Genomic DNA, 131,275 nt, shown 5'->3' with positions numbered 1-131,275 from the left:
ATTTTTTCTTTCAAAAACGAAAAAATTATTGTAAAAATGTGAGATTAGCAACTAACTATACTTTTCTCTAACCATAGCTAGAAAAGTAGTAATTGCAACTTTAAATTGGAGCCTGTGAGTGTGACCACCTTCACCTTGTTCTTAATCTAAAACGCTTTGAGTATTCATTTCCACCTCGGATTTAATCAATAATATGTAGGATTGGAAGCTTTGTTTACGGCTTTTGTTGGAAATACACACAAATAACCATACTTTTTTACACGTTTTATTCATTAATAATAGATATGCTTCGGACTGCCACACATCAAACAAACGAAGCCAGACAGATAGAATAGATCAGCAGCTGGGCTAACACATCTCATGTATATGTATACAATCAAAGCTGCTGCATTTATTTTCACACCACACGCACGATTTAACCATAGCCTATATGTATATAAAAGTAGTTTTTATCAAGCAGAGATGTTTTCTCCATCTTCAGTCCTCATATGCTGCAGATATGTTTTTCCATTGAGCTTACGGGCAAAGAAATCTTTGACGTATTGCTCCAACCCAACCCTTTTAAACAATGGTGGGTTCTTCGGATTTGTGAGGCTTGGTGAAGGTCCAACCTCGGCCTCAAATTTGGGGTTGATGAAAAAGGCAACTGACATTCTTTCTTTCCCCGAATTGGGTACGGCCCTATGCTCAATGCTACGGTAAACCCCGTTGCTAAAGATCTGCAAGAAAACGAGAAAACCTTAAAATTAAATCTTATTTCCAACTCTATATAGAGCTTGTTAAAAAAAAAAGAAAAAAGACAGCCGAGAAAAAAACCTCTAGAACGTCTCCGACGTTGACCACAAGGGCATCTGGGAGGAAGCTCACGGGAAACCAAACACCATCTTTCTTAATCTGGAGGCCATCAACTCCATTAACTTGGTGCAGTATGGTGAGAAGAGTTGCATCAGAGTGAGGAGTAATGCCCATAACCAGCTCTGGTTTGGGACATGGAGGATAGTATGTCATCCTCACAGATTGCATCCCATCGTCAAAAAATTCTATCATCTCCTTCGTATCAATTTTCAATGCTTTTGCCATAGAACAAAGTAGTTTCGTGGCAAGCTTTTGCAGTTCCAAGAAGTAAGACTCCAAGGTATTTCTTCATGAACAAAAAAAAATATATAATTTCATGAGGATTCAGAAAATGGATTGCATGCAGAATACTATTGAATTAAAATCCACTTGCAGGGCCATAAATTAATTAAGACTTGCAAACCAAGTTTGTGAATGTGTAAAAGAGATCGTAATCTAGTCATAGAAACCCTCATTTATTTTTTATTTCATGATGCAAATACTCAATTAACTGGAAATTGCTTACAATTATGATTCACCTTCTAATTAAATTGCATGTCTGTTTTGTTGCAAGGGATCTTTTAGTTATACATAATACGAACTTAAAAAAGTATCGGTAGCCGCACTCCACCGCACTAAAAATGTGAGAATAATATAACATATGTTATTCTCGTTATAATAAAATCCATAATTATTTTTAGATAACGCATAGTACTTTGACAACAAATATGGTTTGTTGATATTGTGCTGGACTTTCAATAATCGAAAATTAATCTTTGACAACCTTAAATAAAAAAAAATTAATTTTGAGATTTAATAAATCAAATTATTTAAATAGGATATATAGTGGCCAATTCTTAATTCAACAGGGATAAAAATCATGACCTTTAAGATCATAGACTAATATAGAGTTCCAAACATGTCTCAAGGTCTAGGAAATTAATTTGTCTTTCTGTCAAATGTTTCCAACATAAATAAATTAACCACAACTGTCTCTTTCTACTCATCTGTTATTCTTTTCTTTTCTTTTTGTTTTTTTTTTGTTTTTTTCTTTTTTGAGGAATATGCATGCAGATTTCAAAGCTTGCATGGGCCTGCAAATGAATATCTGTTCTTTCATTTTTACTGTTTTATTTATTTTACGATCTGTAACTCCCCTCTTCCAACTGGTTAAATAAAAAAAAAAAGAGAGTCCAGAGAAAAAAAACCTTAAGGATGAAGGGAGCTCTGGGAAGAGATGAGGCTTTCGTCTATGAATAGGGTTGGTTATCATATAAAGCCTGTCAGACCAGTCAAGCTTTCCTGCTTCTCTGCGTATATTTCCATACCCTTCAAACTCACCTTCCCTTATCTTATATTTCATTTTCTCTTCCAATGGAAGCTTAAAAAATTCTTCAACCTCATGTTTCAGCCTGTCCAGTACTGAAGAGCTAACTCCGTGGTTCACCAACTGCACAAGCAATTCCACAACTCTGAGGCTTTGGGTCCGCATTAATTTATTCTAAAATAGTTTTTTCTTTTTTTTTTTGTCCCTCTCAATTTTAAGTTTTCTTTGTCTTTTTTTACTTTTAATAACATGAAGTGTAGTTCTATAATCCATAGCTTAACAAACAAATATGAACATGAAGAAAATTCCACGCACATGCAAGTTTATAAAGGCCTTGTGGATGGATCTTGGAAATATGCATGCGATCCTTTTCTCAATGCTGAAATTAAATCCCTTTGCTATATATCATGTTTTATTGAAGAAATGAAACTGTATAGCTAAAGGTTGAATTCAGAAGAATTAACCTGAAACAGTCCCCACTCTTTGCAAGTTGAGTGCAACTTCTCGAGTTCAACATCATCATCCGCCCCAGAAACCAATGGAGTCATGTCAATGATTGGGGTGATCATTGGCATGGGACGACTACCGTAAGGGAGGGAAGGATCAGGTTGTTGATCATCCAGACGTACATAGTGTTGAGGGATTGTGATTATTGGCTTTTTGACTAGCTGTTGAACACTAACTACTGAACAAGAGTAGCTCAACTCTTCTACGTCTGATGATGCCATATTTGATAAAGCTGATGTGCTTCTATACAACTGATCACCGGAAGAGTATTTATAGGGAAAAATCTGGCTAACCCACTAACAAAAAAAAAAAAAAAAATCGAAAAATTGATGAAAACATATATTTTGAGTTTACGAGAATAATCAGCAACAAGCAGATTAATTGTGTTTGGAAAAAAAAAAGGTACAATATCAAATTAAATGTTGACTCTACATATAATTTTCAGATTTATGTCATTCTGCTTGCTGCTATATTATGTGAATTTCTGTATCTAACAGATTCATGGGATTAATTATATAATAAAGCAAATTTAATTTGAAGCTTCTCCATTTATTAACATATGTTTATTTTTTTTAATGTCTCTCAAGAGATCTTCAAAGATATATAATTTAATGTCTCTTAGTTTAGTGGCTAAGAAGACTTTATGAAAACATAAAAGTCTTGATTTTGAGTTAAGATCTGTTCCTCTTGTAAGGGTTATGTCTTCTTCCGATAAATTGCTTTTGATAGCATAATTTAGAATATTGAAGATTGATGGCCAAGATTGGCCCCAAAAAAAAGATTAATAGCCAAAACTATGTGATGTTAAAATATTATTTATAATAATATAAATAATCAATTTGATAAATTTCAATACATTAATGGGAAGACATTACTTAATACATATAATAACATATAATAGCATATAATAACATTAACAAAGCTCAAATATTAATGACAATTTTTTCAGGAAACATGTTTACGAGACATGGAAAGATTTAGATTAAATTTTTTAGGTCAAATTCATGAAATTTTCTACTAGAAATGATTAAATAAAAATTAAAATAAAAAATTTAAAAAGTCTTATTACATAAATCAAGTGTGTAAAATTTTTAAAAATTTTAATATATTTTTTAGATAAACATTTTTAATAAAATATTGATAAAATTTTTATTATTGAATAAATATTGATCAAATTTAAATTATAAATAATATTTTTTAAAAATTTTTGTATGTTATTAATTTTCATATTGAATTCTATCAATTTATCGATTAAATTTTTTATTAAAATTTTTATTAAATCATCTTTAAAAATAAACTTTATAAACTTCATATAAAAAATTTTATATAAATTTTATCACATCAAATATACCAACATGATAAACGTACATAAACAAAAACCATCCATAGCCATTCAAAAGAGTGCCGTTCTAAAGCACATCAATAATGAATCTTAATTTTCTGTTCCCCAACACCCCCCCCCCCCCAAAAAAAAAAAACATGCATGATAGTGGACATGCCAGCGACATTACATAAAATTTTTACTAACAGTTAGAATAGTTTCCTTTCTATCAAGTCATGATCCAGCTAGAATTTATATTGATGAAGCAAATACTTTTCTATATTTAAGATATTTTCATGGCATAATTGTAAATATTTGATTGAACAATCGAATCTGATGAATGAAAGCCATTTTCATCCGTAACGTGTTAATTAAGGCATGTTTTTTCCACGCAAATATCTAAACCTACAGCGAAGAACTCGCTTAATTAATTCATTCCAATAGGGTTTCCATTTTCTAACCACAAAGTTCTCCATTTGGTTTGACTAATCTTCTGATTTATACGTCTACTATTTAAAACGCAAGCCACGTTTTTAATTGTGACATTTGGTGTCCCAAAGACTAATTGAAAAGCTCCTTTTTTTTCACGTTTATTTCGTCATCAATGATGAATTGGGTTCAATTCCAATGACTGAACTACCCTTGAGAATCCATTGCTTCAAAATTTAATGTGTTAGGCAAAAACCCACCTTAAATTTTTTATATTTTCAATAAATATAATTTTATAATTTTAATTATTATCTTAACGTTTTGTCCTTATGCATTAAAAAAAAAAAAAAAAACAAGCCCACGAAACAAAAAATTTTGTATAATAATATTAAGTAAATATATTTTAAATTTTATATGTAAACATATTAAATAAAGATATTTTACATTTTATTTTTTATATTTTTAATAAAAATTACATTTTTTTTAAAAAATATTATCTTTTCAACAAAAATTATGATTTTATCTTAAAAACATCGATTATATTTAATTTTGAAAAATATATTTTTAATATTTTTTATAAAAATTATATTTTTATCATAGAAACGTCATCTTTTCAATAAAGATTACGTTTTTATCTTCAAAACGCGGTCTTTATTAAATTTTGAAAAAATATTTTTTATATTTTCAACAAATACTATATTTTTATCTTATAAACATCATTTTTATTGAAATTTTAAAACTATATTTTTTTCATATTTTTAATAAAATTTACATTTTTATCTTAGAAACATTGTCTTTGTTGAATTTAGAAAAATATATTTTTTCATGCTTTCAACAGAAACTGTATTTTTACATGAAAAATGTCTTTTTAATAAAGATGGCGTTTTCTATTTTAGAAACGTAGTTTTTAAATTATGAAAAATATTTTTTTATCATATTTGTAATAAAGATTGTATTTTTATCTTAAAATGTTATCTTTTCAACAAAGACCACATTTTTTTTTATCTTTAAACATCATTTTTGTTCAATTCTTAAAAAAAAAAATTTCATAATTTTAATAAGGACCAAGTTTTTTATTTTAAAAATATCATTTTTGATGAATTATACAAAATAATTTTTCATCTTTTTAACAAAAATCGTGTTTTTAATCATAACTTTTATGAGAATTTCAACAGCATCATATTAAAAACGTGATTTTTGTTTAAAATATATTAAGAATAAAAATATTTTCATAATATTTTATAAAAAATTATTACATTTCTAAAGTAAATAATATTTTTATATAATCTGAAAATGCAATTAAATGAGGGCAAATTGGAAAAAATTTTGACTTTCCCTTTAGAATTTTAAAAAACTTCAAGGAAAGGAGAGTTTTTTATTCTCCTACTTTTCTACTTCTTGGCACTATTAGAAATTCTAAAAATCTTTAAAAATCAGATTCCCATGAACTAAATTAAATAATCAAATTACAAAAAGTAATATTTTAAAAGAGAAAATTACTTTCTTTTGAATCGAATGCTCTCTAAATGTAAGTTTCTTTCAAAATTAGTGTATGGCCAAGAATACAACATGTTTTTTTTAAATGATAAAAGGTTTTTAGACTTACTCCAATACATTATCTTTCGTACTTATCCAAACAAATTTATTTAGACATTTATTTTGTATTTTTATTTGTCATTAAATTTCTCTAAATTTATTGCAACTTTTGCAATTGTTTCTTGCACAATTGATGTTTAGCAAATTAAGATACACCCCAGTCCTATCAATTGATGTATACGTAATTTTCTTTGAAAATGTTTGGTCAAGATTATTGTGGATGTACTTGAGGTATTGTTGATGGTATTTTTAGGTTGTTTTAGTTAGAAAAAAGGAATAAGGTGAAGTTGAAGGGAAGGATAGGTTGAATCTATAGCCAAGAATACAGTTAAGAGGCATTAGCGTTGTTGCTTTGAAACGGACTCCGATGTCAAGTCAGTAAGATGTTTGAGGTAAGGTGAAAGAAAGAAAGAAAAAGATGAAAGTGGTGAAGTGTGTTGAGGAAATTTCACTAAAAGGAAGCTCAAAGTGTATAGTAAGGTTAGGTATTTTTGTTCTTCTTGTTTCGTGTTTGGTCTTCCAATTACTTTATATGTGAGACCAAGAAGTGGTGACTTGATTAAAACAGTTGACAATTGATGAGATGTTTACATAAAACTTGATAAGGGTCAATACGGGTAGATGTAAGCCACATTTAATGATCCCAGGTAGACATAAGCTACATTTAATAGTCTTAGGCAAGTTGAATGCTAAATGGTTAGTTCTAAAGTGACTGTTTTGACAATTTGTCAATGGGACCTTGAATAAGTCTTTCTTTTACCAAAGGGCAAGTTATTTCCTTAGGAGCAGGTAACGTGGCTATCTAGGCGTACCTTATCTAGGTGACCCCAAGGTATGATTGTGTTGACCAAGCCTTGATCAAGTTGACCAGTTTACTTGGGCATAACATATATATATATATATAGTAACTAGTTTGCTATTACAAAATATTTTTACTTATTTAAATGTATGTAAAAATATAAATTAATACTATTTAATCACTTACATGTTTAAGATATATATATATATATATAATACATATAATATAATTAAGACATCAAATTATAATAAAATTAAATTTTTTAATTAAAATTTTGATAAAATTTAAAACATACTATAAACAATAATCATAATAAAATTAAATATCCAAACAATTTTTAAATGCATAGATAATGATTTTATTCTTATATGATTAATATATCTAATATAAATACATGAATTTTTTTTATGATCATTTAATAATCAATTTATCATAATAATTTGAAATACAAGCATTAAATTCAATTAATGTGTTCAATAAATAAGATATATTTATATTAAAGTTTATATTTTTCTTATAATTAAAAATGATAAGAGTACAAATACTTGATAAAAAAAAAACTTTGAACTATTCAACATTTCTTATTAAATTGATAAAGAAAATATTATTAAATACTTACAAAGAAAAGATAGATCAAATTAAAAGTATGTGAAGAGGGAAAATAGGAATCAAATGCATCATTTCATGCTAAAAGATTTAATAGTTAATTTCAAAAAAAATAAATGATTTATTACATATTAAATGATAGTTTGAATAATCTTGAATTCATATATGTGAGGAAACTTATTCATAAAAAATTTTTATTTTTATTACAAAATAACATAACTAAAAACTCATTTCCCATCAAAATTGCTTGTCAAAATTTTGAGTCAAGGAGACTTAAATTCCATAAAATGAGGTGCTTACTTCTTTTAAGAGTTAAAAAATGGGGTTCTTAATGGTAATTTGGTTTACATTAATTAGATATGTATTAAGCAACATAATTAGTATAAATTTTTTTATCCAATAATGATTATAAAGTTTGCAAAGGTTAGTATAAAGTTGTCTTGATTCTAACTTAAATTATTTTTTTTACTATCTTTTTTATGTATAAATATATATGTATATATATTTTTACCTCCTATATATAAAAAGCATGCAATATGACATAGTTTTAATGATTTTGACCTTAAAAAAAAAACTCTCAATAGTTATAAAGTCCTGAATTTGTACAAGAAAATTTTTTGCTAATAGTTGAAAGTAGCTTAATAATATACAATTAAGCAATAGATCAAAATTTTTTTCGTAAAAATACAACAAGATTTAGGCCATGTCCGATAAAAACCATTAAAGTATAGCAACATAATGCAATTAAAAGTTACTAATTAAAGCAAGAAAGAAGGAGAAACTAACTTAGAAAACAAAATCAAGATATATTTTAAAATATAAGAACATGAAATGGCACAAATAAAAAATTTTAAATTTAAAAAATGAATTTATATATATCTAAATTAAAAAATAAATTTAAATTTAAATCAATATTTGTTGTAGACTACACCTGAAAAGAGTTAGGAAACAAATATAACTATGGAAAAAATAGGGAAAGAAAAGGAAACAAATGAGTTTTTACATTACTTAAAATTTCAATCTTATATAACTATTGGATTATATATGTATTTTTGTCCCAATAAGAAGATAATAAGACAAAAAGTATGATAGAAATGAAAAAAAAAAAAAAAGAAACGGGTTTTAACATTAAGCAAAACTTTAGCTTTATATGACTATTGGATTATATAGAAAGTCTATTACTAAGTCAATATTTTTCCTTCAAAACAATTGAATAAAAATTTAATTAAATCACAAAAAATTTGACACACCTTTACCATTATAATTGTGATCTAAATATTGAAAAGAATGAGAATATAGAAATATTATTGTTTTTTAAAAAATTATACATAATTGAATAATAAATTAGCTCATAGTATTTACGTTATTTTAAAAAAATTTGAAAAAAATATGAAACTAATGTGTGTCAAAAGAAAATTAATTAAAATACATATTATTTTTTTATAAAAATAAAATCATGCAAGTAATAATACATTCCAAAAAATTTACAAATTGAATCAAAAACTAATGTGTGATATTTGTGTTTTTGAATTTAAAAAAATTAAAGATTTAAGGATTATAAAGAAAGTTACCAAAGTAAAATATTTATTTAAAACTTTAAATTAAAAAAAAGATATCTCTAAGGGAAATCTCAATCAAATAAGAATAAATTTTTAAAATTTTATATTTTTATTACTACTTATTACGATTTTTTATTTTTGAGAAAAAATCATAAAGAATTAATCATAGATAATTTAGGTAAGGTTCTATTTTTGAAAATTTTTATATTTAAATTTGATTAATGTATAATAAGTATTGTCCATGTATAAAAAAAAAAAAAGAAAATGTCTATTTAAGCATCCATGTGGTAAATTTTATTAAATATGTTCATATGTTGTAATATAATATATAAATATATATGATTTTTATAACTCATTAATTTCTATGAACTTGCACCATTTGCACGTTGTGGAAATCACTAAATTACTAAATTTGAGCATGGATCCCTAGCTGCCGTATCTCATTTCTTGCTCAATTAATGCAGAGAAGACTTAATCAAGGGAGTTCTTTAATTAAAAAAAATCATAAAATTATCAAATAAAACTAGCTAGTAGACAAAAACTAAAATCATGATAACTTTTTTACCGTATAAATATATTTCATAAATAATTTTATAAACTTCACTTAAAAAAATTTCACCTAAATCCATTTCACCTCATGTTGGGTCTTATTAAAAGTTCCATTTGTTGTCTAATTGTTGAATAAAAAAATCAACACTATAAACAGGGGCGGATGTTAAGCAGATTTTTGAAAATTTCCCTTTTATTCATATATAGAGAAGTATATTTAAATTAAATAAATTTAAATTGGAATTTTTTAATTTAGATTTTTTAAATTAAAAAGATAAAATTAAATTGATATTGACCTATTTATTTTAACTACTAATCACTATTGACAAATACTTAAAATCAATTAATTTGTTACAAATATTAAATCATAATTCCTATGAATTTAAAAAAATAATTTGACATTTTAAATTCTAGCTTATATTGAGTAAGATAAATTAAATTTAAATTTTCAATTGAAATATTTAAAGTGTGACATGTATAATGATGTGAAACATTAAAAATTATCTTCTTTCTCATAATTTTGTCTTATTTTGATAAAATTTGGGAAATAAAAATTATATTTATCTCATTAAAAATTTAATCAAATTTATTTTAATTCTTTTCGGTATTTACAATAACTGGTAAGTTGAGCGAAAATTTTTAATTATAAAAATCATCAAAATAAACTATTAAACAAGATTGAAAATGAGTTTTTTATGGATAATTTGGTTGTCAACATAGAAAAAAATATTTAGTTCAGGTTCAATTGTTAAAAAAATTATTTAAAAAAAAACATTACTCACAATTTTAAATAAAATTATTTATTTGCTATATTTTATTTTTTTATACTTTTATTTTGAATTAATAAAATTTAAGATTTTATAAATTTGTTATTTTTTTAATATATTATTACATATATATTTTATGTTAATAAAATATATAATAATAAAACTCAAATGAAAATATATATATAATTTTAAACTTTTAACTGATCCTTTCAAAATCAAATACTAACATCCGTCGCTTACTGTAAAATTAAAATTATCCTGATGCATGCACATCCCAGCAATTGAATGTTCTCATTTGATTATTTTGTTTTATTTGTTTTGAAAAAATGGGAAGTAGTACTAACTAAATATGATTAGTTTAATAAAATATTAGTGAAAACAAAGCAATTTCGATTTGAAATGTGTTTGTTTACGCACGCAATTGGTGTTTAGTCACATACTTGACCTTAAACTTATCTGAATCTTCCGTATCCGATCGAGGGACAAAGTGGCCGGGAACACTGAGTTGACCTACCCATTATCAGGATAGATAAATTTATGTCGATTGAGGCCGACCAACAATGACACTCTACTCCACAAAACTGTCTTCCTTTATTAAATTACACTAAGTCTGTAATTAACGTTTTTAATTATGTTGTTAAGCGGATTTAAGAAATTTTTTGTGTATAAGATAATTGATAAAATAGGATAATAATTATTATATATTATATTTAGTTTGTATTTAAAGAAAATAATAATAATATAAGGAAGATTAATAATATTCTTGGTATAAGATAATTTAATCATTTCAAAATAAAAAAGATTAATTTAATTAATGAGATTAAACTTACACGTCCTATTATATTTTTAAAAATTATATCAAAAATTAAAATTACATAAATTTTGAGAAAATATAATTTTGATTAATAAATATAAATTTTTTAATTTTAATCATTACACACATTAAATACAAAATAAGATTACATTATTTAATTTAATCTTATTCTATCTTATCCTAATTGTATATACCAAATACATATTTAATTTATAATATTAAATTTCGGCGTTAATTAATTACTAATTGCTTGGGAATTTTTACTATTTGCATTGTTTTTTTTTTCTTTCAAGTACAAAGAATCTAGCTCATAATTGTGTAAAATTCTAGAAATTATTAAGCAAAGCTTATTATGTGGTTAAGAAATTGATGGTTTAAAAGACCTTTTATTTATTTATTAATTGTCTAGCACATTCCAATTGTGGATGGCTTAGTTTGTTTTACATTGTTCTCCTCTCCCTTGCTTTCCCTACTCTTCTAGCTGAAACAAATAAAAGACCCCTAAAGAGCCTACTTTATGAATGCAAAAGTGGAAAAAATATGGAAAGTTGGTAGAGGATAAATGTGGGAAAAAAAATGGAACTCTTTCTTTTTTCCATTGGTTTGTGAGAAAGATGGAAAAATAAATAAAGCTTTCACATTACATCCATCCATTGGTTGACCAAAAGCAATCAAATAGGAAGACATGTTAGGATTTGCAAGGCTTAGAGCCTCCCAAGTTTTAAGTGGGATCCCCCACTCTTTTGCAACAAAAATATATATATATATATATTTCTCAAGGGAAGACAAATGAATAAACACAAGAAGCATTTTTTCAAAAAATAAAAAACAAACACAGGAAGCAGAATTACTCAACTGACATTTATAATTTTAATAATCAAGATTTAAATTATGATAATTTTAAATATAAAAAAAATGGCTTCTAAGAGAGGAGTGCAAATAGTTGACTCTTAACCATAAATATTAATTTGTCTTTTAAAAAAAAAAAATTAATGAAGGGTAAGAGAGGGAATTGAAAAGAAAAATTTAAACCTTAATGCGCTCATAGACTGCTTCCATGAATTGACCAGCCTTATCAAAACGGGTGTTACTCGTGTTTTAATTGCTTACAAGGAAAATTTTGATTCCAAGAAAAGTAGAAGGTTGGGCCACTTAATCTAGAAATATGACTTCATCTTTACAGCTTCTGAAGGGATGATGGACTTGAGGTTATTGTAAATGTTTAAAAAAAAAAGTTGTATTTATTTTCTATGTTCTATTTTTGCACCATTTGAAAGAGGAATTTAACTTGAAATTTTCTGCTTTAAAGATAAGGGGTGAAAGAGCTTATTATTCACATGGCAAAAAGGTAATATGATGTTAACAATCATGTAATCTATTGAAAAAATAATAGATAAGAGTATAATCGAGTCAAATCAAATTAATATAGTAAAAAATTAGAGCTCAAACCTAATTCAAAATTCACAATTCAAAACTTGGTTCAAACTTAATTGAGTTTTAATTTTTAAATTCGAACTCGACTCGAGATAAAAATTAAATTACTTAAACTGATTTGATTAAGTTTATTTAATAAAATAAGTTCAATTCTCATACTCGATTTCAAACTCGATTATGTGTAAAAACTCAAGTTTGAATTTGAATTGATATATATATATATATTGATAAAATAATAATTTTTAATTAAAATAATAAAATATATTAACATTTAAAAATTTGATTAGACTTGCGAGTTATTTAAATTGGATATTAGAATATTTAAACTTAAGTTCAACTCAACAATAATTGAATTGAATTTGAGTTTTATTAAAAATAAACTCGAATAGTTTGTGAGTATTAATATTACATTTACATTCTTAGAGTTAGACTATTAATTTTAGTGATTAAAATTTAAATTATGATAATTTTAAATACTAAAAACAAAAAAATTAATATGATTAGGACTTAATTCAATTGATTTATGTAGATATTTTTAAAAATAATATTTAAAAAATTTGGGTTCATATTTAAATACTTAGAACCCTTTTCACCATCCTCAAACTAAAGCCTCATTTATTAAAAAAATCTAATATAATCTTCAAGATTTAAAAAAAAAAAATGGCATTGTTCTTATTAAAACTGAATTTGAATTGGAAATGGACCATAAAAATTAATGCGAATCTTGAATTCTGATGATTCCTTTAGTGAGTCCAATTACTTCCAAATGCTTATGGTCAAATGTTCTTAATTTGGATAGGCTTTAGGACTTTCACCTGCTCCAATCCTACCTCGATTTATTAGAAAGATTCGTTGACATTGCTTCAATTCAAGTATATCTAATCAACCAACTTGACGTTTTTGCAATTTATAATTCTAGATGTTGAACCTTTTTATTAACTTTGCACACGTTTTTTTTTAAGGTGATTAATTAATCTAATCGTTTGTTAATTCACATCCGTAAATAAAGGATACTTTGACTAATTATTCTTCAATGAGTTTGTAAAAATTTTCATTTATAAAAGGAATTAATAACTGAAATCATGACGACATTGATTAGATAATCAACCTATTGTTTTTTGTTTTAATTTTTATTTAATAAAAATTTCACCTAAAGTCTTTCTTTTAAAATATGAAATGAAAGATAGAGGATACATATCAACAATTGAAAAAGGAAAGATAATATTATTTTCAAACGAGTAACATCCAATCCAATATTGCTCTTCAACTGCTAGAAGTTAAATATATCAGTAAATGAAAGTTGGATAATTAAAGTCGATATGCTCAATCAACACCTAATCCAAAAAAAAAAAAAGGAACACTGAAGCCGGTGATGTTATGAGCTTCACTTTTCTTTGTTTACTTATTACAAAAAATAATGATAAATTTGTAATCTTCTAATTTTCTATGGTAAGAGGAAACAAATATAATTAATTACCTAATTGGTTTCATGATGTAAGCAAAAATTTTCTATGTTCTAAATATAGACATGTTTAAGCTTAATTAGTGTATACTTAATAATTAATTTAGCATGAAAGTTAATGAACTTGAAAATAAAAATCAATTGAGACTTGCATTCCTTATTTTATGCGATTAGCTTTAAAAAGTGACATTTAATAAGTATAGGTTTGTTATAACTAATCACTTAATTAATAAGATCAACTTTTAAGTTTATCAAGTCAGTATAACTTCGATTGTTATGTACTACTAAGGGAATCGACATTTAGATTCCTCATTACACTACAAGCTTGTTCTCTACTTACTTGCCTACTAAAACTTCCTCACCCATAAAAAGAGATCGCCCACTACCCCATGACGTCCCATCACACATCATTTTACAATAGATCAACTAGCTTTTAATTTGCTTATAATCATTAAATGCAATCTACTTTGACTTGAAATTATTAAACATAGTTTATACTCACCCACGTAGAGTGGATCCTCTTTGAGCTTCACATAAACTTTTCATTAATTATCACTAATTCTTATCACATCATTGCCCGTTGTCTAAAAAAAAAGTTTAAGTATGTAGATTCTAAACCCATTATTCTTTAAGCTTCTTCCATACTCTTTATAGTTTATCTTCCTCCCACCAAAAACTATAAGAACATTCAACTAACTTCAGCGTCAAAACGTGTCTTGAAGATAATTTTTGATGTGCCTTAATTGTGCCTTTCTTATTGCAGGTCTAGACCAGCCCAACTCACCTCCATCCAAAAATAATATCAATAAAGTTCAAATTCTAATTCCTATAATATTTTTATTTCTAAGTTATGGTTTCTTTTATATATAAAAAAATTGTATTTGTCACTAATACTTAATAATTTACTTGAATGTTTCAAGAATGACTTATTCATAAAAAAATCTAAAGAATTCTATAAAGTAGAGGCATTTGGTTTAGAAGAATTTGAAATTTTCTTCCAAAATCTTGTTTGTAGATACAGTAATAAAAAATCTCAGAATAAAAAACTTACATATCTTTTTTATTTTTTTAAAATTTTGAGAGAAAAATTAATTTTATCTTACTTTTGATCTGAATTTTTTTATTTTATCCTTTTAAAAATCAACGTCTTATAAGAAACTTTATTTTTTTTACAAATGTTGTAATGAAAAAAAATAGCACAAATATTGTGTTTGCTAAAAACTTAACATAGTATTCAAGTAGTAATTTTTTTAATTAAATAGTAATTTTTTTTTTTTTACTACTTGAATATTGCGTTTGTATGCTTTAAAACGCAATACTTGTTATTATTTACTACATTTCTTTTAATAGAAACGTAGTATTTGATTTATATTTAATTTTTTAAATATTTTTTCATTCAAATATTACATTTTTTGGGTTGAAATGTAGTATTTATTATTAATTATTGTATTTTTTGAACAAAAACATAATATTTAACAACTTATAAATTTTTTGCGTTTTTCTCATTTGAATACTGCATTCAAAACTTTAAAACGCAATAATTATGATTATTTATTGCGTTTTTGTTTAAAGAAACGTAGTATTTGACCTGGTAGTCCTCCACTAATACAATACGAGAGTGGGAGAGTAGGTAACAAATTGGGTTGTGAAGCAAGATTAAAAAATTATTAGTGATGCCAATTGTTAAGTCTTCCTCCACCAATTTAACTAACGTGTCATTAAGTAATTTTATATTATTTATTTTTTATGATTTGAATTTGCTGCCAATGCTTATTCTATTTGATAATAATGCATACGTGTCTTCGGTTTTTATCTCATTATTTCTTTATTTTTTTCCATAATTATTTATGTTCGTTTATTTTCTATTTCACGTTTCTTTGTTCTTATATTCTTATTTATATTTTTTTGGATTTTAATTTTTTTCAATTTTAATTATGTTGAACAATTTTGCTATTAGTTCTATTATTTGAATGATAATTTTGTACAATAATTAAGATATAATATGTTTTCGTATAATTTAATTTACACGAAACAAATAATCAAATATTGCGTTTATTTGAAATTAAACGTAATAATTATTCATTGTAATTTTTTTAAAACATGTAAAAAGCTCAATTAATGTATTTTTTTAAAGAAACGAATAATTAATTATTGTAATTTATTTAAAATAATCAAATATTGTGTTTTTTTAAAACTAAATGCAATAAATGTTCATTGTAATCTTTTGAAAATAATTGATTCTTGCGGTTTTTTTTAAGTTAAATACAGTAATTATTCATTATAATTTTTTTAAAAACATGGGTGTAATAAATTACTGCACGAAATTAACATAAAAATCTGATGACTAATTTTTTTTAATAATTGGACTCTCAAATACTACATTTTTGTGATTTGAAACACATTATTCGTCTATTATTTTTATTAATAAATTATTATATTTGTTATGTAGTGAAAGATATTATAGTAAAAATATATGATTAAATAATTTGATTTTTTTTTCAATCAAATATAAGAATCTAACAATCTTATGTCATAAAAAATTACTTATTGTCAAGAATTCATATTTTTTCGATGATCATATTTTTTTTTTGGAATCTAAAATTATATGAACCAAATTCTCACTAAAAGGTTTTTCACTCAAGGTAAATTATCCACTTTATGTCAAAGCTTCCTCTAGTTCTTCCAAAATGCAAAGGCATGCATGTGTCTAAAATCAAGCAACACATAAGGACGACATTGTTCAAAAAAGCTTTAAACCAATAACATTTTGTATAATAATAATAATAATAAAACATAATTTTATTTTGTGGAAAATTTTTCAAATTTTTCATTGAAAATTGGATTATATGAATAAGCTTAACATTGAAACATCACAAACATTTTAAAAGTCTGAGTTTCATCTTAGTGAAATTTTCTCGTTAAGTAAAAAAATTTCAGTGTAAACTTTTATTGTTGAGCTCCATAATCAATAATAATTTGAATGAACAAGTTCGAGTCCAACGTGCCCATTTAAGAACTTCCATTTAACACAAAGTTTAAAGGCCCAATTTAATTGAAATTCATTGCCTGCTTTTTGGCCCAATGGGACATGAGACCACTTTCTGAAAAGATTTCTTTACCTTGGATTTTGCTTTTGCTTTTTCCAAAAAGACGTGGCCCCATGGTACCTTATTCTTTGAAGATGGGAAACTTGAGAGTTTCATGGTAGGTTCCATCATTGCTGCTTCTGCCAATTACTTTCCATCAAGATGTGGAGATAACATGGGGCGGCCACCATTCTCAAATACTTGGTCGTCGAGCGGATCTTCTGACGCTTACTATGGACAAGACCGCCGGTGGGGCTTTAAGTCCAGTAGAGACTATCTCTTCGGAAGGCTCAACATTCAAATGAAGCTCATTGTTACAAATTTTGTGCATTAATAAGATGCAAGAGTCTTTATAATTTCATATAAGTGTTACCAATTTGCTTTATTCTAAATCTTGCAGTTATATATATTAAAGACCCATGTCACAACGAAATTGATCTTGAGTTATTGGGAGCAAAAGTGGCTTTTTTTATTAAAGATAATAATGGTTCAAAATAAATTTAATTTAATTTAATAGTTTTGAATGATATATAATATTATAAAATTTTAAAATTTAATCCGAATTTGAATTAATTTCTTTTAAATCAATTTGATCTAAATTGATTTGAATTAATTTGATTCAAATTAAATTTTATCTGTTCGATTTAATTGTGTTTATTGGTTTTTAAATTTAATTGTTTTTTGTTTTTTATATATTATTTTAATAAAATTTTTAATATATTTAAATAAATTTATGTATAAAATAATTATTTTTAGTTTATATAAATTTAATATATATATTAATAAAAATATATAATTCAATTCAATTTTTTTAATTATTACATTCTAATTTAAAATTTAATTCAATTTAACATATATATTTAATATTTGAATTAATTTAAACCAAATAAAAAATAGATCGATTTAAATATTATGATTTTGAATTAATTTTTAATTTTTTTGATTTTTTTTACCTCTCGCTCCCTATACTCCTGGTACTAATGTTTTCAGCCATGGACAACGGGGCAAAGGAGAAATTCCGCCTCTGGTTCGACCCAACAAAACATTTTCACACATATTCCATTGATATGGAACCCCGAATCTCATGTAAGAATTAATTTACTCTTCTTAAACTCAATTTCACGCGTCAATCTCTTTTGCATTTTTGTTAACGCAAAAGAAAAAAAAACAGTATTAAACCTATAAAAAACCAACAACCGTACCTATTATAAAGAGGAATCTCTCCGTTAAGTATTAGCCATTTATTCTGCTTATCTCCGCAGTTCATCAAGTGTCTGTGTCATGTTAATGATAAGGATGTAAACAGTCGTAGATAATTATGAAGTGCAAAATTGACATCTCGACAACAAATAAATCCTAAAAGCCACGTGACCTCCCTCCTTTAAACCCAATCTTAATCAAACCCATGAGAATTCCCTAATCCCAAATTCCACGACGAATGACGCTTTGGCTTTTGCTACTAATTTCTAAACGTACGGCCACTACATGTACTTTGGATTTCCCAGTGAGTGAGCACAGCCAAATAGGCATGAGTGCAAGACATGGGCGGGAAGAGAGAGAAGGCTAGAAAGGGGTATTAGGGGATACCCCACACGATCTAATCAGGGGGGAATAAGAAACATTTTGGTAGTACCCACAAGGTGAGAAGAGAATCAATCATGCCATCGGGTTCTAAGAAGAGAAAAGCTGCCAAGAAAAAGAAGGAACAAGCAGCCAACGACATCAATTCATCAACCAACAACAGCCCACATGGTACTTTCCTTTGCTTTTTCTTTAGATCTTTGTTTTGAATTTTGTCTTTTGGGTGGATTTGGGATGATGGGTACTTTTATTTATTCAGTTCTTTTGATTGAATCTGACTTGGTTATCCATCTTTCAGTGCCATCGAGTTCTTGAATTATTGTGTGGAAGATTTATAGTTAAAGAAATCAGCTTGCTATGAATGTTTAATAGCTAATATAGTTTTCTAGTTCATGCCACTGATTAATTGATTTGGTTGCTTTTCATTGGGATTGTCGTCCTTTAATCACTGACTGTTTAGTTTAAGTGTTTTTTCTTCTTTTTTTTTTTTGTTGAGATTTTCTTGTTTAATGGTCTTTTGGCAATTTTGAGCTTGTTCGGGCCTTTACTTGATTTTGACCAGAATTCTTATCATGGAATGAACTTGTCTATCCAATTTCAAGTTATATTCCGGTTCCTCTTGATTTTAGTTGCTATATTTTCATTGAATTTGTTTGAAAATAATTTTGATTTAATCAATTTAAAATTCCGTTGTTCCTCAGTTTTTTATAGTGTTTATTTTGGTCGTTTCTAGAGGGAATTGGTGAATTTGTTGTTTGCGTAGTGATTGGAACTATTGTGATTTTATCAAATGGTGGAACTATTGTGATTTTATCAAATGGTGGTAGGAAATGATCTGAAAAGCCAATATGAAAGGGACAGTGATGGTGGCGATGTTGGTTCCTCTGCATCTCAGGATGACCACAATCACCAGCATCCATTCAGTCAGGGGAGAGAAAATGCGACAAGAGCACCATCACCTTTTCAATCACATGGAACTGAGGAGCAGTCTGTGGAAGAAGCCACTAGATATGCAGAAAGTACTGAGAAATCGGGATTGGATGATGTTATTGCTCTTAAAATTGAAAAAGAGTTGGGACCTAAGGAGGATCTTGAGAGCACACATGTCCCTGTTCAGCATGTTGAACATGATAAGAGCTCTAGCAGTAGCAGTAGCAGTAGCAGTAGCAGGAGTAGTTCGGATGATGAATCTCAAGCCTTTGAGAAGAAGTCAAAGGAAGTGACCTCATATGGTAATGAGGATAAGTCCGCAATGGTTATGTCTGAAAAAGTTCTGAAGGTTGCTGAAAATGAAACACTTGGGGATGTTGATAGTAATTTTGCAGTGGAAACTGCCACCGTTGACAATTTGGTTAAAACTATAGCCGAGGAAGCGACTCATGCTATAGAAATTTCTGCAAACAAATCTGAATCCGATTTAGCTGAATCTGGGTTGAACGAAAGTGGAGAGAAATTATTGCCCTCATCAAATGGGATTTCTAGGGTTGAGTTGGAAGAAAATGAAGGAAAAGTTTTCCCATCCTCAGGCACTGCTATTGCTGAAAGTAGTAATGTTGCAGAAAAAACCCAAGATTCTGGGCCACATATTTATTCTGAAAAGCAGGTATATCTTTCCTTTATTCTTTTCTAAAGTTGGGGTTTGAATATTCCTTATTTAATTTGTATGAAAGTGATTTCTTGTTTATTTTGCTGAATTGGTTCACACTTCACAGCCTCTTGTTGCTTCAACTCCACCAGTGGTGCAAAGAACCTCATTGTTAAGTTGCTGTGGATTGTTTGATGTTTTTACTGGTTCTGAGAGATAATTGCAGGTTCGGATTATCCATCAAGTTAAAAAAAGTATATTATACTTCCTTTATAATTTGTCGGACTGCATTTGACATATGCTCAGTAGCTCGTATCCTGTGTGCTTGTGTGGGTACATATTGAGATTCACATATATCATGTCTGATATGTTGTATGGTTTCCTTTTAATGCTGAACCATCTGTTCATGGAGACTTGCTAAGCATGGCAGTTTGTCAAGTCACAACGGTTTTGGTTTCTAGATGTCTATTTCATTTCAAGGCTCAATGTTTTTCCTAAAGAATAATAGGCAACAGAGTGGTGGTGATAGTGCTGATGCTGATAGTAATTAGTCATTCCCAGCCTTTTTTTTTGTTCAAGAGAGGGCATAACCCTTACAAAAGGGAAAGAGATTTTGACTCGAAATTAAGATCTTTACATCCTCATAAAACCCCTTTAACCACTAAATCAAGTGTCGGACAATCGTTACCAGCTTTAAGTACATTCTTTTATTGGTTTGTGTTGGGTCAGTTGCTCTATTCATGGCTTATCCACCAATCCCCAAACCAATGACATGCTCTATATTCTCTCCTGACACTTCAGACCCAAAATTTTTTAAATAATATTTTAATTTACTTTTTTAATAAAAAGTATACACCAATTAATAATTATTTAATCAAATGTTGAGATATTATTTTATGGATTTCATTAAATTTACATAGTTGATTTTTCTAAGCACAAAAAGCTCATTTATTACCAAAGCCAAAAGTAAAAATAAAATAAAACAAAATAAATAAAATAACATGGAAACGCCTATACGCTGCGTTTCGTTGACCATCAAGGCAACAACGAGTCCTCTTATATTCCTTTGGAAATTGCTTTGTTCTTCCTTTTACCGACCGTTACGAACAAAAGCAATGTCGATATCTGGCGCGCATTTTTTCAAAAAACCAAACATTCAATGGCCCATTTCGCTATCTCAATCTCCCTTCCCTTATCTTCGACAAATGTTGAAAGATTCTCGCAATCTTTCGCTACAATTTCTAGTAAGCAAATTCACGCGGCCCCAATTTTTAGTAGCACAAAAATATCGGCTTGATGATGCAATTCAACTGCTCGAAAAAATGCCAGTGAGAGATACCGTTTCTTGGAATTCAATGATTGAATGGTGTTTGTTGTGCGGATTTAGTTACGGCTAAGAAGCTATTGGATGAAATGCCGGGACGGAATGTTGTTTCTTGGACGACATTGGTAAATGGGTACTTGTAGTTTGGAAAATCAAGGTGTCTGAAAGGTTGTTTTTTGAGATGCCTGTGAAGGATGTGGCGGCTTGGAATTCAATGAATTGTGGGTATTTGAAGTTTGTGAGAGTTGATGAGGTGGTGAGTCTGTTTCGAAAGATGTCATCTAGGAGTGTGATTTCATGGACTTCAATGATTGATGGCTGGATTATAATGGAAGGACTGATGAAGCTTTGATATTTTTTAAAATGATGAATTCAAACACGCTTTCTTGCGTGTTGACAGCTTGTGCCAATTCGATGGCTTTGCATTTGGGTGTTCAGACTAATGGTCAAATTGTTAAGTTGGGGTTCTGTTTTTATGAATTTATATGCTCTTCGCTTTTAATTATTTATGCAAACTGCAAGCAAATGGAAATTGCTTGCAAGGTTTTCAATGAGAAATTGCATGGCTATGTGGTAATATGGACAGCTCTTTTAACTGGGTATGGCCTCAATCATAGGCATGAATCTGCATTGATGGTTTTTGGAGACATGATACGAATGGCTGTCCTCGCAAATCAATCTTCTTTCACTGTTGCTTTGAATTCATGCAGTGGATTAGAGGCTCTAAAAAGGGGTAAAGAGATCCATGCTGTGGCAGTCAAGCAAGGTCTGGAATCTGACTTATTTGTTGGTAATTCTCTAATTGCTATGCATACTGTATGTGGGAACATTAGCTGCATTTAATAATGTTGGGGAAAAAATGTCGTCTCGTAGAACTCCATTATTGTTGGATCTGCACAGCATGGTCAAGGCATCTTGGCTCTGACACTCTTTAGCCAAATGATATGTGATGGAGTTGATCGGGATGAGATTACATTCACTGGGTTGCTCTCTGCTTGCAGCCATTCTGGAATGTTACAGAAAGGGAGATGCTTTTTTGAGTATAGTAGTCGATATAAATCCACTGCAATACAGCTTCAGCACTATGTATGATTTATGTCCTCGGTAGTTGTGGGAAATTGGAAGAAGCAGAGGAGCTAATTAAAAATATGCTGGTGAAAGCAAATTCTACAGTATTGCTCGCTTTGCTTAGTGCTTGTAGGATGCATTCTAACTCAGGAGTAGCTGAAAAAGCTGCAAAATCCATTCTTGATCTAGAACCACATTGCAATGCTGCTTACGTCTTATCGTCTAATATATATGCTTCTGCTGGTAGATGGAGTGATGTCTCGAGAATGCGAGTACGGATGAAACGGAGAGGGAAGTGAAACAATCGGGTTGTAGTTGGGTTGCTTTAAGGGGTGTGCGACGTGTTTATTTCTGCAGATAGGTCTCATCCTCTCAGAGAAAAAAATATATAAAAAACTGGACCGGTTAGGAGGAAAGTTGGAGGAGTTTGGCTGTGTTCCAGATGAGAGGTTTGCCCTGCATGATGTGGAGGATGACCAGAATATCACAATGAGAGGCATGCCATTGCAGTTGGAATGGTGATTACCCCAGAGGGCAACACTATAACAGTGATGAAGAATCTTCACGGTGCCATTAAGCTCATAGCAAAGATAGTTGGGAGTGAGAACTGAGAACATTGTAAGAGATTCTACACGCTTTCATCACTTCCAAAATGGAATGTGCTCTTGTGAGGATCATTGGTAGCAAATTACAGAGATTTTCATATTAAAAAACACTTTGATCTTCCAAAACAATCTTTGGTTTTTGCTGGTACTTAATGATGCTCAAATGACTTAGTTGATCTTGTTATTGACAATTAAATTTGTTATTGACAAATCCGAAAAGGACAAATTCAGGTTCTTCTTGAGAAGTTTTGATGAATGGAAAACACCGCTAGTGCTATGGTTCGTGATGAAAGCAATACTAATTTGCGATTTAGTTTACCGATTACTAGGCACCAAAATTTCTGGCGTGATTCATGTTGGTTGTTCTTTAGTTTCATTGTCGGACTTATAATTTCAATACTTTCCTCTCCAATACAAAATTTGTAAGTGTGATGTCAATTCACTAAGACCAACAAAATTCTCAGTTGAGATTGTCGTTGCCATCTAAAGCAACAAAATTATCAATGTAAACAAAAAAAGCTCACTAGTAAACATAACCAATACAAGCTTATGCTCATTCATCCTCCTGGCTGCGCAGCCTGGCAAGCTTGTTAATTACAACAACATCTAGCTGTTCTGCTCGTTCCACAATCTCTTCTCTTCTTCGTGGAAACATCATGGGCAATCTCAGCACAGTATGTCCTGAGAAGCAACAAAAACCGATTAAGAACACAAACATAAATGATATACATCGACAATGATTAGTCACTCATTTTTTGGGTTAACAGTACCTGTTATGCATCATCAACAGTTCAAGCTCTCCAACGTTGTGCACAACAAATTTCTTAAAGCCATTTGGAAGATAGTGACGAGTCTTCTTGTCTGAACCATAGCCAATGTTAGGCATCTAAGTGCATCCCTTGAACTTTCTTCTTCCACAAGAATCAATACCCTTTGGTCTACACCAGTTTGTATGTCATCAAGCAACACGATGAACATGAAAAGACAAGTTCCAAAATTTAAAATCAACACAAACAAGGACGAGCATGGAAAAGAAAACTAAAGGGGCTAAAAGAAGAAATAAAAGCAGATAAATGTGACTAGGGATTTAGTAACAGAAAGCTTGTGAGAGAAAAAAAAAAAGCTAACTGAATCGCAGGAACTGTTCAAAAATTTGTATCTGCCCATAAAAACGAAATGCCCAGCTACAAATACATAAAAACCGGACATCAGATACCATGGGCAGGGACCTTTCCAAGAAATTTCTCCAAAGAGCCAATAACAAATTTAAATTAACCAAGTTCAGTACAATCAATCTATTTAACAAGTGTCTACCACATTTAAATAAAGATCTGCAATCTCAGCCGAAAGATGGTGATTATTTATATAATCATCATAGATAGATCAGGTCTGATGATTCATTTCCATCATAGATTGCAGAAAATGACAGAAAAACAACACCAAAAACATGTTAAATCAATCAAAAGTTGACCCCAATTTTAAAAAATATATGCAAAAGAGATCAGATGGTAGTGCATGTTGGTATTCATCATTCAAATGCAGAAATGATGGATTAGTATCATCACACCTCCTTGCATATTTTAAAGAATCAAACCTTAAATGGAAATATATATATATATATATATATATGATAAAAAAGATTGATAACTTGGTAAAACTGGATCAGATAATAAGTCGATTTATATCACCATCTTCCATCAAGAGATGAAAGTAAGGCTGGGTGTCAAACAACAATCATCATATCCTTTCAGTTTTCTTTTTTGCAAAATAATCAAAATAATCAAATAAAGAAAAAATAATACTTTACAAGACCCCTAGAGACAAATGGATCAATAGTCGATCGCTAAAGACTCAGTATATTGCAACTCAGACTGGGAGTCAAGAACTATCTTCATATACTCATTCACTCAAATTCAGTTCGACCCAAAGAAAAAAAAAATCAGATTTTTAAACAAAATTTTGTAAAAAATAATGCTGAAAATAATAAAAAAGAAATGAAATGAAATCAGATAAAAATGTCAGTCACCAACTTTACACATGAAGACATTAAATTTATGCATAGTAAGACGGGCGACAATAATTATCATCATTTTCCATTCTTCCAAAAACTAAAGCTCAAAATTTGAAGGCTGAAAAAGAAAAAATAATAAAAAAATTGAATGAAAATAGAAAATTTTGAACATACCTTGACGGAGATTTTGCAGTCGCTCTGGGGTCTCTTGAGCTTCTTGACCCTCTTCTTCACGATCTTCTTACTCAGAAGCGGCACAGCCATTCTTCTTTCCTTCTTCCTCTTACCTCCTTCACCATTAACAAAGACAAACAGAACATGTTATTTAAGTTGCTGAAATACTAATGATAAAAGAAATTTGAAGAACCAAAAAGAAAGAGGGAAAGAGATGTTTACTCGGAAATTAGGGTTTTGGGTTGGCCGCCACGGATTCGCTTCTGAGGATTTGCGGCATATTATATAGAGGAGTTAATGGTGAAGCCCTTTTAGGGTTTTATTCAAAATTAGGGTTTGTTCGACAGATTATAATAAATCAACAGTGCTGGATTTTAATGGCCCAAAGAATCTGGATTTGGTTGTGGGCTATGTTTAATTCTTCAATTGGGTCTTCGGCTTACCTTTTCCCACGTTGACCCATGTTACCTTTATCCAAGGAACAGTCATTTGATCGACTGAAAATGGTAGAATAAAACTCGTATGAAGATGAGGCCTGTCTTTTTCCTTGACAACAAAGTTGAACCTGCAAGTGTTTAAAGTTAGGGTCGCAACCCAATCAGCTCCCGACGGTTTCGACCCGTCTCAACCCTATAGTATTAATTTTTTTTTTAAACAAGATTTCGAATTGGATAAGGTATAATTAAAAAATAATTAAGGTTGAGTTTAAATTTTAAGTAAATTCGATTTGATCCAATTGATATTATATAAAAATTATTTTTTTAATTATTTGTACAATTATATATTTAAATATTTATATTTTTAAAAAATAATATTTTATTAATTTCAGATCAGATCAAATTTAGTATGATTTATATAATATCGGATTAAGATCGTGGTGGTTGGGAATAAAAAAAAAATTTTATAAAAATTTTGAATCAGATCAAATTTGAATTTGATGAACATAAAATCGAATCTAATTTGAGACGAGAAAAATCCATCCAAATCTGACCTATTATCATTCCTATTTAAAATAAGATAAACACTAATTTACTAATTATTATTTATTTTAATTTTATTAAATTTTATAATTTTATTTCATACAAAAAATTTCACAAAGTAAAATAGTATCAACACTTAATATAGGAAAATTAACTCTAAAACACAGTTAATATCAAATTTATGACTTTTCCCATTATAGTCCGTAATCTTTGATGGATATCACTAATACTCATAGCTCGTTTGAGATCAAATATTACGATTCATATTTTGTAAAATATTTTTTATAAAATAAAATCATGAAATCTAACAAAATTAAAACGGATAATGACTCACGTTGGTGTATAGCTTGACATTGGAAGGAACAAGAACTAATGTTTAATCAGGAGAAAGTACAACCAAGAATAAACAGATGAAATGGGATAACTAAAGAAAAAGAAGCAAAGCATTAATACGACGAAAACAAATTTAAAGAACAAACTTCTCTGACTATCTCACCTGATCCACGGTTTCAATCCCACTGAAGCTAAGTATCCAACTCTTCTGTCCAGGATGTTTCCCTTCAACAAGCTCTACTTATTTAATTATTTCTTTAGCTAAAACTTGTTGCCTTAACCATCTTCTTCCAGCCTGAAAAAGCATCAATTTTGACAATGGAAAAAAAAAAAGAAGAAGAGTTTTTAAAGACATTAATCTAGTGCAAAGGCCAAGAATATCTTTTAGAACGTGACCTACGTTGCATAATCGCAAGAAATCAGTGTTGGGTTTTATGCAAACCTCTCCATGTAGCCCATGAACACTGGATATTAGCCCAATTTCAAAAAACCGGACACATTCTTGCTGTCTTCAATCATCTTTTTAGTGGCTGAAGCAGCCAAGTTTATGTCAATGTTTATAATAATTCACCAAAGAAAAGAAAAAGGCATGATTGACCCATTGAAATCATCTGCCAGCAAATGGATCACACGTGGGTGATTCTTCGGGTAGCCCTAAACAGAAAGATACTGGTGAGGAGCCAGATACTTTTTAACAGCTTAGCGGCAGAAGATTGTCCTCATACCAAGTTCTTGGGGGCAGTGAGTGCTAACTTTTGCGTACATACTCAACTGTACATAGGAAGAGGAGGTAAACCAGCTATAACATTATGCAGATTTTGTCTAGTCTTGGACTCTTAGTTGTAGACTATTTGAACATTGAAGCTGTAGGACCGTTGTAGTTTGTCAACAGATCACTGTCTTCTGTCTCTTTGAGAGGATATCAGGTTCTGCCTGATTATTCTGACTTTTCCTCTCTATTTTGCATTCTTTTAGGTGTTTATGTGATCCGGAATTGAATCATTGAATTTCATATGCAAATATAATGTATATATCTCTAAACGGATTTATGTGTTGTGAGGGTTGAGATTTTGAGGATTAGGGGTAACATTGGTGTCATTTACAGAAAATTGTATAGTGCAAAATACAGACTTTGTTTTTGGTTGTCTTTGAAATGGATGTAATTGACAAATATTAGACAAATTTTACATTGCAATCGATAATACTCAATTTTCTTGGGGTTTCTTACATTTCAACACATGCTTCTCTGCTAGCAAACCTCAACAACTTGTCTTCACTTCGCTTTATACTAGAAAAAGGATAGGCATATTCTCACACCAGAATTGATAGACAAAACGAAAATGGAGCCCTCATAAAAGTTGCTGCTTACCTTACTTGCTAGAGGCTTTGGTTGCATGATACGTTGAGACGTATTAGAGCAGAGGTTCCTCGACGGGGATAGTGTCATTCTGGTTGTGATGCCTTTTGTCTTGCTTTCCTTGTTCTAATTTCAAGATCAATGAGGAAGAAACATTTGTTATGTTCCCCGACATAGTGAACACGACCATTCATCTTATTTAGAAGCTTCTGCGACAGGTTTAGCTCTAGGCCTTCCTGTGTCGGGTTTCCACCCTCAAACATGTCTTGGATAAGAGTAGTAGGAAGGCCTTTACTGGGGTGAGTCATCCTACAAGCTAAGGACAAAAAAACCGCTGGTTTATCATGAACCGTCTTACCATTCCACATGATAAAATTCATATAAAAGGGAAAGGAAGAATAACACCATTTCATATGCCACTGAGCTGAGTTCATCCACACCCTGCATCATAGTGTCATTCTACTGGGCATAAACTAACACCTTGGAGCTACTGTTCTCCATGTCTTGAAATGAATCTCTCATTATAAGTTGTAAAGAGTGAATCTGCTACTCTTCACCACTTCAAGAAAAGCATTAAATGATGACCTTAGAGGCATTCTTCCACCATAGTCCTTGTCCTCTGGGTGATGCTTGGCTCCTCCCCATTTCACTTCCTTTGCAGTGTGAGACCTGAACTCGAACAAGAAATCCTTTTAAATGATTCTGGTAGTAGCCATGCCACAAACTGCATCACCCAGTAAAGCATCACCAGGATAGCCAGCATAGGCCAAACTATCAGTACTCAATATTCCTGTAGAATCCCCATGAGTGCTGAGCAGCCACTCAGCTATTTCTTTTACCTGTGATTCAGTTGGAGTCATACCCAGCAACCAACATTTTCCACTCTAGTACAGTGCAGCCCCATCACACTTTCCAAAGTCCATCATATTAGGGGATTGTGTCACAATACCAAATGGGGCATCACGGAGCAGCATATCACAGAGAAAGGTTTGAGTCCTTAGAATCTTCTTCTCTGTTAGTTGTGATGCTAATTGAAGCTCCATGTATAGCTGCAGTCCAAATGATTGCATAAGGAATTCACAGGCATGACGAAGGGGGAAAGGCACATCGCGTGGAGAAGTGTGATGACAGGCAACCAGCCCCCAGAGCTTTGATGAATCATTGCCAGTAATAAGGACTGCCATCACTAATGAGGCAATGGTGCCCATGTTTGCCACATACTGTGTGTGGCATCCATAGGGCGACCTTAATGTCGAATTTACCAAGCATAGAGGCTGCTCCAGCTCATCGCTTTGGATGACTTTAGTTGGATTCGCATGGCAGTCGCAGATCATCCTTACCCGATTCTGCTTGAACAAGAAACGGACAGCTTGAGGCATATCTGTTGCAGGATAATGCAAACCTAAGTACGGCTCTAAATCAGACCTCCTGATTTCTGACACAAGACCACGGTATCATCATGGAACTTGCACACCATAACCCTCTTATAACCAGTAAGCTTCTGAATATCCTCCACAACTGTATCACAAAATACACCAATATCACCACCAGGGAGAGACTGCAGCCTAGCAATTGCCCTCACAGAGTTTCTGTGAGTGCACAGCACCAGCAAGGGACAATGCAGGATCGCCCAACCGTGCAGTCTCCAAATCAATCACAATCCCCACATCAATCCTATGGAATATAGCATAAAATTGCTTTTTCAGTGCTCCTGGAATAAACCCAAATTGGATTTAACAATGAAATCTCCCTAGAAGCTGCAGCTTTTGCCAAGGAAGCACCTGATGCAGGCGTAAAAAGACTTCTTGTATCAATTCCAATCAACCCTTCAACCCTTTAGACTCATCCTTAATTCCCAAATGCAAACCCGACAACTCAAAGCAATTCTCACCATAACTACCGATCCGAAAGGTGGGTTCTTCAATAGCAATCATACAGCCAAAAGGGTTGAATAAGACCACCTATTCGGATTCTTGACAGATAAGCAGTTATTTTTTCTTCAGGTAGACGTTGTGGGGCGTAAATAACTGATCTTGAATAGTTAAAGCACTTATCAGACACACCTGATTCCTCAAACTCAGCCATAAGCCTAGCATCTGCATTGTACTGAGCAATGGCTTTGCCCTTATTCATGAGTTTCATGTTACTTGCAGCTGATGATGAAAAACTAGTATTGGGTTGTTGTTGTTGGGGCTGTTTTGCTCTTTCTGCTCTCCCAAGTTCCATTTCTTAGAGGGTGGTCTTTTTGCTGATGGGATTTTCTTCTCTAAAATTCATTTGGGTCTTGTAAGAAGAGTAGTATAAGTAGAAGCATAGTTGTAAGGGAAGGAGTAGCTGGTACTTTCAACTCCTTTTTGTTTGATGATTCATTGATTCTCTCCTCGTAATAAGCTTCCACATGTCTTTTTCACCCTTTTACCGCTCCTTTTATCTCACCCCTTAAACATAGCTTAGTTGTTAGTGCTTGTTTCCATTTCCATAATCAAGATTTCTTCTTGATTAAAACCTGCCTTAACACAATTTTGCTACTACTAATTATGTAATTAGACCAACATTACTGTACCAGCACACTATCACTCTCGTGTCAACTTTTGTCAAATAAGACCCTCCCTTTTCTCATTGTTCTTGTTTTGAAACAATGATCTTTTTCAACTTCTCTCATTTCAAAGGTTAAAAATGAGTTATACCAGTAAAAACATATTCTTAAACCACATCAACCCAAGAAAATCAATCACATTTGGTTTGGAGCCATGAATCCAGAGTTTGAGATACTGTCAAAACTAAGAATAGGAATGAGGGGACATGACGTTGTGCTCCCCACAGGCCTCAAAAAATGGATATAAATAGAAATTTGTAAGCACTGCTTGTCGACTCTGTGAAAAGCATAAGATATCAAATAACAACATGTTTTGACAATTAAATATGAAAAGATAGGATAAGACACAAGTGGTTTGGTCCATTCTCTTGGACCTTGTGTTTGTTAAATATAAGCCATGAATTTTTGTTTGCTCAATTGCCAACGCAGCCCCTTTTCTTCAGTAGCTTTGTTTTTTTAATGTAATTGGACAGTCTATGTAATCTGAAATTTCATGTGTGAATAATGGATTCCAATGAGTGTGGAAATGAAATTCTCAATTACTGTGGATAAAACCAATAACATTATCGTAATCACATTGCATGTTGCTTAATTAGTGATTTTGACATGTAACTATTACATTAAAACTTGTGTTTAAGTTCATACAAAGTTTGAGGAATCATCAATAGTTCAACACTGACAAGTGACAACGTTGACGTCTCCAAGGTCAATGCTTTTATACTCTAAAGTTTCTAATTATAGCAAGTCAATTCAACAAACTTTGCCTCTCCCAATCAAAGCCATTTTTCATTTTTTTTTTCAAAATTAAAGAGATCAAAATCATTTTTCTAAGTTTGGTATTTTTATTTTTATTCATTTTTATTTTTTCCTTTTTACTTTTTACAAAAAAAAATTATCAAATGAAACCACTCTCTTCACATTTTTAATATGTACCGTATATATTTAATGATGAATATTGGAAGGTGATAATAAAAATATATGGATAGGTAGAAATGAATTTTTGGCTATATCTTTGTTTTTATTTAAAAATATATTTACTTAAAAGAAAAACTAGTAATAACAGCAGCAAAAATGCCGTGGAAAGCACGCGTTAACCCGCAACTAGGAAAAACATCAAACTCCATTCCCTCCGCAATTTCGTCCCAATAATTTCCTCTCTTTCTACGAAATTGCAAGTGTCAACGCGTCAGACTGAGCTGGTCCACTCCTACGTGGCAAATGCCACAGGTCCAAACTCCTCTTAAAGATTTGATCACAGCCGTCCGAATCATCCAATGGAAGCCGACATTTGCCCCTTCAAGTTCAACCTTTGTCTTGACCGTTCGTGGAAGTTAAAGAGTGAGAAACAAAAACATTAGTCTTCCTTTAGCACAAGAGAGAGAAAGAAAGAAAAGAAAGTCTTCATATTTTTTGGCTTCTAAACAGCCACAGGTACTTCTATTTTCATGCTCTAGAATTTTCACTTTTTCTAGCTTTATTCTTTCTCGGTAAAGTTTCTTTTAGCTGATTTTGTTGTTTTCTTGTACTGTTTCTTTGATCTTTAGTTCTGGGTTTTTGTGGGTTTTTAATTCATGATTGTTTAAATGATAGTTAGAACTGTGTAACTGTCAGTTGAGCCCTTTTTTTTTTTGTTATTGGTTATATGCAAAAAAGGGTTATGGTTTTTTGGGTTTTTCTTTGCGTTCTTTGGTGTTTTTCTGTGTAATTAAGGTATGTTGATGAGATATTATTGTGTTTTATGGGGTTAAAAGACTTGGGTTGACTTTAATTTTGGTGGTTTTACTTGAAGAATTTGTTTTTCTTTGATATGGGTTCTTATTTCCTTGTCTCTTCATGAAAAGTTTTTGTACCTTTCTCTTTCTCTCCTAAAAATTTTCTTTCTATGAATAATTGTCTTTCAAGGCAGACTACAGTAGACCCCTATATTTATCTAACAGAAATCAAGATCTAGGTTTCAGATTTGTGGTGTTTAGTGATATTCTGAATTGATTATCTTAGCATTCTTTAGTAATTTTATAAAAAGGGTCATAGACTTTTGACTTTTAATTCTCATTTTTTTTTCTTTGGTTTTGCTTTTGCTATACTTGTCTAACTGCTCACAGCTTATGTTGCTTGAAAATTCTTTCTTTTATATGTCAGTATCTTTGTACTGTTAGTTCTCTATGCCAATCTGTTAGAATATCTTTGCTTCTTAACTTGACTATTCATGTGACACAGCTTCTGCTACTGATTTGATTGTTTAGAGGGGTTTTTTCCCCACTGATGTTCCAGAATCGAGATTGTGGTATGTATAACAGTTTCAGATCAAATGCCATCTCTAAGAATGAAGACCAATTCAAGCACGGGTTCATTAAGAGAAAAAAAGGTCTCCACGTGTGTCAGAAGTCTAGCATGATTTGCAAAAGACCGTGCCGCCATGTCAGGGTTTCTCAGCAAGGAGATGAATCCAGTAAATGTATTCAAAATTCTTATGATGGTAAGCAACTACATTGAACAAGGCTGGTATTTGTCTAATGTTAATTGTTACAATTGCAAATGCTTGTTCGAGTGTCCTTTTATCAAGGTTTCAACATTCTTGTTTTGTTTGCTTATATCTTGAGTCTTGACATTGTGTGTTCTCTGTAAATTGAGTGAATTAAAATTAGCAATTTCAAGACATTGCTTTTGCCAACTAAAGTGTGGACAAGACTCTTGACACTACCGGGCCTGGTCTGTGATTTGTTTTACACGAGAAAAGATGCTTTACTTGCATTTTTTTTTTTACTTAAATACTACTTATTTTATTGAGTATAACTGTAGTTCTAAAAATTGCAATGCTGAAGTTAGAATCATCGGGCTCTTATCACATTCTAGAATGTTAAAAAAATGCAGTTGTTTGAAATGATACCATGATCATTAAATTATTGCAGACTGTAGCAGGGCAAACAAATGAACAAGCACATATATCAACCATTTGAACCATTTGGAGAAGAAAATATTAATTTATTGGCTAAATTAGTAGCTGATAATGGGAAATTACGATCTCATTTCTTGTATGTATTACATTGCATGTATTCCCTGCACTTAGACCCATTGGTCCAGCCTCTATGTTGTGCTTTCAAGCATAAAAATGTATTGGTTATTCACTCATTCATTTATTTACTTGTCTGCATGTATGATAGGCTTTCTGTTTGTAGGGCCTTTAACTGGTTCTTTTCTTAAAAATGTTAAAAAAAGGAAGATTAATTACATTGATATTTGTAGCCTTTTACATGTTCTTACTGCCTGTTCTTGGTAGATTCATCAAATGTAGAAGTGGCCTCACAAGTTTTTGAAACTTATGAAGCCATTGCTCAGCAACCAATTTTGGAGAAAGACGATTCTCAGCTTCAGAAAGAGCTTCCAGTTTTTGTTAATTCTGCAACTGTGGGGAGAATGGTAAATTTTTGTTATTTTTTAGGACCTTATGTTTTAGTTGCTAATTGTGTTTTTACTCTGCTTTTTGAAGATATCAGGTAGTCGACTTGCCCCTAATTTAGTTTGTATTTGCTAATAAACGATGGTTTATTAATTTGCAGGAATCTTCCCACATCTGTGCGTCAAACTTAGAGACAATATTCTCTCCTTTTTTGGAGCCAATTCAAATCCACAGTGAACAAAATATTGACAATGATGCAGGTGATTCTTTGTTTCAGCTAGTTAAATGCTATATGTTGTATGAATTTGTTTTCTCTTCCCCATTTGTGGCTTAGAGAATGACAATTTTTTTAGCATTTCTTTGAAATACCTGCCTAAACATAATGATTAACTTATAAGTAATCTCTTGGCAATTTGCATGATCCATATAGAGACCATTTTATTTATAAAAAATTAAGAATAAGATATGGCTATCAGGGCAATAGCCTGTTACATAAAAACAAAGAACTTAATAGTAGAAAGATTCTTATTGATCTTGTTGCATGTTTTTGGGGCAATCTGTACTTCTATGAACTTTTGGCATTTGATGTTTCATGCTACCATGAAGAATTATGATAATATGGAATTTCAGTCTCTGATGGCATTGCTTCAGAAAACCAAGGCCTTTAAGGACTGAGTGGCTTATTTATCATAAACTTTAAATGATAAAAAATTCTGTGATTTTTAAATTACATTCTGTAAGGAAAAAGAAAAAAAGAAAATTCTTTGAATAAAGTATGAACCTATAATCTTTCTTCCCCTAGGCAGGCGCCTTGATGTTTAGGTTATGTTTATAATTATGTATTTTTACCTGTATCCAATGCTAATCTTTCACTAGTTGGATGAAGAACTTTTGTGCAATTGAAATATTGGAGAGGTTGTTACTTTTTTGTGTAATGAAAGTTGCAAGGTTCTGTTAAGATAGTTTGTTGATACAGTTATCTCTTTTTTAATTGTGGTAGGGAGTAATGATGGCCCTGAAGTGCCAGCATTAGGGGCTGATGACAGTGATGATAACAAAAGCTCATTTGGTAGTCAAACTTGTAATTTATCCGATTTCTTTATATCTGACATGATAATCATGAGCATACCCTTCGGTGGAAATGCTGTTGATGATAATATCTCTGAGGCCAATTCCTTTCCTGATTTCAAGTGTTCTGAGCCAAGTATGTTGTTTGATACGGCTGAGCAATACATGATATTACCTTTCCTTGAGGACACTGTCAAAGCCAATGATATAAATGATGTTAATTTGCATGAGGAAGCCATGATGGTTCAAGACAATACTGGTTTATGTCTAGCAATTGATCAGATGAGATCCTGCATACAGGAAACTGATGTTAACTCTGACTTTGATCTGCAATCGTTTATTAAAAATTTACCAGAACTATCTGATGTTGTATCAAGCTTTCGGCCTGCTATGGTTCCAAAGGAGGCTTGGAGAAGGCAGGCCATAACTCTTGTGCTTGATTTGGATTGTAAGACGTACATGTTTTGTATGTTGTTCTATTGTATGTTTTTTTTTGTCTTTGGAATTCATCCATCATTGATTCACCAGTACTGCGCCTGAATATTTCTTCAATTGACTAACTAATTCTAGTGATCTTTTAAATGGAGTGTGGAACAGACCATTTAGATTCTCACGTAAAGCCATTAGGCCTATAACCTGGATTTTAGTCTAACTTGAACTGATTATAAAAGAACTGGTGGAACCTTTTGGGAAATTATTGTCTCAATTCCTATAAACTGTGTAGGGTAAAACACTGTTCTCTTGCAAACGTTGTCTATGTCATAATCACCACATATGCTGTATTTCTTCTGTTTGTGAGGTTAATGTTGAAGTTTTGCATGAAAAATTTTAAATGCTTTCAGGGGTTTAAGAAGTTATAGAATGCGAAACTGTTAAAATTGTTGGATGGCTTTTATTATCTTACATATGCGAACCATTTGGGATGGCTTTTGAAATTTGTGACCTTGAAACTGATTTCTGTTTTATAATTTGTGCGGGATTATTTGAGCTTTGCTTCTTTTTGTTATATTTCACTTGTTGTTTTCAAAAAATTTAACAATAGTATTACTATAAATGTTTGATCACCATTGCTTTTATACATGCAGAAACTCTTGTCCATTCTACACTAGAATATTGTGATGATGCTGACTTCACCTTTACAGTCTTTTACAACATGAAAGAACACAACGTGTATGTAAAGCAGAGGCCTCACCTCCAGAAATTTTTGAAGAAAGTTGCAGAGATGTTTGAAGTTGTCATCTTTACTGCAAGCCAAAGCATTTATGCAGAACAACTACTGGACATATTGGATCCAGATAGAAAGCTTATATCTCGGCGGTTTTATCGTGAATCATGCATTTTTTCAGATGGAAGTTACACTAAAGATTTGACAGTTTTAGGGGTTGATCTAGCTAGAGTTGCTATAATTGATAATTCTCCTCAGGTATTTTACCTGCCCACTTCTCTAAAAAGTTTACCCTTCCTTTTCTGAAAACATATATTGCTTTTAGCTTAATTTGCTTGTGATATTTAATTGTTTTATCTACCAAATTTAATGTCCCCTTTGAATGAGGCAAACATTATGTGGATGTGAACTGGTGATTTAGTGACTGCATCTCTTTGTCATTAAGTTTTAATTTTAATGTATTTCTTCTTGCAGTTAGAAATGATGCATAAAGTTCATTTGAGAATCATTTTCACTAAAGACAATTACAACCAGATTATCCAATTGACCTATTTTAACTGTAAATGGTCGTTGTGAGGACTTGCTGTGCCTTGCTACTTAATATCACCTAGAAAAGGACATAGGTTATTTGTCTAGTGGTAGGATCAAAATGCATTGTCTACTATCAACTTAAATGCTACGATGGTGAAATATCTAGAAGCAAGAAATAAAATGGAAAAGAATAAGTAATTGTCCCATGCTTATACTTCTGATTGCTTTGTCTTTGCTGATTTCAGGTTTTCAGGTTGCAAGTGAATAATGGTATCCCTATTAAGAGTTGGTTTGATGATACATCCGATTGTGCACTAATTTCATTACTTCCCTTCTTACAGACTCTGGTTGATGCTGATGATGTCCGTCCTATCATTGCCAAGAAATTTGGTAACAAGGAATAAGCGCACCGTGTTTTTTTTTCTGACTGGCTTTCAATATAGTTCCTCATCCTTCTATTTGCTTTTATGTGAAATTTGGCCTCTACCTAAAAACTCAATTCTCTTTTCTCTTCAAAATTAACCACAAAATATGCTATCATTTGTCTTCTTGTCATGTCAGCTTTTTGTTGCTTGTTTCTTCTCCTCTTAGTTAACAACCCATGTGGAGTGCTCTATCTATTTTTTTTTATCACAGATATAGAATATGTCCCTTTATTTTATTGTACAGTTGAAGTTCCAATCATATAAGGCATTGTGTATGAATTACTTGTGAAATATAGTTTTCCAGATTCCTGTTTGCTTCTTTTTCTGCTGTTTAGCTGATTATCTCGTTATATTATTTGCTCTTTTCTGCCTTTTCTTATGAAAATTATGGAGACTCCATCTATGCTTGTATTAAGAAATTAAAATTCTTAAATGGAAGCTTCTAGGAACTTTTATCCTTCTTAATAGCCCGTATTTGTTTTTCCAATATTAGTTGATTCTGCCGTCGCTACATTATTTTTGTTCAAAAATATAGTATTTTTCAAATCCTGTAAGATAAAAGCTTGAACTTTGGATAATTATTTAGCTTGAACTTTTGATAATTATTTCTGGAGGTTCCATATCATATTGTGGAAGAATGGTTATGTTGACTGAAAAAATCTAAATATGTCAAGAAACCTTGTGAGCCTATAGGCATTTGAGGCAATCATAATAGAATTTATTTGAAATGAAAGGTACTACCAACAAAGATAAGCTCTCACTATTATAACCACTTATATGAAGCCTAAGGCATAGATGCTTTGTAGTAAGGAAACTCTATAGAATGGTATGTAGCTGAAATTAGTTGTTCTTTTAGTTGGAACTAATATAGGGATGAAAGAATAAAGAAATAAATGCTATGCAAACAGAATATCAAACAATTGGGGTGAAGTTGGGTGTAAAAGGGTTACTGTGATTTAACAGTGCTTGATTGTGGCTCTGGTTTTGCTAAATAAAAGTTTAAGCGCTCGATACAGTTAAAGCCTGCAGCTCTAGCAGTTGTTAACACAAGACCTGAGAAAATCAAGTATGATTTGAAGCTGACATCTTGAACATTGAACAAAAAGTTAAATCACTTGCTTTTATTAGTCATTCTGTGTACATTAGTGCATGTCAGAAGTATTTACTGTTCCATTTAGCGGACACAAGGTATTCTTAGTGTTGTCTTTTCAGATGGGTTAATGAGGATAGTATGTCACCTTTCATCAAGTTCTATTGATCAAACTTGTCAGCTGCTTGGCTGCATTTATATGCCTTCAGGATCAGAAGATGATGTTAGGAACTCAAACTGCTAGACTGCTATGCTTCAAATAAAGTAATGGAAAGACGATTGTAGTAGTGACTCCTTGCCGTTGGAAAGGAGAAATCAGTGATAAAGCATCTTCTTTGCTGGTAATAATGTTTCCTTACTCCGAGGAAGATGGTGAATTCCAAGTTTAACTTTTTCTTCTATAAGATTTTCTCCTCTAACTCATAGATAGGCTTAGGTGTAGATCAAGTATCCCAAGCCTCCCCTATCGCTAAGTCACTGTTGTCAAGGTGTGCGCTTAGGTGCCCCTAGGCACTGCACCTTAGCGCCACACAAGAAAAGCTCCTCAAACTAGGGTGCAAATGAAAAATCAATGCTCGTAAGTTATTCGAGCTCAAATTAGATAAAACTCAAATTCAACTTGCTCATTGTCAAGTTGAGCTCTAGCTCGAGTAGCTCAACTTAGTAAGTGAGCCGAGTTCGAGCTTCCTAATGCTCGGCTTAAGTAGCTCATAAGCCTAATCGAGCTTTTAAATTTTAATAAATTTTAGTATTTTAATTTAAAAATTATTATTTTATCCTTGAAATCGAGTATGAGAAGTGAGTTCATTTTTTATTAAACAAGCTTAATTAAGTGAGCTCAAGTAGCTTAATTTTTATTTCAAGTTGAGTTGGAGCTTGAAAATTAAAATTCGATTGAGCTCGAACCGAGTTTTGAGCAGTGAGTTTTAAGTCAAGCTCGAGTTTCTCACTGTATCAATTCGACATAGCTCGATTACACCCCTCCCTCGAACCCTTTCAAGTGAGGAGCATTTGATCAGGCACATTTCTGGTGCATCTAGGTGCACATTTCTGTAAGGCGATAGGCACAAAAAGGCTGGCCTGATTGAAGTTCTCTTGCATTTCTTTTTTTTTTTTTTCATGAACTTTACCTTTAATAGTAAAAAAGGACAATATCAAACTCTCTACTTAGAGAAACGTTACCTGAGCTTTAGATCACTGAATTTTATGGTAGAAGAGTGGGTCATTATTGCAAAGATAGAAGTCTTTTCTGATTAGGCAGGTGATTCATAACTGATTCATACATATACGTTGCTGATACTTATGTTGTTTAATACATGATCCTAATGCATTGATTTCATGCTTGTGCATGTGATAATATATGTAAAACATCTAGACTGCCAAAGTATCTCCATGTATTATCACTGTAAAGTGCATCGTATTGGAATTAGCGACATCTTTAAGAAGTGATTGAGAGATTTGAGGTAAGATGGAAATATAGCCTTAGAGCCTTCGAGTAAACTATGTTGTTTCTGAGAAGATTTAGGTTTTGTGATACTTGAGATACGAGAGGATTAGTGATATATGGTATCCAATTAGGTTATTTACTCAACCTGCTTATGCAACACTTAGACCTGTGCCATAAATGACAGGTTGCACCAGGTTGTGTGCAAGAATCTAGATAGAAAAACTTAAGATAGGAATGGACCCGAAGCCAGAAACAATGAGATAATCTGGGGTTCGACGGCGCAAGATTTTTCTCAATGGGAGCTACCTCCTGGTTAGGTGTTTCCTTCAGCTTGGGTTAGTGGTTATAAGCAGATTATGGGGTGAAGATCATATTGCCTTCTGCAAAGTTGGAGAATTCAGGAGAAAAAGTTAGCTACACTACTTGTCATAACATCTGTTGAATCCTTCGATAATCTTTACAGTTTTACAATTTTGAATGCCTTACCTGCAGGTCTTATAATGAAGAATACTAGATTATCTGCTAATGGCAAAATAATAGGTATGCAGAATTCATTACTACTAAACTCTTCTTCTGAACTTTCTTAACATAGCGACTGACCACCTATGATCCTGACATTTGTTTTTTTTTTTTCCTTTGAATTTCTGAAGTGACAATAACAACAAATTGAGTGATGGATGTAATTTTGAGATGATAAAGATAATTGTAATTTATATTTTCATGTTATTTTGTCTCCAAAATCCCTGTCTATGTATAGGGTAGGAGGTGACTTAGTTCTGCTTTTAGAGGTTAGCACAGTTATTTGGTATGCTTTGAACTGTGGAAACGTTTCACTCAACTGCTAATTTTTTTTATGAAAATGTATATTTTAAGTTATTTTGTACCAAATTACATTTGGTATTTGAATTCTTGTAATTTCTTCACTACCACTTCATATTTATTAATGCTCTGATCGAGTTTGTCTTTGTATGTTTAATTTTAGTTGCATTTTGGGTCTCATTATCAAACAAATTGATCAGGTTTAAACTTGAATCTTTGAAAATGTCGAAATCCAGGCTTGAGTACCTAGAAGAGAGCCCCACTAGCTGTGGCAGCAGCATCAGTCAGGAATAACAAGCCTGGATGATGATTAACACATGATGAGAATATTTATAGGAAACATGCAATGGTAAGCGACCTATAAAGGTTACAGATCAATTAACCAAATTACAGGTTTTATAATAACCATGGAAGATATGATGACAGCAAAAGAATAAAAGAACACGACACCTAGAAATATTGAGTTTTAATGGTAACCGGAGATACCATGGCATCAGCATCTAGCTGTGGTACGATATCATTGGCTTGGAGAAGAGATCGTTGCTGGGAATTTGGGGATGCTGCTGCAGATAATACAGTTTCGGATGCATCACCATCACAAAACGGTTAAAACGCATGCGTAGTATTCGCAGGACAATTCGTCCTGAACCACCATGGAATGATATTAACAAGAGGGTGAAGAAACCACAGTTAAAAATAGTAAATTCTAGGCAAACAAGCAACTCAATCAGATCTCAAAGATGAATCCTCTTATTATTCATCAATATTAGAAAGAAGGTTGATAGAACTGATAATAATTTAGATTCGATTATATTTAATTCGATTTTTTAAAAAATACATAAAATTATAAAATTTGATTAAATTCAAAATGAATTTTAATACAATTTCAATCGAATTAGTTTAGTTTAATAGTTTTTTTATTTAATTTTTTAATTATATATATAATTTTAATAAAAATTTTAGATATAAAATAATTAATTTTATTTTATAAAAATTTAAAAAATATATAAATTAATAAAAATATATAATTTAATTTGATTTAATATTTTTTTATTTTTTATTTTTTATTTTTTGATTCTGAATTTGATTTAAAGTTAATATCTATACATTTAATATTTAAATTTAATTTAAATATAATAAAAAATTTATGTAAACCGAATTAAATACCATAATTTCGAATCGATTTTTGATATCAACTTTTTCCTCACTCCAAATTGCTGGTGTAGTAAAATTTCTTCAATTAAAATGGTGATGTTTGGAAGAGAAAAAAAAAATAAATGAAAGATTGGCCCTCGGGGAATTCAAAGTTGGATGGGGTTAAAGATCCAAGAGCTGCGGATAAGGAATGTCCAGTCCGGATTCAACATAGAACCGCGAACCCTTCACGTGGCGGCACGTCATTCGCTTAAACCAACTGCACTTTTATGATTAAGCAACGGTTAAGGTTCAACGACAAGCACCGCTCCACGTAGGCAAAAATTCAAGTGTTGACATTGACAAGTATCAGTTTCCGTCGAACAATCAAAAGATATTTTTTTCTTCGCCATAGATACGGTTTTCTTCTCACTGAGAATAAAGATGGTGACAATGTCGATATCTCCACCGGCGGCAGTAGCACAATCTCTTTACATTCTCCATAAAAACGCACCGTTTTTTCCTCTTCGAAACGCGCCGTTTCAAGCTGCAATCAAGCTCTCCACTCTCGCTCACTCCTCTAGCTCGATCAATTTCAATCCTCTCAGGTAATTTTAATCTGGATTCGATCAAATTCAGAAAAAGAAGGAAATTTTGAGTTCTTTTCTTTTCACTAAATTTGGGCTTGGCAATTGTAGGTTTTCGATAAAGCATAAGGAAATAAAGAAGAAGAGTAGAGGATCGGGTGCGGTTTGCTACGCTGCTCCTCTCTCACCTCGCAATCTCCAGTGGATCTCCACCGCCTCTTCTGTGTAAGTCTTCTCATTTCCTTTTGCTTTCATTTTGAAAAAAAGCAAAAAAAAATCATTTCTTGAAGTGATTTCAAACAGGGTTTTATTGCTTGCAAAAGGAACAGTAATTCAAAAACAATTTCTTGTTCCATTGTTCGCAATCCAAGCTCCATCAAGCATCATTTCATGGATGAAGTAAGCAAAACTGTTCTTGCCCTTTGTAATTCTATTGATTGTTTTCCTTTATTTTACATTTTCTTGGTGATTGATGGTCTTGAAATTTGCAGGGCTGAATATGGTCTTTGGTCAGCATTCTTGGCACTGCTTGTCCGTCTGTTCTTCTACATTCCCGGTAAATTTTATTTTATGTTACTAAATATATTGACTGGATTTGATTTTGCACATAATTTTATATATTTTTCAGAATTATTCAGGAAGCATGAACCATGTATTCTTCTAATCATGAAATTGTGACAGTTTATTTTGTTTGCTAATTACTTGGAGGAGAAAGTGATCCTTTTCTGTTTCTAGGTGAACTTGAGTTGCCATTGGTAACACTACTCTTGGTGATAGTGGCCCCTTACCAAGTAATGAACCTAAGGTTGGTCAATGTATTACTTTTAGGCAAACTGATGCTGTTATTCTTTCTTTTATACTTGTTTTTGTTGGGGTTTATGTATTTTTATTGTATTTTTCTTTTTCCATTGGAAGGGGATCTCAACAAGGTGCTATCATATCCTTAGTGATCGCAGCGTATTTGGCTTTCCAGCATTTCTCAGGTGCAGGCAGCTTGCAGAAGGCATTTGACCAAGGTTCAATTGTTGCCACCATAGCCATTGTTTGTATGACTGCTGTCTCCTGCCTGCTTCTGATTTGTATTTAATGAACAATATTTCTTTCAAGCTATTGAACACGTGTAGAAGGAGAGAGTACTGTAAGAATAATATTAATTTGCAGACCTTTGTTCTTGTGTTAATATGATGATGATTACAATTTATGCTGAGAAAATAAAAAGAAAAGTATAGAATGTATATGTTCCTTTTTGCTTGACTCTGTAGTGTCATAGTCAGAGGAAGATCGGAAGTGCTCCTGAAATAATACAAGTTCTGTTTGCAGTGGAAAGATTATGATTATAGTCCTTGACACTTTAATGGCTCTTTTTGTTTCACTATTCTTAATCATATATGCCATTGACATTGCCAAAGCTGATTCCTGTCCCTGGATACTTCTCTTTTGATAAAAACATTTCACTTTTTCAATATAAGTAAACTAGACATCAATGTATAATCATATGACTGGTAATAGCAACTAGCTCAGTAGGCAATCTCTGAATCTGAGTTTCTACTGGCTTAAAGACTATCTACACTATGGCACTTCTATTTTATTATGCATATTGGCATTGAAATGAAATTATAAAATTTTGTATGGATATATTTGAGAAAAATACTGCTATGCTAGCTAATAAATCTATTAATGCACTAGCTAAGCCTGTGATGGTTTCCATTACTGAAAAAAGCATTCCTAGAGCCAGAGGGTATCACTAATAATTTATTTTGCTAACATTAATTCTGAGAAAGTAGCTATTATAGCTCATCTATGGGTACAAGAACCTAAAAGATTATATGCTCTTCTTCATTTTTTTTCCCAGGCTTCTTACTCAGCTTTTATGTTTACATAGATCAAGAAGTATAACAATAGAGAATAAGGCCTCTGAGATAAATATCTCATTTTTTGATTCTCAAGCTTGCTGTGAGTTTCTGAACTCTGCAAGCAAGCAAAGGGATTGCAATCTCGTAACTTAAAGTGGCTTCCATCTGCCTAGAGTTTGTTTGCAATGACAAGTGACGACACAAGACCTATTGTGACAAAGATCAGCCAAAATCTGATTGACACAGAGGTGGCTGAGCTGGGGAGTCCTGTTGGTTCTGCTGAACCGTAAACTGTCTCCCCACCTGGTCCCGTAAAAGTAGGTGGGGTCATGGTAAAGGGTGGAGTCATGGTCGTGGTAGTGGGTGGGGGTATGGTGGCTGGTGGTGTTATGCTGGCCGGTGGAGTCACACTGCATTTACATGTTAAAAGAAAAATAAGCTCTTCTGTTCTCTCTGTCTTGAAAATGAAAATTGCATGAGAGGTGGTTGTAAGATATTACCTTGTAGGCGAGGATGCTGCATAGTGACAGTTTCCATTACCTGGACCAATATAGAGAGCCGAATTTTAGTTGAAAAATTAGAATTGTACTACAGTTTTAAAAAAGAACTTAATTTTTGCTTTTTCTTACGAAATCTTACTTGGGTCAGTATTAGTAAACTGAGCTGTTCCTCCAAAAACACAGCTGGTTGGAGCAGGGTGCTTCTGGTAGTAATCGTTGAAAGCATAAGAAGCATGGCCCTGAAGAGTGCTGGGGTCATAACAACTTCCACCAGGTTGAATTGCTGAGCAGTCTGCACCTCCATATCCGCAAGCATAGTCTAGAGCTACTTGTAGAGCAGTTGGTGACGCATCTTGTTTTGCAATACACCAGGTACCTCCTGATGTTGAAGGAGTAGTGGTTGGGACAGTTGGAGTCGTGGTTGGGACAGTTGGAGTCGTGGTTGGAGTCGTGGTTGGGATTGTCGGAGTGGTAGTCGGGGTAGGAGGGTTGGTTATTGGCTCTGTTGATGGGGATGTTGGGTTTGGAGTTGTCGTGCCTGGAGTTGTGGGGTTGACAATGGGAATATTATCTAGTACTGTAGTGGATATTGAAGGTGCAAGGAGTATCCTGAATTCTTGGTTGTTTTGTTTTCTCTTTTGATTGATTTCTTCCAGAGGAGGTTTCTGTGAAACACTTGAGCCTGAAGAGATTAAAAGCAAGTTAAGTTCTTTTTCTTTTCTTTTTCATGAAGAAATAGGAAGAATTTGCATTATTTAAATGGATAGACAGTTGAAGGTTGAAACAGTTGTCAGATGTTAGATCTTAAAGCTCATGCTAAAAGTGCAAAACAAGATTGGGAGACAAGGAGAGCACCTGTTGAAAAAAAAAAACAAAGGAAGGCCAACAACCATGGTCTGGTGATAAATTACTGCCCTTCTAGTTTCAATGATCAGAGATCAATCTCAACAACCACAAGTATCAAAAAATTTTAAACAAAAAAAAAGGAGGAAGAGCAAACACCTTCAGGACTCCAAAAGAGAATCTTGTGAAGGAGAAACCAAGAATACAAGAACCCTTTCTAGACAAGAAAAATACCAGTTGGATTGCAAAGCTTCAGATATTTTGATGTGCAATTGAGATAAAGTTTGAAACCAGTAACTTTAGAGTCGCAAAGGTTAAAAGTGAAAAAAGATTAAAAAAAAAAAAGAAAGGGAAAAAACCTCAGTTTTTAATTGTCTCGTTAGTGAAATGAATTGCACAAATAACAAACGGAGAACTCAATCAGATATGGAGGCAGAATTGCTAAGGAATTCATTCCATGATTACACAAAGATTGCACTTGGTTTTGTTTGCAATATATTTCTACTTTTGTTCATTGCTTTGACAGAAACTTTCTCTAGAAACAGTCACTCATTCATATGACAATTGTTTCCAGTATTAATTCCTCTTGATATCAAGATTGAAATGAATTAAATTATTGTTTTAGACATTATAACAAAATATTTACTTTACTGCCATTCCATTACCTACCAATGACATGAAGTTGAATAACTTCTTATCAGTTAAGAGGAAAATCCTAACAAGATTAACAAAATCTAGTTTCCCACATAAATGTACAAATATGAACAAGAAAATATATGCAAGAAGAAAACAAAAATCTTCAAGGCATATCAATCAATCACCTGAACATAGGAAAAGATGGAAGAGAAAGATTGTGAGAAACTGGAGTCTAGAACCCATGTCTTGAATCTGCTTGTATAATGTAGGTCTTGAAAATCTTATTTAATAAGAACAATACTATAGAAGCTAATATGTATTTATAATAAAACAAAGAGAAGGACAAAGAAGAGTCTATTCTCATCATCCTTACATTTGTTGTATAAATAAAACTTGAAGAATCAAAGCTTCCTTGGACTGAAGAGTGATGGAAACAGAGAAAGGAGAATATAAGGAAACTTGAGAAAGGAGGCAATTGGTTGTTGGGATTAGCAAGCAAGGGAAGGTGCAAAAAGAGTGAAAAAGTGTATGAATGGAGAGGGATGATAAAAGGCAAAAGGGTGATATGTTGGGAATTTAAATCTGGTGTTTCTGCAATGATATATTTGTTAATTGATAATGGCACTGATGTGGCATTTTTTTCCCTCTCTTTTATACTGTATATGGGACTGAATCAAAAAGTTAAAGGTTAGATTGATGCAAGTACTAATGATACAAAATTGCTACCCCTACATGAGGTTGCAATTCTCTGTTTAAGGGTATTGATTCAATTTGTCTAAAGAAAAAAATAATAATGATTACTTATTTAGTAAAAGAATAACGTCCGTGATTTTGCTGCCTGCCTTAATTACTATCATAGAATGGATAGTAAGATCTAGCTTCATCTTTCATTACAGACAGTTTGCCTGAAAGTGAAGGGAAGAACTACCTCCTTAAACAAGCTTAGCTCCTTTCTTCGGCCTAAGGTTAACTCATTTACTATCATTAGACTGTCTTTGTTTTTCACTAGGCTAATCAGAATACCATAATTTCGTTTTTGACAAATTGACAATAGAATTTTTTAATTCTATAAGCAAAGTTAAAAAATTTACCATGTATCTATTTTTAATTATACAAAAGGTATATATCATTTATTAACTGTGTTTGTAAAATTTTAAAAATTGTATACTTTTTGTCAAACAAATAGATTTTTTATGGGTTTTGGGTTTCAATAAAATTTATTAATAGGTTTGGACATATTCTAAAAAAAATAATTACATAGTACTGCATTTTTTTAAGGATTTCTGCTGGGGCAATTGCCACAGTTGCCCCATTGCATAACCTTCTTCTGGCAGTACATTAACATTGTCCTTCGGCTGGTGTTATACCAAGTGGGATCACATTCAGCAAATCTATACCGACTCTGATATGCCGGATATATGCCTAAGCCTTTTTGCAAGCAAATGCTCTTAAGTCAACCGATTGCATGTCAGCTCCGTCAAGTGCAACTATTTGGCAAGCAAATCAAATGGTTCCTCCACTTGAACTGCAAAAAGTTTCGGGATATAAACTACAGATTTCCATACCGAGTATGTACACCATATTGATAATATATAACCAGGAAGGAAAAAGTTGAAAAAGAACAAAAAGACCATGAAAACCTGTTTCTAGCCTTGTCGAAGTGAATTGCATCGCAACAGATGCTGCGTGACATCGCTCCAAGCTGCATATGGAGGGTTAATCAGATATCAAATGGTGCACACTTCAATTCATTGTAGGAAATCTAAGGTGGCCTTTAGGTAGCAGTTGGAGTTTTGAAATCCATATTTTACAAGTTTGGAACAGTAAAGTAGATTTCTTTAGGAATCAAATCAAGAAGCTTAGGGGCATAGATACCATCTTAAAGTTACGACACAATCAACAAAAGAAACACAGTTTTTGGATTTCTTTCATGACAGCTTTTTTCTGTAATTTGTGAAATTCCCCTCCACTCGAATGGTAAAAGAAGTTATTACCTGGGAAGTTTCTATAATCAGGTTCTATTCCATTGCCATTTATGTCCAAGTGATTTGGTGTCACATACTTTCCTACAGTGACAACCACCCCAGATCCATCACGAAGTTCAAAGACAGATTGAATCAGACCCTGTAACAGGCAAAAAGGGTGTAATATCAGATTATAGAAGACATCTTTTGATAAAATATATATAATCAATGCAGATATCTATTACCGTTAGTTCAATAGACAAAAGATAAAGAAAAAAATGATAACAGGCAAAAAGGGTGTAATATCAGATTATAGAAGACATCTTTTGATAAAATATATATAATCAATGCAGATATCTATTACCGTTAGTTCAATAGACAAAAGATAAAGAAAAAAATGAGAACTACGGAGGGAGAGCTTGAGTTGCAGAAAATTAGCTAAACTTCAAACCTTGCCAAAAGTCCTCTCCCCGACAAGAATGGCTCTGCAGTTATCATGAAGTGCAGAAGCAACCTGAAGTGCCAATGACAGTTTAGAATACATGCGATGGTGAAAAGACTAAAGCAAACATAGATAAAGGGCCAACAGGTCTTCTCACAATTTCACTTGCACTAGCAGTTTTGTTATTCACCAAAACCTGCACAGAAGCTGATTATTAGCCAACTAATTTCCATCCCAACAACAAATTAAAGAGTGAAACAATTTTTTCAGGCTTGTGTCTATGTTGCAGAAAACACCATGTGTGAAGTCATACTTATAAGGTTATTTGTTTTAGCGAAGTCCCTGGACATTCTTTTCTTTTTTTTTCCTGTTTAGAGAAACCCCGGAAATTTAAATCTACCAGAAGATTGTCACCCATCCGATTCTTAGTTCCTTAGACATTTTTTTCTGGACAGTTGCTTGAGCAAAATTGGCACTGACCACTGAAAGAATAGACTTCTCTAGAATCAAATGTGAAAGACATACATTTCTATGTTCACAAAAACAAACTAAAGCACCGATGTCAAGATGATGCAAAAGTGCATACAACTACAGGCATTGTAACCAATGGGGTAGTATCAGCAACAACATTCTTCAGGTACTGTGGATCTCTCCCAACTGTGTAAATGATCTGCTCATTTGTTATCAGCAAAAGAAAACACCAAGATCACATAATTAGTACTCAAACATATGCATCAAGAAAAATTTTCTTTTAGTAATAGCATCATAAGCAGGCTACTTTCACAAGGACAACAGAGAGGGATGAAGAAAATAGCTAAAAATCTCATAAGAACGACCAAATGTCCTTCTTGAAAGTTTAAATCTGTAATGAAATGACATACTGTCTCCCCTTCATTCAGAAAGAGCTTGGCAATTTCAATTCCAGCCTGAAATGAGCAAAAAACACAGAGATGATTATCACCAAACCTAGATGTCAGACAAAAAGGTAAAAACTAACTGGGAAGGCAAAAGCAAACAAACCTGTACTAGTCCTCCAAGATTGTCTCTAAGATCCAGAATAAAATATGAAGCACCCATATCTTGAAGTTGCTTCATTGCTGCAGTAAAGATTGTTTCAATTAATCTAACAGAGTATGTAAATAAGAGTAGGAGAAACCAACCATGAACATAGTTAGTTGCACTAGCACTAGCATCATAGTTTCAAGCTAAGCCAAAAAGACATCAATAAGAGGAGGAATAGAACTCTTAAATTATCAAATATAAGACAAATATGAACATAGAAAGAAATCTATTTTTATATGCTTTGGTAGCTTATGCCTCAAGAAATTTGTTAAAAAACAGAAGAAGCACCCATTGATTGTCAATATGTCATAACAGCGAGCATTCCCTTGGCTGTGCTCAAATCAATCAATTTCCTATATATAACAAAGATAACCCATCAATTTTGTGCCATTGATCTAGCCTGTATTCTGGAAGCAGAATGTGTGTGTGTGTGTGTGTGTGTGAGGCAGAGAGAGAGAGAGTGAATGAACAGTCATAGCTTGCACTAATTTTCAAGAAGACTTAAGATATAAAAATAAAATTTTAAGTTATACATTACCAACATGTTTATCAGAAATAACAATCATGTGAATCCACTAAAATAAATAAAGACTTACCAATGACCAAATCTTTTCTAGCCAAGGCATTGAACTCTTTTAGCCTCATATACCCAACAGAAGTGGGGCCTTCACTAACTTGTTCCAACCGATAGAAGACAGGTGTTCGGGCAACAAGTTGTCTTTTGACTTCTAGAGATTCAGTAGGTCCACAATTGCCATGCCTGACCTAAAATTGAGAGTGGATCAATGGGTGACAAAGGAACATGTGAAAAGGTAGGTTAACAATGAAATGCTATATTCAGAGGGCTAATTTAGAGCACAACCTTAATGGTTACAAAGGTTTCATTAGGACCTTGTAACAAAGATGATACTTCAAAGGCTGATTTCCCCCTGACATCCTCCCCATTAACAGCTAAAATTTCATCCCCCTATCAAAAGAAATTGCTAATATAAGGAAACATATGTACAGAGAGACAGCAAATCAACCTTTGCATATAGAATCCTCCAATTTGCACTGCATACAAGAGCATTATTTATCCTATTAAATAAATGAGGAAGGAAGACCTCTACTTCCCACTCTCCATAGTATTCTTGTCCTTCTGCAATCTTTCTCACCCTCTTTTTCTTGGATACTTACTCTTTCAGTGCATACCATTCCTCCAATTTTGATTCAATAAAACAATTTAGCCACGTATAACTGTGCCTTGGCCATGCAGATATATGGTCATAGAAGACAATGCTCTGATGAACCTCAAATCTAGGTAAGCAACATATCAGAAACCATTTTTTTTGGAAGATAAATAACGAGAAAATAAAACAAACTCTTAGCACCAATAGACATATAACAGGTCTACTCTACCTGTCTTACTCCTGCAGTATGAGCAGGGCCATCCAATATGAGTCCTTGTACCTTCAGCTTTACACCTCCAATGTCGTCTGAAACTTCCCTAATGTTTAGTCCAATACCAGTCATGTCATACCTCGCCATCTTCGAGAACTTTCAATAGTGACAAAAAGTGACAAAATGCCAATTGCCATGTAACAAAGAAACTGAAGAATCCGTAAGTAAATTAACACAAATCTTTATATTTGATGCACTTTGAAGTTCCAGCGTATAATAAAAACTATTATAAAGAATTACTATGAGGTGACAAGATCTGATTCAGTGAAAAATTACCTCGTCTGGTGAGAGGAATCGCGTGTAAGGATCGCCTAAACTCGCCAGCATTCGTTTGATTAACTTGTGAGCCTTAGACCTCGTTTGAATTGACGTCCCCAAAATATCCTCTCTCTTTAGCTGCGAAGAGCAAACCATTAAAAAAAAACAAAAACTAGCCAAAAAAAAAAAGATAGAAAGTAAAAAGCTACCTGCCAGGATTTAGGAGACCAGCGATGGCGACCGGTGTCAAGAAAGCTGTCATTAACGATCTGCCAAGCTTCTTGTACGATTTCTTCATTGGTGACGAATTCAGGTTTAAGCTCGACCTTATCTTCTTCTTGTTCTTGTTGTTCTTCTTCTTTGGTGCAACGATCGGGTCGCGAATTTTCAAATTGAGGTGGTCGAGGCGGTTGAAAAGACGGCGAATCTAGAGAAAGGGAAGGAGACGGGGAAGAGACTAGGAGAGTTAAGGAGAGAGCTCCGGTCAGAGCAGTAATTAGGGTTTTCTTGGCCCAAACGGCGGCAATTGGGAGAAACGATGGTGGAGGCTTCTGTGGTGGCGTTGGAGAGAGTGGAGTAAGTGAAGGTGGAGAGTTGCAGTTGCAGAGTAAGATTCTCATCTTCTTTCTTTTGGTTGAGCAGATGGGGTTACCGTTACTATTTATAGGCGGTTAGCTACACGCACGCACGCTCGTGCGAATTTAACGGGTGAAAAAAAAAAAAAAAACTGAAAATCCATTTTAGTTGAAATCGAACCCGTAATCTCCTATTATTGAGTGTTAAACGTACAAATCCATTTCAGTTGAAATCGAATCTTACTCGTAATCTCTGATTAACTATTACACGTGTGTCAATCCCATTTTGACCTCTTTCATAAATTTGTTTGGTTTTATTATTTAGCCAAAAATCTGTAATTTACTATATATAATTTGTCTCTATATGACATGCACGGTATTTTTTTATAATATGATCCAGAGGTATTTGCAATCTCTTTCCAAAATAATTATAAAAGCGCTGCTCACAAGGGCCAAACCATAATTCACATGTATAATATTTTCCTCTACTTATAAAATAAAAAATTCTTCCATTACCATCAAATCTATTTTTAACTTAACTCCAAGCTAAAATTATTATCAAGTTAATGTTTAGCCAACAATGAGATGAGAGTTAATCTAAAATTGATGATTCAATTCAGGCTTTGATTCAATTTGACTTTATAAGATTAAATTTTTTTTTTAATCGAGGTTCATATCAGATTAAAATAAATATTTTTTAAAAAATATATTGGATCGAATTTGATATAAATCCATTACAACCTAATTCGGTATATATATATATTATTTTATTTATTTATTTAAATTTAATTTTTTATATATTTAATTTGATATTTATTTTTAAAAAATAAATTTTACATTAAAAATAATATTAAATAAAAATATGAAATCAAATTGAATAAGGTTGATTGCCAGTTTAAATATATATAATTTTGATAGAGTTCAAATATAAAATTAAAATTTTATATTAAGTTTAGATATTAAATTTATAAAATTAAATTAAATTCGAAACAAATAAAAATATATCCGAATTTAATTCGTTACCATCTTTACTTAATCTTTATTTATTTTGAATGAATTATTATTTTTTATTATAAAAGAATAAAGCCTTTTAATTATCAATTAAATGTTTTTTATATAAATGTTGTTAAAATTTATTTATAAAATATTTGATTATAATTGTAATTTCAAATAAAATTAATCTTATAGTAATTTTAGGTATTTATGAAAAAAAAAAAAAACTGAAACGGGCTGAGAAGAGAATATCATCCATGAGATTTGGGTTAGTACAAAATTGGGGCAAGGAACGGGAGAATCCCAACAGTGATATGACTGGGCCAGCCCATGAACTTGGCTAGCAAACAGATAGAGAGGGATAAGCTAGTTAGGACATCCACTTCAGCAACTGAGACTCCCTAATTTACGTGGGTTATTCCAAGCGATGACACGTACACGTACAATGGGCCATTAATTTTTATATTTTAATTTAATATTCATGTATTGGATAAGCACAAATCCTTCAATCATTTTCTTACCAACTGATGTAATACTGGAATCGCTTTAATAGCGCGTTTGCACCACTTACTGTTTGATTTTACCCCTCATTATTTTGCAAGATAAATACGATATAGTGCTTGTATTTTCTTAAATTAACTATTTTGAAAATTTTATTAAAGTTGTACCAACTATTTTATTTCATTTTGTATAATATTAAAAACATAAATATAAATAAAAATAATAAATTTGATGATTCGTAAATTTATATTATATAAAATATTAAAATTTATATATTTATATTATATTTTATATAAATATTATATATTATAATTAATATTAATATTAATATAAAAATATAAAATATATATTTTTAATTTTATTATTATTATTAAAATTTTAAATAATGTAATATATATTTTTTTATATTCCATTCGTATTTTATCATTTGTCGAATTTTATATTATCAAATAAAAAAAAAAATGTTGAGACACACGCGGCCACAGGCCCCCAGAGGGTTTTCGTTCGCCCTTTTTAAAGCTTTGTTTGAAGGTGTAACTCTTCTTTTCCCACTTGCCGCTGCCTTTTCAATTTCGCCGAGCGAAGCGAAAGACGCCTAGGGAAGAAGACAATAAACGACATCGGTCCTTCTCAGATCTGACAGAGAGCGAAGTCGCAGAGAGGATGAGCGGGAAAGGAGGAGGTGCGAATAATGGGATAGGGAAGGTTAATAGTGGAATTTCAGGGATTCCGACCGGGTCTCGGAAGATTGTCCAGAGCTTGAAGGAGATTGTGAACTGCCCTGAGCCCGAGATCTATGCTATGCTTAAAGAGTGTAACATGGACCCTAACGAGACTGTCAATCGCCTCCTTTCTCAAGGTTTCCCGGCCTGTCTTTCTATTTTATTTCTGAACACTCCTCTTTTCCCCACTTTAAAGGGTTTATTTGCTGGGTTTTTGGTTAAGAACAAGGCGTTTTAATGCAAAAGGGTAACTGTTGGGTTTCGGGGTTTTGGTTATTTTAGTAAGGTAAAGATAAAATTTTTATTATCGGATAGGTTTCTGTTTTAATTTAACAATTTCCGACAAATATTTCTTTACTCGAAGTGCTATAGTTTTAGTATATCAGCAATAACATTGTTGTAGTAAAATTTAACCATTTGCTGCATAAGTCGGTATAAGTTTGTGTATGTTCCATGCTCTGATTGTTTTCTACGTTAAACTCAAAAGGAGAAGCGAAAAGACTTGTGTTTTTGGTGAAGATGATGCCTTTGGTACTGAAAATATATTTTGCTTAATTTCATAACATTAGGGCAGCTGAAGTTTCGGCACTTGAATTGGTACTATGTTTCGTTTCTAAAAAGATGTTTGTGAAATTTGTAGATCCTTTTCATGAGGTGAGGAGCAAACGAGACAAGAAAAAAGAGGTGCGTGCTAGTGGAAATTAGGCCAAATGGTTGCCATTTTGTGAATGTTGGGTTTGCATATTGATAACCATAGCTCTTTCTTTTCCTCTTATTGTTACATCATTTAAGTAATAAAGGGCATAACTGAGGTCGTATTGGTCATAAATCGTGTCAGATTGTCAGTTACTTTGAGCATTACAAATGAGTGTTTAGTCCAATTCATTTTTCACTGATGATGAGCTTTCTGTTTGATAGCTTATTAAAATATTTTCTAATCATTTGTGATGGTATTTTTCTTTTTGTTATCTCTTTTGACTTGTTTCTTTCTTTTTGTTCCAGAGCAAGGATACAGTTGATTCCAGGTCTCGTGGTGCCAATAACTTTGGGAGTCGTGGTGGTCGGAGTGGCTCAGACCGATATATTGGGCGTGGTGGCTCATCCCATTACAGTTCTAATGGTATAACTATAAACATGCTTTAATTTAACTTTGGAAAAGAGTCAGCTTTTACTCAGTTAAAAAAATGCTTTGGAACTCTTTTAGATGATTTCTCATCCATTGAGTACTCATTTTCTGGTTAGAGTCCGGCACTTCACATGGTAAACCTGCACAAAAGAGAGAAAATGGAACTCATGCTTATGCAGGCTCTTCCTCTACTGTATCTGGTATGCAAGGAAATAACACAAACTGGCAACCTCCATCCCACGGGTAATTCCTGTTAGAATCTCAAAAGTGATAGTTCCTCTCTGTCTAGTCCAGTTAAGGAGCTGAAAAGCGGCTATTAATTTTGAGCTATAATGACCAGAAGTGGGTCGTGTTGCTAGATTTGTTTTTGCATTTGCCTGCATGTGATTGGATTCTATTAGAATAATGATATCTGTTGATACCATATCATTCTTAATGAAATTAATTTACTTCCACCATTAATCCTCATTGATTTGTGCTTGAATTGACATTATCAAAGATTGGATAGTTTGGCAAGGAAGAATGGACCCTTATAGTTGCAAATGCTCAGCAAACCTTGGTAAATGGAGTTTGGACAAGAGGCATCCAAACATTTTTACAACTTCTTTCTTTTAATAAACATGTATTGTGTTTCATGGGAAAGAAGTTTTAGAACTATTTAGCTGGCTGAGTTTATTTCGTCATCTCTATCTTGGGATGGTATTTCTATTTGTTTGTTTCATAAACATTGTAATTGTGATATGTACACTATTAATGATATGAAAATACATTTCCCTCATGTGAATCTTGCTGGTTTTGCAGTGAAGTCACGGTCACAGAACATAAAATGTCCTCGGTAGGATTAGGTGATGGGATTTCTTCATCGTCACAGCCTTCTGGATACAATTCTGCTTGGTTGGGGGTTCCAGGTCAAGTATCAATGGCTGATATTGTGAAGATGGGCAGGCCACAAAACAAGGCTTCCGTCATACCAAGCCCATCTCATCAAAGAGCTAATAATCACCATCTTGTGATACCTCCTTTGGCAACATTAAATACCAATTCACATTCTCCACAGGATTATGCTTCCAAGGTGTCAGAAGTTACTTATGAGCCTGATGTCAACACAAACCAGCATGTTTCTCCAAGTGATGAATGGCCCCCCATTGAGAACCTACCTGCTGCCAGTGCAACCTCTGTCCTAGAGACATCTGCAGAATCTGGACAGTATGCGAATGCTTCTAACTTGCCTTTGGATAGAACTAATCAACACATAAAATCACAGTTAGAGGAAGCTCAGGCAGTGGATGATGGTCCTGTTGAAACTCTCAATGGTAACCATGTTAGGTCTCCTTCTATTTCAAGTAGAAATATACAAGAGGATGACTCTGGAGGTTCATCTCTTTATGATAATAACTTATATAAGGATATGAATTCCTATCCACCTCAAGGGCATGTTTTTGAGTGCGATGAAGGTTAGTGTAGTGCTTAAATCACTCAATTTTTTGCAATTAATGATGAAGGTTAGTGCAATGCTTTAAATGAATGTATCACTCATGAAGAAGGGTGCATTAATGATTAAGGCATACACAGATTGCAATTTTGCAATTTTCTTTGACAACCCATTTCTGATTGTCTTGCAATGTGGATGTTTATGTTTTAGGGCTGTTGAATAATCTATGTTGCGTCCCCCTCCCCCCCCAACACACACACACACGCACACCCCCAAAAAAAGAAAATATCATATGTTCCTAGCTTCTAATGATTCTACATTTCCACCTCTCTTTCTACTGATGGGCTTGTGAGCATGAGCACAATATAAATTTGGAAGGGAGGAAAACAATTTGGAGGGGGGGGTTTGGCTATGGGAGGCTTATGGAATGCTTGCACCTTCCTTGGCGAGGTTTTTTCTTTTTTTTAAAAAAAAAAATTATGGCTGCACCTTTTATGCTGTAATTCGCTAAACAACATGGACTTAGTTTTTCCCATCTCTACAATATAGTTCTTACCTTGATATGGAGTTAGTTTTTAATCATTTAATGTATCCTTTACTCATTGGATCTGCTAGGAAGTTTCTTGTGGACTTAAACGCTTTTTCTGTCTTGTTTACTTTTTTCAGCTGATGATGGCTCTTCATCAGTTGCTGTGAATTTGCAGCAACTTAATTTACATAATGATGATCAGGAGCCAGAACCTGAAGAGGATAATCCTTCTGTAATAATTCCCAATCACCTGCAAGTCCACACCCTGGACTGTTCACATTTGCGTTTTGGAAGTTTTGGACCTGGCATTGGTTCTGCCTTTTCTGGGTCATTTGCATCAAGGCCCTTGAAGAATAATTTGGACGAGGCTCCTGAAGCAGCAGATGCCTCATCTATTGGGCACTCAGACAATAGGTATTCTCTTAAAATTTTAATTTGCCTTGCTTTACTTATCTTTTCCTTACAATTGTGGTAAAACTTTTTGTTTGCAGAAATACAGAGTATTATGGGGACGAACATCTCATAAATAACTCAGAGGGAAATATAATAAATAGAAGTAATGTCAGCTCTGGGAATTATGAGGCTCCTGAAGATTCTCGACCAGAAGTTTTGAAACAGGATGCTTCTGAAGTTGCACAAGAGAACCAATATACATTTCCTTCATCTGCGTCTGGTTATAGCTATGAAAATTCTCAACAGTTAAATCCTTCATTCACTCATCCGCAGACAAACTCTCAAATGCAAAATCTCACTCCTTTCTCAAGTGTAATGGTAATGTGGCTCAAATATACTATTTTATTTTGAATGCATAAACTTTATTTTTCCAAACTAATGATTCAATGATTTGTTTTAGAGTTGGATTAGAAAATTTCTTTTATATAGAAATGTCTGGTCGATAGTTGCATCTTGTTGATCTAGGTTTCATTTTCAAGAAAAACCCTATTTTACTGCATGAAATTATTGATTGACATACTATTTTCTTTGAAATACAGTGTTAGTTTTCTTGAATGTCTCTTCTCACTATAATGGTTTTCATTACAGCAAGCATATACAAATTCATTACCAAGCACTTTGCTGACATCAACTGTTCAGACTGCAAGGGAGCCTGATCTTCCATACTCACCCTTCCCTATGACTCAGTCAATGCCAACAAAATACAGCCACGCAGCCTCTTCCATTAGTGTTCCAACCATTTCCATGCCAGAGGTGCCCTTTGCTCTATCTTATCAATTTCTTTATATTTGTTACACTTTTTGCATTTATAATTGAATGATGATCATTTTTTATTCAAGTAACCAAAAAGGAAAATAATTAATATTCCTTTTCACTGTTTCCTCTAAAAGAACTGCTATAGAATGGCCTCTGCACGGTGCATGAGTGTATAATGATGAGTTAAATTGAGGGGAAAAAAGAGGGAGGAAAGTTGGGAGAAGTTAATGTTCACATTTGATTTTGGTTTGCTTAAAGAGAGGGAAATAATAGACAGCTAGGAGTTGGGGATGAAGATATAAATATAAAATAAATGTCCTATACACACAATATAAAGTTAACTTTTTGTTATTTTATTCGGCATTTTGGTGAATTGGTGCCTGAGTTGATCTCTCCAACTTCTTTGAGAGAAAATCAATATTGGGAAACCTACTCTTTCCAAATGACTCACTCTGTTTCTGGGAATAACTTGGGCTGAATAACTTATAGTAGTGTTATTTCAAGATTTTACTGACTAAGATGAAATTTCATATCCTCTAATATTGAGCTATATTTAGTATCATTTTGACTGAAACTTCACCTGGTTATAGTGTCATTCATATTCTCTGCCTTGCTTATATATTTGACTAGATAGAGTTTTGGTTGTAAAAGCACATGCTCTATGGTGACATGGAATCATCCTCAACCTCTAGTTTCTTATGCATTGTCCTTCCCAAAATTTGGACAAAGACCTTTGACTATTTCTTGGTCATCACTTTTGTTGTCCTTATTTATTCATCTAGTTCTACAATATGAACATTTACTATTGTCACATGTTTTTGTTATGTGTCAGTATCAGAAAAAGGAGCAAAAACACCCAACAACCAAAACAAAAAGAAAGTTGGGGTGGGGGTGGTGAAAGGGGAAAAGAAAAGGCTGAAGGCAACTTTGGAAACCTAACTAAAAAAATTCTGTAAATGGTAAGATTTAATTGGTCCTTTCCTGATAACTTCTTGTACATTTGCAGGCTCTGAGAAATGCTAGCATTTCTGCACCACAGCCTACTCCACAGACCCTGCCTGGTGCCAGCATTGCCACTGGACCTGCTCTTCCGCATCATCTAGCCATGCACCCTTTTTCGCAACCTACGCTTCCATTGGGACATTTTCCCAACATGATGAGTTATCCTTTTTTACCTCAGAGTTACACGTATATTCCATCAGCTTTCCAGCAAGCATTTGCGGGTAATAGTAACTACCCTCAGTCCCTGGCAGCAGTGCTCCCCCAAAGCAAAAATAGCCTTTCTGTTAGTAGCTTGCCTCAAACTGCTGCAATCGCATCTGGCTATGGGTTTGGGAGTTCTACAAGCATTCCTGGAGGACTTCCTCTGAATCCACCTGCTGCACCTACAGGTACAACCATTGGCTACGATGATGTTCTGAGTTCTCCATACAAGGACAACAATCATTTGATGTCTCTTCAACAGGTAATTGCTATATCAAGCATTGAGAGATCTCATTTGAATGAACAGCTTGCATTCATTACTAAATGATAGTGTATGAGTAATTGCATTCATTCTTATGCGATGGTACTTGAATTAATGATGAAAAGTCTGTCCTTTTCTTCCCTTTACTCCCAAGGGTCCATGATTTTATGTGCTTCAGTATTTATGAATTTATTTATTATTCTTTTCTGCTGCTTTGAATATGAAGCGGGCCATTTCTTTTCTTTCTTTTTGTGGCCAGAATGAGAATTCAGCCATGTGGATTCACGGCCCTGGCTCACGAACAATGTCTGCTGTTCCTGCAAGCACATATTACAGCTTCCAGGGGCAGCACCAGCAGGCTGCTGGATTTCGACAAGGGCAACAGCCCTCGCAGCATTTTGGGGCTCTTGGATACCCAAATTTCTACCATTCACAAACAGGAGTATCGCTGGACCATCAGCCGCAAAACCCTAGGGATGGACCCCTGAGTGGGTCTCAAGGTCAGCCGTCAAAGCAGACGCAACAGTTCTGGCAAAACAATTACTAATATTGTCACCTCATGGTTTTTCAGGGTCTTTTAGTGAGATTGAAAGTAGCCAATCAAAGGCATTCTTGGGATTGAATAATTACATACATCGTTGATGGGTCTGAAGAGACCTTGACTGGCTACTGTCCTGTACCACGAGGTTGTATTCCGGTTATTTCTTGCCTGGTTATGTTTAGGTACGCAGTGTGCTAATTTGGAATAGTGGACTTTGCCCTTCACTTCTCCATTCTTTTCCTGTTATCCCCCTCTTATAGTGAAAATTTGCCCTTTTAATTTGATCTCTCATTTTCGTGTCTAATGTCTCGTTGAGTTGAAATATACTCTTTAGCCAGAGCTATTGCCATCATTTACATTGACATTTTAGTCTGTTATTTCTACATTCCACAAATAGACCATTTTCTACCTATGAATTTGGATCGTTTCTAAGAGGGAAAAAAGAAGAAGTAAAGAAAGCCCAATGGATTCTTGCTTTTATATCTTTCCTCTCTTTAATAGGTGGGCATTGAAAGTTAGGGCAAATAACTTACTATTTGAAATCCATTATGAAAGATTGAAAGATTTAAGGTCAGAGTAATTACAGTGGGTCGAGCAGGGCCAGAAATAGGTTTTCCCTTCCGAATCTAAATCCTGAATTTGATCGTTTAAAAGCTGGAATTGCTCCATTGGAGTGATAACAAAACCAATGCCATATGAGAGTACTCAAAAAAGTTAGTCGCGTTGTTAAGGCAAGAAGTTTTCTTTTGATTTTTCTTTGTCAATCAAAGTCAATTAGAGTTCAATTTTTGTGAGAGTAAAATCTATGCGCACTGGTACTATTAAAAAAAAAAGGGCAACACCAATCTCTTAACCTCACGCATGCCCAAGGAATACACTTGCTAAAATATTTTCTCATGAGATAAGTTTTGCAGGATTCTCATCGGGATGTTTCTTTTCTTTTTTTAAATTCTCTTCAAGATAAAAATAGGCAGACAAGTAATTACTCGTATTTAAAGGCTGGAAGCCAGGATTCCTTATCCTTCCCAGAGAGAGGATAAGAGGGCTGCCTATGCGAGCGATGTCTGATTATAGAAGCATTTAATCTACCATTCTCTTTACTATAATCCTACAATTAATTAAACACAATAAAAAATTATAAATGGATTTATCACTTAAAAATATACTCTACATAAATTTTTTTTTTTTATAAATTTTACATAATATTAAATTATAATTGATTAATTACACGATAATAATTTTAAATAATATACTTCCATCTTATTATATATAAAGCAAAAAATGATTCATTTGCATGGTAAAACTAATTTAGTTTTATACCTTTTATATATTTTTATATGATTTATGTTTTGTTAATTTAATTTTTTTAATTTTATGTTTTATTCCAGTAAATAATGCATGCAAAATTTTAAGTAAATTGACAATACCTAACTATTTATTTGATAATAATAAAATTTGAATCATTACTGTATATTAAAAAAAAAAATACTATTCTCAATGAAAAAGATAGTATGATTGAAAATTTTGAAAATGAATAGATTTTTTAAGCTAACCATCAATTTGTAAAAATATATTCATATAGAGGGTGGCCTTACCCTAAAACTACTTGATGGGTCTTTATACAATCAATTAGCCCACTGTTCCGAATATTTTTTCTTTCAAGTTGCATTTGATATTATTTTATGATTCTTACATTGATGATAATGTAGTAGCGACAGTTGTTACAGTGTCTGATCAAAGCATATAATCCGACAGAGAATGTTTGATAGATTCTCTTAATTATTCTTCTTCATTGCAGTCCACAAGTGGAAAGTTTCTTAAAGTCGTCTTTAAATAATACTACATACTAATATTTTGTCTACCCAAAAGGGGAGGACGAAATTGCTTCACCCATCCCAAATTAGCCATTGCTTGCTATGCATTTATAGATTATATTCTCCAAGAATAATCGTGAAACTCAAGGATGCATAATTGGTGATGGCCTTTTCAAGAGGAATGAAATTTGTGTGTTACATGAATTTTGATATAGAAATTTAATTTAAATATAAAATTATAAAAAAAATTTATATTTAACAAATACGGAAGATAAAACCACTATAATGATGCTGTTTAGTGCTTTTGTACCAAATATGATTTAATAATTAGTTGACTGATTGGTTTAGGATAATATCTTCATTGATTTGTTCCATCCACTTTTCTCATAGTAAAATCTCGTAAACAGTGTAGCTGTGGTTTGCCGCATATCGGAAAGATCGTGTAGAGGGCTATACAGAGCCGCCTGATCATGTAGTTCTGAGGTCGAGACACAGGTACTTGAATTTTCTGCGTCATCTTCTGGCATGTCTAAAAGGGTAGTAAACTATTATGTTCTAGTTTTAACAGACGGATACATTGTACAGAATAAGATGCCATTTTAGGCATTTAAAATTCTTTTTTTTTTTTTGTCGGTTACAGATCAAGCAGCAATGTCATTTAACAACTATATTGTGTGGAGATGGTGTTAATATTAAGATCTCCATCTGATCTAGTTTTGATAAAAAAAAAAAAGAACATTGTTTTCATGCTTCTTAGATGATGTTTCAAAGCATGTAGACGAAGGTGAGCACTTACCCATGACGTGGGGTTGTACTTGCTGAGCTTCAGCTAGCCATGACTAAAAAGGCTCACGGGATAAGAACAAGCCAAGTAGAATAAGAGATGAGAGAAGTGACTGTAACCCAGTGCAAAGCAAATGCGTTTTGCCACTTATTTCTAGATCAAACCAGGCCGGTGATGATAACCAGTCAACCATCTCTATCTTCGATGGAATTTGAAGGGGGAAAAAAAAGAAGAATTAAGGAACGTTTCCAGCGAAGAACTGTCTTGGTTTAATGAAATATCTGAGTATGTCATGCCAACAATAAAATTTTCCCGTTGCAATGACAAGCTTTCATTGACCTGTAACTTGTCTGTTGCATTTTAAACTTTGAATCATGCAAGATATTACTTTTTGTGCCGATCAAACCCCAGATAAATACTAGAGACACTTTAAATGATCATACTACAAGCAAAGAAACATGTCCACTGAGAGATTCAGTGAAGCTAAATTAATTCAACCTCAAATTCACTAGTACAATATGAATGATCAAATCAAACCCGCCATAAACAATCTCATCAAGGCATAACAAAACAAGATCTAAGTTCTCTAGTGCCTCTTGAACAGGAAAACAAGGAGGTCAAAATTAGGCATGATGATATCACACACACAAGACTGAAAGGTTTATGGTGATTGTAGAAATTAACTATTTCTGTGGCCCTGCATCAAAACACTGTTTTATATGAAAAAAAAAAAAAAAACCCAAGGAGAAGTCCAACCGTATCAAAAAACTCCCGGCCACTTCCCCCCTCCCTCTCTCTCTCTCTCTCTCTGTCTTTATATTAAAATTGCATTACTTTAATTTATGTAAAATATGCTGTTTTGTACTTTTGTTTTGTCGTATACCAAATTTATGGTTTAGTTAGTTGAATGATTGGTGGAGAATAACATCACCACTTGAAAGATTTGGTTGGTTAATCTTATTGCCCAACATCGCCGTTTTTACGTTTGGTTATAGCGAATTATTCGTACCACCGCAATCATTTTATGCCATTTCCCAATGAAGAATAATTAGTAATCTGAAAATAATTAAAGCTTCCTTTATTGCTTGAAAACCCATGAAGGATTCTCAATCACCAATTCACGATAACAAAGCAAAATATGGTAAGATAATATGCTATAAAAATTATTACTTCAAACGATTTCACAAAGCAGAACGAAGATGATATATAAACGGACACTGGCCTTTCCCCTTGATATACTGATGAAGCTAGCCTGATCGAGCGTCAAGCCTCAGAAAATTCACTCGCTTTTTTAGTTTCAGCATTCAACTTACGATCGTCGAGGTAGTGCTGATAGGCATAGGAAACGAAGCCCCAAATAGCCAACACCATAGATATTCCCTTTATACCACTCATTTTCTCATGGAAAACGAAAATGGCAGCTATTGGAGTAATTGGCAATCCCAATGCACCTATGACATTTGAAAAGAGAGCAGACAACTCAAAGATTAATGCTACACTACCAAAAACGGAAACCTGCCAAGCAACAGCAGTCCAAAGCAGGTTCATGACATAGGAAATCTTCCCAGGTGCATATCCATCCATTTCGCTCTTTAAAAGTTTCCAATCTCCGGATGCGAAGAATCCTATCGATGTAGCAATGGATGCAACAAGGAATTGGTAAATTATAAGCTCCATGACAACTTTAAATGACTGCCGTTTTAGAACCCTCTGAAAGGTCAGCTGTTGGGAAGCAAGCGACAAGCCGTACGCTGCAGTTCCAAAAATGATGCATATGAACCCAGTTACATATTTTTCATTAGAGACTCCATGAGGTCTTTCAGAGCTATCATTTGCTACCAGGAGAACGGAGGAAATTGTTAGAAGAATAAGAGAATTGATGATGAACGGAGTGAACTTCTGTGAATTGAGGAAATAAGAGAAGAAAGCGTTAAAGGTCAATTGGGATGCTGATATCAGTACCACCATAGATACAGGGAGGTACTCAAAGCCAACTGAATACAAATACGAATTTCCAGCCGCAAGTAGTCCAAGGTATACATAGACGCAAATGAGCAAAAGGAGCGATGATAGTTTTGTTTTGACAGCAGCAGTACTGGTACTGTTGGGTGTGGTAACTAAATTACGTTGTGAAATGAAGTAATAAGGAAGGATAACAGGGAAACCAACAACTTGTACAAGTGATCCAACCCATTTGCTACTTCCACCTTTCTCAAAATAAAGTCTTGTAAGCAGTGAAGCAGATGTTTGGCCACAGACGACAAAGATTGCGTAGAGGGCTATCCGGAGCCACCTGATCATGTTGCTCTGAGGTCGAAAATCTCTTCTTTCGCTGACAGGTCCGGTACTTGAATTTGCTCCTTTAGTTTCTGGAATGTCTAAAATGGCAGTAAACTATTTAGTTCTACTTTTAACAGATAACATTAATTTGAACATAATAAGATGTCATTTTTGGTATGTAAAACTCTTATTTCTGGATGTTAGGTTGGTTGGAGATCGAAGAGAGTTTGGGTTTAACAATTCCTGGGGCAGATCAAGCAGCAATATCATCTAACAATATATTGGGTCGAGATGATGTTACTATTAAGATCTCCATCTGTAAGTATAACGAGCTGGTTTTGAATAGAACTCTTTGAGTAAACTTCTCAGATAATGTTTCAATGTATGTAGAAAGTGTTTATGCACTTACCCATGATGTGGAGTTGTAATTGTTGAGCTTCAACGATAACTAAAAGGAATGTCAGATATATCAGATCAAGCCAAGGAGAGAAAAGAGATGAGAGTAAGGGACTGTGATCCAACTCAAATCAAATGCGTGTTGCCACTTATTTATAGCTCAAAACCAGGCTGGTGATGGTACCTGGTTCTCATTGCATAACAAATAATACATGCAGTTTCTCTTATAACGGAAACTGTCGCTTTAAATCCCATTTCCTGTTAGTGGCCTTGTTTTGTGCTTTGAGAATAATTGGTTTCAGGAAAACGTAACTTTCTGGCCGTCCCATTTCCTTATGCATGGTTGCAAACACTTGACTGAGAATTTCAAAGCAAGTTTGAACAATCAATTCTTGCTTTATTTTATTCGTAGTCAGAATTCGCATGATTCAACTTTCATTTGTTTGGCCAAAAAAAAAAACTTTCATTTTTTTCTATTTATAAGGTTGAAAATGTAACTTTTTACTTCATTGAAAAATCCTCTAAATAGAAAATAAAAATGAAACCCAAGTTAAATTTTGTACAACCCTTTACAGGCTGAAGCCCAGAACAGATCATAAATCTTGAAAAGGATCTGTCTAATCTGCTGGCATCCAGCCCGTGAGAATATAAACTCCTAATGCAGCTACAATGATTTTGAAGGCATTTTCAAAGAAATTATCAAATCAAATACATGGAGAATAAAATTTTTTAATTCTGACACATATCGCACAAAAATATAGTATGTGATATTTTATTAATTTCGTTTGTAAAATTAAAAATTTTCATTGACAAAGTTTTAAATGATTTTTTTTAATCCACCATTGTTAATATTTGCAAGTGTTCAATGCCAAAACAATCAATTCAAGATGTTGCAATTTTGTCCTTATATATTTGGAGTTTGAACCTTTTTTTTTTTTCTATTAAACTATCATAAGCCGAAGTCATTTTAAATCTAGCATGTATCTCGTGCTCTATATCTATCTTCAATTTGCTTCAATTTAGTGAATATCTTGAAGCAAAATTTTGCATTAACTCAAAATTAATTTTATTTTAAAAATAAATTTGTATTATAAATGTTAAATTTTCACAAATGAAATTAAAGTACTATCATGTATTTTTTTTATTATCTTAATTTGTTAATTTTTTAAAATATATCCTAATAAGATATGTGTTAAATTTTTAACTGAGGAATGCATATACATCACCTTTCTTTATATTGTATGAAGAAATTGCATTATTTTAATTAATATAGAAAAATACTGTTTTGCACTTTTGTTTTGTTGTGTACGAAATATGATTTAATTAGTTGATTCATTGGTGTGGGATGAGATCTCCACTAATTTGTTCAAAGATTTTGTCGATACTTAACTACCTTTCCTAATTGTTTGTCACTCTTTTTACGTCCAGATGGTACTAGAAAACATATGAAAAGGAAAGCCAAAAGCCCCATGTAGCAAATTCATACCAGCCACGAAAATCACTTTTATTAAACCAATTCTCAATGGAGAATACTGAAACCATGAAGGCTTCTTCAATCATAATATCAAAGCAAAATATGATAAAGCCTTGATAAAGAAGAAGAAGATTATATGGACACTGGCCGGAGTGAGCGTCAAGGCTCAGAAACTTCGCTCGTTTTTTCAGTTTCAACATTCAACTTACGGTCGTCGAGGTAATGCTGATAGGTATAGGAAAGGAAGCCCCAAATAGCCAACACCATGGATATGCACTTTACGCTGCTCATTTTATCATGGAAAACGAAAATGGCAGCTACTGGAGTAATTGGCAATCCCAATGCACCTATGACATTTGAAAAGAGAGCAGAAAACTCAAAGATCAATGCCACACTTCCAAAAACGGAAATCTGGCAAGCAACAGCAGTCCAAAGCAGGGTCATGACATAGGAAATCTTCCCCGGTGTATATCTATCCATTTCTTTCTTTGAAAGTTTCCAATCTCCCGATGCGAAGAATCCTATAGATGTAACAATGGATGCAACAAGGAATTGGTAGATTATAAGATCCATGACAACTTTAAATGACTGCTGCTTTAGAACCTTCCGAAGGGTCAGCTGTTGGGAAGCAAGCGACAAGCCATATGTAGCAGTTCCAAGAATGGTGCATATGAACCCAAGTACATAGTTTCCATTAGAGACTCCAGGAGGCCTTTCAGAGCTATTATTTGCTACCAGGAGAACGGAGGAAATGGTGAGGAGAACCAGAGAATTGATGATGAAAGGGGTGAACTTCTGTGAATTGAGGAAATAAGAGAAGAAAGCGTTAAAGGCCAACTGGGATGCCGAAATCACTGCTACCGTAGATACGGGGAGGTACTCAAAGCCAACTGAATACAAATACGAATTTCCAGCCGCAAGTAGTCCAAGGTACACATAGACGCAAACGAGCAAAAGGAGTGATGATGGTTTTGTTTTGACAGCAGCAGTACTAATACTGTTCGGAATGGTAACTAATTTGCGTCGTGAAATGAAGTAACAGGGAAGGATAACAGGGAAACCCACAACTTGAACAAGTGTTCCAACCCATTTGCTACTTCCACCTTTCTCAAAGTAAAGTCTTGTAAGCAGTGCAGCTGCTGTTTGGCCACTGAGGACAAAGATTGTGTAGAGGGCTATCCGGAGCCACCTGATCATGTTGCTCTGATGAGGTCGAAAATCTCTTCTTTAGCTCACAGCTTCAGTCCTGGCTAAAAAGGAGTGCCAAAAAGATCAAGCCAAGGAGAGAAAATAGATGAGAGAAAAGAACTGTAACCCGAATGAAAGCAAATGCGTTTTGCCACTTATTTAGAGATCAATTCCAGGGTGGTGATGATGATAGTCACCTCAGTTGCTGGCTCGTTGGTCTCCTTGCATAATAAATAATGCATAAAATCTCGCTCTGACCTACTCTTACCGTTAGGAAACTGTCGCCTTCAACCTTTTTCCCTGTTTATGGCATGGCTTTTCACCTATTTTATGCTTTGAGAATACATGGTGGATTTCATGATTACTAATTAGGTCACCGAAAGAACAAAAACTATCGCATGTCCATTTCTGTATGGCTGCCTGCAAAAACTTTAATCGGACATCACAGTGTGAAGTCAAAAACAGAACATGTGATCTTATATGAATCTAGAAAACAGATCTGCCTTTCCTTCTACCATGCATTCCATGAATATTAAAATCCTAATGCAGCTAGCTAGATATAGCGGATTTTAGAGTCTTTTTTTTAATCCACCATTGTTATTTTAAATATTAGCAGGTGTTCGATGCCAAAACAATGGGCAATATGTATCAATTAATTAAAATATTGGCAAATTTGTCCTTGTATGTTGGATTTTGTTCCTTCTATGGTAGACAAACCAACCTAGTCTATGAGCTGGGGTCATTTAAATCTAGCATGCATGTATCCCGTGCTATATATCTCTCTCTATCATTGCTTCAATTTTATAAACACTATATACAAGGATTATTAGCTAATTTGTGGACGGTGCGATGTATAGATGATTTTTTTATATAATTATAAGTATTATGTTACATATACATAAAATTAAATGACATATTATAAGAAAATAAAATTTTGAAAAAATTGTTCTACAAAATTCAAACATTCAATGAAGAAAAACAAAGTGAATATTTTCAAGCAAAATTTTATATTATCACAAAGTTGCTTCACTAATTTTGCACTATTTATGTTTTATTTCAGTTAAAGACAAGTTAATTTTATTTAAAAGAACAATTAAAATACTATTATATATTTTTATTATATTAATTTATTGATTCTTGAAATATATCGAAGTGGGATGTATCAACTTTTTAATTTAAAAACTCCATTATAAATAATTTTTCCTAATCTATAAATGCAATGAAGTTTTTTTTTTTTTTTTTTTGCTAAAAATTGTAATTAAGTTAATAAAAATAAATTATTTTTAAAAAATAAAATTTTATAAAAACAAAACGTTTTCTGTGTTTGGACCTGAAGTGGCCTTTTGTTTTCTTCCACGTTTCTGTTTTTCCAACTGAGAATTCAGCCCAAGCCAGAATCAACAGCTTTGAACTTTTAACCGCATTTGGCAATTGAAATTCCCTGATCCCACAGATTTGGTTTTTGGGGTTGTGGCCCTGTTCTTTCCATCACCACTGGTCTGATTGTTTGGTATGGCATCAATGTTTTGATGAGACCCCTGGAACAGAGGATACACCATACGCATTTGGTTTGTTTTCAGCCATCCTCATCTCCATAGGAATTGTGCTGATTGTGATTGGCTTGCCTTATTTTGGACTAAAAAAGCCCGTCGATTAAGAGCAGGTGCAAGTTAGGAAGCTAGAGTTACAAGAACAGGTTAAAACGCAGGCAGAAGCTGATGCCTAGGTTTGTAGAAGTACTTATCGGAATAACTTGACTCCGACTGCTGGAGATGCATTCCTTGATGATGCAGATTATGTTCTCGTCCAATAATACAGTAACCATTTGTTCAGTCTATGGCTTGCTAAAAGGAGTACAGCAGAAAAGGATAAATTTTATAGCACAGACGTACGATTAGATCCACAAAGTAATTAGATTCATTTACTTCCCAATGCTTTATTTGTTGGATGCAATGGGCTGAGAGACTCAGATAATGCCTCCATGCCTGACTTAAATCAACTAAGCAAATACTTTGTTTGTGGTATAAAGGAGAGATCTAGATCATAGTAAAAGCTACTCGATATAAACCTTAAGTATCCAGTAAGTTAAGGAAAACATGCCACTCTCCAACAAGCACCTTCATGCAGTTATTTTGTTATCAGCATGGCTCAATGTATTTAATTTTCAGCTTACCACTACAATAAAAACCACCATCTAGTATTTTTGCCATTATGTAGGGGTAGCAGCCCAATTTGCATAATGACTCAGTAATATCAAGAAAATAACCTGGCAATGACATCAATTGATCATCCGAAGTGTAAGCATTTCTATTGCACCCAAAAAGACACCAAGATTATCCTAAGCACATCAGATGTAGTATCATTACAAAAAGATATATCCTCTGGCTTCTCTCCTTCAGCCTGGTGTATTTGCATTACTTGAGGAGAGATCTTGTAAGATGTTCCCTTGCAGTAGCCAATGCTTGAGTTATCGTCTGTGCAACACCAAATGTGTTAATATTGTGGCAATAGTCATTGATATTTCACTATTTAAAGAATTCATTAAGGCTTCCTAGGGGAAGATATTATCAGAAGAAGAATTAAAAAAGAGGAAGGAGTGTTGCTTGTTTCAAGAATAAGGGTCGTCATACCTGCTCAGACAAAGGAGCTCCAGCATCCAAACTATGACTAGCTACCTTCCCCGCAATAACATTTGCATCAGTTTCAAGAATGATACTGCACAAAGATAAAAACAGTCAAACAGGGTGATAAGATAAGCATCTTCAGGGGACAGATGCTTCTGGTGACTTCCCTTACCATTCTTTTTCCCTTCGTTCTATATTCTAATTCCTATCCTTTTCTTTCCCCATCTAATGCATCCAACATTAAGGTGTGAATACAAAAAATCTAAATACTAGTCATTTATGTTTTTTGCTTTCAATCTTCTCACCTACATCATTATAGGGGTAAAACATGTGATTAGTGCAGAGGCATCCAGATGTTTAACCTAGTCTACCATCAGTACATTTGATGGTATTTTAGAGGGGGAGGGGGAAGAAGAATTAAGAGACATTTCCAGCCAAGAACTGTCTTGGTCTAATGAAATATCTGTGGATATCATATCAACAATAACATTTTCCAGTAGCAAAAACCAACTTCCATTGACCAATGACTAGTCAGTCTATGGCATGTGAAACTTTGAATCATTCAAGATTTACATTTTTACAGATCAAACCCAGATAGATACCAGAGACACCGCAAATAATCATACAAGCAAAGAAAACTGTCTATTAAAAGATTCACGAAACTGAAATAATTCAACTTCAACGACAATAGTACAACAAATGATAATTCATACCCGCCATCAACAATCTCATCGAGGCACAACAAAATAAGATCTAAGTTCTCCAGCGCCTCCTTCTTGTCCACAGTGCCTCTGGAACAATGGGTAGAGAAAACAAGGAAAAAAAGTCAAATTTAGGCATGATGATATCGCACACATGCTTAGAACGATGGTAATAGTAGAAAGAATTATGAAAAAACCTAAGGAGAAGTCCAACTGCATCAAAAAACCCCTGGAGCACTGTGGCCAAAATAATCTCGTTTTCATTTTCGCCTCCCGTAACAAAAAAGTGAAGGTCTTGAACGAACTTGTACACGACAATATAGTTCTCAAGCATTGTTATCTCAGCTGTAAACAAAAAATAAAGCACCAAGTTGAAATAGCAATCTGAAGCAACACTTGATCCAATGCCAACCCAGGATGTTTTCTGATTCACCCACATAAAAACAATGAAAACATCGTTCAAAACAATACATCCAAGGTAAACCCTTTGTGCACAAGGAAACAACCTTTTTAAATTCCCAAAAGGAAATAACTGATGAACTCACCATTGTCAGCCTTATAATCTGTATGATTTACATGTATACAGTCAGATCAACAAAAACATAGTGCAGAAACTAATCTACCTTCGGTACGGGCATTAGTCTTTTGGGTTTTGGTAAATACTGCTTTCTCAAAGGCTTCCTTTGCAGAATTCGTTGGCCAGTCATCTGAATAATACTTAACAGCTATACGTTTCCCTTCGGAATCCAAAAGAAGGATGTTCTTAATTGAAGGGCACAACTCCTACAAACAAGAAAAGCAAAGCTCATAGAGAGATTGGATCTGAGACTAGCTCTTAGAAAAATTAAAATTATAATGAAAATTTAAATTCAAATTCGAAGTCAATAAGTTTAGATCTGCGTTAGAGATAACTGAACATAGCCAAAGCAGATCTATAAAACGCAAATTAGAAAATTTTTTTCTTAAGGTTCGTACAATGCAAAATTGAAAGATAGAGAAAGAAAGCTGACCATTGTTATCTCGTTTGGAAAGATTTTCTCGGAAAAGATCGGATTTTTTTTTTGACAGATGTTCCTCTTAGCTGCAACTGTGCGTTTTAAGCGACGTGAAAGAAACGGGACGAAGGATGAAATTAATAAATGTAACTTACTATTATTACCAGCAAATTAACATTATTTGTTTAAGCGCCCCTTTATTTTCTGTATTTTTACTTTTGCCCCAATACTGACTTTGACAATTGACACCATCATGGGCAATTTTTTTCATTTTAAGCCTCTAAACAAAGACGTTAAAATTTTTTAAATTGTAATTCAAATTCTTACGCTTCTTTTTCAACAATTTTTTTCATCGTACTGCTAAACCAAACCAAAAGAAAATGGTATTACTTCAATATTTGAGATTTGTTCTACTGATTTATTTGTAGACAGCAACAAAATGTTTGATCCATGATCACTAAAACTAAAAATCTAACATTCAATCTACCAACAGATCACGTCACTGTCGGCAGAACCTTGTGATTGTACAATACCCTCTCTGCTCCTCTCTATAAAATTTTTCGGACATCTACAATCTTTACAACATCAAGAAGCTGCTGAAATCCTCATCAACATTGGAGTGAATACATAAGCTGTTTTTGTTACTCAAGCAAAGGTTTTCTTCCAGCTTGTCTGAGCGCGGATGTTGATCTTTGGACAGATGATGGCATGTTTCCGGCATCAAAGCAATTGTGATCTGACATCAATATCAGGAAATAAGTGGATATTCAGTGGTTACGATCAGAGTAGGAATCAATATGCTTTTATAGTGCAGCCAAATGTGTTAAAAGCTTTATCCAGCAAACTTGTTGAAGAAATCAATCTATTCTAATTACAATCCATTGAAGTATAATGATAGGAATAATAGGATTGCAAAAGTACGGCAAACATTCAACAAGGATTAAACTAAAATGTTTCGTTAAACAAAATATGAGCAAGCGTTTGAGCAGTTTTAGATGAACATGAAGTGCTGCAGAGACTACAAGTCAAATGATTGCTTTATTCAGTTCATAAAAGTGATCCTTTCTATCTTTAAACCAGATACACAATTCAATTTTCAAATAGTAAAAACTCCATTATCCAAAACAAATTATTCAAACTCCCAATAATGTTATACCTAACTATGGTAACAAGATCATATCATCGTTTATCACAATCTTAGTTGAAGTGGAATCAAGCTTTTGGTTTTCGACAGCAGGAACAGAGACAAGAGGCAAAGGTAAAGCTTCAACAGTGTGAAAATCTGAAGGGCCATTCAGGTTTCAAAAGGTCAACATGGGACATAGGATGGAAAGTAGACAATGTGCAAACAATAATGAATTTGATGATGCTGTAGACTTAGGTCCCCTCTTCAGATGATTTATTATCTCACATAATAAGACCTCAACTCTGATACCCTCAATCAGAAGAAATTCACACACATACACACAAAATTGAAGGGACTCTTGAATCAAATACAAGATCAAATGCAAATGCTATCATTGAGATATGAAACTTATAAGTTCAACACCTTATCCCCAAAGTGAAGCAAGAAATTCAACAGTTTCATAAATTTAGTATTACATAGGACTTTAAACAACAATTCACTTCAACTCCTCAACTCCTCAACAACTAGGATAATGTCACTGTTAATACACAATGAATATGCATCACCTTTACCTCAGATCAAATGACCACCTAACCCAGAGATGCAATAAAAATGCAGTAATAAGTAAGTTTTTCAGGTCCCAAAATAGGAAAAGTCCCCCCCACCCCCTAAATTTCTACAAACAAAACAAATTCACCAAAAACTAGTAGTACCACCAAATTAAAGAAATAAAGTTAATTAATTACCTAAAAATTTCAATGAATCCCCATTTGGCATCATCACTTTGAAACAGGCTTTTGCAACAAGGCAGTCAAGTAAACTTCCCCATTCTTCAAGCCACTTGGATCCGTCTTATTGGCAACTGCCCATTTCACTATCTTATAGCCAAGCTTCCCAATCAATGGCCCGTAAACTTTCTCCAGATCCGCTCCTTTACTAAAGAACCGATCCATCCACAAATATCCTCCTCCTCTCAACACTCTATCCACATCATAAAACATAAACTCCATCACCGTCACTGGTATCCACCTGTTCACCGCCCTACCACACCGGACCAGATCCATCGTCCCCTCGAAAACAGGCAGCCTTTGCTGCAACGGCACGTGTAAAGGCACCAACCCTCTTAAAGCCACGGCTTCATTGTAAGGTGCATTGACGTTCAAGGTGGTGGTCAATATCGTAACATTGTACAATTTTTTCATTATTGCAGCGAAGGTTCCAGTTCCGCCGGCTATGTCAATGCCAAGACGGATCACCGAGTTAGCTGACTTAGCCAATTGCATGAACTGGTTAACGGGTAGATCGAGTTCAGAAGAGTATTTTAGCAGGGAAGAGCGTTGAGCGTTGAGATCGAAGCCTATGGGGTTGTTTTGTGAAAGACAGGCAAAAGATTTACACGAGTATTTGTTCCAGATTACGGAGGAGTCAGGGAAGGAAATTGGGAAAGGGTTTAGAGGAAGAGAGGAAGGGGGTTTTGATGAGGTTTTCGAGAAGCAACGCCGACGTGGAAGTGGGTGGCAACCGTTGAGAATAAGGGTTTCTTGGAGGTCAGGGTCATAAGGGCAGACTGAAAAAGGAGAGTAATTCATGTACCTATGGAGAAGGTCAGGGTGGTTGTGGCAGGAAGAAGCAATGGGGCCGATTTGTGAGTGGAGGATGAGATCTTGAGGTACAGTGCGGCTAGGATTGGCTGCCGCGGTGGCAGTGGAGGGGTTGTGGCGCGTGAGATGGTTGATGGTGGCGCGTATAGTATTCAGCTGGCGTAGGAGGTGATCAGGTATAGGAGCAGGCAGAGGAGGTTTGGGAGATAGGACAGTGGAAGAAAGGTGGTAAAGGGAGAGGATGTTAGTAGCCACCATGGCTATGAGAAGGAGGAAGTTCAATCCCATGGTGAAACCCATTGATTCTGGTCTTCCTCCTCTCTACTTCTTCTATCTACGATGCTTTGATTCTTTCTTTTTCCTCGATCGTGGTGTTTGCTTACTTCAGGTTTTTGTCTCCTTTTCTGGTCTGGATTTTGGAGCTTTGATTAGTTTAAGTTCACCTCACTTCCCAGTATTTCAGTGTGAGATTAGATGCAATAATCTTGCTGTGGGTGTTCAGATTTGATCGGGGAGATTGAATGTGAACCGCTCGTTAGAATCAAGTGGGGTTATCAGTCATATAACTGACAAAAAACAAAGAAACAAAAAAGTGATAGAAACCTCATGCAAATCTAGATTTCATAGGCATCCAATCCAAATTCCAAAGCAGAAAGAAAAGGAAATTAGGATTGCAATTTGCATGGGCCAGTGGTCAGTGACTGTAAATAAAAGGGCTGCCTGAATTTTCCATTACTATTTTATCTTTGACGAAATTATAAACAACTGGTGTCACGTGAAATCAGGATTTACTTGGTTTTGTTGAAGCAATTTCATGCAGATTTTATATTGGTTTTACCTATAAAATTATAGTAGGATTTAGGAGCTGTCACCCTCTTCTACGTGGAAAAGGATGTTGCTACATTTCCACTTTGAAGAGGAAAGCATTTTTCTTTATGCCTTTCGTTTTCAGCAATTAATAAATTGCATTCTTTTTGCAATGAAAAGAAACTCCATTTTGTCTTTTATCTTTAAAGTTGATTTCTCTTTAGGAAAATGCTTGTAAAATGACATTTTTTTCCCCATGTTTCCTTTATTTTTTTATGATATGATTATTATTCTTTGCATTGATAGTAGATATATAAATGATATATTAATACTCATAAATTATTAAGATTTGATTCGAATAAAATTTAAATTCGACTTAATTATTATCAAATCGAATTCGAGTAGTTCGATTTATCGATCGAATAGAGTTCGAGTATTCTTATATTCGACTGTAATAACTTACGAACTTAATCAAATTTTTATATTTAAATATATTTTTATTATTTTAATTAATAAAATATCACTCGAGCATAAATAATTAAATTTTTATCAAATATAAAAATTAAATTTATTTTTATATGTTAATTGAACATAATCGAGTGAGTTTGATTTTTATCTCGAATCAACTTGAGCTAAAAAAATAAAACTTTAAAGAGTTCGAATTGAATTTCGAATCTCGAATTTTGAATCGTACCCAAATTTAATATTGTATCGACTCGAACTAGATTGATTATACCTTTAATTGATGGTTTAAATTTCATTATCAATTTATTAGTTTTTTAAATACATCCCAACTAAGTAAATGACAATCTTTTAATTTCATCAATAAAAAAAAATAACACATTAAATTTTATATTTTATACTCTTAAATTGACTGTATAAAAAATAAAAAAAATCTTGTTAAATTATAATTTAAATCTTTTTAAACCAGTTATTTTTATCAACAATAATATTTTATTTAATTCTTTAATCATCAAATCATTTTTTATTATTTATATTATTTTTTTGTGATCTATCTCTAAAAATGTTAACTTTAATTTCATTAATAAAATTTAAAAATTTCAGTAATAATATAAAAATCTTTTTTCTATCTATGAAATAACAATTTCTATAGACATACTTGGTAAAATTTGGTAATGATTTTTTAATTTGAGCTTGGTCTGAATGAAATTATTATTTTATTAACTAAATAATTTGTTGTTTAGATTTAATTTAAAAATGTATTTTAAATTTTATAATATAAAGTTATGGGTCCTTAGAGGAAAAAGAAAGCACCGCCGTGGGGCCCGCCCAGTGCGAAGGGCTTAAGTTTAGATACACGGATCACTTTGTGCCGAAGCTAAAGCTAAAGCCTGTTGTAATCTCAAAAACACGAAAACAGTAACCACTTTCCCTCTTTCTCTCTCCGGTGAAGAAGCGTTAATCCAACACTTTCCAATCCATGGTAATTCTTTTCATTTCCCGTTATTTTTCTTATTAAATTTCTCAGCAACCAAACATCTCATTAGGGTTTCACTCCGGTTCTTTTTTTTTTTTCCTCTCTTTGTTTGAACATTCCATTTATACTTGAGAGATAAATTTAGGTTAATTTTTTTGTTCTTAAATGCTAATTACCTCTAGTTCCAAGGTCAACTGTAATTAAGTTAAGTTACTTTGTGTTGATGTTTTGGAATTCTGGGGATTCTGAAATTTCCTAATTTTGAAGGCTGATCCTGAACTCGAAGCTATTAGAAGAAGAAGGATGCAAGAGCTAATGGCTCAACATGGCGTGGTAATCTATGGTCTTTTCATTTTAATTTATAAGGAATTCTAAATTGGCTTGCTGGTTCTTTTAATTCAATGGTAGTAATCAGAGTTTACTGATAAACAGGGGAATCAACAGAACCCTGATCAACAGAAAGCTCAGGAAGATGCCAAGAGGTCAGTTTCTTGTAGATGCATGTTGTTTTTAAGTCACATGTTTTAAGAAATTTTCATGGGATCAAGATAAACCATCGATTTGACAAATAAAAGCCATTAATTTAGGGAGGCAGATGAACGGAGGCAAATGATGCTCAGTCAGATTTTGTCCTCTGAAGCTCGTGAGAGACGTAAGTTTGTATGTTATTTCACCTTTTTGGTTGATTAAAGAAACCTGCTGTTAATTGCTTATATGCGTGTTCGTATAGAATTGCTTACTGTTCTAAGTTATTTTATTTGAATATGAAGTTTAATGTTCCATTCTATATTCATGATATAAAATGCATTGTTATATCTTCGAATTCATTTTACTTTGCCTAAATGTCTGTATTTGTCATCTTGGTTGTTTATGGTCTTATGATTTAGAAAATGAGCAGAAGTGTGCTTATTAGTATCTATTGATATTAAAAGGACCTAATGAGTTTGGACTTTAAAGAATCGTAGGAGACATATAATTGGAAGTCCTTCCAGGTAAGATGTTAGGATTCTAGGAAATATCTTGATCATTTAATTATCTTGTTTGTCAAAAATTGAATTTAATCTGTTCTCTTTTGCTAATCAAGGCACAGCTTACATTTGAATTGTATAGCGTGAGATATGTAAATATAAGAATAGACTGGGCATTCTGCAAAATATAAATTGAATTGGATAGGAATCAGGCCTCATGTGGGTTGTTGTGGTGGAAGGTTTAATTCAGTTATAAACCGGCAGGAATGAATCGTAGCATGATGAGGTTTTCTCTTTATATCATACTCCTATCAAGAACAAATAATCCATAAAACTTTCTCTTATGTGATTAAAGCCCCTCTTCCTCGCCCCCTTTTTTTCTTTTAAATAAAAACAAATTAAAGAGGATAATGAGAGGATGATGATATGATGAAGGTAAATAAAGATGAATGAATCAATACGACCAGGCATACAAATAATCCTTGTCATTTATGTTCTTTGCTGCAATAATTTTTTTGCAGTTGCTCGAATTGCCTTAGTGAAACCTGAGAAGGCAAGGGGTGTTGAGGATGTTCTACTAAGAGGTGCTCAGATGGGTCAGATAGTTGACAAGGTATGGTGAATTTTTTGTCTCATTGCTTTTTGTTGCATGCCTAATATTAAGAGGTGCAATTGTTCTGTGCCATATCTCTAACTTAGCTTGATAAAGAACTAAAATGTGTTTGGTTTAACCCATGTGAAGGTTTCTGAAGAGAGGCTTATATCACTACTGGAACAGATAAACACCCAAACAACTAAACAGACCAAAGTCACGGTAAGTCATCACAGGTTGCTTCTTATTTAATGTATCTGCTCACAGTTTGAAATATTTTGAATTTTCTCCATTGTTTATCTGATTTTACAGATCCAGAGGCGTCGGAGTGTTCTTGATGATGACGATTAGTGTGAAACCTCAGCCTCTTTTGTGGGTTGTATGTAAGATTCATGGAGTTCATGGACCCACTTTTAGTGGGTTTTTCATATTTTCAGACTGCGTTTCCTTTGCAATGCTGTGATAGGCTGAGTTGAGCAATAAACCTGGCCGTTGGATTACAGTTTATTGAGTCATGTCAAAATGCTTATATAAGTCAAAATATAATGGAGGTAGAGGTTTGGCAACTGATGCTTCATCTGGAATTAATCAATTCCTGAAATATAATAATTTTTTAAACCCAAACCAAACAACAGCTTCGGATGCCTGTTGGCTGTGCGGGTATGGTCCTAACAATTCCCTTGGTTACCTCAAAAAATCTTCGCACCGTCACAACCTAGCGGGCGCTTCTACAAAAGCTAGTGTCACTAGCAGATTCCTCTTCTTAAATCGAAACTAAATCTAAATGACACGGCAAAGAAACTGCTCCCTTGGCACAGACACTTTCGTGTGTCTCGTACGTATTACATGTCTTTCATGAGATAAAATATATCTTCCGTTTTACTTGGAAAAATAAAACTCCCGAAACCAAACAAAAATCACTCCCTTCATCCAAACTCATCCTGTCTCTTTCTACTCCGTGTTCTATGCACCAAACACAATTACATGCTCTATTTTTCTTATGCAGATTCACTTTCATATTCGTTTTTGTCAGACGATTTTCCATATGGAAAATGATCCTTTGCTACAGTATGTAAGTCCCAGAAAGAGAACACGCCACAGCCACCTCTCTTTCCTCTCCCAGAAAACAATGAGGTCTCTCTCCTTCTACCTTTTACCCAATCTGAATTAAAAGATAGACTCATATTTGGTCCCTCTCCATCCTCTTCTTCTCCAACTGAATCATCTCCAATTTTTTATCCCTTGATTTCATCCCTTAACTCACCCAATCCACTGTTGAGAATTTGTTTTGAGTCTCTTGCTCCCACACGGAAATTCTAGTGAAGTTATAAGCTTTGAGAGTTTGTCTTGAATTCTGAAAAGATTACTAAAATTATATGAGAAGATTCTTTGGTTTAAGTTTTGTAATCTCAATAGTTAGACACTAAAAGAAGAATAGAAACTAGATGAATAGTAAGTGGACTATTAAAAGAGGGTAACTATATTTTGAGATTAAGTTTAATTAAGTAGTTTTTTTTTTTTTTTTTGGTCATTTTTTCAAGTTCCAAAAGTTTCAGAATTAATAAAAACATTTTGTCAGTGGATAGAGTTTACAGTAGATATTTTTTATTAGGCCAAGTAAGTATATTTGTGTGTTTCTATTTTTAGGTCTGTTGCATTATTTGTGTTTGGGTGCTGTGCTGCGCCTGTTTGTTTTTGTTTCCAACAACTGTCTCCTTCTTCTTCTCGAAAAGACATTATAAATCTTCGAAACCCTCTTTTACAACAGAACCAACTATGATCACCAGCAACTGCGTCATGGTTAAAAGACCGAAATTTCACATGGTAAAAAACCAATCTTCACAGGTCCAAAACGGCACCTGCCATGGCAGTTTTAAACGATGACATCCACCCTTCAATTCCCAAGCCTCAATTTGGTTCCCAATCTATTGTAAGATAAGCTTTTGTTCTTTTAATGTTATATTTATCATTGCTTGTTGTTATATGTTGGTTTAATAGTCATAATTTTCTGGGTCATGAAACTCACCCTGTTGTTGATGCATTATATTTTTGTTTTGTCACAGTGTTCACATTTGGATATGGTGATATTGCCCTAATAGAGTGGCTACCAAGTTGTTTTCAATATTATTTGTGTTGGTCGGGTTTGGTTTTGTCAATATTTTTCTTAGTGGGATGGTTAGTTATGTACTTGAATTGCAAGAGAATTATTTGTAGAGAACTGTTCAACTGAGGGTCAAAAGAAGGACTCGTTGAGATCTTATATAATTGATGTGAAAAAGGGGAGAATGAGGATAAGAATGAAGGTGAGATTGGCATTAGGAGTTGTGGTTCTTTGTATTGGAATTGGTGTTGATGTTATACATTTTGTTGAGAGTCTTGGGTGGTTGGATTCTTTTTACCTTTCTGTGTTACGTCGGTTATTGCCGTTGGAACGGTGATATGGCGTTTAAGACATTGCCTGATAGGATTTTTGGCTGCTATTCGGTTGCTTGTTTAGAATCTGGCCGTTGCTTAAGAGGCATAGGAGTACAGCAAAATGGGTTCTTGGTCAGGACATGACTGTCTCGGAATTTCTTGCTGCTGATAGTTAGTTATGTTTTTATATGAAATTTGGTTACTACTCTAATTGTCCATCTTCATATTTTTGACTTTCTAGTAGTTGTATGCTTGAAGCTTATTGATTGAGGCAATAATACTTGAAAGGTTAATATACTTTTGGCACTTGCTGTAGTTTTCCCCTTTTCCCCAGTAATTGCTGTAGTCCTTTTATTTCTTTGGTTGACATTTTCTAATAAAGAGAGCCTGCTAGGTCAAGTATGATCTTCTCAATTGAATTATAATAATCATCTAAACTGCTTATTACCCCCTTGCACAGACAAACACTACAAAAAATGTGCCTGAATGGTACCTATTCCTTTTGAAAGTTTGGCAGAAATGGGCCAGAACAACAAAATTTTCAAGTAGCTAATCCCAGCAATTTGGGTTAAATTGACACTGCTTCTTTCTAGAACAGACTGCAGAAGTTGCAGAACTGTTTCTTCTAAATTTGAGGTTCTAAGAGATACTTTGTTGAGGAGAAACGCAAGCCTTTTGCATTCTGAACTGTCTTATAGTGCTGCTTCTTGCCATGCTGCTAGTTTTCTTGACCAATGGTGTTTATCTGCGGCATATATTTCCTGGTGGACCGCTTAAAATTTATGAATTATCTCTGACCAAAGTGTACATGGGCCTAGAATATATGATTATAACCAAGATCGGTACGTAGTTGCTTCTTTGATGCAGTGATTTTGTATACATTGGGTACTTTCCCTCTTTTTTTTTTCATGCTAGGTAATTGATTCAACACATGGTTTATACGAACCTTCATGCATATTCAGTTGGCCCTCTCGCTCATTCATACGAACCGTCTATTGGTCGGATGGTTGGAATGGAAGGACAAAGTCTGCTGACTGATGCTATATACAATTTTGTACAAAAAAAAATTCTTTATATAAACAAATTGCATTTATTCTTTTTCTCTTTCTGATTTATATAAACAAAGGGCTTTGTCTATCCCTCTATGTCAGATCTCAGATGTTCCATAGAACAACCTTGTATAGTAATTTAGATAATCAAAACCAGTCCAAACTGTAACAAAAATTTCCAAATCAATTAGAACCTGTTTCAGCTCTGGTCACCTACCGGGGGGTGATTTATAACAAGGCTTAGCAGGAAAAAATAATGATCTAAGCTTTACATGAGGGAAATATTGATGCTTCTTTTGTTTTTCTTCTTACTATTTTTTAAAGAACCGGAAGAAAAAAAATGAAGTCAGTGGTCTGACCTCCATTTCCAGTTCCCACTGCATTAATTAATGATAGCATGGATAGCATGGAATCTTGCAGTCAAGTAGTTAATGATGTTGTGTCTTTTCTTTTTTTTCTTGCTGAACAGACATGATGTTGAAAACACACCTAATCCTTGTTGCCAATTCCATCATGAACAGCCGACACATTGGTTCAATTTGGTATCACCTTGACTTCTGTTCATGCCTAGGCCTAGCTACTCATCGGGCAGGGCCAATAAATGCCCAATTTTCGTGATTAAAAATATCAATCCCAAGTCCTAAACTCCCACGTCTATCCATTTTCATCGTAACACAAAGCTTTGATCTCTTTAACACAAATCTACTTTTGTTTTACATGGCATGATAAATGAGATTCTCAATTGTTCACATAATATCACATGATTGTTGACTATTGAATCCATACATTGGAGGGTTTGAATTCAACTGTAGATTGAAGGATAGCAAGCAAAGTCAAATGGATTATTACGAGAATTCCAACAGTTGAATATTATACATTTATTTGATTCATTTATGAAATCGAGTTGAGGAATCATTTTTATACTTGATGATTCAAGTGGTCGATAAGCCCATTCTTTTGTCATTAATTAGATCAATGACTTCATTGACCGCAGTTGTTCTCGAAATCTTGGATTCCTAGTAGCAGTTTTGCTTCTTTGACAGAGTCATAAAGGATAAAGTAAACTTGCATATATAGGCATCATTTTCTGTTCATTTATTTTATTCAGAAGATCAGCTGATATCCAAGCACCAAGCTGAGCATTTTTGCTTGGAAAATTCGAAAATTAGCCCACAAACAACAATTTGTAGGGACAAACAAACCCATCAACATTAAGAAACTTTACATTGAAGTCAAGGTTTTTTTTTTCATCATCATGACCAGACGAATGAATTCAATGCAATCTTTTCTGGTCTACCAGGCGAAAAATTCAGTGAATTAGTGAACCTTTTTGAAATAAAAAAGTAGCCTTTAGACCATGTCTCTCTATGTATTCTTTGTCTTCCATAAAGCAAACTTTATTACTTTTATATTCAAAAGTTCAATTGAGTATAAACCTTGATTAGGGCTAAATTTTTTCTCAATTTCATCGAGATTCAATCATAAAACGTATATTTTGGTATTGAAAACATTTGAGTTCTCGAATGAATCTCTAATTTTTTTTCTTTTCTTTTTCTCCCATATCTTTAGAGCTTAAATTGGAGAATCAAAACAATCCCTATTTAAGTTGTAGTGAAGTGGACTGGACAGTCCGTCTTCAGCAGTGATCTTAACTGTGTGATCAAGACCCTGAATTTGATTTAGCATGTGCCGTTTACCAAGGAGAAAGAAAAAGAAAAGGAAAGAACGAAAAAACTGATAACATAAAATATGCATCACGGCATTAGCAAGTCAACTGAAGAATTTTCAACGTTGATGACTCTATCAAACAAATATTAACACATTATTTAATACTAATATGTTTCATATTTATAAAAAAAATTAAAAAAATGAGACTCTTTTATTTTTTTAATAAATAAATCATAATTTAAAAATAAAAAAATTTCTATCCTTTTCCGTAATTACTAATAGATAAAATGGTGGGACAGATCATTGAAAATAAATAAATTATAACTTACGAAAGTAGGAATGAATTATATTAAAGAAATTGACACTTGAGCTTAAGTAGTTAGAATCATTCAAAAATGTTGTTTGACTGCTTGAAAGAATCAAGCAATGGGAAGAGCTTTCACATTAGACAAGCTCAAGTTAATTAAGATTGAGATGCTTTACAGATTTGGTCAGGCATTGCATTTTTTTTTATTAAAAATATTGTAACTTTTATTCGAAATCATAATTAATGAAAGAAAATTGTAGATTTAAAAAAAAATCTTAAAATCTTGACCCCTTTGAACATTCCATGTGGAGTAGACGGTGAATTATGATTTTTTTTTTTTTTTGTAAAAAAAATTCAAAGTTAGAGAGATTGTTCAATCTCTCAATATAAAAAATACCGTATCTAACAATTTAAGATAGATAGTTACAGATTGTGTATTTGAGATGACTTCAATAAGTGATTATTGACATGACTCGAATCCAAGATTTTTTCATCGAATAAGACGAGTTTTAACCAATTAAACTAACTTTTTATTGATAATAATGAATTATGATTGATACACGTTAACTTTCCTTTTTCAGTATAAAATAAATTATTTGTATGAAAAAAAAAATGATAGCACTAAATATTGGAGAAATTATTTCATTTACATTAATAAAAATTTAAAATTTTATAAGTAAGATTAATAGAATGACATATATTTTTTAAAATATATTAAAAAATATTTACAAAAATTAAATACGTGCCAATCTCTGAAATAAACATTATATAAAAACCAACTCATTAGTACTAATTGGAATGAGCTAGGTGATTAAGATTTTGGATGATGTAAATTGGTTACGTGCTAAACTTTCTCTATTTTTCAGATATTTTTATTGCAAATTAGGAAAAGCAATTTAATTGTGCTCAGCTCCTATTAAATAGGAGTAATGTAAAGAAAAACCCAGTTGGGAAGTCTGCTTCATTAACTTTTTTTTTTTTTGGAATTTTCAACATACTTTGGTTTAATGATAGTTCATCCAAAATATATACATAAAAATTTAGCAAAGAAAAGGAATATACATTAAACTTCAGAGGAATTGACCAAACTTGTACTTAAAAATAGGAAAATTAAGTCAATCGTGGGAAATAGGCAATTCCATATTTTTGGTTCCTTCACTATCATATGAATTCCATACTCATTTCCAACATTTTTGCCGTGCAAAACCTACTAACAATCAAGTTTCACGAAATCCACGTTTTGTTTTAACCCAAGACAACCGACAATACTCTCCACCCTTCTCACGTAAACAAAGTGATTGACCGTGGATTTTTCTTATCACATTAAAAGTTGCAGGTTCCAATGAATTTATATATATAATTTTTTTGGGTCAAGTATAATGATAAGAAAATCCAAGAGTAAATTAAGAATTTTAAAAAATTTTAAAAAATTATTTACAAATTTCAGCATATTCCTAATTGTTACAGGAAATCTTATCTTACTAACAAATTAACTGCATAATTTGTTTGTAAAGTATTAAAATTTTAATTTTAATGGTAAAAATTGAATCATGACAATTTCAATTATATAAAAAAATTTTCGTTTTCATTCAACAATTTTTTAGTTGCTTGGACTGTCATTAATATGCCAATTTTGTTGTTAAACAGTGAAATAAAAAAATTTGACTAAGAAAATTATAAAGGATGCTTAAATATTAATGCAGACTAATAAAATCTGTAAAAAACACATTTTCATCCGCACTCATCACTACATTAATTGACAAAATATTTTATATAGTATAAAGTGAATTGCTATTTATGGCTTTGAGAACTACTTATTCCTACTTGTACCTACATTTTTTTTCCTTAGGCAAAGGATATAGGTTTCTTTATATATATTATTAGAAAATAATGATGATTGTAAATTGTAATATGCAAATATTAATTACTCGGTGAATTCGAAAATCAATTCAATCGGTTCATGAATCATTTTTAAAAGATGACATCTAATAATTTAAAATTTAAATTTTAGCATATATAATCTCTTTTTTCTATTCTCATACTAGACCTCTTTTAGTCTTTTGTAAAAAATTATTAGTTGTTTGGTACTGATCTTAAGCTTAATTAGGATGTAATTAAGCATAAATTCTAATTAATAATTACTTCACCCACTATATGACATGTCACAAATGACATTTAGGATAACATATAATCAAATTCAAGAAAACATATATCGATGACAAAAACTTAAAGATTTCAAATTTTCGAATTTTCGAATGAAAATTTTTTTTTCTCATTACATTAATTACATGTACGAAATGAAAACAAAAAATTCCATGAGGCTTTCCTTGCTAATAACTTAACCTAACATCTCAAATTCGTAATTTGTTTTTTAAATTTCACGTAATTAGATTAGATTTGATTGTAACTTTGAACATAAATTTGAACCCTTCTTTATTAATAGAATATCACTAAACCCTAGATATGACTTATATCTAACCCTAATTATAAGAATTTATTCTTCCCATTTTTGGAGCTCCAATGACAAAAGTGAATGGTAGCAACACTTAATAAAACGTGGTGGGATGATGTATGAACTTATAGCTGGGGAAAGGCTAATTTTGTGGCTGGAATTATGGGGAAGAGTCGACATCTGAAAGATTCCTTTTTTTTTTTTTCATTGTACACACCTAACCAAAAACCTGCCCTCCTGTATTGATAATGACTATATTTTGCCATGCTTTTGATTTATGTCACATATAATGGATGCAAACTCATTCATAAGGTCAACAATCTCATGCTCTTTATTTTCCAACCCAAAAAAATTCAAGTTCTTCCTTTCATCAAATGTCGTCTTGCTTAAGCAATCTACCTTGATCACTCCACTCAAACCACATCCCATTTCTTTATATAACACAAATACTCTTCATAATTTATATATCAATCGAGATTCAATTTTGTGAGAAGCACTTCAAAAAAAAAATTGTAAATACAATGAGATTGACACGGGAGCGTGTTTTTAAAATTGTTTGAGGAAAAAATTAGGTTTGAATAAAATTTGAGATATTTTATTAAAAAAAATATCTTTTTATATTTTTATATATAATATCTATTTCATTCATTTAGCCACATTAATATTCAAAACAAATATTATCTATTATATATACAAAAAAAATACATATAATAATAAATTATAAATATATGTTTATACAAACGTACATACATAAAATACATTTTTTTTGGTTTGAGGTAGCATGATAGTATAACTTTTATTATTAATCATTTGACCTTAATTTTTTTTTTTTTCGCTTTTTGGTTTAAATGACCAAGAAACTCAACTTCCATGATTTATGGTTTCTAGTGATCAATTTTGAAATTATTTGTTTGAAGGAGAAAGTGTTCGTTTTATTTATTCAATCATTTTATTCGACCTCCAAAATTATGAGTCTATGATCAAGTTATTACTCGTTTTAATCATATGAAACCACACCTACTTTTAGACATCGGCTACGATATTACATAAATCGAGAATTCCAAGTCAATTCATATGCATAAAAATAATAAATTTGCAAACTCTTATTTCATTAATGGAGAAAATTTATATGGAATTTTTTAGGTGAAATTTGTGATTTAAAAAAAATAATTTAATAAAAAAATTCAAATAAAAAATTTGATATAGTTTAATGTGAATATCAACTATATGTAAAATTTTTTTTAAAATATTATTTATAATTTAAATTTGATTGATACTTATTTAATGGTAAAAAAATTATTAATATTTTGACTAAAAATGCCTATTTAAAAATATATATCAAAATTTATTAAAAATTTTTTAAAATTTTACACACTTAATTTATGTAACGAAACTTTCAATTTATCAATTTTAATTTTTAATTTTAACTTTTATTTTATTATTTTTAATTAAAAAAAATTCACCTAAAAAACTTCATCTAAATATTTTCCTTAATTAATCAAGATTTTATGTTTTTTTTCCCTCTACGAAAATGATGGCCTTGAAACGAATTATGAATGTATTATTAGAAAACCCTAAAATTTGGTTCATGTCATGTCATGCATAAATAACTTCCTCTTTGCTTCTTTTTCTTCTGATATCTTCAAATTAAATAAAAGTTATTTCAAAAGAATTCATGATTTTGTTACTCAACAACTAACATTTTAGGAAAGTGGGTTCCATGTCATTCCATAGTAGATAGAAATGCACCTTTACCTTATGAATATTCAAAATAATAAACTCAAAAATTAAAAATTAAAAAAAAGAAAGAAAAACATAGAGAAAGAAAGAGGAAGAAGAGTCATTGGTGAATTGAAGCAAAAAATAACCTACTAGAAAATTAAGATGCTTTCTTTCTTTATTTTTTTCTTTTTTTAAAATAATTTTTTATTTGTTTTATAATTTTCGTGTTATGACTAGATTTATTAAAATAGACAATACGTATATTCCAATTAGGACTAATCGGACCTTGACAGAGATTTTTGAGCTCAAACTCAACTTAAAATATTAAATTATTAATAAAAATATTAAAGTTGTATTATCACATATATAATAAATATATAATTTTTTATAATTTTATATTCAAGTTAGACATTTTACTTATAATTAATTAATTTTAAGTTAAATATTTAACAAAAAAATTAAAAAATTAATATTTTAATATATATTTTAAAAAATTTAAATCTCTTGAATATGACGAATTGGATCAAATCTTGAACATAACCTTTAAAAAAAACCTAACCAGACTAATCTGACCTGTGAACACATGTAGCTATGATAAAGGCAACTTAATTAATAAAATTTTATTCTTACGCAAACAATTACCCACAAATTACGGCATGACATGTACGTATCCGTTCATCAATAATATAGTTTGAGTATAATTTTATTCAAACCTTTTTTAATTAATTAATTAATTAATTAATTAGATTTTGCTTTGGAATAAAAGAAAGCTTTTAACTAGTTTATAAGTTGAGATCATCATCATAATTTTAAAATCTTTAATAATCAAATGGATTTTCATAGCATACAATTCATAAATAATTAATTTCACCTATAAAATCTTTTGATGCTTACAATAAATATTAGCTCCACTATCACATCATTCTTATTGATGATTTTGGGTTTTAAATTTTGAAATTTTTGTGCAATTTTGGCCTTTGAATTTTTTTTTTTTTCAAAACTTGATGTCTCTGACCAATTCTTTGGCATAGTGATGAGTTAGGTATTTCATAATTTATAATGTTATCATTTTTTCCTTTCCATTTTTAGTTTATAATATGTATTTAATAATAAATTTTAATCATTTTCTTTGTATTTGATGACTGTACTATTTTTTTTTTTTTTGGTTTAAAGTAGAGTAACGTCTTATTACATGAAAAGGGGGAGGGAAAAGCTTGGTTCAAACCTAAATTTTAATGTATTCCTTAAGGCTTTTTTTGTTACTAGATCAAGAAGTGGAAGATGACTGCACTATCTTTTGGTTTGAGGAGAAAGGATTAAATGCTAAACATAAAAAAAAATTTCTTGTTCCTTCCTTCTATATATATGGGAGGCCGAAATTTAAGAGATAGAAGGAGGATTGTGAATGTCGGAGATTGAATTTTAAACTTTATTAAAATTTTTTTTTTAAAATTAAAAATCGATAAATCATTTGAATTAAATATCAAATTCGAATTGCAGGATTTTATAAAATTAAATTTACTTGGAATGAAAACGAAAGAGAAGTAATTGCAAAGAGTGTCAGTTTGCGGATCAAATACAGGTAGCTATTAGGAAACATCAATGGGATGATTACCGGTGAACTAATTAATTTTTCTTGGCACAGCAAATATGGATACATGATACATCAATTGCACAAATTGACGGTGTTGAAGACAAATTCGGCGACAACTCTTCATAAATGTGATCTTCATAACTGGCTAACAACATTTAATCACCCCCCAGATGTCTTCTTCTTAGCTAATTTGTGATTTGATCCACTTTACCTGATTTTCGGTTCCAAACACTGAGATTCTGCCCATCAATTAAGTTTTTCTTGGTCCAAAGCAATAAATAAGAAAAAATGAAAATTTTTAAAGACGTTGGTATTTATAAAAATTTTAATTTTAATTCAATTGATTTATAAAATTATTTTTAAAAAATATCATTAAATCTATTTGATTTTTAAATATCAACACTTGTAATCCCGTTTTGATTATTGTCGTAACAGTTTTGGGACCACCAGACGTAAAAAAGTTTTAAAATCGAAGTAAATAGGGGAGTCGTCACTAATCTTTATTAGAGTGTGATTGACCACCAAAAAATTTATCTTTTTAATAAAATCATAAAAACGAGTTTAAAGTTTATCAAAAAGATAAATTTCAATATACGAAAAATCAGGTTAAGCTTGGGATTCGGTTACGTGTGAGAAAGGATTAATACACCCATAACGCCCATAAATTGGTACCATTTAATTATGCGCTATTTTCGATGTTGGATAAAAATAGTTTTGACTTAAAATTTAATACTAATTCCCTTTGTTTAGAAAAATAAAATTTTGCTAAAGCTCTTTATTTAGAAATATCGAGAAAATTTTGAAGTTAAAGAATTATCTTAAAATTTTTCAACATCTAGGTAAAATTTAAAATAATTCTTTTCGCTTAACATTTAATACAATAATCCTTAAAATGAAATAACAATCTTTATAAAAAATTATTGGTAACTCTCCAACATCTAGGGAAAGTACCAAGAATTATTTCTTTCGGAATGTTATTTTTATTTTATTTTGTAATATCATAATTTTTTTTAAATGTATTATTCTTTTTTTATTATAAAATATTTTATCATCAAATAGTAAATAAAAATTAAAGAGAGAATAATGTAGACAATTATTGATGATAACATGCTAACGTATGTATGTTAATGAATGTCATGTAAAATGAAATGCAATTTAAAAGTTGGATTCTTAAGTATAATTAGGCCACCCTGACTCTCCAACATCTAAGCAGAGCTTAGATGCGACTATTTATATTTAACATCACAATTTACTATTATACTTTTTATTTATTAATCTTATTATTAATGCGAATTAAGAATTCGTGTAAAAAACTTAACGAAGTAAAGTTTCCTAAATACCCCATCATCTAGGCGACATTCAGAAACAGATCACTTCAAATGAGATTTTCACACGTGTCCTTAAGATTTTTAGAATGTTTTGAATAAGGGCTTGAGTAAAGGTTTTAAGGTTAGGGTTTCAAGATTTTGAAGATTTGGATTTTAGGGTTTGGTTTGAGTTTTGAAGGTTTTTGGGTTTGGTTTTAAGGTTTAGAGAGTCTTAAGGCTTTGATTTTAGGGTATAGAAGGTTTAGGGTTTTGATTTTAGAGTTTGAAGATTTTAGGGTTTCGATTTTAAATTTTAAGGTTTGGGGTTTTGATTTAAGGGTTTGGATTTTAGGGATTTGGATTGAAGAGTTTAAAGGTTTGGGATTTCAGATTTTATGAGGTTTTAGATTTTAGGGGTTTCGGATTTTAGGGAGTTTGGATTTAAGATATTTTAGTTTTTTAGGGGTTTCAGATTTTTGGATTTTGGATTTTTAAGATTTTGGATTTTAAGGGATTTTGGATTTTAGGGGGTTTTAGAAATCTAAGATTTTAAAAATTAAGAATTAGTGTTCAAGGTTTCGTTTTTAAGAAAATATGAACATCTCTAAAAATCCTCAACATCTAGGCGAATTTTTGAAGCAAGTTTAATTTTAATGATTTTTAAAAATTAATTAAAAATTTCTTATATATTTTTTTTTATGAAAATTTTTTAATAATAATTTTTCAACATCTAGGCGAAATTATTTCTTTAGAAAAATATTTTTTATTCCCTACAACATCTAGGTAGAAAAAATAATAATAATTATTCTATTATTATTATTATTATCTTAAGCATTTTTAATATATATTTTTAATTATTATCTTACTTACTTTCATTTTTATTATTATTAATTTTAACATGCATGAATAATAAAATAAAAAAAATACTCAAAATAACAAAAATGATAATATTAAAAAAATTAGGAAATTCAAAAAAAAATTTTACCTGAACCGGATCTTTTAACGGTCCGATCAACTACCAGCTCGACTGGACCGAAAAGGGGTTGGTTCGGCTCGTGGTTCAATCGAACCGGTTGAGGAGCGGTTCAATCTGATTTGATCGAACCAGTTCAGAGCTGTTGGAGGAACCGGGTCAACGGGTCATTGGGCGGATCCCGGGTCGGGTCACGGGCGCGCACGGGGATCCTCCCTGGTCCAGACGATGTCGTTTTGGCTCTTTGTTCCCCTATAAAAGACCCCTTATTTTTTTTTAGCTCATTTCTTCCCCCTTTCAGAAAAAAAAAATTTCAGAGCTTGTGGGAGAGCTATTAGGTTTCACCGGCGTCCAGCGTTGGACCGTCGCTTCGACCGTCGTCTAGGTCATCATCGACGGTCGTCATCAGCGGTTGAAAACACTAAAAAATTTTCAGAAGCTCCTTTCAACGAGATCTTTCTAGATCCGACGTTCGTTTTACTAGAAACAACCCTGATCGACGTAGATCGGGGTTTGAAGCTTTCGGTTTCCTTTCTTTCTTTTTTTTTTTAGAAATTAACTTTTTATTTTTGGTTTATTTTTTACAGGACTTGCTCGGTGCTAATGGTTCCTCGGCGTAGGAAAGGACTGTGTTGTTTTTTTTTTCCTCTTATGTTTTGTTTTTATTTTTATTTTTTTGTTATGGGTATGGATTTGGGGTTTCTGAGAGAGCTGGGGTTTTTGGGTGTGTGGATTCTGGTAGTAGCCAAATGGGTGCTCGGTCCGAGAGCTTTCAGAAAGATTGAAAGGAAGGTGATCTGGTGCTTTATAGGGTTGGGATGGTGGTAGCAGGCAGTCAAAGTATAGTAAGGATAAGGGTATGGTGTTGGTAGTGGGGTGGGTGGGCAGTGGTGCTGTGCAAGGCGCCACTGCCAACCCAGACCCTCTTTTTTTATTTTTTCTGTATTTTATATTTTATAAATTTTTAATTTTAATTAAACCAATATTATTGTTATTAATAAACAAGAACTAAAAATAGTATACCTAGATAAAATTAGTATCTACAGCTGTCCATCTTTGCACATTACTGAGAATCAGGAATAGGGCAAAGATAAATACAACAATTTTGTCCAGAAGCAAATCATGGATTTTTTAAAAGTTTTTTTTTCTTTTTTTTAACCACAAGTCAAATGATAAAGAAAATGATCGGGACGACACCGCAGGTCGAGACGTAAACAAAAACGATCAGGATGACACCACGAGTTGATAAGTAAAGAATCGATCGAGATAACATCGTAAATCGAAAAATAAAGAATCAATTGGGATAACATCACGAATCGAAATCATGCCCGAAGGTCTTACAAAAATCATGCCTAGAGGTCTTACAGAATCGACTGAGATAACATCGCAAGTCGAGAATAATGAATTGATTGGGATAACATCGCGAATCGAAATCATGCTCGGAGGTCTTACAGAATCTATTGGGATAACATCGCAAGTCGAGAATAATGAATCAATCGGGATAATACCGTGAATCGAAATTATGCTCGGAGATTTTACATAAATCATGCCCGGAGGTCTTATAGAATCGACTGAGACAACACCGTAAGTCAAGAATAATAAATCGATCGAGATAACACCGCGAATTGAATTTATGTCCGGAGGTCTTAGAAATCAAGATCTTTAAATGCTCCTCTCAATCAGAGGTGATAGAACTTTGAAAATTTAAAAATTTTTTGAAAATGGCTTTTTCCCAATAAGAGTTAATGAATGCAATCAATGATACAAATGTCCATCTTGATCAAATGATGCTAATGAAAATATTGATAAAAATACAAATCTCAATGCAAATGCAAGAATGCGAATGCTTAATGCAACTATATTTGACAATGACAATGTTCTTTTCATGTAAATGCTCTTACAAATACCTTTTCTTAGGATGCGGATGCCATGGTGCAAATCTGAATTTTCTTATGGTGCGAATGCAAATATCTTGTGCAAGTGCAAATGCAAGTGATGCAAATGCAAATGTCTCTCTTGTGGTACATATATAAGTGATGCAAATGCAAATATCCCTTTCATGATGCACAGATGAGCAATGCAAATTTGAATATCTTTTTTTTTAGGTCAAATGTTTTTCTCATGATACGAGTAATGCAAATGCAAGATCTTTCAAAAGGTTTTGCATCGATAATTTTTTTTATTTTGAATAGAACCTTGAAACTCTAAAGCTTTTTTTGGGGCCAAATAAACTGGGCTTAAATTTTATTGAATGCCGGTTAAACTGGGCTTAAAACCTTATTTGAGGCTAGATAAATTGGGTTTAAAACTTCATTGATGGCTAGATAAACTAGGCTTAAAGCTTCATTGATGGCCAGATAAACTGAGCTTAAATGTCATTGATGGCCAAATAAATTGGGTTTAAATTTTATTGATGACCAGATAAATTTAGCTTAAATTTCATTGATGGCCAGATAAACTAGGCTTAAAGCTTCATTGATGGCCAAATAAACTGGGTTAAAGCTTCATTAATGGTCAGATAAACTGGGCTTAAAATTTTTTTTCTTTTTTTTTTTTATAATTTGGCAATCCCTATCAAAAATGAAAAAAGTGAGGATTTTCTTCTTAAATGGATGTAATAGTTCTGTAGATAACGATGTTTATTCAAAAGGTTCCAACCCTTAAAGGGAGTGAAAGAGGCATGCAAGCTCACAAATGAAACATAAGCTTTTCTAAAAGCATGAATTCCTTGAAAATCAAACATATTCAACATTTTTCTTAGTCTCTAAATGCGACATTTTGATATATGTCAAGATCAACTGTAAGGGCTTGAGATTTTAAAGGGTTATTTGGGAATAATCAACCCATCTCATATTTCTATGGCTTTGATATTTCAGATATTTCAAAAAAGTTTGGCTTTACTTTTGTTTAGCATCCACCATACTTAGATCAGGAGTGACCTTTCAGGGTTGGCTCTAAATTACCCTTTTGAGGGTTTTCACCCTAGAGCCGCTTTTATTTTTATTTTATTTTTTATTTTTACACACCATGCACTTGAGAATTCAAATCTAATCCAAAAGAGGAAAAGAATTTTTGCAAAAAGGTTTAACGGTTCAAACAAGAGATTAGGTAATAAAAGGGAAACTCAAAAAATTCATGTTCATTTTTTCAAGAGAAACTCTTCAAGTTTAAGCTTTTATACCTGATCCAATATAAACTTTTCAAAGGTTATAATGTAGGTTAAGGTTCATGGTTGCCAAAGAAAAGGATAAAAAGGCCTAAAACAAGTATTTAAGGGTATTTGAAACTAAGGATCATTTTTTATTGGAAGGATACACTCTAAGGTATATTCTATTTTGATGCTTTATACCCATTCATTTCTTTCTTTTTTTTTTTTCTTTTATTCTTCCTTTTCTTTCATTTTTTTTCCTTTCACTGAGTGGATTCAAAACTTTTATGAACTTTTATATTGGGTTTTTGCCCCTATCACATGAGATTTCATTAGACATTCTCATTCTTATCCTTCAAACGCCTTTTTTTTTCCCATAATGTGGAAGGTGATCCTTAGTCAGGGTTTATTTTGAAAGAATTCAATCAGGCTCAAATAGGTAACAAGAGATAAATTTTTATTTTTATGAAAAGATAATAAAAGATGGTCATTTATCATTTCAAGCATAAACACTTAAATTAAAGACTACTCTTTAGGAAAATAAACTTGAAAAAAGATTTTTTATCTCAAAAAATTTTTTTGGTTTTTTTGGTTTTTTTTAATCTTTTTTTTTTTTTCAAAACTTTGACTTTTTTATGACCTTTTTTGGATTTGCTCAAAAAAATTTTAAGCGCATGATGTCATAACCAATTTTTTTGCCCTTTTTTTTTTCTCTTTTTTGTTATTTTTTTATGCCCCCATAGCTCACACCTAGATTCATTTTGTTAGTAATACGTTTCATGGAAGTGTCCCATTTTAGCAAACCACCCATAATGAAAAGTAATTACAAGAGAAGGGTTATATGAAATGGATAAGAAAAGGATTATGTGGGGTAAATATATTTAAGGTATCAAATGATCTAAGTTACTCCACAAAAAGAGAATAAAAGGGTTAATCATAACTCAAGTTATCTTAGAGGTAATAAGGTATTTCTTTTCTGACAAATATATCTCAAGACAAAAGATCGGGTCAATTTTGGGATAAAAAGCTGAAAGGGTAGTATGCTTAAGTGCATTTTACAAAACTTAGATTTAAAAATTTTGGAACTGTAGTATAATATTGTCATATCAAATTATCGCATTTGAATTCTAAAAAAAAGAAAGTCATATAAACTTGATTTTCTAAGAACCACACATTTTTTAATGGTTATTTCATTTGTTCATTGTTTTAGAAAAAAATATTACCAATAATATCAGGTGAAAATAAGGTTCACAAATTCGAATTCAAGGCTATTAAGGGTTCATGACTGATGAAATGGGGTCAATTGAATGGGCAAATTGGCATTTAGGTATTTGAAAATTTTCTAATAGTGATCGCCAATTCATCTTAGACTTAAAACTTTTTTTTTCTTTTTTTTTGTTAATTTTTTTGTTGTATTTTTTAAGACATTTCTCTAGCCTCGGTACTTAACCACATGGGACTTTATTCATATCGAACATCTTTTCTCTTTTTTTTTTTAAAAAAACTAACTATATATCAAAACTTACACGAAATAAAACACTATGATGCACAATGTTTACTCATGCAATGCAAACCTTAAGACTTGACCAAAAAGAATTTATCATCTTGATCGTACTCTTAAGATGATATTCAAAGTTACACAAACAAAAATTTCCCCTTTGATGTTTCAACTTTAGCATCACTAAATTGCAACTCTATTACTATCAATCATCAAGACCACCAACTAGCTCTTTAAACTTTGCAACATCTACGTCGATCAAAGCTTGAACTTTATCCTTGAAGACAGTATAATCTTCTATGGAATACCCTCTCCATCATGAAATTCACATTTAGCATTAGGATTATACCACTTTAGGTACGAAAGCTTTCTGGGTCTTGCAGGAACAACAGAGATCATATGATTCTCTATTAGTAAAGTAAAAAGCTCAACGTAAGGTATTGAAAGTGAATGATATACTTTGGCTCTCTTTCTCTTACAACTCTGTGAATGGCTTAAGTTGATCATTGGTTCTGTTTGTGGTGAAAAAATTTGAGCACACAGATGAAGTGGTCAAGAAAAATCATCGATCGAAAATATTGATTGGGGATAATATGGTAGCCATTGTGAATAATCATCCGTTGGATCTTATTGCATCATGGTGAGATTTCTCTCATTTTGCCCTTTAACAATTGTTTCTTGGGCTTATTTTGTAAAAATATCTCTTTTTTTATCACCAGTATCTATAATTCTTCTCTTTCTTATCTCATCCTCAATTCTACCCACAGTAAATAATAAATTCGTAAACTCGGATGAAGTATTGTTGATCAACTTATCATAATAGGGAGAATGAGAGGTATCCACAAATAGGAAATTTAACTTCCTATTAGTAAGAGGTGGTTGTACCTACGATGCCATATTCTTTCATCTAATAACATATTCGTTGTAGCTCTCATTGAGGTTTTTTCTCATATTTTGAAGGGTTAATCGATCTGGAACTAACTCTAACATCTACTGGTATTACTTCAAGAATGCCCGTGATAAATCTCTTCAAGTACGAATTTGACTGCTTTTTAGACTATATACTAATTAGCTGCTACCCCAGTCAAACTTTTTTAAAAGACACGAATAAATAGCTTTTCATCACCAGATATCCAACCATTTTGTGACAGTATTAAGTCAAATGTATTTTAAGACATCCAGTTCCGTTATACTTTTTAAAATCTAAGGCTTTGAATCTTGATGGAATAATGAGATCAGGCACTAGACTAAGTTCATTGGCGTCAACATTCTCATACACATCATGGTCTTCTATTACCTTCAATTTTTCTTTCAACAGATCAAATTTATCTTTCATCATTATATCTCTTGATGGATCTAGCACCCTATTTAATTTTTTTGATTCTTTAGGATCATCCCCATTAGGCACAACAGTGGAGTCGTTAAAAGTGCAGTTGAGATCGACATTTATCTGAATTGATGGCATCTTGGCAGAAATGTCAGTAAAAGGTTGATGAGTAGTTGGAGGTACTTGTGGCATATAAGGGTCTTGAACATATGTGGACCCAGACGGATACAATGGTGTCTCAACAATTGTTTCCTCCCTTACCCCATGTGTTTCAATAACTCTTTTTCCTTTTGTCAACTCCGCTAACATCTATTTTAATTCTACCAACTGTCTGTTCATGTTTTGTTGTATTCCTGTAACTGTTTCATTGATCTCTCCTTGGGCCTTTTCTACTTTGTCCATTCGACTGGCATATTCATTTTCCATGATTTCGATACTGGCTCGAGTGCTATAAGTGTGTAGACTCAACTGGCCATTTTTTTTAGAATAGTTATCCTTGAACCTTTTATTAATTATCAGAAGTCATAAATGCATGGCATGAATTCTATTATATAAAAAAAAAAATACTTCGAAAGTTTAACGAAAGTATATTTACAATTATCATTCTTTGTCTTTAGTTGGCATGAAAAGCTATGAATTCAAGCAAATGATGTATGATATGCAAGTTAAATTTTGTTATTTTGATAAGGGGAAACTTGAATTCCATCCTATATTCAAAATGGGTCATCTAGATATATCTTTTTTTTTTCAAAAATTTGATAAAAGTATATTCATAACCGTCACTCTTTTTCACTGGCTCTAATTATTAAAGGTGGACAGAAGCATCAATTCATAAAAAATCTAGGTTAAAAGAAGTTTTTATTCATTATAAAAGTATCAAGTTTGCACATCATAAACCATTCTAGGGCTAGGGCTAAAAAGTGCCAAACCTGTTCCCACTTTCCTTTGTTTCACCTAAAAAATAGTTGACTATGATTACTAGGGATGACAACTCTTTACTTAAAAAGCTTTTTATTCATCATCTTGACCAACCCTATTATTGCCTGCAGCATTGCCTACCATTTTGGCATGGATCAAAGAAAGGTTCTCGTGAATAACTGGCTTCATCTTCGCATCAAAACTCAGATATCCAGCTTTCATCAGTCCTTGCACCTTATGTTTCAAAGCGGTGCAGCCTTTTAAAGAATGGCCTGTGATGCCAAAATGATATCCACATCGAGTATTGGGGTCATACCATTTGGGAAAAAGTGATTTACGAGGTTCAGTAGGGATAGGGGCAATGAGATAGTTTTCTAAAAGTAATGGGTAAAACTCTGTGTAGGACATAGGTATTGGATCAACAGAGATTTTTCCTTTGGTGTTGTCAGAGTTTTTCTGTCCTATGGTTGATTTGTTTTGCTGAAAAGATAATAGCTTAGTTGGGCTTGAGGTGAATTAAGAAATTTTGGGTCGAAGATTAAGTTTAAAAGGTAGTGACGGGATAGCATGCTGAACATGCGATTGTGAAATATGAAATGATGGATATGGATTCAGGTGTGAAATTTTTTGTGATTGCACGAAATTTGGGGGCCTAATCCTAGGTGCTTGGAAAAAAGGTTGAAAATGGTCGTAAGAAAGATTTGGGTGCGAGTTTGGACTTGGGATAGTTTATAAAGGTTGTTTGAAGCCAGCTGGCTCATTCTTGGAAATCCAACTTTTGAGCTCAGTCATTTGCATGGCTAGTTCACCCATTCCTCTCTTGAGTTCGCCCAAACCTTGGTCACTATTCAAATCACCCAATGCTTTAGCATGCTCTGGCAAAGTGCTTAAACTAACGAGAGCCAATTGACCTTAACTTGACGGAAGTGACAATGGTCTTTGAGGAACAACTAACTCAACCATACCACTACTTTTAACCATTTCTATCAATTGAGCCATTTGTCGTTTTATCTCTCGAACCTCAAGTCATAATTCTTCTTGATTCAACTCCAAAGCACTAATCCTTGCTTTCAATTGATCTCTCATTTTTGTCACTCTGATTCCCACCAAGATAGATATTTTATTCCAGGACTTAGATAAAAATTTTTAGATTACTACCCTTATTGAATTAATGTCACAGAAACAGTGACATATGAAGTATGTTTATGACTACATGAATATGATGGCTAAAAAATGTTATGAAATGCATATATGCCTATGACAATAATTTTTATATGTACAAATGACCCAAATAAAAATTTTTATCAACCATGAATGTGTATGTAAGGAATGTTATGTTGCAGGGATAGTCAGATATGAAATGCAACGTTTGTTCCATACGACCCTACCATTCATGAATTTATATGCATGAAATGCAATGACATATTTACATGAATGATGAAATGTATTCCTATGACTAATACAGCATACTTGTATGGAATGCATGAACCTATCAAGTGCATGTTATATTTTTATATAGAATGCAATTCTTGTATTATGCCAACCTAGTGAAACTGACACTACCTTTTATGATGCATATGGGATGGGATACATGTATTATTTTTTATGATGTATGAAATGCAAAAGATGAAACAAAATAAAAAAAATGTTTTTAGAGGGAAAAACAAAATAACTAGGAAATGAAAATTGATTTTTTGATTGGGCCAATAAACAAAGAATTTAAGAAAATTTTTTAATTTTTCTGCAAACCTTTTTGTTTTTGTTTTTTTTGGCTCGTTGGATAATGCTTAAAAAAATCACTTTATTCTAAAATATTTTATGAAATTGTAAATTTTGAACAATTACCAAATGAATGAACTACATGTAAAGAGAAAATTTATTTTTTTTCAAGAAAATGCTTTTCTTTTATCATCCATTTTTGGTTATTTCTATAAAAAGATCGGCAAGGCTCTACCTTAGGCCAGTTTCATATGGCTCACGATATGCTGGGTTAAGGTTTATGCATCTAACAGTTCCTAGACTATTCCTCACATCATCATCTGTTATAGACTAGTCAGCTTTTCTGATCCTCACCCATTACAGGCTACTAACGAAAAGGGTTCAATATGAGTGAAAGTGTTTAACTAGCAAATACGAAGGTTACTATCTCATGAGAGCGTAGCTACTTCACTTCCTCTTAAAAGGGAAAGAGCGCGGGTCTAAAGCTCATGATGCGAGTAAATATGCAAAGTGTGTGCAAAGTAATGTATTAATCAAAATAACATGAATATATCATAAACAGAAAATCAAAATAAAGTAATAGCTAACAAGTAATTTATTTTATTTATCAACTTGTATGTATATATTTTGAAAAATTAAAATAAAGAGAATTAAATTAAATATCAAATAAAACCAATTAAATCCAACAGCTATTAATAGCGCATAACTAAAATTTGGCCTAACTCTCAAACCTCCCCAGTGAAGTCGCTAAGCTGTCGTAATAGTTTTAGGATCGCCAGACGTAAAAGTGTTTTAAGATTGAAGTAAATGAGGGAGTCGTCACCAATCTTTGTTAGGGTGTAATTGGTCACCCAAAAATTTATCTTTTTAATAAAACTATAAAAAAGAGTTTAAAGTTTCTTAAAAAGATAAATTTCAGTCTACGAAAAACTAGGTTGAGCTTGGGAGTTGGTTACGTGTGAAAGGATTAGCACATCCACAACGCCCATAAATTGGTACCATTTAATTATGCGCTATTTTCGATGTTGGATAAAAATGGTTTTGACTTGAAATTTAATACTAATTTCCTTCGTTTGGAAAAATAAAATTTTGCTAAAGCTCTTTATTTAGAAATATCGAGAAAATCTTGAAGTTAAAGAATTATCTTAAAATTCTTCAACATCTAGGTAGAATTTAAAATAACTATTTTCGCTTAAGATTTAACACGATAATCCTTAAAATGAAATAACAATCTTTATAAAAAATTGTTGGTGACTCTCCAACATCTAGACAGAGTACCAAGAATTATTTCTTTCAGAATTTTATTTTTATTTTATTTTGTAATATCATAATTTTTTTAAATGTATTATTTTTTTTATTTAAAAAATTTTATCATCAAATAGTAAATAAAAATTAAAGAGAGAATAATGCAGACAATTATTGATGATAACATGTTAACGTATGTATGCTAATGAATGTATGTAAAATGAAATGCAATTTAAAAGTTGGATTCTTAAGTATAATTAGGCCACCTTGACTCTCCAACATCTAAGCAGAGCTTAGGTGCGACTGTTTATATTTAAGATCCCAATTTACTATTATACTTTTTATTTATTAATCTTATTATTAATGCAAATTAAAAATTCGTGTAAAAATTTAACGAAGTAAAGTTTCCTAAATACCCCATCATCTAAGCAGCATTCGAGAACAGATTACTTCAAATGAGATTTTCACATGTGTCTTTAAGATTTTTAAAATCTTTTGAATAAGGGCTTGAGTAAAGGTTTTAAGGTTAGGGTTTCAAGATGTTGAAGATTTGGATTTTAGGATTTTGGTTTAAGTTTTGAGGGTTTTTGGGTTTGGTTTTAAGGTTTAGAGAGTCTTAAGGCTTTGATTTTAGGATATGAAAAGTTTAGGGTTTTGATTTTAGAGTTTGAAGATTTTAGGGTTTCAGTTTTAAAATTTGAGGTTTGAGGTTTTTATTTAAGGGTTTGGATTTTAGGGATTTTGGATTTTTAGGGGTTTCGAAATTTTGGATTTTAAGAGATTTTGAATTTTAGGGGTTTTAGAAACCTAAGATTTTGAAAATTAAGAATTAGTGTTCAAGGTTTCGTTTTTAAGAAAATACGAACATCTCTAAAAATCCACAACATCTAGGCAGATTTTCGAAGCAAATTCGATTTTAATGATTTTTGAAAATTAATTAAAAATTTCTTATATATTTCTTTTTATAAAAATTTATTAATAATAATTTCTCAACATCTAGGCGAAATTATTTCTTTAGGAAAATATTTTTTATTCTCTCCAACATCTAAGCAGGGAAAATAATAAGAATTATTCTATTATTATTATTATTATTATCTTAAGCATTTTTAATATATATTTTTAATTATTATCTTACTTACTTTCATTTTTATTATTATTAATTTTAACATGCATGAATAATAAAATAAAAAAATACTCAAAATAACAAAAATAATAATATAAAAAAAATTAAGAAATTAAAAAAAATTACCTAAACCGAACCGGTCAACGGTCCGATCAACGATCGATTCGGCTGGACCAAAAAAGGGTTGGTTCGGCTCGTGGTTCAATCGAACCGACTGAAGAGTGGTTCAGTTCGATTTGATCGAATCGGCTTACAGCTGTTGGAGGAACCGGGTCAGCAGGTCGTTGCATGGATCCCGAGTCGGGTCATGGGCGCACGTCGGATCCTCCCTGATCTAAACGACGTCGTTTTGGCTCTTTGTTCCCATATAAAAGACCCCCATTTTTTTTTCAGCTCATTTCTTCCCTCTTTCAGAAAAAAAACTTCAGAGCTTGTAAGAGAGCTCTTAGGTTCCGCCGCCATTCGGTGTCAGACCGTCGCTACGGTCGTCGTCTGGTTTGCTGCCGGCGATCGTCATCGACGGTCGAAAACACCAAAAAACTTTCAAAAGCTCCTTTCAACGAGATCTTTCTAGATCCGATGTCCGTTTTACCAGAAACAGCCCCGATCTATGCCGATCGGGGCTTGAAGCTTTCAGTTTCTTTTTTCTTTTTTGAGAAATTAACTTTTTATTTTTAGTTTATTTTTTACAGGGCTTGCTCGGCGCTGATGGTTCCTTGCCGTAGGCAAGGACTGTGTTGTTTTTTTTTTTTTTTGTTCTGGGTATGGATTTGGGGTTTCTGAGAGAGCTGGAGTTTCTGGGTGTGTGGATTCTGGTAATAACCAAATGGGTGCTTAGTCTGAGAGCTTCCAGAAAGACTGAAAGGAAGGTGATCTGGTGCTTTATAGGGTTGGGATGGTGGTAGTAAGCAGTCAAAGTATGGTAGGGATAAGGGTATGGTGCCAGTAGTGGGGTGGGTAGGCACCACTGTCAACCCAGACCCTCTTTTTTTTGTTTTTTTTGTATTTTATATTTTATAAATTTTTAGTTTTAATTAAACGAATATTATTATTATTAATAAACAAGAACTGAAAATAATATATCCTGATAAAATCGATGTCTATAATTATTTTTATTACAATTTTTTGTAAAAAGAAATTCTTTTATTTAGAATCAAAATTATTAAATAAAAATTGTAAAATTAAATTATTGGATTGTTATAATCTTAGCCAAGTTTCAATCTATAAAAATTGCATTAATCCTAATATAAAGTTTCTTTGTTAACATTTTAACAAACCCGTTCTTTTTTTTTTTTTTAAATAATGATGCATTCAAATAATTTTTTTTTTCAAATTATTAAAGAATAAATTCTAATCAACCCTGGATTTTTTTTAATTTTTAATTTACCTCTAAATTTTTTTTTCTGAAAACAATATTACATACCTAAAATTTTTTAAAATTTATAATTTTTAAATATTAATTTTAATTACATTTCAATTCATTAAAGGTAGTCGGAATGAACCTGTATGTTTGTTTTACAAGGATTGTTAGAAGGATACATGGCAGGGAGCTGAAAACGTGGGAGACTAGAGAAAAGGGGCTAAAGCAGAAAGCGAAGGCGGAAGCAGCAAAGGCTTTCTCCCACGTGCCTGTCGGGGGTGTCGGGCTGTCGGGTACGGTCAAATGCCGGTGCCAATGGTTTTTAGAGTTGGAATGTTTGACCGCTATATTTTTCTTCTTCCCTTTGGAAGTGAAAGTGAAAAAGGTTGGAATCAAATTCGATTTAATTTTTTAAATAATAAATAAATTTTAAATTTTGATTTAAATTTAAAATTAAATTTTTATATGATTCAATCATTTGAATCAAATTTTATTAGTTTAACTTAATTTATTGATTTTTAAATTTTTAAATTTAAATTTTATATATTATTTTAATATATTTAAATAAATTTAAATATAAAATAATTATTTTATTTTATAAAATTTTAAAATTTATATTAATAAAAATATATAATATAATGTAATATAATTTTTTATTTTTTACATTTTAATTTAAAACTTAATTCAAATTTAATATATATTTAATATTTAAATTTAATCAAAATTGAATAAAAATTTAATTTAAAATAAACTAAACATTACAATTTCAAATAAATTTTTTATTTTTTTATTTTTTTATTTTTTTAACCATTGCTTCTCCTTCACCTTCTTCATTCTCCTTCATCTTCCCCTAAAACGCATCCCGTGACTACAACCCATTACTGGTAGTCTTCGCTGACTCCTCCTCCTCACCACGCTCCCTTCAAGCGCGTCCCTTCACTCTCCTCCCTTTTTTTTTTTATACCTTTTTTCCCATTGGAATGGAAAGTGTTCATATAAACCATAGACCACAATTAAATTTAAATTAAATCATTTTCCTTTTAATTTCAAGGGAATTTTATTTTCCTAAGTGCATAGTTTTGTCTAATTACTAAAATATATGCATGATATTAGGGTCTTAATGTATTGTTTTTTCCCTTTATCTAAAAATCCCCATATCTCATCCTTTTGTCATTTAACTTCACCTTTTTTTTCTTATCATTGTACATAACAGTACAACTATATGTTATTAGCAATTTTTTTTTCATTTTTATTATTTTTATAGAGGCAAAAGTGAAAAATTAGAATATATTGGGCAGATTAATGAGAATTTAATAAAAAAAATGTGGGTCAGGCATGGTAGCTGAGACTTGGTATGGGATAGGAAATTAATGTTTCCATACTAGAAGCCACTTTTTGCTCTTCTCATTGGTTGGTGCTTTGTCAACCATCTTTATAAAGTGGCAGTGAAACAAAAGTCCTATTCAAATCTCCCTATATATATGTCTTCATCATGATTTATTTATATTTATTTATATATAACTCAAACAAGATAAAAAGAGATGGCTTGAAACCCTGAAAGTCCAAAAGCCAAAACAAATCTTACCCAGCTCAAAAAATATAAGCTTTCTCTCTCCCTCTATATTCCTTTAAACTTTTCTTATATTCTTTTGTTTTGTATACTTTCTCCCATGTCGGATCATGAATTTAGAGACTTTTACGACCATGCAACAGTCCACAATGATCATCAGCAAAGTGTTGGTGAAACCGACATTTATAGGGTTTCATCATCATCAGCTGATCATCCTTCATACATGAGCTTCACCGATTGTTTACACAGTAATTTCGTGGACTATGGTTCACTTGAAAAAGCCTTTGGTTTGTCACCTTCATCCTCTGAAATGTTTTCTTCAGTCGAAGGCAGCAATCAGACGACGAAGCAGAAGGTTGGTGAAGGGGATTTAGGAGGTAATAATACAAGTGAACTTATGACAACTCCTAATTCTTCTATTTCTTCTTCCTCAAGCGACGCTGGTTGTGAAGAAGATTCAGATAAGAGCAAGAAAGAAAGGCAACCAAAAGAATCATCAGAAGATGGAGGGGAAAGATCTAAGAAAGGGTAACTAAAGTTTTTTTTCTTTTTTTCCTTTTTCTTCATATTGCTAATTAATTTATTTTTCCTTTTTCTTCATATTGCTAATTAATCTATGACTATCACTCCAAATATAGGCATCTGGGGGTGTAACTGTTGTGTTTATTGTATATCTAACAGGAACAAAGCAAAAAAGAAAGGAGAGACAAAGCAAAAAGAACCACGATTTGCTTTCATGACTAAAAGTGAAGTTGATCATCTTGAAGATGGATATAGATGGAGAAAATATGGACAAAAAGCTGTGAAGAATAGCCCATATCCAAGGTTGGTTTTCCCTTTCCTTAATTTACAACCAAACAAAAGTTGAAATAATCTTATCTTCTATATAATCAAGAAAACTGCATACAAAATCATGTCTGAAACCTTGATTAAGGTTTGCTGTGTGCTTGCATTACATCTTCTCGCCCCCTTCTTTTGACTACCAAGATAAGTCAATTTATGAAACTTAAGCTGTAAGTAATAAATAACTTGATGGGTTTGTGTAATTGGCTTTGCAAGTTAATAAAAGTCTAAAAACATTTTTTCTTCTAATCAATCCCTGTATATGATCACTAGACTTTCTTGGGAAAATAAGCACAAACTTGTGGTGCATAAAGATTTTCCAGCTTCCTTAATCTTAATTTGCTAATCCCTGGTTAACACTTGCTATCTTTTCTAGCCTGCAAGAATTCCTAATCCAAGGAACATTTCTGATCTGTGATTTCTTAATGCAGAAGCTACTACAGGTGCACTACTCAGAAGTGTAAGGTCAAGAAAAGAGTGGAGAGGTCATTCCAGGATCCATCGGTCGTGATCACGACATATGAAGGCCAACACAACCACCCACCTCCCACGACACTGAGAGGAAGTGCAGCAGGGCTATTCCCACCTTCCATGTTAACGCCATCGCCACTGGCGGGGCCAGGCTTCCCACAAGAATTGTTTATGCCTATGCCTCATCATCACATGAATAACCAAGCCGGTGCAGGTTCAATGTTTGCAGAAAACTTTAACCCGTTTCAGCAGTACCACCACCATCAGGTTCCTGACTATGGACTTCTTCAGGACATGGTTCCTTCCAGGTTCCTTAAGCAAGAACCATGAGTCGCCTCTTTCTACATCTTTTACTCCTTGTGTATATATATGTAACTACCTACTTTATTATTGATTTCATCTGACTTCTTTACAACCTAAGAATTATTCTTCAGTTACTGATCTAAAAAGGCCTAACATCAAGGACTATAGATCATTGGAGGAGGAAATGTTTTCCTTTGCACTTGAAACTTGGTTGTCTTGCCACATACATTTATACTGGAAAATGCCTCTTTGATAGGAGATCAGTGTGAGGGGTCATAGTAGTTTTTGAAGGAAAAAAAAACTACTACTGGATTAAAGTTGCTTTTATGTTTGTTTATTATTTTCCTTACGGAATTATTAGTGAAGAATGCGAGAAACATTAATTTCCTTTAATTTTTTTAAAAATAAAAAGGTGTGCTGAAAGCGTTTAAACAAGCCTCAATCAGAGATGTAGGAGTCATCCTGTCAGAGAAGGCAGAATCCTAGTCCTAGTCGAATATGCAGGAATATCTAAACAGGTGAATATCACCGATAATTATTGTATTATAATTAATTAATTATAATTTAAAATTAATAAGATTGATTACATATTTTTTTATTATAATTAGATAATTTATAAAATTATAATAAAAAAATTGTAAGTGAAATACTTCCAAACTAAATGAAGAAAATGTCATGGCTTAACTTTCCTTTAATTTGGTAGTTACTTATAATAATCAGATATTTTTCCTTCACATTTTTATAAAATGACCACAAAATTTTATTATAATCATATATATATATATATATATAAGTAATAAAAATTTGACATAGTATAAATGCAAGTGCCTATATTATACCTAACTTTTAATTTGTCATTGTTAAATTTGACTTGGAGAGACGTAGGAGCCACGTTTTCAGTCCAGACTTGCACTAAATTATTGGGAGACTGTCTTCCTGATGAGATCACCAAATTCTAGAGTTAAAGGAATCTAGCATATCACTTACAGTTTTATTTATTATAATTTTATAATTATTCAATCCTAATAAAATATTATGGATATCATATCAAATTTTGGTTGATTTTATATATTCTAAATTATAATTAATTTATTATATTATAATTATTATAAGTGATATGCTTCCATTAAAAACTTACGATTGAATTATCTAATCCTGCTCCCTTAATGGAGTTGAAAATATATGAAGAAATTCCTTAGTTAGATGTAGTCAAAGTAAAAGAATTAAGTGTTCATTAAGAAATAAAGTGCTTTTTTGCTTATCCTTTTTTTTTTTTTTAACTAATGGAGGCCTAAGGGATAGAGAAAGGAGAATTAAGATGTTGGTAATTCAATTTCAATGTTCTAAGAATCCACCTCTAAGAAGTGGGTAAGCTAAATGATAGGTTTTATATTTGATTATTCAATAATTGAAGGGAAAAGTCCAACAATCATGCAGTTTATTAATAAAATGTTAAAGTTTTAGTTTCAATCATAAATATTCAAATTATGGTACTTTAAATAAAAAATAATAATTGAAGTGAAAAAATCTTTTTTTTTTAATTTTAAAACTAAAGTATAAGAGTAGTGTATGAATTTATATCAAAGTAATTAAGTATTATTGAAAAAACAATGAGACACTAATCTATGTTTTTTAGTCGCTATCAAATCATCTAACAAACTCAAATTTGATAACAAATTAAAGAAGCGTGAGGATGAATCAAGTAATTGGCAAACAGATTACATTTCATTTGAATTTAATTGCTTGATAAGTTTGAATTGTAGATAATGATTTAGGTGTTGGGCATGATAGTTATAGCATAGAGGTTTCTTGAAATAATTAATTTGGAAGTCTTCCTCTAATTGTGAAATAATGTTTTGGTAGGTGCAAGCGATCTTATTGTTTTATTTCATTTATATGAAATCATATAAACAAGTAATAAATTATAATTAAAATCATAATTAAATAATACCCGATGTATATCACATAACTATATATTATATCAACTCAAAAAAAATCAAAGAAGAAACTGAGTTTATAAGTATATGATCAATATAAACCAAATAAAATGTTTAGATTATAAGAGGAAAATGTTTGAATAAAAATTAATAACACTACAAGAAATCTGGCATATAATGACGCTAAAAAAAGCATTGGTAAAACATCAAAATCCGTCAATATAGCATCATAAACCCTATATCGACGATCAAAATATGTATTATAATAAATTTTTAATCATTAAAATATCCTTTGTCGATATAAACTTATACTGACATTTTTTAAGGTATTAAAATAGCTTATAAAGATATACCTACGGTTCAAGACCGTTAGTAAATGTATATCTGTTAGTATAGCATCTGTAGTGTGTTAAACCATTATACATTTTATTGACAGTTAACACCCATCAGTATAGACTTATATGTTTTAATTTTTTTTGCCTATACCAACGATTAATACTCGTCAGTATAGACTGTCAATATAACCTAAAATATTTTAATAGTAAAATGCGTCGGTATAAATTTTAAGGCATCAATAAAAAAATTTTTGAATTATATTTTTAGTTATCAATATTAATTTATTTCTAATCATAATATGATAGGATTTCATATAAAATAAAAATACACAAAAAAGTAAAAATATTTAATAACATTTGAAATAAAACAACAACCAAATTGTTTTATAATCCACAAATTTAAAATAAGTCAAGAACTAACATTATTGTACCAAATTCGAAAAAAAAAGACATTAATATCTATGATTGAATGTCTACAAACATGGAACTTGAAGTTTGCATCAAAGAATCCTCTTGGTGCTATTAATAATAGCTGAACCTCAAATCTTTTATATATTTTTTGAACAATGTTTTGAAGATTGTTTACATCAGATGCATATCGATCTACTGCAACTTTTGTTTCAATACCGGAGCCATATAATTCATTTCTTGATCAACTAGATTTTTATTTAAGAAATTCTTGTAAAAGCAAAGCAAGTATTAAAATTTCAGAAAGAAAGATTTTTTTCTATGACATTTTTATCAGAAAGGCCTAAGGATAAGCTACTTACTAGATTTAGAAGATAAACTCTTCCCTAGCTATATGTTCTATAGTCATATTTATCAAAAAACCACCAATCCTTAGTAGAATAGATAAAGTTTTCATCTATTTTTTCTGTCGAAACTGTTTCATTAACAAAAACAGTGTCGTTAATAACATTTTTAAGCCATTCTCTACTTTTTGAGGTGATAAAGACTGAGCCTAGATTCATCCAATACAGTCAAAGAAACAAAAATAAATAAGCATGCTTAATGACACAAAATTGAAATGCAAAAAATAAAAAATACTTTTGAGAAATGATGATAGTCTTTATGCTTTAACTTTGATTCGGCTCTAAAACAAAATGGGTGCTAATGGGTTTAACTTTGTAAAGTCGATGAAAGGTGGAGAGAGGTAGGAGGTGGAGATTAAATATGTAAAGTCGGTGGGAGGTGGAGGTAAAAAAAAAATATTTAAATTCATAAGCCCACCATTTTTTTTTTTGGATTATTGAAGACATTTTTTTTTCAAAAATATATTGAATAATCCTTTACAAAAAATTCAATAGAGTTATTCAAAGCATTTCTGGTAAAAAATGCATTGAATAATTTCTTCTGGTAAAAAATACCTTGAATAATTTCAATAGAGTTATTCAAAGCATTTGACCAAAAATGCTTTCAAGAATCCTTCATAAAAATTTATTGATGGAATTATTCAAGGTATTTTTAGTCAAAAACACATTCAATAGGGATTATTGAAGGTGTTTTTAGCAAAAAAAGCCTTCAACAATCTCTCATAAAAATTTATTGAGGGAACTATTCAAGATGTTTTTAACTAAAAACACATTCAATAATCCCTTTCAAAATTTGTGGAAAGGATTATTGAAGACATTTTTTGTCAAAAATACCTTTAATAGTCCATTACAAAAAATTCAATGGGGTTATTCAATGCATTTTTAACTAAAAATGCCTTGAATAATTCCCCTTCAATTTTTATTAAAAGGGATTACTCAAAGCGTTTTTGGCCAAAACACCTTAAATAATCCCCTACCATTATTTTTTGGATTATTCAAAGCATTTTTGGGTTGAAACGATTTGAATAATCCCTTCATAAAAATTAAATGAGGTTATTCAAGTTTTTTTTAGCCAAAAACGCCTTGAATAATCTCATACTTTTTTTTAAAATTATTTAAGGCATTTTTGATCAGAAATACCTTGAACAATCTTTTACAAAAAATTGAATAGGATTTATTCAAACCCCTTGAATAATTCATTTACAAAAACACTGAAGTAATTTAGTTAATTAAAGCATACGGTTATTAACTATAAAATCGTAGTTCGATCCCTCCCTTTAACGTTTTGAAGGATTATTCAAGGTATTTTTAGCCAAAAAATACCTTCAATAATCATTTGAAAAACTCTCAAAATGCTAGAGGAAGGGATTAAAACTATGACTTTATGATTAATAACTGTATGCTCTAATCTACTGAGTTGTTCTAATATTTTTATTAATGAATTATTCAATTTTTTATAAGGGATTATTCAAGGCGTTTCTGACCAAAAACGTTTTCAATAATCCCATGCAAATTTTTTTATATGAATTATTGAAGTCATTTTTTACCAAAAATACATTCAATAATCTTTCTCAAAAATTTATTGAATGGGTTATTGAAGGCTTTTTTGGCAAAAAATGCCTTCAATAATCCCATTCAATTTTTTGTAAACCAATAGTTTTTTATTTTTGTTTTAAGCCTATACTGAGTTTTTTTTAATAACTGTCAGTATATAACATATTTATACTGATGGATAGTGATATACCATTAGAAAAAATTTATTTATATCAACGGTTAAATAAAGTATTAGTATAAGTATGTTATATTCTGATGATATTAAAAATTCGTTAATAAAAATCTCTTTTACAAATAGAATTTGACCGTCAATAAATAATCCATAAAAATTTTTTTTGAATGAATTATAGAATGTGTTTTTGGCCAAAAACGCCTTCGGTAATTTCATTCAATTTTTTGCAAGCCAGTAGTTTTTTATTTTAAGCCTATATTGACGGTTACATTAATAACTATTAGTATATAACATATTTATATTGACAGATAGTCATATATCGTCAAAAAATTTTTATTTATATCAAGGTTAAATAAAGTATTGGTATAAGTATGGTATATTCTGACGGTATTAAAAATATATCAGTAAAATTTTTTTTTATTGACGAAATTTGACCATCAATATAATCAAGCGTTAATATATGAAAACTTTTTTGTATCGTAAGATCAATCTAACTGTTTAGATTTTTGGTAGAAATTTGAAAGAGATTTTGATATAATACAAAAAGAAAAAAAATTAAAGCAATAAACTTTAAAATTTCAAATCAATATAACAATTGATCATATCAACATTTTTTTTAATGCTAAAGAGTGAGAAAAGAATTTGAAAAAATAAATTGTACATATAAGCAAGTTAAAGAAGAAATTAATGGGGATTAAAACTTTAAATTTCAATCACTTTATTAAAATCATTGGATGTTGAATCAAGTGATAAGAGAATTTATTCTTTTTTTTTTTTGTTGCCTCTAATTTAAATCTTCAACAGATTGTGGAAAAATAAATTTTCATGAATTTCATAAATTTAACGCCAATAAATCTATTTGAATCAATTAAAAGAGAGGATTAATCGAATGAAATTTAAAAACTTCTTATCTTTTAATAAAAAAGTTATTTATTAAGATTAATAACTATTAGGATAAATTTGGATCGTTAATCTTATACTAAAATGTTTTATTACAACCTTAAACCATTATACTATTTCCGATTATTCATTTGGAAATTACAAGATGTTAAAGTGTTTAATTCCATAGCTTTTCAAACAGTTCATATAGAAATTACTTTGAAGACGAATTTAAAATGATGCTAAGAGACTGTCGATTGGGTCAACATAAGGAAGAACCTGCCCATCATTTTCAGCCTGCAACTAAACTTACTAGGCCCTAAATTGATACCAAAAGTTCTGATATTAACTACAAATTTAGCAAAAAATTGGGTTCAGAAAATCATTTTCAGAATCCCAAGGGGCTGGTTTTGTTATTTCATCATTTTCCTTCTGTCAGATTGTCAATTATACCATTACCTAATCATACCATTTCTTAATTATACCAAATCAAATAACCAATCATACCATTTCTTAATTAAAACAATATACAATTATTAACCAGTTTGTCCATTTTTGATCAAGCAAAAAAGCACTTATTTTAATAATTTAATTGATCCAACCAACAAAAAAAAAAAAGATTGGGTGGGTTCCTTAGTATGCACTTTTTAATACCCTTATTATATTATAAAAAAATAAAAGAAAAAATAATTTCTCTAAATTGGAAAAATCTTAGTTAATTTATCACTAAAATTATATTTTTCTATAATTGTAATATATTTTGCTAAAATGACAAGAATTATAGTAGTACTTATAAAAGATGAATACTTTTGTAGAAGCTTAAATAGAAAGTACACAACATAATTAAATTAGAAAGTTAATCCTAATTAATTAATATCCTTTATCCTTTCCTAATTCCTTGGACTTATTACACATTATTATTATTATTATTATTATTATTATATAAGGTACCATATTAATTTAATTAAAATAACTGAACATTCCATCTGTTCAAAATAATTTTCTTTATTATTATTTTTTTAAATTTGTTTTTCTCGATCTCTGACTGTCTGATCAGTTCACATTTACACGCCCAAAATTGAAAGCAAGATAGCAATCAGAAAACGCAACCCAACTACTGCATCACGGGAAGAACAACCGTTCGAAAGAGAGAGAGAGGGTGAAAACGACGTCATATCGAACTTTTTTTCCTTCTATTCTTCAGGCAAGCTGCTAAGAGGTCTCTTTATCTCCGTCAATCTCTTTTAATCTACATTGTTTTCAGAATCTTCGATTTGGCTTTGTTGTTAAAAATTTTAAATCGTTGTTTTATGGAGGTTTTGTAAACGAGCATGTCATAGCACACCACACATCTCTCTCTGTACTACGCATTGTTTTTCTCTTTCTTTGGTAACCATTTCTTTCTTTCTTTCTTCTTTTTTTTTTAATCTGAATTTATATTTTTTTAATTTTTTGGAATTGATTTGATTCAGTGCTGTTGCAATTTTTACAGTTGGAGGAGTTTATTGTTTGATCCAGAAAAGAAATGGTGGTTTCTGGGCCAATCACGCCTGGACAGGTATGGTTTTGAATTTGAATTTTATTGATTCAATGTTTTTCGTTAAGTTTAGATTTAGTTTTGAGATTTTGTTATTTGATTGAATTTGAACAATGTGATTTTTGAGCTGAAAATATTTGTAGTAGTTTTGCAACTCTTGAATTTGTGATTTCTATGTGCTAATTTTGGATTCTGTTATTTCGTTTTTTAGAAAGTATTTTGGATTCACGCCAAGAATTTTATATGTACTAATTTTGGATTCTGAGTTTTGATTTCATTTTTCCACTTTGAATTAGTGAAATTTCTTCTTTTTTTTTTTATAAGAATTTTTATGGCTATTGGATGTACATAACTGGGTAGCTTGGTTTGATAAGTGAAGAGATTTTACTTGTAGCCTATATGTGCATATTTCACTCCACTATTCTAACTTTAATTATTTCACTTGTTCTTATAGATGTATTATTTGATCTTTCTTTGCACTTTTCTTTTTTATTTAGTTTTCTTGTACACACTAGTTTTGACTTAAATATATAATGAAGTCCTTTTATTATGCTGCAGGTGTCTTTTCTCTTAGGAGTTATCCCAGTTTTCATTGCATGGATATACTCAGAGTTCCTAGAATACAAGAAATCTGCATCTCATTCTAAAGTGTAAGAGATCTTTTCTCCTAAGAATTAACGTGGGTTCACAATTTTGTTGTATTTTCTGATGCTGACGACTGAGTTTCAATTTGCAGCCATTCAGATAATAATCTGGTTGAATTACGAGAGGAGACAGTTAAAGAAGATGACCGGGCTGTTTTGCTTGAAGGAGGTCTCGCAAGATCAGCTTCTGCTAAATTCCATAGTTCATCGATCAAAACAAACTTGATTAGGTTGCTTTCTTTAGGTTTCATTGTTGTTATGGAGTTTTCCTGATTGTACTCTTTACACTCATCTTACCATTTCCATCTTATGATTTTCCAGGTTCTTAACTATGGAAGACTCTTTCCTGCTGGAAAATCGAGCAATTTTGAGAGCAATGTTAGTCATAAACAGAAATACACTTTTTTAATAGCTTTCTGTTTCGTCTAATGTTTGACAATGCAATCTATTGCAGGGCTGAGTTTGGGGCTATCCTAGTGTACTTCTATATATGTGACCGCACAAATTTACTAGGAGAATCTACCAAGGTGATTTTATAATTCTTGATTGTGTTATTGATTGTACTTCATGATTTGATCTGTGATTTTTTTGGAAATGCTACTAAGTATAGTTTTGCATCTGTATTCCTAGTGAGGTCTTGACTTTCATTTGTATGGATAATCATATTTTTTTCGTGCTTTCTGGTTCTGTTGGTGCCTTCTTTTTATCTATGTCCATCTTTTCATTCTTAATTTCTTTCCCCTTCAAAATGACCAAAAGAGGCTTTAATTTGGGTTCACTAGTCTCATAAAAAACTCTTTTTAAGTAAATTCCAGTATCCTTGGAGCTCATTGTTTTTCTTCCTTATTTTCCTTTTAGGTGAATGTTATTTTATAGAAGCAACCCCTTTAAAGAGGCTTTAATTTGGGTTCACTAGTCTCATAAAAAACTCTTTAAGTAAATTCCAGTATCCTTGGAGCTCATTGTTTTTCTTCCTTATTTTCCTTTTAGGTGAATGTTATTTTATAGAAGCAACCCCTTTGTACTTGCATCCTTCCTTGAGTCCTCCAGTTTGGGAGGATATTTAATCTTTCTGTAATAACCAGTTTGTGGTCACTATGGCCTTTCACTAATAGTTCGATACATAGGAGTACTGTACATTGCCCGAAAGGCTGAAAGTATTTTCTTCTCTTGTGGTTGGAAATGTTTGATGGCTAAGTTTTTCCCTCATAAATGGTTTAAAGTAGCTATATATTTGCAAATTGATGGTAGCTTGAGGATTAGTGCTTTTTTCTTTTTTCACATGCTGATGAACACTACAGGGAATTATTTATTTATTTTATATTATTTCTTATGTGTGATTCCTTGACAGAAATACAACCGTGATCTTTTCCTCTTTCTCTACGCTCTTCTCATCATAGTTTCAGCAATGACTTCTTTGACGAAACATAATGACAAATCAGCATTCTCTGGAAAAACTATGCAATACCTAAGTAGGCATCAGACTGAAGAATGGAGAGGATGGATGCAGGTGAGTATTTACTGTTAGACTTGTAACCTGTTAAGGAGTAACTATCATATGAAAATATTTCCCATAACTTGTGAAACTATCATATGAAAATGCTGTAGATTTGAGTATTCAGTCTTTAGATCTGCACTGATGTTCACACACAGCTATTCCTATCTCTGTCAGATTTTTTAGATTGCTTGTGTTTTCTGTTCCATGGAATCCATGCTATCTATTGACCATTTCTTGTGCACTAAATATTTTTTAGGAGTTTTGTTAGCTGCACTTACGTTACATTTTTGCTTTTACAGGTCCTATTTCTAATGTACCATTACTTTGCTGCAATGGAGATATATAATGCAATACGTGTCTTTATCGCTGCATATGTTTGGATGACTGGATTTGGAAACTTCTCATTCTATTATATCAGAAAGGACTTTAGCCTAGCACGTTTCGCCCAGGTGATATTTTCTCTCTGGGCTCTAATGCTATATCAGCATACAAGTTATGTAGTTCTTAATATTTTTATACATATCAAATATATCTGAGGTCCTTGTATAACTTCAATTTGATGCAGATGATGTGGCGACTAAACTTCTTTGTAGCATTTTGCTGTATTGTTCTCAACAATGAGTATATGCTTTACTACATATGCCCAATGCATACGCTTTTCACACTAATGGTGTATGGAGCTCTTGGGATTTTCAATAAGTATAATGAGATACCATCAGTGATGGCAGTGAAAATTCTTGCATGCTTTCTCATAGTTATCTTTCTTTGGGAAATTCCTGGAGTTTTTGAAATATTCTGGAGTCCATTAACTTTCCTATTAGGTCAGCAACCTACCTAACTTCTTTCTTCTACTTTTCTTTTGATTTATCAACTTACCAGTGATTTACTGCTTAGAAAGTTCCTGTCCTTATATTCAGCTCCCTTAATATGCTTCTAAATATTTTTTATTGCATTTTAAGTTGGAATGTATTGCTTTCAAATATGTGTACCTCACATGTGAATGAATCCAGTTGAATTTCATTTTTTAATATTAAATTTAAAGCAAGTTCATTCTTCTTGGATTGGATATGTTATAGCTGTTTGCTTATATCCACTTGAATATGATAGGGTACACTGATCCTGCAAAACCTGATCTCTCTCGACTACATGAGTGGCATTTTAGATCTGGTCTCGATCGCTATATATGGATAATTGGAATGATATATGCCTACTATCATCCCAATGTAAGTTTGTTAAATTTTTTAGTCACTGGGAAGTCTTGTTCTCTTGGTTCACAAGTAACTATTTTTTAAAAAAATATTTTAAATCTTAGGTTGAGAAATGGATGGAAAATTTGGAGGAATGTGAAACAAAGAGAAAATTCTCAATCAAAGCAAGCGTCGTTGCATTTTCTTTATTTGTAAGTTGCCTGATCTTTTATTCACCATATTACTATTATGCTTATTTGTTTTTGATGAACACTTTTTTGTATGTGCTTAAATTCTTCAGGTTGGCTATATGTGGTATGAATGTATTTACAAGCTGGACAAGGTTACTTACAACAAATACCATCCCTACACATCTTGGATTCCCATAACGTGCGTATTAGGATTTCTTTTTCTAATTCACTTGGCACACTTGAGGAAGTTTATGTGATGACACATGGAATATCTTGTACAATTAAATCACTTTAGTTCAATTTCCCATATCTGATTATTATCTCTGCTTTCTTGTGATTCTAGTGTCTACATTTGCTTGCGGAATTTTACTCAGCAGCTTCGGAGTTACTCTTTGACTCTCTTTGTGTATGTTTTGGACTATAACTAATTTATTCAATCTGTGCCTTCCTTACCGGAATATGAATCATTGATCTGCTTTTTGAGGAGTTTCTGGTGTTATTTTGCACTTACTCTAATTATGTTACATTTTTTGTGCTCCATAGGTGGCTTGGAAAGATAACTCTGGAGACTTACATTTCTCAATTTCATATCTGGTTGAGGTTTGTATACCAATTAAAGTTTTCTCTTTTTAATTTGATCCTCAAACTGATATTTAAAGAATAGCCTGGGAGTTAAATAAGTTAACCTTTTTATCCAGTTCTGCATCTGTGTCCTATTAAAAGCATGATAACTCGACAAATCACCAAAGCAGCGGGCGAGTAACAAATTTACATGTCTTTAAGATTCTCATAATTGCATTTCATGCATGCAGGTCAGACATGCCTAACGGACAACCTAAGTGGCTTCTTTCTTTCATCCCAGAATATCCACTGCTCAACTTTATGCTCGCAACTGGCATTTATATCTTGGTAAGCAACTTTTCTCCATTCTTCCATATTTTGCCGACAGTTTTAATTTTATTCGTTTTGTTCATTTTCCTGCCATCCATTGCCTTGCTTCTGCAGATATCTCATCGCCTGTTTGAATTAACAAATACACTCAAGTCAGTTTTCATACCCGCCAAAGACAACCGACAGCTGCTATATAATTTCATTGCTGGAGTAGCTATTTCACTGTGTTTGTACTGCACCTCCCTCGTTCTTCTTCAGATTCCTCGTTCAGCTGTAAGCTCCTAATTCCAATGAAGCATTAATGAGTTCTTTGATTTATAAACGATGCATGGGCTGCTTTTTTTTTTTTCTTTGTTTTTTACATACCATATTCTCTTCCAAACTACAGTTGATCAGAATTTGTTATGTTCTTAACCTGCATGTCAACTCCATAATTACAGGCCTGAGAAAGCATGTCTCAGAGGGGTTAGACAGAGCTTTTACATCGGACATACGAGAAAACAAACAACTTGGAAGATGTCTACGCATCTAGCTTCTGAATCAAATGTTTCCAACGATTTTGAGTGAAAAATGCCCATATTTTTGTCCTTTGAGCTGAAACCACAAATCTTGGCTTTGCCTTGGAGTATGATTGGGGGGCAGACAACTGACATGAAGGAAATCTTCTTTCGTTCTTTTCTTTTTCTTTTCTCTTACGATTTGTTGTAATATTAGTAACTGCCATATACTGTTTCCGGTGTCATTTTTTCGATTATTCATTGAAGAAAATGTAGATTCATGTGACATAAGTATGTGTTGTCCCGGCACCAAACAAATTCGAGATCTAATGCTAATGCTATTTTTCTTATTATGAAACTTCCCTAGTCATAAGCTAATTAATAAGGTAATATTTACTTGTTTTCATCAAAAAACATAATTTTTTATTAAGATTTAAATCTTAAATTATTGAATTCATCTCTTTGAAGCATTTCTTCAAAATAAAATGAAAAAAAAAAAATCAATTAAACTTGATGAAAAATTTTTTTAAAGTGAGAAATTTTGAAGGTTAGTCGACTAATTAAATCACTGTATTAATCTATTAATACGAAGTAGAAAGGGATTGAAAGATGCCAAATTTTAAGAACGTTAATTGTTGACAGGTCCACCTCAAGGGTTGTAATGTAATTATCTTTGGTAATTGATAGTTAAATGGGAATATTCTTATTCTATTTTCATTCTAGGCATGAAACATGTTTTTTGTGCTGATAGCCAAATTTGAGAAAAATTTTGTACAACTTTTTTTTTAGAGGCCAAAGTGTTTTCTAAAAGGTATACCTTGGCTTGCATTTACTTGCAAAATGAAAATTATGCAATCTTTTATGAAGTATATATATTAATAATTAAATTATTTTTATTTAAAAAATAAAAAAATTGATTATAAATGTTAAAATTTAAATATTATATTTATTAATTATATAAATCAATTAAATTAAATTTTAAATTTGAACTTTTGACCTGTTTTATTTGTTTTAACAGATTAGATCGATGGAAACCTTCAACTGATTTGGTCCTCAAAATAAATGGGAGGGTCCCTCCTTGGTATCTATAAATTTCATTGAATTAAATGGATGAATGAAAAATTTTGCTTAGAACCCACAAAATTTAATGTGTGAAAAGTCAGTACAGAAAGAAAGCTGTTAGGAAAACAACAAATAAAAAGTAAGAACAGGTAACAATAAGATGTTAACTACTTAAAGTTTAGAATCTGTATGTAAATTATTCAAGTTTGTAGTTCCATTATTGAAAGATGATTTGTAAGTTTGAAAAATTTTTAAAAATTTATAAATTTTTTGTGAATTGATAATTTATCTTGATTTTTAAAATAAGGTAATTGTTTTTACTCTTTGATTTTTTTTTACAAAAAAATTTATTAAAGCATAGTAATGCCAGAATAATCACCATAGATATTTTTTTTTTTTTTAGCGAAAGATATCCAGATAATTTGAACTCATACTCTATTTGATAATATACAAGTTGAGTTCTAATATATTGAATCAAATTCAAATAATTCACTGAGTAGCTTGACTCATTCAAAACATAAATTTCATCACGGCTCAATGCCAAATGGAATAAAAAAATTGTTGCTTTTAATGAAAGATCAATGTATCAAAACTAGCCGATACTGGCTTGGGACAGAATTGGCCACAAACACTAAAAGAAAGGGCACGTTTGGTGGTTGCATATGGTTTGCCGTGCAATGTCAGAAAGTGGTTTGAATTTCTTCTCTGGGGTTCATTTGGAAAAGGCAAATTAGGTTCCCCTAACGTTTCTCTTCATGCCAATAATATATTTCAAACAAACCCTGACAGTTTCCGTGACTTTTGCCATAAACAATAATGAAGTTAATTGGAATTCCAACATTTCTTCACGTCCCATTTTTATAAAAGGAAACTTTGATATTTAATTATCATAATTAAATGGCAAAACCTACAATAATAAGTTATTGTCAACTTTCTTGGGACTGGATTTTTGCACAGATTTCTTAATCACATTTTTAAAATGTAAGCACAATTTTGTTTATTATTTATTAAAATGTTAAGTTGAATTTGAAATTCCAAATTTACTAATTTTATAATTTTATTAAAAATTAAATTTGTTTGACTAAAAAATCAATAAAGGAGAAAGAACTATACATATTTTGCCGTCCTTAAAGCTGCGAAAATCCTATGAGAAAAGAACAAAGCAAGTTGAGTTAATGTTTTTCTTTAGCGTGGTTTTTTTTTTGTCTTGAGTACCATGGATGGTGTAAAAAAAAAAAAAAAATTAAATTCAATGACATTGGACCTTGAAGAGAGCTGGGACTGTAAATAAAGCGTGGACTACCCTACACTACTCCAGCACAGCCAGTTGCCAGACATTTAATATGGTCCTTCACAGCCGATGAAGCCACGTGCTTGGCTTTATAGTCTGCCTTGTATGCTTTACGTCCTCTATTTCATCGCCTGCGTTTTGGTTTCTGAAGTACTCAGAACTTTGACATGGAGGAAGCTCCAGAAATTCAACTCCAGATCATGGGTAAGCCACCTCTCTCTTCTTCATATCCAAATAATTAAACCATCAAGGAAGAAACAAACAATTCTGAAAGTTTTCTTTTATTTTTTAGATTGTCAAACCTTGATGTTTGGTGTTTTATGAGGTGAAAGTTTTGATGCATATCCAATTGTACTATAAACGTGTAGAAGCTTCTAATTTCTTTCCATTTTCCTAACTCTTTACCCTTTCTCGTTTCTGTTTCTTCTTTTGACAATTAAGACGGTGCAATTGAAGCACCCTCCTGAATGCTGAAGTCAATGCAGCTTCAGATTGGAATTATCGATCAATCTGTATTGATGATCACGCTTGGAAACATATGTTTTGTTTGTGTTTTCCACTGCTCCCAACTTGAAAAGCTTTTACCTGCAGGAATTATATTCAAGAAAAGTACTCATCATTTTCATTCAAGAATCAGTTTATTGGGATGTGAATTCTCATATATAAGCCTATTAGCTGCAGGAAATGAACACATGCATGTATTTTTTTTTACCAGGTCATGAAGACAAAGAGGCAAATTCGGTTGAGCAAACAAAGGGCGGCAGCCACTCGGGAGTCACAGCTCGAAAGAGAAGCTATAAGTGGTGGCTCCTAATGGCATTTTACGCATTCATTGTCCTTGCCGGCCAGTCAGCGGCTACACTTCTTGGAAGACTGTACTATGACAAAGGAGGAAAAAGCAAGTGGATGGCAACCTTAGTTCAACCTGCAGGCTTCCCAGTTCTCATTCCCTTGTATTACCTTTCATCATATAAAACTTCAACACAAAACACTAGTTGCAGCAACATGATAAACCCACCATCTCTTTTAGTCCTTTTAGCTATGTATATTACACTTGGAGTACTTGTGGCAGCATCTTCTCTGTTGTTTTCAGTTGGGCTTTTATACCTTCCTGTCTCCACTTATACCCTCATTTGTGCTTCCCAGTTAGCCTTCAATGCCTGCTTTTCCTTCTTCCTCAATTCCGAGAAGTTCACTCCTTTCATAATCAACTCCCTTGTCCTCCTCACAATCTCTTCTACTCTTCTTGTGTTCCAAAACAATTCGTCAGGATCCACGGCAGCTTCTAAAGGAAAGTATGTGATCGGATTTGTATGTACAATTGCTGCTTCAGCCGGGTACGGGCTAAACCTTTCCCTATCACAACTCTGTTTCCAAAGGATTCTGAAGAAGCAAACGTTCAAGGTTGTCTTAGAGATGATAATCTTTCCGTCACTGGTTGCAACTTTGGTAATCCTCGTGGGATTTTTCGCTAGCGGGGATTGGAAAAGTGTGGATGCAGAAATGGAAGGGTTTAAACTAGGCAAGGTATCGTACGTGAATATCTTGGTTTGGATTGCTATAGCTTGGCAAGTTTTCTCGATTGGTTCGGTGGGGTTGATCTTCGAAGTCTCTTCAGTTTTCTCCAACGTCATCAGCACTCTTGGAATACCCACTGTTCCAGTCTTGGCAATGGTATTTTTCCACGATCAAATGACTGGCATCAAAGTGATTTCCATGTTGTTGGCTATTTGGGGCTTTGTTTCCTATGTTTACCAGCATTATCTCGATGATCGCAAGTCTAAGACGACTGCAAAAGTTTAGTTGTTGTTTTCAAGAAACACTGCTGGTTACTTAATTATGACTGGAAAAGTTTGGTTGTTGTTTCCAAGAAACACTGCTGGTTACTTAATTATGACCCAGCAAGCATGTATTTTACAGTTATTTTCCAATGACAGAATTTTCATTAGCCAAATTCCTCTATTCATGCATAAACTATGTTGTTTGGATTATTTATTTATTTTTTAAAATATTCATGTCAAACCAACACTAAAGTAAAATAATAAACAAATAAAATTATTTAAGTTAAAAAAAATTAAAATAATTCAAAATATTTTTAATTCGAATCAGATCGCATTTAAATAAAAAAAATCACAAACAAAAATTCACGAAAAGGCCGCATTGATATTCAAAATTTTTTTCTTTTATGAAAAAAAAACTGGTACTTGATATTAGTCCGTGACATATATATATATAAGTTAAAAACAATAATTGCAATTTTCAGAATGTGAAAGTACTTTACACAAAGCTAGTAGCAATTACAAAAATATAAGATTTTTCAATATTGGAGAAAAATGGAGGGCTTATAAAAAATAAAAAAACAATGAAGCAGTCATACGTAGAATTATCACAAGGACCGCTGACTAACCGATTTTCCAAGCTCAATTTCAGACACTAACAACAATAAATTTTCAATTATCAATGAGAAATTCTAGAAAGTAAACGGTTCATTAATTCTTAACACTTCTTTTTGTATTAACACGTGACATAATTATATTTATTTTTATTAATTTTATATTCTAACTGTCTTATTTTGATGTTATTTCTTTTTTATTTTTTGGTTTGTGTTTTATGTGAATATTATAAGATCTTTCATGGGAAGTTTTAATTTTTTTTTTAAAATTATAGTTTTTACCTTGTTATAAATAATATATTAATTAATTATCTTTATCCCCTCCCCCAAATTAAAGAAAAAAAATACATGGTACTATAAATTAGCAACTTTTTACTTTAATTCGAGAAATTGAATCTTATTCTTTAAATTTTGGATAATACACCATTTAATTACAAAGAACCAAATGCATAAATGCAATTAGCAATATCCTTGTAGCCAAAAAAATGACAATATCCTTATTGACTTTTTTAATCAAGGGAAAGATTTAAATCAAGTTTTTTAAATGAATTTTTTATGGTTTTTTTGTTAAAAATGATAAAAAAGAATTAAAATTGATAATTGAGAATAAATAGATTAATAGAATTGAGTGAAAATGATATGAAAAATTAAACAGACGAAAATCGATTGTTCGCATCAAGATAATACTGAATATAAGTAACCCATATTTAAACATATAATCAAAATATTCTAATCAATATTTAAGACTTAGAACTTTCTTGATATAATATCAAACTGATAATCTAATTTTTATAAAAACACGTCTTTAATTTTAGTAATTTACTTCAATTTTTTTTATACAATAATTTTTTTTGTTTAAATAGATTAATGATTTATTTGATAATTTTACAAAAATTTCTAATGCAGAGATTCTGTAAGCACAAATTTTCATAAATATTTATTGTATGGTAAAGTTTTTTAATTCTTATTAAAAATATTTATTTAAATAAAATACAAAAAAATACTTACTATCTCATAGAAATTAAGGGTGCATTTGGATGTCCCTTACCTACGAGATTAATCTCAAAATTTGTGCTATTGGAACGCCACAAGGCATTTGGATGTCATATCACAATGTGATTGATGTAAAAAATTTGCATCGTGGGTGGAAAATCCCATCGGAGGGAGACGGAAAGCGGTTCGGTGAGATTTTGGATGTCATGCCTTAAAGTGGTCGGTGCTGTGCAAAAGATTTGCATAGTATCCTACGGAGAAAAAGAGGTTCGGTGGGATTTTTTATTCTCTCCGCAAACCCTTTTTCTCAAAAAATCTTTGCTTTTATTTATTTAATTATTTATTTTTTGCCATTGAAACAATAGAATATAAATCTGTTACTTTCATCTATTTTTTTTACTTTTTAAAAATCTTATTTTGAATAAAATAATTATTATTTTAATATAAAAATAATTATTGAAAATGAATCTGGCGAGAAGAAGTAGAAAAATAAATATATGTTAAAATTATTAAATTGCATCCGTTACGAAGAATCCTTCTTCGCACAACAACCTTCATCTCTATGGCACGAAGAAGAATTAAGAAAATTGGCATATCTATTGTCTTCTTTAGGCTAACCTTTTCGGCTCTCATCCTTACCGACGCATCCCAAGTTGATATCTGTATGTTTCATCCAATTAAATCTGCTATGGTCGGGCAGATTGATTTTTCCAAGGGGTTGCCTAAGATTCAGCCCAATCCATCAGGTGTAGATGTATATTAAAAATATTAATATTTTAAAATATTTATTAAAATAAAAATTAAATACAAATAAATTTTAAAAATAAAATAAAGTTTTAGATTCCACCTAACTAAACTCCAAACACATTTAATATTTTCGTCTTGCATGCTGATTCAATGATAAATTCAGAAAACCGAATTCCACACTTACATCTCATTTATGGATTTTATATTTAATGTTTTCTTCATCACATCAATCAAAAATACTTATTTTAATATGATTATCTAATTCCCTTTTCATTTTTTAAATGCTTACCTAATTTCTCTTGCCTACTCCATCATGTCATCCATGCTCATAAACTAACAATATTTGCAACTTAAGCCATTGTCCTTCTTGTTAGACTAATTGAACGGAGTGAGTAGGCTTTACATAAAGTAATGGATGATGAGGGATTACGTATTTGATTAATAGAAACTTCACTTAATTTTTTATAAAAAAAACACATTATTAAAAAATTAAAATTTAATCTTAGGGTCAAGAATCTTATTGATCAATAATTGATGAATTAAAAATAATCTCATTAAAAAAACATATTATAAAAAAAATTAAATTTCAATCTTAGGGCCGAAAATCTTATTGATCAACAATTGATGAATTAAAAAGAGAAAAACATGTCATCGTATTATTTTTTGGAAAAAAAAATATTTTTGATAGTTTCATTTACCTAATCATATATTATATTTCTATATATGAAGAGATTCCTCAAAAAAAAAATTTTCTTTTGTAGACCGATGATCGGCTTGGAACTGTAAATATAGGAGATATAATTTAAAAAAAAAAAGGGTACATAAAACAATATTATCATAATATGATTCATCCATCCATCTATATTCAGATTTTTTTTTTTCCAAAACCTAAAAAATATGAATTATAAATATAAAAAAATTGATGGGTTCTTGAGAAAAACATAGGAAAATGAGTAAAAGTTTCTGTCTCGAAATGCTGTTTGTAAACATAATAATTATGTGCTTAAAAATCTTAGTATATAATTATAACTTGCCATACATAAATATTTTACAAGTGAATGTTTTTTTTTTTTTTTGCATAAAAAACCACGTCCTAAAAAAAATTATAAGTATTAGAATTTGATTCTTACTTATTGAATATCATTTATTAAAAATTTGAGTAATTAACTGGTGAGGGTTTTGAAAATGCATAAAAGTCTAAAAAAATTGCTTCATATAGGTAGCCCATCAATTTGCACAATAATTAGTTGACTAAAATGAAACAGTGAGTGTTAGTGTTACATTTTAACTTGCAAGAATTGATACGCCTCACCTACCCTTAAGGTGTATATATATATATATATATATATATATATATATATATATATATATATTATAAAATAAGGTTTTAAGAAAGTTTGATATTGATCCCAAAAGTCAAACCTTTCCACAAGTCCTCAAATCCAACCATAAAAAATATTATCACTTTTATCCATTTTTATAGACATTAACTCACATAAGATTATTATCATCTACTCGAAGCTATACAATGCATAAGTTTAGAGAAAACAGATTAATAATTCTAAGAGACACCATAGCTTATCCATAAATATATATGGAAAGGTTAACTTAAAAATAGTTATTTATTTATTTTTTTATTTGGTAAAGTTAAATGCTTAGCTTACGAGACAAAGATGGGATGGGTTCAAGTTATGATATTACTTTTTTATTAGGAAAAAAAAAAAGGAAAGAGCAGAACTAGCCCAGTATTTAAATTCATAGGCTAGAGCTTAATTTTAATTTGATTCCAAAAGATTCTCTGATCTTTGTATCCTTGGCTTGAATTTTCAGCACTAATCCTGATTTAGCTTGGCCAACTAGACATGGCGGAAGTTCAGTTGCAACTCGAAAGCGCAGGTGAGCTAGCATAGTATGTATATTATTCAATGTCCGCAATCATCTTTGAAGCATGACAGAAAGTCAATATTGACATGTATGTTTCTCTGCACTCCACCGAACAAAAATGTGAAACTGATCAGAGAGTGGTGTAATTGCAGACATTGAATATCATTCATTGTTTCTTCTTGACTGATCAGATTTGGAATTAAATAATCGTTTTACATTTTCCAGATGAAGAAGCTAAAACCAAAGAAAATTCAGCCGAGCAAACGAATGGTATCAACCACATAAGAGGATCTCGATCTTGGAACTTCAAACGGTGGCTTCGGTTAGTTCTTTATGCAATCTTGCTCCTCAGCGGCCAGTCGGTGGCTACAATTCTCGGAAGACTTTACTTTGAGAAAGGTGGAAGTAGCAAATGGGTGGCAACACTTGCCCAACTTGGAGGCTTCCCAGTTCTATTTCCTTTATACTGCATTCTTCTATTCAAAACTCCGACTTCAAATAAAATTATCGACACTAATCCACCATCTTTCCTGAAGCTGTTAAAATTGGTCTATGTACCCCTTGGTTTACTTTCAGCTGGAAGCTGCTTTCTCTATTCAGTTGGCTTAGAGTACCTTCCTGTATCTACAGTTACTCTCATTATAGCATCCCAGTTGGCCTTTAATGCTTTCTTCTCTTATTTCCTTAATTCACAAAAGTTCACTCCATTTATCATCAATTCTCTAGTTCTCCTCACCATTTCCTCTGTTCTCCTGGTAGTAAATAATCACTCCGAAAAGCCTGCTGGAGTGTCTAAAGGAGAGTATGCGGCCGGGTTCATATGCACCATTTGCGGAGCTGCGGTGTACGGATTGTTGCTTGCTTCACAGCAGCTCGCCTTTCGAAAGGTACTAAAGAGGCAAACACTTAAAGTTCTCCTTGAAGTTATATTATTTTCATCACTGGTTGCATCCAGCGCTATACTGGTGGGATTATTTGTTAGCGGAGATTGGAAGGGATTAAAGAGAGAAATGGATGAATATGCACTGGGGAAGGTTTCCTATGTCATGACTTTGCTTTGGACTGCTATATGTTGGCAGGTTTTTGCTATTGGTACTGTAGGATTAGTTTTCGAGGTGTCTTCCCTGTACAGCATTGCCATTAGTACAGTTGGTTTGCCTATTGTTCCAGTAATTGCTGTCTTTGTTTTCCATGACAAAATGGACGGGATAAAGGGAGTGTCCATGGTGCTGGCTATTTGGGGCTTCATTTCTTACGTTTACCAGCACTACATGGACCATCAAAAGTCGAAGATTGAAAACAGAATAGCTAGTGAAAGTTCTGAATATTGCTCTCCTGGAGAGATTAATCATGCAAATAATTGGGACTAGCTAGCTTCTATGAATGAATCATGAGACTACTCACTCGAAACTACCATTTTAAGTTTTTCTAGTAGCCTGTTGATTAAAGGCTATAGCTGGGAAGAAATTCCTATCAAATTAATCTATCCTCTTAGGATGATCTGTCAGTTAATAACTGTGATGGCGATTGGTGTTCAGGTTTACAATTTCCAGCTGTTAGAAAGCTTGAATATATGCTTGATATCTGCCATAGCCTTCTCTGCATATTATGTATGAAATTTCATGCTTCATTTGTGATCAAAACCGTCGCCTGTTACTTGATTCCTACCTCTTTTCAAATGTGTAAAGGACAAAAGCATAAATTTAATTCCTGTTGTGTGAGCATAACACTCTTTCTTTCTCATATTCCTTTGACCTTCAACTTGGCAAGTTTTTGGCGAGTTAATTATCTCCTTGTCTGTATTTTTAAATTTCTTTTTTTTTCCCCCTTTTCTGAATGGTCATCAAGGTGTCCTCTTCCTAGGTGCTAATAAAAAAGAAAGTTTTCAAGCCATACATCAGTCAGCACTGGAAGAATTCTCCAGTCATATGCTCGAATGGCTCTACTAAAATTTCTAAAAGATAAGAACAAACCATTGATAAAGCATGACTCATTAGAACATGACTGGCTCTCATAGTTCAAGAAATGGACTGAAATTTGAGCTTTCCTCGGATTCCCTTGGCAAAACAAATTGAATCAGTAGGGCCAACTCCTGAAATATATATATATATATATATATATATATCATCTAATATTTTAGGTATGCCTTTAATAATTTATGTGAAAAAGTTTGTTTCCTGGAATAGTAAAACGAATAAAGTAGGTGAAAAACATGATGTTAAAAAAGTAATACTACAACCAAACTAGAAAAAGGAAGATGACGCCATTGCAGAAAATTATTGATGGTTTATAATGAATGACCAATGCTGAAGCAATCTAAATAGTGATACTTAGGATTTAAACAAACTGGAAACAAGCTGAAAGAAAAAATTTCTTGCATGTAAACTTCCAAATAATGGTTTCAAACTCTAATCATTAAGGCGTCCTCTGTAATTAAAACAATGTTTAAATCCTCCTTGCCTCAAACTATTGTAGAAACGAGTTTATGTGTTTGATGTTAAAAAAAATAAATAA

At 32.0% G+C, this 131,275-nt stretch overlaps 14 protein-coding genes, 4 non-coding genes and 6 pseudogenes across 31 annotated transcripts; 11 read left to right on the top strand and 13 right to left on the bottom strand.

The window, feature by feature from the left end:
• Positions 1-200: 200 nt before the first annotated feature.
• On the bottom strand, positions 201-3,190 carry LOC149517664 (protein SRG1-like). The gene is made up of 4 exons (XM_089765144.1): positions 2,626-3,190; positions 2,043-2,284; positions 817-1,141; positions 201-719 (listed from the first exon to the last, which is right to left on the bottom strand). Exons 1-4 carry the CDS (start codon positions 2,887-2,889, stop codon positions 453-455), a joined length of 1,098 nt encoding a protein of 365 aa, XP_089621270.1. The 5' UTR covers positions 2,890-3,190; the 3' UTR covers positions 201-452.
• Positions 3,191-18,421: 15,231 nt separating this feature from the next.
• Positions 18,422-20,716, top strand: LOC111278110 (uncharacterized). Its single transcript, XM_022864601.2, has 3 exons — positions 18,422-18,842; positions 19,499-20,274; positions 20,384-20,716. Exons 1-3 carry the CDS (start codon positions 18,749-18,751, stop codon positions 20,474-20,476), a joined length of 963 nt encoding a protein of 320 aa, XP_022720336.2. The 5' UTR covers positions 18,422-18,748; the 3' UTR covers positions 20,477-20,716.
• A 121-nt stretch (positions 20,717-20,837) lies between these two features.
• LOC111278461 (pentatricopeptide repeat-containing protein At5g46460, mitochondrial pseudogene) lies at positions 20,838-23,382 on the top strand (annotated as a pseudogene).
• Positions 23,383-23,644: 262 nt separating this feature from the next.
• Positions 23,645-25,809, bottom strand: LOC111278111 (large ribosomal subunit protein eL32z-like; annotated as a pseudogene). Its single transcript, XR_016344115.1, has 4 exons — positions 25,661-25,809; positions 25,439-25,554; positions 24,024-24,191; positions 23,645-23,934 (listed from the first exon to the last, which is right to left on the bottom strand). The product of XR_016344115.1 is annotated as a large ribosomal subunit protein eL32z-like (transcript).
• Positions 24,586-24,671, bottom strand: LOC149517663 (small nucleolar RNA Z196/R39/R59 family). The gene has a single exon (XR_016344432.1). It is a non-coding gene; the product is annotated as a small nucleolar RNA Z196/R39/R59 family (small nucleolar RNA).
• LOC149517662 (small nucleolar RNA Z195/SNORD33/SNORD32 family) lies at positions 24,749-24,825 on the bottom strand. Its single transcript, XR_016344431.1, has one exon. It is a non-coding gene; the product is annotated as a small nucleolar RNA Z195/SNORD33/SNORD32 family (small nucleolar RNA).
• Positions 24,913-24,998, bottom strand: LOC149517661 (small nucleolar RNA U31b). Its single transcript, XR_016344434.1, has one exon. It is a non-coding gene; the product is annotated as a small nucleolar RNA U31b (small nucleolar RNA).
• On the bottom strand, positions 25,256-25,347 carry LOC149517660 (small nucleolar RNA U31b). Its single transcript, XR_016344433.1, has one exon. It is a non-coding gene; the product is annotated as a small nucleolar RNA U31b (small nucleolar RNA).
• Positions 25,810-27,914: 2,105 nt separating the features above from the next.
• LOC111278460 (phytochrome E pseudogene) lies at positions 27,915-30,397 on the bottom strand (annotated as a pseudogene).
• Positions 30,398-31,987: 1,590 nt separating this feature from the next.
• On the top strand, positions 31,988-40,742 carry LOC111278108 (uncharacterized). 2 transcript variants are annotated; one of them, XM_089764859.1, is made up of 8 exons: positions 31,988-32,135; positions 32,922-33,180; positions 33,982-34,121; positions 34,262-34,361; positions 35,102-35,617; positions 36,312-36,592; positions 40,320-40,367; positions 40,478-40,742. In XM_089764859.1, the coding sequence occupies exons 2-7, from the start codon at positions 32,967-32,969 to the stop codon at positions 40,326-40,328; spliced, it is 1,260 nt and encodes a 419-aa protein (XP_089620985.1). In that variant the 5' UTR covers positions 31,988-32,135; positions 32,922-32,966; the 3' UTR covers positions 40,329-40,367; positions 40,478-40,742. The 2 variants fall into 2 exon arrangements, with proteins under 2 accessions (XP_089620985.1, XP_022720327.2); XM_022864592.2 differs by adding an exon at positions 37,111-37,255 and having other exon boundaries at positions 40,320-40,742.
• Positions 40,743-41,981: 1,239 nt separating this feature from the next.
• On the top strand, positions 41,982-43,602 carry LOC111278605 (cold-regulated 413 inner membrane protein 2, chloroplastic-like). The gene is made up of 6 exons (XM_022865212.2): positions 41,982-42,388; positions 42,479-42,592; positions 42,671-42,766; positions 42,859-42,923; positions 43,103-43,172; positions 43,283-43,602. The coding sequence occupies exons 1-6, from the start codon at positions 42,225-42,227 to the stop codon at positions 43,452-43,454; spliced, it is 681 nt and encodes a 226-aa protein (XP_022720947.2). The 5' UTR covers positions 41,982-42,224; the 3' UTR covers positions 43,455-43,602.
• Positions 43,603-43,981: 379 nt separating this feature from the next.
• On the bottom strand, positions 43,982-47,236 carry LOC149517659 (uncharacterized). The gene is made up of 4 exons (XM_089764860.1): positions 46,385-47,236; positions 44,860-45,402; positions 44,721-44,760; positions 43,982-44,630 (listed from the first exon to the last, which is right to left on the bottom strand). The coding sequence occupies exons 1-4, from the start codon at positions 46,440-46,442 to the stop codon at positions 44,390-44,392; spliced, it is 882 nt and encodes a 293-aa protein (XP_089620986.1). The 5' UTR covers positions 46,443-47,236; the 3' UTR covers positions 43,982-44,389.
• A 131-nt stretch (positions 47,237-47,367) lies between these two features.
• LOC111278107 (carboxyl-terminal-processing peptidase 1, chloroplastic-like) lies at positions 47,368-51,997 on the bottom strand. 6 transcript variants are annotated; one of them, XR_016344114.1, is made up of 13 exons: positions 51,575-51,997; positions 51,384-51,503; positions 51,066-51,203; positions 50,530-50,634; positions 50,264-50,432; positions 49,626-49,702; positions 49,487-49,531; positions 49,192-49,275; positions 48,763-49,087; positions 48,615-48,677; positions 48,194-48,323; positions 47,840-47,901; positions 47,368-47,724 (listed from the first exon to the last, which is right to left on the bottom strand). XR_016344114.1 is itself a non-coding variant. In XM_022864583.2 (13 exons), exons 1-12 carry the CDS (start codon positions 51,983-51,985, stop codon positions 47,846-47,848), a joined length of 1,437 nt encoding a protein of 478 aa, XP_022720318.2. In that variant the 5' UTR covers positions 51,986-51,997; the 3' UTR covers positions 47,368-47,724; positions 47,840-47,845. The 6 variants fall into 6 exon arrangements, 2 of the variants coding, with proteins under 2 accessions (XP_022720318.2, XP_022720320.2); XM_022864583.2 differs by having other exon boundaries at positions 48,763-48,801; XM_022864585.2 differs by lacking the exon at positions 50,530-50,634 and having other exon boundaries at positions 48,763-48,801.
• Positions 51,998-53,988: 1,991 nt separating this feature from the next.
• Positions 53,989-60,749, top strand: LOC111278106 (uncharacterized). Of its 3 annotated transcripts, XM_022864580.2 has the most exons (10): positions 53,989-54,293; positions 54,797-54,840; positions 55,159-55,276; positions 55,399-55,525; positions 56,084-56,736; positions 57,381-57,657; positions 57,735-58,014; positions 58,285-58,449; positions 59,459-59,917; positions 60,177-60,749. In XM_022864580.2, the coding sequence occupies exons 1-10, from the start codon at positions 54,098-54,100 to the stop codon at positions 60,462-60,464; spliced, it is 2,607 nt and encodes an 868-aa protein (XP_022720315.2). In that variant the 5' UTR covers positions 53,989-54,097; the 3' UTR covers positions 60,465-60,749. The 3 variants fall into 3 exon arrangements, with proteins under 3 accessions (XP_022720315.2, XP_022720316.2, XP_089620983.1); XM_022864581.2 differs by lacking the exon at positions 54,797-54,840; XM_089764857.1 differs by lacking the exon at positions 55,399-55,525.
• A 3,359-nt stretch (positions 60,750-64,108) lies between these two features.
• Positions 64,109-65,928, bottom strand: LOC111278699 (putative purine permease 10). 2 transcript variants are annotated; one of them, XM_022865325.2, is made up of 2 exons: positions 65,746-65,928; positions 64,109-65,434 (listed from the first exon to the last, which is right to left on the bottom strand). In XM_022865325.2, exons 1-2 carry the CDS (start codon positions 65,747-65,749, stop codon positions 64,320-64,322), a joined length of 1,119 nt encoding a protein of 372 aa, XP_022721060.1. In that variant the 5' UTR covers positions 65,750-65,928; the 3' UTR covers positions 64,109-64,319. The 2 variants fall into 2 exon arrangements, with proteins under 2 accessions (XP_022721060.1, XP_089620984.1); XM_089764858.1 differs by having other exon boundaries at positions 64,109-65,425; positions 65,746-65,884.
• Positions 65,929-67,223: 1,295 nt separating this feature from the next.
• On the bottom strand, positions 67,224-68,543 carry LOC111278459 (putative purine permease 10 pseudogene; annotated as a pseudogene).
• A 1,936-nt stretch (positions 68,544-70,479) lies between these two features.
• Positions 70,480-72,861, bottom strand: LOC111278104 (coatomer subunit zeta-1-like). The gene is made up of 6 exons (XM_022864578.2): positions 72,730-72,861; positions 72,343-72,502; positions 71,917-72,064; positions 71,732-71,809; positions 71,025-71,109; positions 70,480-70,868 (listed from the first exon to the last, which is right to left on the bottom strand). The coding sequence occupies exons 1-6, from the start codon at positions 72,730-72,732 to the stop codon at positions 70,809-70,811; spliced, it is 534 nt and encodes a 177-aa protein (XP_022720313.1). The 5' UTR covers positions 72,733-72,861; the 3' UTR covers positions 70,480-70,808.
• A 214-nt stretch (positions 72,862-73,075) lies between these two features.
• LOC111278103 (putative methyltransferase At1g29790 pseudogene) lies at positions 73,076-76,388 on the bottom strand (annotated as a pseudogene). Its single transcript, XR_016344111.1, has 2 exons — positions 74,587-76,388; positions 73,076-73,450 (listed from the first exon to the last, which is right to left on the bottom strand). The product of XR_016344111.1 is annotated as a putative methyltransferase At1g29790 pseudogene (transcript).
• Positions 76,389-77,558: 1,170 nt separating this feature from the next.
• Positions 77,559-79,812, top strand: LOC111278101 (uncharacterized). Its single transcript, XM_022864575.2, has 7 exons — positions 77,559-77,692; positions 77,954-78,019; positions 78,119-78,168; positions 78,274-78,338; positions 79,176-79,267; positions 79,397-79,468; positions 79,559-79,812. The coding sequence occupies exons 1-7, from the start codon at positions 77,690-77,692 to the stop codon at positions 79,595-79,597; spliced, it is 387 nt and encodes a 128-aa protein (XP_022720310.1). The 5' UTR covers positions 77,559-77,689; the 3' UTR covers positions 79,598-79,812.
• Positions 79,813-81,074: 1,262 nt separating this feature from the next.
• LOC111278102 (two-pore potassium channel 3 pseudogene) lies at positions 81,075-81,958 on the top strand (annotated as a pseudogene).
• A 24,628-nt stretch (positions 81,959-106,586) lies between these two features.
• LOC111278604 (WRKY transcription factor 28-like) lies at positions 106,587-108,404 on the top strand. Its single transcript, XM_022865211.2, has 3 exons — positions 106,587-107,169; positions 107,323-107,466; positions 107,916-108,404. Exons 1-3 carry the CDS (start codon positions 106,742-106,744, stop codon positions 108,283-108,285), a joined length of 942 nt encoding a protein of 313 aa, XP_022720946.1. The 5' UTR covers positions 106,587-106,741; the 3' UTR covers positions 108,286-108,404.
• Positions 108,405-114,932: 6,528 nt separating this feature from the next.
• Positions 114,933-120,750, top strand: LOC111278100 (protein REDUCED WALL ACETYLATION 3-like). Of its 3 annotated transcripts, none has more exons than XM_022864573.2 (17): positions 114,933-115,166; positions 115,440-115,505; positions 116,043-116,134; positions 116,221-116,358; positions 116,450-116,506; positions 116,583-116,655; positions 117,480-117,638; positions 117,926-118,075; positions 118,192-118,447; positions 118,734-118,849; positions 118,939-119,025; positions 119,115-119,203; positions 119,348-119,410; positions 119,548-119,604; positions 119,817-119,913; positions 120,010-120,168; positions 120,336-120,750. In XM_022864573.2, the coding sequence occupies exons 2-17, from the start codon at positions 115,473-115,475 to the stop codon at positions 120,339-120,341; spliced, it is 1,632 nt and encodes a 543-aa protein (XP_022720308.1). In that variant the 5' UTR covers positions 114,933-115,166; positions 115,440-115,472; the 3' UTR covers positions 120,342-120,750. The 3 variants fall into 3 exon arrangements, with proteins under 3 accessions (XP_022720308.1, XP_089620982.1, XP_089620980.1); XM_089764856.1 differs by lacking the exon at positions 114,933-115,166 and adding an exon at positions 115,181-115,336 and having other exon boundaries at positions 115,420-115,505; XM_089764854.1 differs by lacking the exon at positions 114,933-115,166 and adding an exon at positions 115,204-115,336.
• Positions 120,751-122,691: 1,941 nt separating this feature from the next.
• On the top strand, positions 122,692-124,692 carry LOC111278712 (putative purine permease 10). Its single transcript, XM_022865336.2, has 2 exons — positions 122,692-122,949; positions 123,461-124,692. Exons 1-2 carry the CDS (start codon positions 122,913-122,915, stop codon positions 124,546-124,548), a joined length of 1,125 nt encoding a protein of 374 aa, XP_022721071.2. The 5' UTR covers positions 122,692-122,912; the 3' UTR covers positions 124,549-124,692.
• Positions 124,693-128,536: 3,844 nt separating this feature from the next.
• LOC111278458 (purine permease 21-like) lies at positions 128,537-130,478 on the top strand. The gene is made up of 2 exons (XM_022865083.2): positions 128,537-128,773; positions 128,987-130,478. The coding sequence occupies exons 1-2, from the start codon at positions 128,740-128,742 to the stop codon at positions 130,129-130,131; spliced, it is 1,179 nt and encodes a 392-aa protein (XP_022720818.2). The 5' UTR covers positions 128,537-128,739; the 3' UTR covers positions 130,132-130,478.
• Positions 130,479-131,275: the final 797 nt, after the last annotated feature.

This window comes from Durio zibethinus, chromosome 8 (assembly GCF_047325235.1).
Source record: "Durio zibethinus cultivar Kanyao isolate XHJ-2024 chromosome 8, ASM4732523v1, whole genome shotgun sequence".
Classification (NCBI taxonomy): domain Eukaryota; kingdom Viridiplantae; phylum Streptophyta; class Magnoliopsida; order Malvales; family Malvaceae; genus Durio; species Durio zibethinus.
This window is presented reverse-complemented; position numbering and strand designations above follow the sequence as displayed.

Excerpts from the sequence above, each read along its gene's own strand:
- LOC149517664 (XM_089765144.1), bottom strand. The coding sequence starts at position 2,889 with ATGGCATCATCAGACGTAGAAGAGTTGAGCTACTCTTGTTCAGTAGTT. Across the intron at positions 2,285-2,625 it reads AAGAGTGGGGACTGTTTCAG|TTGGTGAACCACGGAGTTAG; the intron begins GTTAATTCTTCT and ends TTGCTTGTGCAG. Across the intron at positions 1,142-2,042 it reads GAGCTCCCTTCATCCTTAAG|AAATACCTTGGAGTCTTACT; the intron begins GTTTTTTTTCTC and ends TTGTTCATGAAG.
- LOC111278110 (XM_022864601.2), top strand. The coding sequence starts at position 18,749 with ATGCCATCGGGTTCTAAGAAGAGAAAAGCTGCCAAGAAAAAGAAGGAA. Across the intron at positions 18,843-19,498 it reads AACCAACAACAGCCCACATG|GAAATGATCTGAAAAGCCAA; the intron begins GTACTTTCCTTT and ends AAATGGTGGTAG. Across the intron at positions 20,275-20,383 it reads ATATTTATTCTGAAAAGCAG|CCTCTTGTTGCTTCAACTCC; the intron begins GTATATCTTTCC and ends CACACTTCACAG.
- LOC111278108 (XM_022864592.2), top strand. The coding sequence starts at position 32,967 with ATGTTCCAGAATCGAGATTGTGGTATGTATAACAGTTTCAGATCAAAT. Across the intron at positions 34,362-35,101 it reads AAATATTGACAATGATGCAG|GGAGTAATGATGGCCCTGAA; the intron begins GTGATTCTTTGT and ends TAATTGTGGTAG. Across the intron at positions 35,618-36,311 it reads TCTTGTGCTTGATTTGGATT|TCTTTTACAACATGAAAGAA; the intron begins GTAAGACGTACA and ends TCACCTTTACAG.
- LOC111278605 (XM_022865212.2), top strand. The coding sequence starts at position 42,225 with ATGGTGACAATGTCGATATCTCCACCGGCGGCAGTAGCACAATCTCTT. Across the intron at positions 42,767-42,858 it reads AGCATCATTTCATGGATGAA|GGCTGAATATGGTCTTTGGT; the intron begins GTAAGCAAAACT and ends TGAAATTTGCAG. Across the intron at positions 42,924-43,102 it reads TCTGTTCTTCTACATTCCCG|GTGAACTTGAGTTGCCATTG; the intron begins GTAAATTTTATT and ends TTCTGTTTCTAG.
- LOC149517659 (XM_089764860.1), bottom strand. The coding sequence starts at position 46,442 with ATGGGTTCTAGACTCCAGTTTCTCACAATCTTTCTCTTCCATCTTTTC. Across the intron at positions 44,761-44,859 it reads GTTTACTAATACTGACCCAA|GTAATGGAAACTGTCACTAT; the intron begins GTAAGATTTCGT and ends ATATTGGTCCAG. Across the intron at positions 44,631-44,720 it reads GCAGCATCCTCGCCTACAAG|TGTGACTCCACCGGCCAGCA; the intron begins GTAATATCTTAC and ends ATGTAAATGCAG.
- LOC111278107 (XM_022864583.2), bottom strand. The coding sequence starts at position 51,985 with ATGAGAATCTTACTCTGCAACTGCAACTCTCCACCTTCACTTACTCCA. Across the intron at positions 50,635-51,065 it reads ATACTGCAGGAGTAAGACAG|GGGGATGAAATTTTAGCTGT; the intron begins GTAGAGTAGACC and ends TTCTTTTGATAG. Across the intron at positions 50,433-50,529 it reads AAACCTTTGTAACCATTAAG|GTCAGGCATGGCAATTGTGG; the intron begins GTTGTGCTCTAA and ends TCTCAATTTTAG.
- LOC111278106 (XM_022864580.2), top strand. The coding sequence starts at position 54,098 with ATGAGCGGGAAAGGAGGAGGTGCGAATAATGGGATAGGGAAGGTTAAT. Across the intron at positions 56,737-57,380 it reads TGTTTTTGAGTGCGATGAAG|CTGATGATGGCTCTTCATCA; the intron begins GTTAGTGTAGTG and ends TACTTTTTTCAG. Across the intron at positions 57,658-57,734 it reads ATTGGGCACTCAGACAATAG|AAATACAGAGTATTATGGGG; the intron begins GTATTCTCTTAA and ends TTTTGTTTGCAG.
- LOC111278104 (XM_022864578.2), bottom strand. Across the intron at positions 72,065-72,342 it reads GACTAATGCCCGTACCGAAG|CTGAGATAACAATGCTTGAG; the intron begins GTAGATTAGTTT and ends TTTTGTTTACAG. Across the intron at positions 71,110-71,731 it reads GATGAGATTGTTGATGGCGG|TATCATTCTTGAAACTGATG; the intron begins GTATGAATTATC and ends ATCTTTGTGCAG.
- LOC111278101 (XM_022864575.2), top strand. Across the intron at positions 78,020-78,118 it reads TAATGGCTCAACATGGCGTG|GGGAATCAACAGAACCCTGA; the intron begins GTAATCTATGGT and ends ACTGATAAACAG. Across the intron at positions 79,268-79,396 it reads TGGGTCAGATAGTTGACAAG|GTTTCTGAAGAGAGGCTTAT; the intron begins GTATGGTGAATT and ends ACCCATGTGAAG.
- LOC111278604 (XM_022865211.2), top strand. The coding sequence starts at position 106,742 with ATGTCGGATCATGAATTTAGAGACTTTTACGACCATGCAACAGTCCAC. Across the intron at positions 107,170-107,322 it reads GGGGAAAGATCTAAGAAAGG|GAACAAAGCAAAAAAGAAAG; the intron begins GTAACTAAAGTT and ends TATATCTAACAG. Across the intron at positions 107,467-107,915 it reads AAGAATAGCCCATATCCAAG|AAGCTACTACAGGTGCACTA; the intron begins GTTGGTTTTCCC and ends TTCTTAATGCAG.
- LOC111278100 (XM_022864573.2), top strand. The coding sequence starts at position 115,473 with ATGGTGGTTTCTGGGCCAATCACGCCTGGACAG. Across the intron at positions 117,639-117,925 it reads AATGGAGAGGATGGATGCAG|GTCCTATTTCTAATGTACCA; the intron begins GTGAGTATTTAC and ends TTGCTTTTACAG. Across the intron at positions 118,076-118,191 it reads GCCTAGCACGTTTCGCCCAG|ATGATGTGGCGACTAAACTT; the intron begins GTGATATTTTCT and ends AATTTGATGCAG.
- LOC111278712 (XM_022865336.2), top strand. The coding sequence starts at position 122,913 with ATGGAGGAAGCTCCAGAAATTCAACTCCAGATCATGG. Across the intron at positions 122,950-123,460 it reads AATTCAACTCCAGATCATGG|GTCATGAAGACAAAGAGGCA; the intron begins GTAAGCCACCTC and ends TTTTTTTACCAG.
- LOC111278458 (XM_022865083.2), top strand. The coding sequence starts at position 128,740 with ATGGCGGAAGTTCAGTTGCAACTCGAAAGCGCAG. Across the intron at positions 128,774-128,986 it reads GTTGCAACTCGAAAGCGCAG|ATGAAGAAGCTAAAACCAAA; the intron begins GTGAGCTAGCAT and ends TACATTTTCCAG.